The 135,964-nt window shown below is 41.6% G+C and overlaps 2 protein-coding genes across 2 annotated transcripts; both read right to left on the bottom strand.

Annotated features, from left to right (window-relative positions):
* Positions 1-15,322: 15,322 nt before the first annotated feature.
* On the bottom strand, positions 15,323-74,995 carry SLC9A4 (solute carrier family 9 member A4). The gene is made up of 12 exons (XM_057743037.1): positions 74,740-74,995; positions 68,973-69,436; positions 44,853-45,112; positions 43,116-43,333; positions 39,886-40,088; positions 39,221-39,307; positions 35,203-35,273; positions 31,454-31,615; positions 26,107-26,203; positions 22,086-22,217; positions 21,270-21,357; positions 15,323-15,678 (listed from the first exon to the last, which is right to left on the bottom strand). Exons 1-12 carry the CDS (start codon positions 74,993-74,995, stop codon positions 15,323-15,325), a joined length of 2,394 nt encoding a protein of 797 aa, XP_057599020.1.
* Positions 74,996-91,447: 16,452 nt separating this feature from the next.
* IL18RAP (interleukin 18 receptor accessory protein) lies at positions 91,448-114,220 on the bottom strand. Its single transcript, XM_057742447.1, is given in 11 exon segments — positions 91,448-91,883; positions 91,886-92,241; positions 93,163-93,336; positions 96,599-96,736; positions 97,869-98,020; positions 100,773-100,896; positions 102,400-102,465; positions 106,023-106,173; positions 113,018-113,201; positions 113,293-113,617; positions 114,087-114,220. Coding segments are annotated over 11 exon segments (1,800 nt in total). The 5' UTR covers positions 114,157-114,220; the 3' UTR covers positions 91,448-91,823.
* Between the last annotated feature and the right edge of the window lie 21,744 nt (positions 114,221-135,964).

Raw genomic sequence — 135,964 nt, 5'->3', positions numbered from 1 at the left:
CTATGGAGGGGAAGAAAATTTTCACAAGGCAACTCTCTTCACCTGGATAGTTTCTGGGGAAGGACTCAGCCATCAATGAGCAGCACTCCTGAAAACTGGGAGTATGAATACAAAATTCTGAAGGGGCATCTGGGTGGCTTACTGCAGGATCCAATATAGTCCACTCTTAGCACCACTTGAATCCATTTCTCTTGTGAAATAAGTTGACCCTATCTGGGGACAGCCACTGTAGGATTCCAAGGGAATCTTAAAAGAGGACTATCAGGAGGATGAGCTGTGGCCCCCACCACTGAAGCTGGTCTTGGGGTTGTAACTAATATCCTCATCTTCCTTCTGTATTTTTCATTCTGGATTTCTGTCACTGTCATCTATCGCTTCTGCTCATCTAGGTGGATTTTCTGGTGGGATGGCTCAGACCACATCCCCAATGGCTTTGAGCTACTCACCATGCTCTTTGAAGGCTGTGGCTGCAGCACTTGTCCGTTTAGCACAAACATTGGCAAAGTTATTGACATACTTTTATACAGGAGAAAGCTGGCTCCTTGTAGTGAGAAGACAGGGACTGCTTCTGTTACTAATGGATGCAGAAGATGCTGTGCAGCTTCAAAGTTCTCATACTCATTTTTGTCTACCCAGATTTTGCTATCTCAGATCTCAGGTTTCTACACTGGTCCTGTTCTTAGCAAAAGTGACCTGGCAAGGGTGAGCATTTCATTGGAGATTCAATTCTGCAACATTACAATCAGGCTGGCCCAGGGCTTCATCACAATATTTACCCTGAATGGTGGAGGTAATATATGTTGTGTTTGTAAGTGTTTCTCTGATATATTTACATGATGACTCACAAGACTGCCAAATTTGAGTGAGGCACAGAGAAACAGAAGGCTCTCCAGATAATTAACACTATAAAACAAGCAGCTCTTCTTCTTGACCAGATTCAGTAATGCTTGAAATATTATGAAAGATCAGAATCTTGCATTTAAAGCCTATGGCAAATCCTAGTAGAAAAATCATAACAGAACCCCCTAAGAGTTTGGAGTTAAACCATGCAAATATTTTAACTTTTAAACAAGTAACTGCATTTCTTTTGAGCTTGCCTGATTATGGGACACTATGAGGCCATGCTGTCTGAGTTGCCCATCATAAACTGGGTTTTATCTGAACCACCAAGCCAAACAGCACTCAACCATCAAATAGAAATGGAACATAGAGTGTATCAGTTTTCAACTGCTGAGTAACAAATTACCACAATTATAGCAACTTAAAACAAGTTTATTATTCCAGTTTCTGAGGTCAGAAGTATGATGGCTAATTTTATGTATCATCTTGAGTGGATCATGGGATGCCCAGATATCTGGTTAAACGTTATTTCTGGATGTGTTTGTGCAGGTATTTCTGGAAGATGTTAGCATTTGAATTGGTGGACCAAGTAAAACAGATGGTCCTCCTCACTGTGACTGGACATCATCCAGTCCACTGATGGCTTGAACAGAATTGAAAGGCAGAGAAAAGTTGAATTCTCTTTCTCTTTGTCTGACAGGTTGAGCTGAGATACTGATTTTCTTTTACTCTTGGATTGAGACACACCATCAGTGCTCCTGTTTCTTAGGCCTTTGGATTCAGACTGAAACTATAACATTGGCTTTCTTGGGTCTCCAGTTTGCAGATGGCTACACACACATACACACACATATGCTGAGTTGAGTTCTTGTCTAGAGTTCTGGGGAAAAATTTGCATCCAAGCCCACTATTATCATTATTATTATTTTGCAGAATTCAGCTCCTTGATGTTGTAGGATGGAGGTTCATGTTTCCTTGCTAGCAGTCAGCCAGGGGCCACACTTAGCTCCTAGACTTCAACACTTTCTTCATTCCATGGCCCCTCCATCATCAAGTCAGCAATGGGGAATTTCTCCCTGGTTGAATGCCTCTAACGCTTTTCCTCTCTCTTACATCCTTTCTGTGATCAGGCTGAGAAAACTCTCTGCTTTTACAGGTTATTAGATAAGTCCCACCCAGTCAGTCTCCTAAAGTCAACTGTGCCATATAACATAACCCAATCCCAGAAGTAAAATCTATCCTCTTCACAGTCCCGTGGGTTATGCAGCGTATGTATACTAACAGGAAATCTTAGGGGTTGAGTTACTTTACTATTGCTGCTGTAACAACATATCTCACATGTAGTGGCTTAAAGCAACACAAATTTATTCTCTTAGAGTATTTGAGGTGATGTCTGAAATATGTCTTATGAGGCTAAAACCACGGTGTCAGCAGGGCTGGTTCCTTCTGGAGGCTCCAGGGGAGAATCTGTTTCTTGTCTGTTCCACCTTCTAGAGGTCTCTGGCATTGCTTAGCTCATGACCACATCACTAATCTCTACATCCTTTATCACAGCATCTTCTCCTCTGCCTTCTGAACTTGCTGCCTCCTTTTATAAGGACTCTTGTGATTACATAGGACCCACCTGGATGATGGGTCCAGAATCACCTCCACATTTCCAGATCCTTAAGCTGACATACCTGCAAAATCCCTTCTGTCCTATGAGGTAACACATTTACAGGTTCCTAGAATTGGCATGCAGACATCTTTTAGGGGTCATAATCCAGCCAGCCTGCCACAGCAGAATGCTACCATAGAATGTTACCTACCACATGTAATATTGTGCTTTGCAAGACCTAAAGTTCTTATTATAATAAAATTCTGCCATATTACCATATTTAAGTGCTAAATAATTAGGAATTGATTTTTATGTGGGATGAAAGATGTCAGTTCAGGTTTTTTTTCTGATGGACAGCCAGTTGTATCATGAACATTAATTGATACTATGTTTACAGATATAGGTGATTCCATTTTTAGAGTCTTCAGTGTTGTTCTATTGGTTGATGTATTTACCCCTTCACCAAGACTATGCTGCCTTAATTACCATAGATTTATAAAAAGACTCAAGAGCTGATTTAACTAGTCCTCCAAATCTTCTTCCTCTTCCCTTTCCCCTCTTCTTCCTTTCTCCTCCTTCTCCTTCTTCTTCTCCTCCTCCTTCTTATTATTCTTCTGTGCCTTGCCTATTCTTGAGACTTTGCACTTCCATACAAATTTTAGTCTCCTTTATTCTTAAAACTTTTAAAATGGCAAATTCCATTTTAAACATGTTCATATTTCTATTTAGATTTCATAAAGCATATAGACACATTCAGGGAGAATTAATATATTTATTATGTTGAGTCTTTGATCCATCCTCTCACTCGAATTGGGTCTTCATTAATATAATCTCAAAAAATTTACAATTTTCTCCAAAAATGGTCTGTACACTATTTTTTAGAGGAAAAAAATGTTCAGTAATACCAAAGAATGGTATAAATATGAAACAACAAGAATATTAAAACATTTTTGGTGGTGATGTCAATTAGTACACTATTTATTTGGCATTATCTTTTAAATTTTACTTTTAACATACTCTATGATTTAACAATTGTATTTTTAGGAGCTTTTCCTGGAGACTGTTGGATAGTTTTTATATATAGTGGGCATACTGTAGTGTATTTCCACAATGGAAAATTATGCATCAGTTAAAATGAATGTGGCTAGCTACAACAATTTAGAGCACTCTTAGAAACCTAATACAGTAAACAAATGTCAGTTTCAAAAGAGTATAATATGATATACCACAATTTTATAAAGTTTAAAAGTGAACAAAATGAATAATTACTTTACTATTGCTGCCATAACAAAGTATCTCACATGTAGTGACTTAAAGCAACACAAATTTATTCTCTCATGGTTCTTGAGGTGATAAATCTGCAATATGTCTTATGAGGCTAAATCCAAGATGTCAGCAGGGCAAACATCTGGGGTAAAACCACAAACAGAAAAATAAATGTAAAATGTAGAACACTAGTCACCACGGGGCAGAAATGAGAGGCAGGGATTGGGATAAAGAAAGAACACAAGCAATGACATCTGGGATTGTTCTTCAAATGAGTGGTTGGTTCATCTATATTCATTTTACTGTTTTGCTTAATAATTTACATTTGGCTACAGATATTGTTTTTATGTATCAATAATTATACCCTAAAAATAAGAATTATTATTTTAATCTTTAAAATTTTCTTAATTCTGATCAAATCCTAGTTAACCTTTGTGTAAAATGCTAACAGAGTTTTAACTTGGTTTTCAAAATACTACTGTTACTATTTTTTAGCGATAAATATTGAAATATTTACAGATAAATTGATGTCTGAGAATTTCCATCAAATGGATGCTGATGTGATGTCAAGGTATGCATAGAGTGAAATAAGCTTGGCCATGAATTAGTATTTGTTGAAGCTGTAATGGGCACATGAGGGATAATCAGATCTTCTAGGTAGTCTTGTATACATTACAATTTCTGATATTTAAATTTTTTTCTTTTAATCCCAGCACCCCCATGAGAAATTATAACCAACCGTAGAGAAAAAAATAAATCAGCTGAAGCAAATGATGCAGAGGTGGGAGCTTGTGTGACCGTGAGAGGAAAAGTTTATACAGGCAGCCATCACCAGGCCAGTGGCAATGGTTCCATTTAAGTGTCATCATATGTTGCCTTATACCAAAGTATTTTGTGTGTTTTTTTATTTTGAAAAATAACAAAAACAAATTGAAAAATACTGATTCAGTTTTATCAACGCTGTCAATAATTAAATAGCTCTCTTTCTCTTTAGAAAATGTGGGGAAAATTGTCCATATTTACTTTTCTCCTATACCACATCCAATCCCTAATAGGACACAGGGGAGTGCACAGAAATCTTGTTCAAGGAAGAGCTCAGAGGTCCCCAGACCAGTTACACAAAGAAAATATCATTAGTACCTTAGTTTCTCTTTCTCCTTCTCTGTCTCTCTTTCTGTCACTCTGTCCCTTTCCCTTTCTCTCCCAAACACACACAAACACATACATTCTTCCTGGATAAAGAGAGGATAAGTGTAGCTATTTTGTTTTTTCTTCAGTTAGGGCCTGATAGATACCTTGCCTGGGATTTTACATGCATTATTTTATTTATTTCTCACATTAGTGGTAATATTATTGATCTTATTACACATATCAATAAACGAGGTTCAAAGCATTATGATAACTGCTCTAAGTTCCCATAGTTTGAAGGTTACACAGCTGTAATTTGATACCACGTCAGTTACACCCCTAAACAAGTGCTGCACCCAATACATCAAATGAGATGGGCAATCTCAATTATGGAATTTGAGAAAACTTTGTAATTTTAGGACAACTTTGTGAAAGTCAGTAGTAGCTTAAAAACAAACATAAAGACAATTCATAGAGTAAGGAAAGGTTTCAAGCAGACAACTAAAATGAACTACATCCTAAGGTATTTGCTGACAAAGTCAGTAATGATCAATGAAGGCACTGCTGGTCTGAGGATCAGCTGGATCAGTACACTAACTGGATTCTTTTTTTTTAATTAATTAATTAATTATATTTATTTTTGGCTGCATTGGGTCTTTGTTACTGTGCAGTGGGTTTTCGGTGAGTGGGGGCTACTCTTTGCTGTGGTGCTCAGGCTTCTCATTGTGGTGGCTTCTCTTATTGTGGAGCATGGGGCTATAGGCGCAGGGGGTTCAGTAGTTGTGGCACATAGGCTCCAGTAGTTGCAGCACATGGGTTCAGTAGTTGTGGCTCGAGGGCTCTAGAGTGCAGGCTCAGTAGTTGTGGCACATGGGCTTAGTTGCTCTGCGGCATGTGGGATCTTCCCAGACCAGGGATTGAACCCATGCCCCTTGCACTGGCAGGTGGATTCTTAACCACTGCGCCACCAGGGAAGTCGGCTACATGGATTAAGTGTCAAATCTATTGAAAGCACAGTGTCAAGTCTACTGAAAAGACAAAGGAATCAAATGTGAATTAGCTGCAAATTTGAAGAGTTTCAAACACAGGTTTCCCCTGTATCCAAAAGTGAAGCGTTCCTGTGAAACTCTTTACAAGTTGAAATGTTGTAAAGCAAAGAAGTAGTTACCTTAGGACACATCTTGCTAAAATAAAGCGAGATAAAGCACAGATGATCAGATACAGTTCAAAGCCAAGGGGTTTGATGCTGAGATGCTGAGAGTGGTTCCTGGGGAAGGTGCTTGGTGGTTCCAAGGTGCTGGGCGTGCACGTTGCCTCTGTAACAGAATCGCTGCAAAACCAACGCTGAAAGCTGTTTTCACTTAATGCCTTTTTTTCATAAAAGCAAAAATCCTCTTCAGATTTCTTCCGGCTAGCAGAAACAGGTACAAATGCAAGTCTTTCATGAAAGCAAAATGGTGTAAAGCGTCCTTTCTAAAAGCGAGGGATACCTGTAATCTGAATGATGTCTTTATCCCCTTTGCCAGAGAAACAGGAACTTTCTGGTCTGTAGTATTTATGGTTGGTTTTTAGCAAATGGGAATTTAGGTTCACAACATTAAAGTGTACTTTCTCTTACTTCTAGATTAACTCTTATCAGCTAATAAGTGCTGTTGTTTTAGTCTTTCAGCTAATTACAACTCTATAAATTGTAGAAAATTGGTAGCATTGCAGGCAAGTGGATTCTGTCAGGTGGAGAGACAATTGATTTCTCCTCCCCTGTGTTAAAAGCTTATTTTGCATCTATCAGTAATTTCTTTTTAGTATTCCTGATTGCCTATAAATGAATAGTGTTTTGAATTTTCCTTTGATATACTGTATTGGTTCCCTCATTAATTACCAAGTTAAATATGATCTTTAACAAGTTATTCTTTTTTTTTCTGAGAGTCATAATGTTACCCTTAAAAAGAGAACACCTTACCTTTCACAGGGTCTAGGCCATCTGATTGCATTGCCCAACCCTAACTGCAAGAATATACTAATCCCTTGACTATGGTAATAGGCAAAGTTTACTGTGCGCTAAGTAGATAACAATAAACTCTGCTAACAGCTTGGAGAAGTTAAAACAAGTTGCCTAAGTAAAGTTTTACAAAGCCACAAAAAAGGATTCAAATTCGGGTCTGCTTTACTCCTGGGCTCCAGGTCTTAACCCCTATGTTATATTTCCTCCTAAAGTTCTTTCACAGCCACTGAAATTTTCTGCTTGCTCAAGACTGATGCAGGCTGCATACTTCAGAGCTTGCTGAACTCTTGACCTCCTTCCAGAGGCACAAGCCCTTCATGGGGTAGGGAGAGTAGATGTCATCACCCGTACTTTACTGACACGGAATTCCTGGTGAGGTCAAACACTTGGTCCGCATCACACAAACACCAAGCGATGGAGCTACTTCTCCAACTTGGACCTTCTGATTCCCAATTCTTCCACGCTGCTCTGTTGGAGGAGGAAGCTTTGCAGCGCTCCCCGACAGGCGGTAATGCCAGTGGGAAGGAGTTTACTGCCAGGGGACCATACTCATTGATAACCTGGAGAGAGTTCTGAAGCCCTGGAAGAACTGACCGTGGAGCGCTAAACCAAGCTTGGACCACTGCTCTAAGACACTTAGATCTTAGGACTTTTTTTTTTTAAATTAAAGTATAATTAATTTATAATGTTGTATTAGCTTCAAGTATATGGCAAAGTGATTCAGATATAGATAGATAGATAGATGATGGATAGATAGATAATCTTCTTTTGCAGATGCTTTTCCATTATAGGTTATTACAAGATATTGAGTATAGTTCCCTGTGCTATACAGAAGGTCCTTGTTGATTATTTTATATATAGTAGTGTATATATGTTAATCCCAAACTCCTAATTTATCTCCCCCCTCATCCCCTTTGGTAACCAAAAGTTTGTTTTCTACACCTGTGAGTCTATTTCTGTTTTGTAAATAAGTTCATTTGTATCATTTTTTAGGTTCCACATATAAATGATATCATATGGTATTTGTCTTTGTCTGACTTATTTCACTTAATTTGATAATCTCTAGGTCCATCCATGTTGCTGAAAATGGCATTATTTCATTCTTTTTATGAGTAGTATTCCATTGTATGCATATATCACATCTTCTTTATCCATTCCTCTGTTGATGGACATTTAGGTTGCTTCCATCTCTTGTCCATGAAAGATGCTCAATATTGCTAATTATTAGAGAAATGCAAATCAAAACTACAATGAGGTACCACCTCACATGGGTCAGAATGGCCATCATTAAAAAGTCTACAAATAATAAATGCTGGAGAGGGTGTGGAGAAAAAGCAACCATTGTACACCTCTGGTGGGAATGTAAATTGGTGCAGCGACTATTGAGAACAGTATGGAGGTTCCTTAAAAAACTAAAACTAGAGCTACTATATGATCCTATAATCCCACTCCTGGGCATGTGTCCAGAGAAAACTCTAATTCAAAAAGATACATGCACCCCAATGTTCATCGCAGCACTACTTACAATAGCCAGGACGTGGAAGCAACCTGATGTCCATCAACAGATGAATGGATAGAGAAAAGCTCAGGACTTAACGACACAAATGCAGCAACATTTTCCCAGGGCTTTCTTTATCTCCGGCATTCAAAGAGTTTATAACCTAAAAGCGGACACTGGGCAGCATCCCTGGCCTTGAGAATAATTTATCAAATGTAAAATTATCTTTCTGGGTATGAAGTTTTCCTGAGTCTACCCTAAATACCAGGAAGACTCTAATGTGATATAATCACAACCATTCTTTTTCTCCTTCACCAGATTCATCCTCCCTCCTCAAATCATCATGAGACTCCTAAGCCACCTGTGAAGTCCTCTTCAAAGGGTTTATTTTCTCACGTTCTGCCTGGAAGAATTATCCCAATTCACCAGAGATGTATTTTACTTTGCAAATATTTATTTTCATTCTTGTAATGAATGAAATGTAAGGAATATTCCTTCCGGATATTTTTTTCCAGTGTTTTCAAGTTTGACATGTTGTTTATTAACCAACATAATCCTTTTTTTTTTTTTTAAATTCTTTTTCAAATTCTTTTCCCATTTAGGTTGTTACAGAATAGTGAGCAGAGTTCTCTGTGCTATACAGTAGGTCCTTGTTGGTTACCCATTTTAAATATAGCAGTGTGTACATGTCAATCCCAAACTCCCTACTCTTTCCAGATATTTTTAACAGAGAGCTGCCTGAAGCCCCATGTGTGGTGCAGTGAGACTGCAGGAATTCCAGCGGTATTGTCTAAAGTCAGAACTTGAAATTCAGCTCCAGGGGTGTGGGTGGAGGACAGAAAGCACTGTTTGCTAAACCCCATGCTCTTACGACTGCTGGCTTGTCCTGCCCTGCTCTGTGTGACTTTCCCGTGGGCGGGTCCCTGGGTGAGGACCTGTCCTTTTGTCCCCTTGTTTTAAGAATATCCCCTTTTTGGAGGACAGAACTGTTTTCCTCCTTTCCTCTTTCTGATTCATAATTTTTTTAAACTTCTGTGTTTATAACTAACTCTGAGGACACCCCCCCTCCCCATACACACAAGCCCTTTTGAAGATGGCATAGTAAGATAACAGGGCTGCCTCCTGAACCAGGTCCAGGAGAAGCACAAGCTCAAAACAAGGGCAGCCTTCACCGGTGAAACAGTACACCAGTGAAACCCAGAAGCTGAGTTTCACTTGCTCTTAGTTACCCAGAAAAATTCCTGTAAGGAAATAAAATAGATGAAACCGTGTGGGGCCTTCCTTCCTTTTAAACTGATCCAGGGCCATGGTGCTAGGTGACCCTCATTTTGAAAGTTTCTAACTGGCTCTATTTCTAGTATTTCCATTAGTTCAAAGATAGTATGTCAATAGGAATAAAAAATACTGAAATACATTGCTTGAAGGAGAATTCATGTTGTCACTTCACTGTCACTTCACTGTACTTAATCCAAGACACAGACTTCCTAATCAGTGATATGGCTACTGCCACTGTCAGCTTTGGTTAGCCCTGCAGCATCATGTAAGATAGAAGGAAACCTTGGGGAAGTGGCGAGAGTCCATAAACAACAGGAAAACTATTATTTGATTTCGTGAAGTGATCTTAAGAATTCAGATGGTGGCGTCACAGGCATATTTCTCTTTTCAGGTTACTCAGTGTATTCTCTGCAACAGCTGGGAGGCTGTTACTACAGCTTAGTGGATAGGGAGAGTGACTCTGGAATCTGACAGCTCTCAGTGTAGATATACCGCCATGTGTGTGTCTTTGATGAAAACCTGGGCCGACTCTGTGTCCTTGGTGAAAGTTTTTCTGAGACTCAGTTTCTTCATCTGTAAAGTGGAGATAATCATAATACTACTTCATAAGATTGTGAGAATTATTTTTTTTTTAATGTGTGTGTTCAGTTCTCAGTGAAAAGCAGGGCACATAGTATGTTTTCAACAAATGTTACAGTTACCAAGAATTTAAGTTTCTCTTTAAATATTATATAGTCAAAGTCATTCTCCCTGCCCTTTTCCATCCTTTCAGTGGGTCATGGGATTATATTTCCATCATAAGTAAATAGCACAGTGCAGTGGTTCAGAGCTGCCCAGTACTGAGGAGATTGTCTAATTGGGGACCTTATTTGGGAACGAAGAACAAAGGTCTTTGGAAACAATATATGATTGATGGTCAAAAGAAACTCAGTTTAAAACCACTCACAAAACATTTTGTCTTCAAAAAAATAATCTTAATGACACAAATGATCAATCTTGCTTGTCATCAAATTTTTAGAACATTCGTTAAGTTTGTAAAAACACATTTTCAAAATCACATCATCTTCCACTGTATTTATTTCCATTTTAAAGCAAAGTTCTTTCTGGCAGGGTGGAGTTTCTGTTTTTTTCCATTGGATCCTTCCCAAGTGAGAAATATAACGATGCGTGATTTGAGTCACTTATCAATTCTTCTCAGGGAAAAAGTTTAGGTCAATGATTATAAACCAGACAGACCTGGTTTCCAAGGTCTTCCTTGGAAGCAGGGAAACCTTGGACTGGTTATTTCAGCTCTCTTAACCTGTATCCTTTCATTTAAGATGGGATGATGGGACTTCCCTGGTGGTTCAGTGGTTAGGACTCTGAGCTTCCACTGCAGGGGACTTGGGTTTGATCCCCGGTCAGGGAACTAAGATCTTGCAAGCTGCACAGTGTGGCCAAAAACCAACCAAACAAAAATAACAACAAAAAAGATGGAGTGATGCTGCATTTACATATAAAAAGCATTTTGAATAGTTCCCAGCATGTAGTAAGCACTCTATAAATGCTGCCTATTATGATTGTTCTATTCAAGTCCAATTTCCTAGCACACAGAGTATGTACATTGATTTTAGGACCACCAATTTGATTCGAGATCTATATTGCTCTGGAAACAGAGTAGTGACCCTCTTGGTTCATTTTACAACATGGCTCCGGTTACTTCGTTGAATAAGAAGCCATGGTTCCAGTTACTTTGTTGAGTAAGAAGCCTGGCATTTGTGACTTCTCACCTGTCATACTTCTTGAGCATCCCCGGCTTAGAAGCTGGTTAGAGCCTCAGAAAGAAAAAGAATTTATTAAATCAAATACTGTGGGCAGATGAAACAGCATATCAGTTGCTAATTAGAGGAGTGGCTAGCACGGAGGCAGGCGTCCCTTTTATTCCCCTTGGTTTATAGCCCAATTAACAATTAACAGTGACTGATGTTCTAACAGGGAGCTTTCTGTCTGTATGGCTGGGTTTTCTCAGGAGGAGTTAGAAATAAGATAATTGACAGAGTTTAGTCAGGAAAAAACAATTAAAAACTGCAAGCAACCACCTGTATTATTTGTGGATAAAATAAATTTACAAAAACTTTAGACAACATCAACACATTCACTGATTTTATTTATGAAAAAAATGACTTTTCCTAATTTTAGAAAGTTATGAAACATACGAGAAGCTATTATTTTCTGTGCTTAAAATTCATCAACCCTTACCTCTCTAGTTAATATTCATAAGTTAAGAGAATCACTTTTCTGGAGGATAGATCTCCATATAGGAAAGATTCCAAGCTGAAGAATGAAAGCTCATTGATGTTTCCCCAACAAAGAGGAGTTTTCCCTTTCTCACTGGGTGCCTATGGTAATATGCAGAGACAGGACTCCTCAACTCACTGACTCTTTGAGAATCAACCATGATTAGAATTGAACACAGGGTAACTGTTTCCGAAACAAGAAAATGCAGTAATTTTGAGGTAATGACACCAACATAAATGAGCTTTGCTTGAAAAACATGAATCCACACCCAGACCTTATCTCTGGTTTTGCTGTTGGTTGATGGATGCTGGATGGAGACTTGACCGGGTTGCGACGATGGTTTTCAATGCTCTCTAATTTGGTCACATCTTCTTCCCAGTGCCCCGAAGTATCCTTTATTAGGTCAATCTAAACTGCCTCTCAGAAAGGTCTCAGATGTCTGTTATCACTCTTCATGTGACTAAACCAACGTATGTCCTGTGTCATAAGTACATATATTTCAGCCTAAATAATTATAGCCATTAGTGATCAAGCACTAAGCTAAGAATTTTACATATACTATCTCATTTAACCCTCACAATCATTCTGTGAGGTAGACAAAATTATTACCTTATCTTTAATCTGTCAGTAAATTTCAGCTTGGGGAAGATAATTAAGTTACCCAGGGTCCCACGGCTAAAAGTGGTCTGACTTCAGAGCCTGAGCTGTGAACTAACTATATTGATTTAAAAGGCCAAATCATTTGAGTGGCAGGCACCTGAATAGCTGCAGTGTATTCTAGAAGCTTCCTTGCAGGCTGAAGACCTGAGCTCTGCCTCACACCTGCCACAGCAGTAACCCCCTATGTTGGAAGGGTCCTTTTAATCACTGAACTCAGGTGGTAATTCCAGCCCTGCCACCTATGACCCTTCTACCTCTTCTTTTCAAAGAAGAGAAGCACAGAAGTACATGGCCTTTATGAGAGAGAGAAAAGCAGGAAGGAAGAACAAAAAAGTATCCAGAATCTCATCTCTACTTTGTCACAGCTGATTCCCGTCCACAGCCTAGGTTTCCCTTTCACCAGGTTGAGTAGAGACAGGAGAGGGCCCGTGGCATCACATCAGGTTTGGAGAGGATAAACAAAAGACATTTACTGCATCCCAAACACTGGAAAACATGTGGAATCCCTTTTAAGGCAGAAAGCCTCTGCGTAGCATAGGATGAATAAAAGGAAATGCCTCTTTACCCAGGTTCAGAGTTCACTGAAATCCAAGTCCATTCAGGCAAGCAACATGAATAGGTTTGAGAAGGTAAAAAGCAAAACAAAAATAAACTTACAGAGAGAAATAGGATTCTGTGGGTTGTGTGCTTGATTTTTTTTTTTTTTTTGAGCTATAGGATTTTTATTTTTTTAAGGTTTTCTTTTTTTTTAATTTAATTTTACATTGGAGTATATTTGATTTACAATGTTCTGTTAGTTTCAGGTGTACAGCTAAGTGATTCAGTTATATCTATTCTTTTTCAGATTATTTTCCCACATAGGTTATTAGAGAGTATTGAGTAGAGTTTCCTGAGCTACACAGTAGTCCTTGCTGGTTACCTGTGTTATATACAGTAGTGTGTATATGTTAATCCCAACCTCCTGATTTATCACCTTCCCCCATCTTTCCCCTTTGGTAACCATAAGCTTGTTTTGTGTGTCCGATTTTTTGAGGTTAAAGATAAAACAGCAAAGTCTGCCCTTGATGGAGGAGGTGTGCTGCTCAGCGGGCCAGTGGCCAAGCCCGGGAGACCCCCAGGGGTTCCATCCCCTCCCAGAGCTGAGTAGGGAGTGAGAAGCAGATCTTCCGCAACACTCCAGAGGGAACTTTCTCTGCTGCACTGCTTGGTACCTGTTGGAAAAACTCATCATGTGAAACTGATAGCCCAGAGCACTCCAGGGGTACCTACTACACCCTCTACCAATCCCCAGAGTGGGCTGGGGATCCTCCTTGTCCTCAGACCATGGTCGACTCACATGCACGTGTATAAGTGTAATTCCCAGATAAGTCCTGTGACACATCCAAAGTGGTGTGGGTTCACCAAGGAGGAAGGGGATCACTTGATCGTGCCTGATTAAGGGGATCAAGTCAGGTCTGGGGACTCCTGGGATGCACGGGATGGTGGTCTTTAAAGATGCATGGAATTAAATCAGTTGGGGATGGTTACAGATATCAAAAATAGCAATGATAAAGGATACTTTGGCTAACTGATTATTACAGATTCGTTATCTGGCACAATCAATAGCACTTGTAAACTCTTGTTAACCTATGGGTGGATGGCCAGAAGACAGAGAAGAGGAAGAGAGTGAGAGGAGGGAGGAAAGATAAAGTCAGGCAGCAAAGTTGGTGAGCCGGAAGATGAAGTTCAAGGTCAAGTTTGGGGATGATGAGAATGGAAAATTAAATTGGAAATTAGCTACAAAGCCTAGGGGAAAACATCACACCCTACAAATGCACGTTTAATAAATACCCCTTGTTTGTGTCATTGCTATTAAGGTGTGTTTATGGCTGTTTTGTTTCTAATATCCTTATTTTTAAAATAAGCATTCCAAGTACAAAACAGACTATAAGCCCACAGCTGACAGTTTAATTCTATAGTCTGTATCACATCTATTATTGCTACTGATTAAATATTGCAATGGTATGACAAAATTTACCTCTACCCAGACATATAATAAGTTCACAGTGCGTATCAAAATCAAAATCGAATGTGTTCTCTTGGGAGGAGGACAACCAGCTTGTGAAGGCAGCAACTCACCACGTGACCTGGGCAAGGTGTCCTTATTTGTAAACACAGGGGGCTGGGCCAGGCCATTTCCAAAGGCCCTCCTGGTTCTAACCTAACCCATGTGTAGAGTCAAGAGGAATTATTGACCAATCACGCTTGTATCTCAATAAATTACATGAATGACACACTTAGTGAATAATTCCTGGGGTGACAGACATCTATCCTTCACAGGGAATTCATCTGCAAAGCACACCGGCGAAGAATGCGGCAGATCCCACGAGTCTGCTCCCAGTCCTCTGAAAAATCTCCCTGCCTCTTATAGATGTCTAATAGCTTCTGAAAAACAAACACAAAACTCAAGGGACTTCCCTGGTTGCCTGGTGGTTAAGACTTCGCCTTCCAGTGCAGGGAGTGAAGGTTCGATCCCTCGTCAGGGAGCTAAGATCCCTCATGCCTCGCGGCCAAAAAACCAAAACATTAAAAAAAAAAAACAAAAACCCAAAAGCCCAGAAGCAATATTGTAACAAATTCAATGAAGACTTTGAAAATGGTCCACATCAAAAAAATAAAAACAAAAAATAAAAATAACAAAACTCAATAGCTCTCTCCAGACCTCTGAACGTCCTTCTTTCACAATAATTGGAAGACAGTGGTCTGGAAAAATCCAGTAACGATCTTTTGCACCATGACACTACTTTCTTTGGAGCAAAGGTCTGTGGGACCTGTGGAGGGCCCTGATGGCTCTTTGCTCCGCTGACCATTGGGACCCAATTGCTGAGGCCTCTTCCTCACTCTCCTCCCCAGATTTGAACTCCTCATCCAGGGCGTGAAAGAGTGGTTTGGGCCTTAAAATCGCCCTTCTGCCCCCACCCAGGTGCTCTTCTTGGCTCGTATTTCTTTGATAACCAGAGTGGGGTGGCTTCCTTCCTCTGTGTAAGCTCTTCATCGGAATTTTTTCTTGTGTCCGTCGGCTTTCCTGAAGCGGCCCTTTAGGGGAGTGTGTGCTGAACATGACGGATGGGAGCTCTGAATCACTGCCGTCGATATCTGGGAAAGTATGACCAAAGGAGGAAAGAACAGACTTAAAGATCAGAGAGTGGAGATGTCATATCCGGATGCAAGAACTCAGAGGGAAGCAGAGTCCTCCAGATGTCCCAGCTCCTTCACTCACCTTTCTCATCAGCATGGTTTTCCCTTTCTGAGGTTGCTACCCCAAGGTGGGGTGGGGTAGAAGCTAGAGGTGCAGTGTGACAAATAAATAGAAATGCACGGAAACCTGCGTATCAAGCTAATCTCCCCCAGGGAAGTGATGGAGTGTTTTTCACAAAATCAGATCTATCAGCCATAAAGCACAAAGATGCTTTGTGTTGTCAAAGACCAATGCTAAACTGAAGGTTACAAGGTACTGTGATGTGAAAAGGGTGGGTTTTATCTAGGTTTGTGTTTTGTTTGTTTTGTTTTGTTTTACTTTTAATATTTAAATCTAGGTTTGTTTTTTTAATCTGTGGCTACCAGAAAGCATTAAATCTGAGTTTCAACATTTGATCTTGAAATAGCCAAACTTGGAGAAACAGGGATGGGAGAGGACCACAGCAGAGAGTCATGAATAGAAAAACAGCAGTGACATCTTCCTATCAGAGGAGGTGAGGAGTGAAGAGGGTGTGTCTGACCCGGGACGGCAATGAGAAGGAAGGGGACGTTCACTTACTGAGAACGTACTCTGTGCTATCACTGTGCTAATCCCTTTGCATCTGTTATGCCATTTTATCCTCACAACAGCACTTTGAGAGGAGGAAAATCGTGATCCTCATTTCACAGGTGAAGAGGCTGAGGTTTTAAGAGGTTAAGTGACTTTCAGCATCACACGGTGAGGATGGGGCTGCAGTTTGAGCAGAGCCTGTTTGAGGAGCTGCACCTGCTCCTGGCCAGGCTGTCCCTGTCTCCTTTACAAAAGCCAAGTGCGGGTCGGGACGGCTACATCAGGAATGCGGGCAGCCAGTGGGTACCTATGTAATGTCCCCTCCAAATACCTAAACCATGTCTGGAACATTGTCTTTCCCTACTTCACTGTGCACACACCTTCAAGGGACTATTTTTCACAAATCTCATTTCTTCTCATTTCTTCAAGTCCTAACCTTATACATCTATTTGCCCTTTAAATATTCTCCTGAAAATTTAGGTATTTTAAGATGTCTATATTTAAATCTGAAATGGGGTCCTTTCTCCCACTTTCTGCTTCCTTCTAAAAACCAAACCAAACCAAACCAAGCCAAACAAAAACCCCCCAAAACTTCACAGCTAGAGCTAATATGTACACAGGTTTTTACCTGACGAAACATGTTTGGAATGTGGGACATTAGAAAAACTTAAAATATCCTGTTTAATACTATTTTTCCAAAGTGCAACCAAATTATCCTGAGAAGGTAGTCTGGAAGTTGAGGAGGGTGCAGGGGAAATCAACTGCCTTGAATAAAGAAAACATTAGTTAAAATACTTCTCCATTTTTTCAGGACTTCCCTTTAATTTTTGCTCTATGATCTGGCCTGGGACCAGAGTTCCTCTTGATCTGTTGGTGCTTGAACACTAAGAAAACAAGGGCTGGTCCTTCTCCCCCAAGGGCCATTCCTTCCTCTCTCTCCCCTAAGCCCCCATCCTGGTTTCCAACCATCCTTCTGAGTTATGGTCCCCCTCAGAGGACAGATTCTAGCTGCGTCTCCTGACCACTGTCTGGTTACTGAAAAGTGGGGTCCTAGCACTAAGCCTAGGCTTGGGCAGTTGACTTGCAAACTTACACTCAACTTAAGTTACTAGATCCATCCAAAATGGGAGGGAGGAGTTGCTTGGAAAGTGGAAGGCGGAAGGAGAAAGGGTAGGGACTGTCCTATTCGCACAACCCTCCTCCAGGTCGGTACCAGGCAGCATGGTTCCAGGGAGAGATCAATGGAGACCTTTGCAGCAAAATCTGCGTATCTGTTCCCCTACCTTCCACCTGCCTAAGAGCCTTAACTTCTGGACACAGGCACCCAGGGGTGGGTGAAGGAGAGACAGGGAAAGGGCTTCTGCTCAGGGCAGGGCTGAACCTAACCCACACCTGATACAACACAGGCTTTTGAGAGACCCAGACCTTGCCCTTCCCATGGTTTTGTTTTGTTTTACTTTAATTGTGGTAAAACACACAAAGCATAACATTTACCATTTAACCATTTCAAAGTGTACAGTTCTGTGACATGAGGTACATTCATACCCCTGGGGAACCATCACCACACTCCAACCACAGAACGTGCTCATCTTCTAGGAGGGGTATCCAGGCAGGACCTCTCTCCTTACAACACCAAGGGAGCCCCAAAGGCAAAGGAGCCTACAGTCCAGCAGGAGCAGCCAAACATCTAGGGAGGGGCGTGTCCTAACACAGGAGGACAAGGGGAGAGCCAGGAAGGACAGTGCTCTCCACGTCACAGCCTGGTTAGCTGGGGGGAACATCAGGGGATTGCCTGAGAGATGTCACACCTCCCTCCATGTCCTCCCCTAGAACCCCTCCAGCCATTCGATGACCTTGTCCTGGTGCATAAAGGCTTCAGATTTGGAGAGAAGGTGGATGCAAATAACTGTGCCCAGATATAGATGGAGGACCATCTCAGTCTAACTCTGATTATTATGACAATTCTTTAAAACTTAAGAATAACTGATAAAATATCTCCCACGTCATTACTTTTTCTTCTCAGATTTCCGGGTTACCCACTTTGTTTGCTCACCTAATGAAATTTAGAATCAGTTGAGCACATTTGAAGGAAAAAAATTCATTGGGACTAGGATTTCATTCCATGTCTAGATTAATTCACATAGAACTGACATTTCTAAGGTAGCATCTTCCTTTCAAGAAAACCCCTGTCTATCCAAGTCAAGTCTTCTTCGATGTCCCTCAACAGTATTAAAATTAACAGTGGCTAATATTTCTTGCACACTTACTTGGTTGCAGGCAGTGTTCTACGAGTTTTATCTGCACCAACTGGCTTCACTTAAGGTGACATTTTTGTATGTGGGAGGTACCAATATTCTCCTCTTTACAGAGAGGAAATGAAGCATGGAAAAGTAGAGAAGTAGAGCCTTATGTTGTCTTCATGAAAGTCCTACATATATTTTCCTAGGATTTTATGATTTTTATTGAAAGCATGTGTGAGATGTCTTTTAGGGCATCTATTGAAAGGATGCTTTGACCTATTAATCTGGTGAATAATGTAAATGCATTTCCAAATGTTAACGACCCCCATCTCTGGGATAAATCCTACTTTGTTAAGTGTAGTATTCTTTTAATATCCTGCTGTATTTTATTTATCACGCTTTACTTGAGATTTGTATGTTAGTGCTCAGCTGAGGCTGCTGTGTGGTTATTTTCTGCTACCGTAGCTTGTGATACTGATGTTCATCTCAAGAAATTACTGTGATATTTTCATGTTTTCTACTTCTCAAGCAACATAAATAGCACCAGCTGTTTGTACCAGGAAGAGTTGTAAAAATTAATCTATTATACACCCTACACCTGGTGTTCTTTTGTTTTGTTTGTTTGCTTTTGTTTGTGTTATAGCTCTTTTTAACATAAAATAACATTACTTATAAGAGTGTGACCTGGGAATAGGTGAGTAGATCAACGAAACAGAATTGAAAGTCCAAAACTCTCTAGTTTAGGGGTAAAAATGGCTCTAGTACAACAAAAGTGGAAAATAAGGTGCTGAGGCAGGAGAATGGCCATTTGAAAACAATCTGAAATGTGTCTCTTTCTTAATCTACACACAGATAAATATCAAATGGCTTTGAAACTGAAATGGGAAAATTAAACTTTGAAAGTTCTGGATTTTAAATTACTAGGTGAATCATTCTCTAATTTTTCTGTGGAAGATTGAGCAGATTTGATGAATCAGAATACAAAAATCTGAATGACAAGTGTATCTAAAAACTAAACGATAAATGTGAAATTTGAGGAAAAATTATTGGCAGCAAATATGAGACAATGGATGTTACTTGTGTTATACGGTGCTCTTCAAATTTGTTTTAAGAAAAAAAGAAACAAAAGAATGGGCAAGGGCAGAAACAGAAATTTCCTCTAAAGAAATACAGCTGTCTCTAAAAATATGAAAAGACATTCAAGCTCACTGAAAATCAGAAACACTCAGATGAAAGTTAACTATGGTATATAGATTTTATCCTATCATATAGTAGGTTACTCAAACGTTTACTCAAAATAGCCCAGTGATGCTAATAATGTTTAGAAATTACCTTTCTCACAATTGTTGATCTGAGGGTAAATTTAAATATATGTAATTTTTTATCTAAAAATTTTGCTTCTAAGAAAATATACTAAGGGAGTAATTGGTTATTTGTGCAAAAATCAATCATAATTGATCCAAAGCAATGATTAGATATCATTGCTTATATTCATTAAATAATGGAAGTATCTTAAATATTTGTTAATAAGGATTTTGTTAAATAAGCTATGGGGCTTTCATATAATTGACTATTATTAAGCCACAAAATGATTACTAGGTTCATATCTATTGACAATAAAATATGTCTACAACATCTGTTTGAGTGAACTAGATGATTGATCAAAATAGCAAAACAATGAGTATTCTATGGTTTGCTGTATCATTTTGTGCTGTCTGTTTGTGATGTTTTGTGTGTGTGTGTGTGTGTGTGTGTGTGTGTGTGTGTCAGGTCCGGGTAGGATAGAGATCAGGATGGTGTAGATAGAATTCTAGAAGGATGCTTACCAAAATATTCTATAGTGATTATCTAAAGGTGCTGGGGTTTCAAGTGCTTTTAACTTTTTTTTTTATGTTTTTCTCTACTGGTTGATTTTGATTTTATATCAAGCATGTTTTTATACCAGAAAAAACTAAAGTTTCATTGTAAGGAATAATTATATTCACTCTTCAAAGATTTAATTCTCAAATCCTATGTGTTTAGTTTATTCAAATTTCCAATGTGATTTTATGTCTTTAAAATTTTGGAATATTAAACTAGAGAACATGGCATATCATATATATGATATGCCACTTTACGCTAGAAAAACATTTTATATACACATTTAAAAAATAATAACTTAGCTTGTATTAGCACAATGGGCAGTTTCAATAATTCTAAGAATTCTATTTAAGCATCAGATATTAAACGGGAAACATCCAATCAGTAAATTTGGTGAAATTATTTCACTGAAATTTAGCCAACTTTGGAGAATTCTGCTAGCTTATAAGCTACAGGTGAATCCCACAGCTTCAAAAAAGTGCCCATTTCATGTTTCCCTAAGACAGGGGTCAGCAATTGATGACCCCCAGGTAGATCTCCCTGATGCATCTTTGGGTATGACCCCTGAGCTAAAAATGGTTGTTAATGGTTTAAAAATGGTTCTTACATTTTTAAATGCTGAAAAAACAATTTAAAAAAGAGTATTTCGTGATAAGTAGAAATTATATGAATTTCAAATTTCAGTGTTCACCACTAAACTTCTGAACTCAATTATTAAAAGATTTGCTTTCTCTCTTTCTTGTCATAATATTCTTGATTTTGCCTTTTGGCCCACAAGCCTGAAACTATTTACCATCTGAGTCTTCCCAGAAAAGAGAAGCAGCCAGGAGGCAGGTTACCTGTGAATTCAGCCACCCTCCCATCTCTGCTTGCTGGCGGAGGATGGCTATAGGGAAAGGACAGGTAGCGGATGTTTTTGGTACCAGCCTGTGGGTAACAAGGAAAAATAAAAAGCAGAGTTTGCCACTGCAATTAAGAGCTTCACACGGCAAACACAGTGAGGGATACAGACCCACATGGGAGCATCGTGTTTGGATCGCTGCCTTTCAGTTGCTTTTATTTAAGGAAAACAGAATGCTTCTGCCTTCAATGTATTTCCTTTCCCTCTCATGATGAAATAGACCATGATAAACCTCCTGAAGTTCTTCCCGCAGCCCTACTGAGATTAGGGGCTACTCCAGACCCAACTCCATCCAGAGTCCCCGTAAGATTGCTTGGAAATGGCCTCAAATGGAGTAGTTTGGACACACAGTGGGTGTCATGAAGCTCAGGTCCAAGAGTCTGGGCAAGAACAAATTCCTCCCTGTATCTCCCTGGGGAAGAAGTAAGCTTCCTAGACTCAGGGCCCCTGTCCACGGAGGGTCCCCTGGAATGTCCAGTCCCTGGCCACCTGGTCTAGCCTCATAGCTCAGGGAGTGTATTCTGGTCACGGACCCATCCTGGGGGGCAGCTTGCTGCCACGTGCCCCGCGGACCGATGCCTCGGGCTCCAAAGGCCCAGGCCCAAAGAAGGGAGTGTCTTGTGTCCTGCACCCCCTTAGTTTTGTCTTTCTCTGGCAATGAGGGAGTGGTGGTGTTTGTTTAAACACTGATGGCAGTCCCCTGAGGAGGCCCTGCTCTGGGACTGGCGCAGCTCAGGTGGCCCCCCTGCCTTACCGGCTTTCCCCGGGGCAGGCTGTGGCCCTTCCTTGCGCTCTCCCTGAAGGTGTTCCGGCGGCGGATCAGAATCTCTTTCGCCTGCTTCTCACTCGTTTGGGGTTTGAGGTTGTATTTGTTGTAGGACAGGGTCTGCAGAGAGAAGGGGATTCAGACATGTACACAGAATTTTAACAATTATGAATAATGATATTCCAAAGGCATAGAGTCTACTGGGGGAGTCAAACGAATAAGCCTATACTGTTAAGTGTGCAGGTAAATGGTAAGACACTGAGGTGCTCGGGGAGCGATGGGGTACAGGCAAAGGGCACTTAGTCCAATCTGGCTGGGAAAGGAGTGCTGCACTGACCTGAGTGCTGAAAGATGTGTGGCTGTTTGCTCCAGGAAGAGGGAAAAGATAAAGCTGGGAGGCACCTTGGTGGGAGGTAGGAAGGGCCACCGGAGGAGCAGAGCTGGGAACTGGTCTGTTATCACAGGAGAATGAAATACTTATTTAAAGTATGATAAGAGAGGAGACCAGAGATGCAGGAAGGGGCTGGGGACAGCCCTCCAGGAGAGGACACTTCATCCTCCAGGCCAATGTTTTCTCAGGGTGCACACGTGCCAAGGGACTCCACTCCAAGGTGATATTAAAGAATATTAAAGAATGAGATATTAAAGAATTATATATGACACTATCATAAAAATGTTAAAAAAAATTAAGTATCTAGACTACCAAGAAAAACTTTTACAATTTTTCATCAATGTTCAATTCATGCAAAACTAAATCCAGTGCATGTATGTTTACACAAATGTACATATATATGTATATATGTGTATGTGTGTATTTATACATTGCTAGTAGGAATTCCCTACACCTTGGCTTAAGAGGAGGCTGTACCTTAAGGAACATTTAGACATTTTCTCTTCCACCTGGCTTCATACCACATCACCCAGGTGCTTGTCTAATTTGCCTGTCTGCAGGGAGCTTAGTAGGTCCTGAGCACTTAATGCACATGCGAGTTTCTTTCCTCTCCTTCATTTCTATGCTTCAGTGATGGAGGGAGTGGTTGTTTAAAGCCTGCATTTCCCACTAAAACTTGAGCTCTATGGGAGACAGATTGTGCATTCTAGATGTGCATTTAGTATTTGCTGAAGGGAATTGAAGTTGAATAAATTGTTTTCCTTCTTTGAAAGTATGTAGGAATTCTGAGTGTGACTACCCATCCGTCTCTGACTTATCTTTAGGGTCTGCGCTGAGGCCAGTTTCTTCACTTGTAGGTTTAGAAAGTGTTTCTCAAACTCCCTCCCCACTGTGTTCCCAAAGGCTTCTGCTGGCTGTCCCTCTGAGAACCTCCAGGGTTAGTTCTTCAACTTGCCCACCGGTGTGCTGAGGGGTGTGGCTTCCAAAAGGAGCGGCCAGAGCCCCCTCAGGTACAGCAGACTCAGTAGGATCAGCACAGTTTCAGAAGGATCAGGTATTAGGAACCCCCAGAATCAAACCCTGCACTCATGTCAGCCTTGCCCTGAAGTGACCCCTAACTCCCAAGATGGCCTCTTCCAAGACGTGGACTGAGAAATGCCCCAACCACTCGTCCTGCACCGTGTGGGGTCTGAAGACCTATCACTGAAGCTAGAAGAAAACAGATGTCACCTTTTGTGACAAGCCTCAGAACTGTAGACTTCCCACTAGCAACAAAGCAGACAGACAGCTGTCCTGGATTGCATCTTTCGTTTTTCCTTCAAGAGACCAAGAGGACCACAGTGGAGGAGAGGAGTCACATGACCTACGTAAGAACTGGATGATAACCAGCAAGGACCTACTGTAGAGCACAGGGAGCTCTGCTCAATACTCTGTAATGACCTAAATGGGAACAGAATTTGAAAAAGAATAAATATATTGTATATATATAACTAAATCACTTTGCTGTTCACCTTTGTTAATCAACAACATTGTTAATCAATTACATTCAAATATAAAATAAAAAATTTAAAAAATTTAAAAAATAAAGGAGGCTTTAAGGAAAAAACAATGTGGCTAACCCAAATTGCAATATGCTATAAGAATAAGCGACACACTGATTTCTAAGACTTATTAATTTAAAAAAAAGAGTATAAAATATCCCATTGATAATTTTTATATTTATGATGTGTTAGAAGAATATTTTTGATATAGTAAGTTAAATAAAGTATATTATAAAAATTTCTTTAAAAAGATAGGATGAGAAAGGAAAGACAGAAAGGGCAGGACTGGTGAGTCTCATTCTCCCAAGTAACAAAAGTAGAAGTGATAGCCATCTCGGGGTGGAGCTCCCCTCTGTTTACTATACTCGTTCTCCCCGAAGGACTCTCCATCACCTATCGGCTCACTTGATCACAAGGAAAGGGGATCCTGCACAGCTCAGAAGGGAGGAACCTGGAGGTCTTACGGAATAGGCACTGATCAAAGAAGGAAAGTGACTATCTGGAAATTTGGGAAAAAAAGAGAGAATGGTCAGTCAGCCTCATTTTAGACCAGGTTGGAGTTCCAGAATCTCTCTCTATTTCTGGACTTTCTCTAAATCCAACCTCCACCACCGTGCGGAAAGTCTGAGTAACAGGCACCCTTTGGGCTCTGGCCCTCACTAAGCTGGCCAGCATTCTTCAGACCAGGAAGTTCTTAACTACTTATCTAGGCGGAATGTGATAGTCTTGCTGAAACAGTTTCACTTGGAATGATTTGAAAGCTGCGGGATTTACTAGAAGCATGCTGTGACTGCTCCTGACCGGTGCTCCTCCAGCAGGTGCAGGGCCTTTGGCTAACATATTCCCCGTCGTCAGTGACCTTCTCAAAACAGAAGCCAGAAAACATTCACTTGCCCTTGATAACGTAATTCTGAAGTCATGGAAAGAGCCGTCGGTGGGCAGCTGGCAGACCTGGGTTCTTAGATTCATTTTGTGGCCTTAAACAAGTGAGATACACAGCTCCTCTAACCTCAGCATCTTCTACTTGAGAATGAGGAACTTTGACTAGACGAGTTTTGGGGGTCCCGTGACATAGTCACAAAACCCAAGGCCCTCACAGTGAACTCACTTACAAGCCCATTCAACAACTGGGATGTTCCACTGAATCCTCAAACTTCAGTAACTCCTAATTAGAGGACACAAATGTAAATACCATTTGATTAAATCAAAGTTTCATGAGGATTCACCCACTGCCCCTGAAATGTTCTTGCTGTGCACTTTGGGCCAGGTCCCAAGTGCTAGTATAGCCTTCATACCCTTTCCCAAAACTGAAAAATACTGTGCCTGACATGTCTCCTTTTTGTGGATATATACGAGGGTGAGTCAAAAATTATCTACATTCTGGCTGTAGAATTTATAGGAGTTTTAATATAACTGGAGTGTGGATATATGAGGGTGAGTCAAAAATTATCCGTACTCTGGCTGTGGAATTTCTACACACATACATACATATATATGTAGGTATGTATATATGTTTTTTTTGGCCACGTGGCGTATGGGTTCTTAGTTCCCTGACCAGGGATTGAACCTGTGACCCCTGCAGTGGAAGCTTAGAGTCTTAACCACTGGATCGCCCTGGAAGTCCCTGGTATGTCTTCTTTTTTTCCTTAGGCTTTCAGCACAGTGGCTTTGATATTTTAATCTAAGCCACGTCAATTTTCTAAGCTCTATTGCAGTCAATCCCACTGAGACGCCGCCACCATCGCGGGCACCCTGGGGCCATCTTTCTTCCCTGGTGGATGAGCTCCACCGCTTGTCCGTCTGGAGAGCTAGGTAGCCCTGTTGGTTCAGGAGAGCTGGGCTGCAGGGCTAGGACAGCCTGACCCCTAGGGCCAGCAACTGGATTTGCATTTCTCTTATATACCACGGGTGCCAATTTTGCCACAGAAACATAACAATTAACTTTCTGTTCTCCAAACTAAGAGAGAAATTGTTCAGCAAGAAGGCTGCTTAGGAGAGGGTTATAACATGAACAAGAACTGATTCCCGGAGGACTGGTTCCGAGGACAGGCCACAGGGACACGTCTTATATACACACCCTTTGTCGAACTTGGTACATGTTGTGTGTCAGAATGTCCCTCATGGACTCCACATCTTCAGGGGAGAGTCTTTTGGTTTCTTGCATCCTCTGGGCCCTGGAAACATCATTGGAGGGAAGCCAAGCATTATTTTTCCATCTTGGCAAGAGGACCATGAAAGCATCACTTTACTTTCAGGAGTTCTAATTCATAAACATAAAGGTTCTATTTTTACATAACCTTTCCTATGGTTTTAGTAAATTCATATGAAATGTCAGCACATATGTCTTGACTTACACTCTGAAAAATATAGATTCTATACCTGCAGCTTTTATATAGGAGTTACTCTAACTCATTTTTTAAAAGGGGTTTAAAGTGGTGGCAAATCAGCTAATTTTTTCCTCCATGTCTATTATGAACAGACATGTGTGTAAAAACAATAAAAGTCAATGATTAGAAAATACATTCTTAGAAAGGATACCACAAAGTGCAAACCAAATGTTTCACTGTTAGATTCAACAAAATAAGATTATTCCTTCAAGGCTCACAGACAACACCATGTAGTCACCACATTTTGAATAGCACTAATTTATGCAGTATTAAAATTTTATGAGTGCATTTATAAGTACATTTATCTTGGGACTTTATCTTTGGTTAAAGAATAATGGTAAAAAACTAAAATCATATTTTACAAGGAGAATTAGACCATTTCCACCATGAAAACCAGCCCAGCTCGGAGACTCTGGACTCTCTGAGATTCTAGAAGCAGTTGACTTCTTCCTGCCTCCTTTACCATGAGCACCCTCCCACCCCTCCTGTCCCCCCAACAAAAGCACTCAAAAACCAAGTCATGGCCAGGTTAGCAGTCAATGAACAATTGTCCTCTGAGGCTTTCAGTCATGACATCGCTATGTGCAGAATTCTCATGTGACACACATATTTGATTTCAATCACTCCGGTCCCGTGGTGGTAATTTCTAAAAACTTATTGTATGAATAATATATGCTCACTGTGGAACACAGGAACAAAATAAAGGAGAACTAAAGAAAATTAAACCCATCTTTTAGTACTATCACCTCTCTTGACATCTTGGTATAAACCCTTACAGAGCTGTGATTTTTTTCCTTTTCTAGCTGAAGCTTTCTAAAACCACATGTGTTCTTATGTGCTATTACCTGCTTGAAAAGGTCTTAGGATAACTGACCAGAGAGAAGAGAAGTTATTGGTTTCAAGACAGGCCACTTTTTCAGTTCTTTTCCCCAGACATTAGTAGCAATATTGCCATAAATAGCAAAGATATTTTGTAAGTAATGTACAATTGGTAAAAGATTTTTAAGGGCTTGGATACAGGATATCACAGCATGCCAGGATTTACTTAGCAATGCAATCTGTCAACTGACTAATACCTTTCCTACAAAATCACTGAAATCAGTTTCCAGATCGTGGAGCTGCAAACGTCAATACTATTGATACTGAGTTACCACCCTCAGTGACTTAAACATTGTTATCAGGGCATTTCAACCTAGCTGTTTAAATGTCCTTCAAATAAATTTATTCTGATTTAGATACACCCACGGGTAGCCACAATCTGAACACATTCCTTTACTGTGGTGGAAGAAATCTATTGCTACACAGAAACAACAGCTAATCAAACAGTTCCACTTTCTGTGTTCATAATAAAAAGACCAAATAGGAAAAAACTGTGCGTAAAGGAAATAGGAAAGTTAAACCTGAGATAGGAGATCTAACTTGGCATTCTCCCCGGTTTATACTTAACCACTTAGGGAAGGACCAGACTTAGTTAAAGCCTATTTAGGCTGCTGGCTGGATGTGTAGTACGGGGGTCATAACTGCCTTTCTTCCCATTGATTCACACTGAGAAGCAGCAGCTATAAAACTATAAGGATGAATTATTGACTCGGGCACGGTGACACGTGGACTTTCCTACCTGCTACTTTGTTAGCAAAATCATCCCTGAAATGATCATTTCATGAGCACAGGAAAGATAAAATCCTTAGAACAGGTCAAAAAAGTAAAATTATAAACTGAAAGACTCTTGTCACTGGAGCATTCATTCATTAGCCATAAAGGAAGTCTCTGTCACCTTAAATAAAAGTCCACTCCTTAAACTTTTTAACCTTAATATTTCTCTTAACCTTTTCAAAAAAAGGCAGATGCTCTAATAATGTAAAAAGAGGTTTCAATTCTAAACACAGCAATATAGATATGAAATCCAGCAGATGTTATCTTCATGTCATAATATGAATTCCCAAAAGATCAAATATATCCTGATTTACTTGGAAGAATCCATCCTCTTTTAGTAGCTTATACGTGAAATCCAGGGAAATGTATGCTGACTGAAGGACATGCCCCCTAAGTAAACAATGGTACCAACAGCTCTTCTGTGTGTGTGGTTGCCTTGTGTCTTCTTAGAAAGGTCCCCAAGGTGACCAACACGGAAAACAAGTGAAGAATGCAGAGCCGTGGACTTGGCTTCCTACAAGGCAATGTTCTATCACGGAAGCGAACACGGCATCAGAATCTTCATTCTAGAGCCTTTGGTGTCAGAATGCATGACTGTAAACTTACACCTGTCAATATGTGATCAATTTAAAAATTCTTCAACTGCAATAAATTTGTGCTTTTTTATAAATGATGTTATAATTATTTGGGAGTTTTAAAAGACAATATTCTGAAATTGTACAGCTTTAGTGTGTTATGCCTATACATTTATTGTAAATATTTTAATCTCTTTAATAGTAACCAAATATCTTTTTTAATTAGCTCGAGCCTCTACCCACTAATGTTTCTAAGAGCTTACTGCTCATGGGTAAAGCGAGGTGCCTAATGTTTAGAATAATAATCCAAGTACACAGTCTATCTATTCCATAGAGTTGTTCTGAGAGTCAAATAAAATGATCTATGTAAAAGTAAAGGAATTCCATAGAGCCAGCATTGTCCGTAGTGCGCCATAGACAACTTCTAGGGGTAGTGTTCTCCTGAAGGTCACAGAGTTTGGAAATCTAAACCTCTTGTAGAACAATTGCTTAAACTTCTAAAGGAAAAAAAATATGTGCGTTTTGTTGTTATCCTCTCATACGGAATCACAAAAAGCGAGCTGAGTACACACTTCTTTTTCCTATTATTGTATGAAGGTTTGTTTTTTAAGAAATTACTGCTTTGATCTTAGGAGAGGAATTCCTTTTTGCTTGATGTCCTACAGATTTCTGATGAGATCAAATGAATGCAATTTAAATACTAAACTTGTAGTAAATATTGGTTTTAAAAATCTCCTCTCCCACCTCGGTTAACTAACCCTTTTGGGCTATAGAGGGGAAAATGTCTCTAACCTAGAAGGCTCTCTTACTAATTTTGAGTCAATGCCTGAAAAATAATTGACTCAACACAAGGGCATCCTTTAAATAAAACTGGCTTAAAAATTGCCTTGAGATCAGGACTTGCAAAACCTGCTTATGATCAATGCAATACAATACAGAGATTCAAAATATATTTTAGCACACGAAAGACTGATTCTCATTTGAGATAAGTGCCCCTGCATTCCTAGACCAAGTGCTCACATCACTAGTGAGCAGGCATTTGAGGAAGTTCCTTGTGGTCTAAACTGCCTGCACCCATCCAGGTCTAGCCCTCCTGCCGAGCATTGAGTAAATTCCCATTCATCCTTCAGTGAGCAGGTCAAACTGCTTGGGGACCAGATGAGGTTCCTTCTCATCCTTTCATAGCTCCCTGGGCTTTATGATCGTATATGTGTGTGACCTATTTTATTACCGCCAGGACCCTGCTCCAGGGTGAGCTCCGTGAGGGCAGGGACTGTCTGCTTCCACAGCCGTGGCATATAACAGGTGCCGTAGCTCTTGCCTTCGCTAAGGAGATGCCCAAAAGTTCAGGAATTAAGTGAAGTAGAATTTGAAGGTAATATTGTAGAAAATAAAAGTCAATGCAAAATTATCCATGATGAATGAAATATCAACATTTTAAATAAAGACAAGATCAATATCCCCGGTTTTTCTTTCTGCCTCAAGCTCTCATATGGCTCAGGGTGGCATTGCCAATAAATATTTGTTAGCACACTGCCAATTTAGGATCAGAAGTTTCCTTAAAGCCATGTAATGGGCAGCACCAAAACAAACAGATCAACCATGAAAACAGTCACGCTGAGAAATAAGGCAGAAGGCTTTCTGTTTATACCCAGATGCCCTCAAGGATGCTCCTTTAGATTTTTCTAGGGCTGGATTTTTCCTGTGTAAGAAAGGTGATGGCGTGTCTGATTCATTAGCAAGTAAGGAGTGAGAAATAACACTCAGGCGTTCACGACAATTTCATTGCTATCTATTCTCAGCTCTTCTCTCAACTTGCTTTTGAAATGTGAGGAGGTGAGGAGATAATTGAAACTCACGATCTTCTGAAGATATCAGGATAGAGGGATTGGTGTTCCTTATGCTAAATATACATTGAGACTAATTTCCTCAATTCATAAACTGTTTTTGGAAGAAAACTGGGCATCTTTGGGGAGGGGGTGAATTAATTCTTGTGACATTGAAGGACTTCTCATTAAATGTCAGAGATTTAAAGCAGCTTTAAAAAATGTCTACTAGCTCTTGGGACAATTGCTTTCCAGATGCTCAAACTGAAGCACCAGGCTTCAAAGGGAATCATCTTGTAATGATGGACTATGTACCGGTTTTCCCCTCCCTACACCCGCCTCTTCACCAACTCCCTAAGGTCCTCTGTCCCACGGGAAGCCAGTCTCCTCCCTGCTCCTGTTCACAGCTGGTCTCACACAGCCTTAGGCAATCTCCCAACTGCACACAGATCTTTACCTGAGACACAATGACAAACACAGCCTTCTCTTTAAATATCCCACCAATCACCACACCTCTTGCTCCTACCAACTCATGCCCAAATCCAAGTTAGCACCCTAGGATGCTGACCTGGTCTCTCTTCATAGAAGACAGGAAGAGTGGTGACTTATGGAAGAAAGACAATGCTAAGATCAGCAGAACCAAATGAGCAGGGGTTAAAGTGTAGAAATGTCTAATCAGGAAGATAAAGACTTGTAAAATATGCTGAAAATCCTCTATAAATTCACTTGCCCCTCAGTCCCAAAGAAAGATGTTAAAAAAACTCTCATTGTTTTGCTAGAACATAATTTTCAGAAACTAGCTGAAACAGATTGAACATGGACCAAACTACAAGATGCCAAGAGTTAGATCTTATTTTTTTCCACTTTTCCTTTGTCATTTCTCTGCCTCTTCACTCCTAATATTACCTTTAAATGGAGCAATGAGTTAGTGACCCTTGTAATTCTGACACTGAAAGTCTAGATCAAGGGCGGATGTCACTTACTGAAGGGGGATGGAAGAGGCTGTAGAACTTAGTATCCCAGTCTCCACCATCTCAATAGCTTGTTTCATTTCCAGCTTCTTGTACAAAGAAACGATGCTTGATTTTGGCAGGTTCTCTCGGATTAGGATTTTCCGTAAATATTTATGATCAAACTTCTTAAACCTGAAAAAGAAAACCACAGTTTGGAAATCTTCAATCTCTGTATGTGCTATGTAAGTATATATTTTTTCTTGAAATAAACTACCATTTAACTTTATTCTGAAAAACACCAGGACAGTGTCTAGAATCATAGACTTTGAACACATTTAAAAAAAATAATCATAGCATTTATACATTTTTTAAAATAAAAAAGATGGCCTAATGGCCTGGATACATTGAAAATCAACCAAACTAAAGGAAGGGATAAGCTGTAATCAGGGCAAAAAGTGAGCATTTAGTGGGAAGCAAGGAGGCCCAGCTCAGTTCTAATTGTGGGATAAGAAATGGGGTTGGAGCGTTGGTTGTTCCATCCTAATAGCTCCTACCAGTGACAGCTGCATTTGCAGTGATGCCGGTCCGTTCAATCAGAATCTGTAAGTTTAAACGGCCTGGTAGTTAGAGTAGTCTTGTCCATTATGCTGCGGATCATTTTGAACCCTGCCAATTAGGTGGGGGCTGGGGGAGAACCCACACATACCTTGACAGTGTGAGTGATGGAGCATCTGAACAGGCCAGATGCTGATGGCCACTGACCATCGTAGCAGAACTCTGGCTGGCCCATTAGACTGAGCCACATGGGGCATGTGGTGCCTTCAGAGTCTGCCATTTGTTTAGAGGAGGAATTTTCAACACCTCCAATCATTTTCCACTCAAAGAGTAATGTGTCTGCCTGCTTTACCTTCTGGACTGCTGGTTTTTCACCTGGTGGTTAGTCTCCTGGTCTGTGAGGTGGATGGACTCTTTATCAACTGAGGCTCCTCTGGGTTGAGCAGGCTCTGATTCCTTGGGCTCTGTGATCTGTGTTTGGTTCATACCAGGCTTACTCTGGCTCCAACTGGGTCAGTTTTCTGCGTTTCTTCATGAGAGCCTGTTGTTGCTGTTAATTCCTCAATCTACTACCATTGGGCCCCCCAATCATCAGGACTTCTCTGATGCTCCTCACCCTGGGATCACCTTGACCTTGTGCTGTTCAAGGCCAGTGGTGGCTGTTGTCCTGCCCTATCAGCCACTTGCTTCTCCTGATGGGCCACTGGGTCACTTCCTCTGAGCCCTGCACATCCTGCTTCCCTTGCAGCCTTGCTCACGACTTCTTCCCAGTCTCCTCTGCCTTTCTTCTTCCTTTCCTGTCCCAAAGGCATAGAAGCTTCTCAGAGTCCTGTCCTCAGGAAGCTTCATGTCTTCACCAGCTGGTAGTCATCTCACCCACACCCATGGCTTTGTTTACCAAATACTCACTGACAACTCACAACCTCTATCACCAGCCATGATTTCTTCCTGAACTTGTGAATAAATTCCAAAAGGGGGCTGAGTGAGTACATGAAGCATCTTAAGCAGAATCTGTTATTAACTCTAAACATTCTTCTACAGCCTGTAAACTTAACCATGGCATTGTTACCTCCCTGGGCTCCATGTCTGAAGATCTGACGGTCATTCTCATTTTCCCTTTTCTCACCCTCCCCTCCCTATGCCATAGCAAGCCTGTCTACCCCAGAAGGATTCCAGTACCCCTTCGGCCGGTTCCTTACCCTGACTAATCAGAAAGTTCTGTGGCCCATTGAAAACAAAAGACCTGAACTCACATCAAGCTTCCACAGTGCGACAGGCTCACTGACCTCTTGGAGTTGGTGTGTTCACCTTTAAAATGAGACCAATAGACATAACGCAGGACAGTTAAGGAGATGATGTGAGAGATAATTCTTCTCCTTTTAATCCAGCTTCCATATTGCTGTTGCGTGTGCCTTCCCAAAGGCAAGTATGGCCATGCCTCTCTCCTATTTAACAGCCTTTTGATATGAATTTTAAAGGTCATATAGAACTTTATAGTGTTAATGGCTGTACAGCGCTCCTTAGCGCTGTACCATAAAAGCATGTCCCCGTCTTTCCAACCATGTCCTCCTTTTGTCTCACCGTGTTACTTTCCCTGACCATATCCAAACCATGGCAGGCTCTCCCTCACCTTTGTATATGGAAACACACTGCTGCTGCTTGGCAGGCTTTCCATTCTTCTTTGCCTGGAGAGCTCATTTATTTCCCAAACTCATTCCCATTTCCGTATTACTAGAGTTCAATGCACTTGTGTCTATTATAACATGCCCCATATTGACCATAATTATTTGTTCGGGGCCCTTCTCTTTTTTCCCCCAGGATCACGTGTACTACGTTGTGAAGACCTAGCATACATTGAGGGTGTCTTATGGCTCTTGACATAGTTTAGAAAATTAGGTATAGATTTGGCTAAATGGAAGAATAATAATGTTTTATTGGAATAACTATGGCATTTGAACTTAAAAAATACATGGCCTAAATTCTAGATTGGTGGATAGTCACGTAATTTAAATTCTACTTTAACACTATGAGAACTGCTAAAACAATCCTTCTTTCTACCTCATTAAAAAAAAATCCCATTCAAGGGACTTCCCTGGAGGTCCAGTGGCTAAGACTTCTGCTTCCAAAGCATGGGTTGCGGGTTTGATCCCTGGTCAGGGAGCTAAGACCCCACATACCTCAGGGCCAAAAAGAACAAAACATAAAACAGAAGCAATATTGTAACAAATTCAGTGAAGACTTTAAAGAATGGTCCAAATCAGAAAATTAAAAAAAAAAAAAATCCCACTCAAAAGCTCTCAGTTTCTGTGCCACCGCCCCACAAGAGCCAGAATTTTTAAGATCTAGTCTTTCTTGGCATCACCAACGTCAATATGTTGGCAAGCCCGGGAGTGGAAATATCTACCATTTGGCTAACTCGACTGCTGCTAACTCCTACAATCCTCCAAACAGCAGTGCAAAACTCCAAAAGGCTCGTCTTCCTCATCCTCAAGAAACTCTCCTCAGAGCCATGTCACTAAGAAATATGGCTATAGGGACTTCCCTGGTGGTCCAGTGGGTAAAACTCTGAGCTCCCAATGCAGGGGGCCCAGGTTCGATTCCTGGTTGGGAAACTAGATCCCACATGCTGCAACTAAAGATCCTGCATGCTGCAACTAAAACTCTGGCACAACCAAAATAAATACATGAATAAAATAAATACATATATATATATATATGTGTGTATTTATATATATATGGCTGTAGACCAAATCCAGAAGAGGATGAATTCTGAAATGTGAGACATGGTAAAGAAGAGGGGCTCTGGCGTCCTTACAGAATCCTTATGCAGGAAGGACCTCCCCCACAATGGAGGAATCTCTTCCCCAGGATCCCTGAGGAATCACCAACCCTCCTTTGCAGCCTCACAAAGCCTGTCCTTCCCCAGTTGCACTTCTCTTATCATTGGGAAAGATGTCCTTGTCTTAAACTTAAATCTGGCATCTCCAAATTCCATCTGTCAGTGTACTCCTTCCCTCTGAAGGCACCAAGCCCAAGTTCACTGCCTCCTCCACCTAGTGGTCCATTTCCCAGGACTTCTGCCTGCTTCCTGTCTGGCATGGCTCCCAGGCCCTTTATCTTCCTGGGATTCTTTCCAGTTTTATGCTCAGCCTCCAGTGGAACCTTCTGGGGTTCCCCACGTCACATACATCCTTCCTCGGAGGGTGAAAGCTCAGCCTCCTTACTTGTCTCTCACTTGGTAGTGGCTCCACTGCCCACACACATCTTCAATTCCAGCCTTCAAGTGATCCATCAGCTGCCAAACCAAACACAGAAAAATGATTGCTGGTGAACTGTTAACTCTACAAGGCATGCAAGGAAAGTTAATACACCTTAGAAAACAAAGGGGGCTTTACTTTCCTGGAGCATGTCCTCTTTTCTATTACTCTGTTCATGTAACGGAACTTATAATGCCTTTCCCAGTCATGCCAGTTAAGTTTCATGATGCAAAGGCTCTGTAGATAAGTTCTTTACGGAAAACAAGGTACCTGGTTTGCTTTGCATATTATTTTTCTGGAATGATCTAGGGCATTTCTCATTACTGAAATGACATGGATATAAAGCCTAATAATTAACTATTTCTTTAAATTTCATTGGGAAAGAAAATGCCAGTGTCCAACTTATACTGTTTCTGAAAATATAGTTCTACAGATATTCTATTATAATAGCAACATATAACATCAAAATTTATCTATATGCCTCAGTTTTTGTTTCATTTTGTTTGTTTTTTCTTTCTTTCTTTTTTTTTCTGCCATGCCATGTGGTTTGCGGGATCTTAGTTCCCCGACCAGGGATTGAACCCACACCCTCAGCAGTAAAAGTGCTGAGTTCTAACCACTGGACCGCCAGGAAATTCCCATGCCTCAGTTTTTATCTGATCATTTTGTCTCAGTATTTACATGTCACCATCCCAGCCAATTATACTATGTTTGCTTCAACCAAATTGTTTATAGGAATTTAGGGAAAAACACAGTCTTCATAACATTAATTTACAAATAATTTAAATTTATAACCATTGACGTTTATCCTGGCTTCTAAATTTTTTTTTTGCAAAACAGATTAAAATACTAAATTAATTCTGAAATAATTTTATGTACTCTCTACCAATAATTATACCTTTTTTTTTGAGAAAAAGAAGAATAAATATGTAAAGGATGAAATATCCAAGTGCTACTGTCTTAGGTACCATTATCTAATTTCTTAAAATAATGAACAGAGAGGATAAAGACAGAGACAAAAATCTTCAATCAGGTTAAAGCACTAGCGATTTTAAAATGCTCACTCCCTTTCCCCATCTGTTGAATACTTTCAATGACCTTGAAAATTTTTCATTTGGGTTTCCTGGAATTAAAATTACTTTATTTCCTCAGGTGACTTTGGCCATGATATTTGGGGCTGACTTTGAAAGACTTCATCAGTTTCTCCAGCATTAGATTATGGACTCTCAGCATGAAAGAAACCTGCAGACTATTGGGCCAATCGCCCCCTCAAAGCCCGAATCTCTCGTACAGCAACGACGTCAAGTGCTCCCAGTTACTGCTTGCATCCATCCATGTTACCTTTGGGTGAGCCACACATGCAACAGTCGTCCGAACTCTCTTTATCAATAGAGCCGGAGCCTCTCACCCTATGTCCTCCATACATTAGTTCTCATTTCTATTCCCTGGAGCCACATGAAATGCCATCCCTTCGATACTGTGTTGGGCTGAAACAAACTGGCAGAAAACATGATCAACTTCATTTTCACCTTTGTCAGGGTTGGATGTTTTCACCCAAACTGCCACTAGGCCATATCTGCAGAAGTGGAAGCCATTACCCCTTCTTTATTAAAAGTTCAGGAAGAGCAGAAAATCCCATGTTCCATTAGAACAATGATTTGTTTCCTTTTTTCTTTTTTAGAACTATGATTTTAGAAGCAAGTCGGGCCACTCTGAACATTAGTCACCGTGACAGTTTGCTGAGGTGTCGACCTGGCTAGGCTACTCCACTGTTATAATTAATACCAACCTAGATGTTTCTGTGAAAGTATTTGGTAGATACAATTAAAGATCACTGATCAGCTGTCTTTAAGTAAGGGAGGTTATCCTAGATAATCTGGGTAGGTCTGATTTGATCATCTGAAAGGCCGGAAGAATAAAGCAGAAGAAACTTTCACTCGCTCATAGGTGAGAGTTCCAGTCCACCCTTCCTGATGGCCTGTCCTACAGATTTTGAACTTGCTTAGGCAGTACCCACAGTAGGTGAGCCAATTCCTTGCAACCAAGCTCTTAATATATATCTCATACTAGTTCTGCTTCCCTTGTTGAACCCTGACAGAAACACTGCTAGGTTGGACCCAAAAAGGAGAGAAGGAAGACAAAATGAAAGAAAGCTATTGGGCTCCAAAATTCTATAGGCAAGAAGCAGGCTGATCAAACTAGTAAGCCACTAGAGTTACAGATGTAGAAAACACACCTGTGGTTATCAGGGGGTAAGGGTGGGAGGAGGGATAAATTTGGGGATTGGGATTGGCATATATACACTCCTATATATAAAACAGATAACTAATAAGGATTTACTGTAGAGCACAGGAAACTCTACTCAATACTCTGTAATGGCCTATATGCGAAAAGAATCTAAAAAAGAGTGGACATATGTATATGTATAACTGACTCATTTTGCTGTACACCTGAAACTAACACAACATTGTACATCAACTATACTCCAATAAAAACTTTAAAAAAACTAATAAGCTTCAAATACCTGCTACCTTTCATGAAAAAAGAACTATGACTCAGAGGGTGGAGGGGAGAACACAGAGGGTGGAGCAAAGACTCACAGAAGATTGTTCCCAAGACTGAATACCAAATAGAGTTTTCCCAGGCAGTCTTGGAAATTTGCTCGGGGTAGATGTCTCCTTTTTACCTTCCACATTTACCTCTTTTGGAAAAGGACTATCTACAGCTGTTATCCTGTGACTGTCCTACCAGTGTGTTTTAGGAACAGATGACTTTTTTCTTGAGTTTCACAGGTTCAGAGTGAAGAGGAACTGTGCCTCAGGAATGATGATACTCAGGATGATACTCACCCATCCTTTTTTTTTTAACAGTTTTAAATTTATTCAATAGATTATGGCTACAGTGTTGATTAACTTAATGTGTCAACTTGTACCAATATTTGGCGAAACATTATCCTGGATGTTTCAGTGAAGGTGTTTTTTGGAAGTGATTAACATTTAAATCAGTGGACTCTAAGAAAAGCAGATTACCCTTCATAATGTGGGTAGATCTCACCCAATCAGTTGAAAGTCTTAACAGAAGACTAACTTACCCTGAACAAGAAGGCATTTTGCCAGCAGACTACCTTTGGACTCAAACTGCAACTCTTCCCTGAGTCTCACCCATCCTTGATTTAGATGGTTGAGATGATGAGATTTGGGTCTTTTGAACTGACAAGATACAGGGGAGATTTTTGGTCTCTGGATTGAGATTAGTGGCTATAGTGGACCTTTGAGATGTTGGGATAGAGTATTTTGCAAGTGGAAAAGACATGAGTCTTTGAAGGGCAGAGGGCAGATGCAATAGGCAGAATAAATGGTCTCCAAAAACATCCAGGGTCCTAATCCCCAAAGCCTATGAACATGTTATTTTATATGCAAAGAGGAATTAGGATAGCAGATGAATTTAGGATTGCTATTCAGCTAACATTATGATAGAGAGAATATTCTAAATTACCCACCTGGGCCTAGTATAACCATAAAGATCTTTAATGTGGACGAGGAAGGCAGAAGAGTCAGTATCAGGGTGATGCAGCATGAGAAAGCCCTGCCTGGTCATTGCTGGCTCTGAAGACAGGAGGGGTCCACAAGATGAGGGACACCAAGAACCCCTAGAAGCTGGAAGAAGCATGAAAACAGACCCTTTGCTAGAACCCCCAGAAAGAAACGCAGCCCTGTAACATCTTGATTTTATCCCAGAGAGACCCGTTTTGAATTCGACCTCCAGAACTGTAGGATAATGACAGTAACATGGAAGCTACTAAGTTTGCAATCATTTCCTACAGCAGCATTAGAAAACTGGTACAGTCACTCTTGGTGGAGCTGGAGAGAAAAGAGGCCATGTCTAGTGACATACACACACCTCATCAAAGCTCTAAATCACTCCCACAGGTGACAAAGAGGGAACATCCTATTAACTTAGTAATTATGACCAAGAGATAACTTACACGGGTATGAAGCTCTTCATTGATGGATTCTTTTTTATTGGTCTTTCTAACATCCAGGTACCTGACCAGAGGACCAATTGTGATTCCCTAGGGCATAAACAATAAAATAAAGGGTTTTGTTGTAGTGAAGATTGTTACGATAGAGAGCAAATCTATAGCAAAACTGTTAGAACCTTCAATTTTTAATGTCTTTGTTTTGTTCTAGTTTTTCCTGGATAAATGCACCAGTATTCACCTTAGTTCTTATTTAATTATTTAAAATTCTGCAATAAAAATAGGCCTGATGTCTATAATTTAAAGCAGGGATTTAGTTTCATTCCTGAAAATAACTTCCCGTTAGTTTGCTGAGAGCAAATTCCAGCTAAAATAATAACTACTTAGTACTAATTGGAATCTCATTTTCAGCAATAGACATTAGGGTAGCTATATCATTCACCTGTACCCAGGAATATTGTGATTAATATGTTTCATCAATTCAAAGACCACAAAATGTAGAGGTTACAGGATGACTAAAAACATGATTTAGAAATATTTGGGAATTTAGTTTGGGTATTGGACACTTGTCTGAAAATCAGATAAAGTGTCCCTTTCTTTGTATTTTACTAATTTAATACACAATCCTGAGAAGAATCGACTTATTTCAAATATGAAAGAAATCTACCAACCTGAATAAATACAGTAAAATATATAACTACTAGAGTAGCAGTGACAAACAGTTTCTTCCTAGGAAAAAGAGACAGAGGAAGCAAAAATGCAAGTGAAAAACTTCCAGCTCCTCGGACACCACTGTAGAAAATTATGCACTGGTCCTTGATGGAGAATGGGAAAGTCCGAAACTGGTTACTGACATAGAAGAGAGCAAACACGCCTAGAAGGGGGGAAATACGTATTAGAGCAGAGGGTCATGAATGAAGAGACACAGCAGTGCTAGTGAACCCAAGTCATATACCTGTGCCTGCAAAACAAGCAACCTAATTCCATCATACCTGTGACTGTCCGTCCCAAACAGAATAGCTTACAAAACTTTTCACTTCTTGGCTAATTATGAGACAGCACCGCTTCAAGTCAGAAGGCTTCTCTGGTAGCTTCCCAGCATGTCTGTGTGTGTGTGTGTGTGTGTGTGTGTGTGTGTGTGTGTGTGTGTGTGTGTGTGTGTGTGTGTGCATGTGTGTTTAGAGTAATAAATTTTGATACTTTTGGTATAAGAAATAGCATATTTTTTTTTCTTTTTCTTTTCTTTTGGCTGCACCTCGCAGCTTGCATGATCTTAGTTTCCCAACCAGGGGTTGAACCTGTGCCCCCTGCAGTGGAAGCGCAGAGTCCTAACCGCTTTTCTAATCTATTTTCATAAATTTTGCTCAGCCTTTCAAAACTAAGAAAAGCAAGGGTATTACTTGGAGGGTAAAAGCATTTTTATCAGCTCATACTCTCACTGGGTCAGCAGAAGAGGTGTGTGATTTTGAACGTGAGAGGAGCCCTGGCAGTGCCTGGGGCCTCTGCAGGTGAGCAGATCTTTTGTGGTTGGTTTGGTTCTTCTTGAGGCTCGATGAAAACAAGAAGGGAAGTTGGTAAGGGGTCCAAGGGGGGCCCCTTACTATCAGTAAGTGGAAGGTGGAGGGTGGGAGAGCTTGTTGAAAACACGGAGGTGTTTTCTACCACACTTGTTTTCTTTTTTTATTCTTCCTTTTTTTTCTTTTTATAAACATTGGTTTCTTTAAAGAGAGCTATAAAAATGACTTGAAATTAGTCATTATACCACACTGGTTTTCCACCCCATATGGCTGAGCTGCCACCAATGCAGTGGTTCCTAGTGAGAAAAGTCCCTTCACTGATGCTCTGACTAATCAAAGAAGAGGTTTCCCTGCAGAGTAACACAGCTCCTTCATATCCTCATGTGACTTCTAATCACACAGACATCACAGCAAGCATCCTTGACATTAACTCTACTGCCCTGTAGATCCCCACAGTATTAGAACTGAATAGGACCTAACAAATTTGCCCACACCCACCGTTTTGTGGTTGGGGAAGAAGCTTTTGAGCAGTTAACTGTCTGTCCAAGGTCAAATAGCTAGTTAGTAATAGCAATAGGACTTGACGTGTGATTATAAATTTATATCTGAGTATCCTTAATTCTTTTCTCCCCCAAAGACCCAACAAGCACATATATTCAGAGTTAATTTTATGAATGTTTCTAACATTTCTACATTCTTATTATTCTTTCCTAGCATCCTTTGAGATTAGGGACATTGACAGTGCAGGAGACAGTAAAATTTAATTTTTCTCATTTTGTTTTGTTTGTCTCAGTTCCTCCACGGGCTAGTCATGTGACCTTGGGCAAGGGTCTTAACCTTTTCATGTACTCAGTCTCCTCATCTGCTTTATGGAGGTACTGAGTATTTTACATCAGAAGGTGGATGTAAGGTTTAATAATTTAATATCTATAAATATCTATATAAAGCACGACCTTATATGTTACAAGACTTCATGAGTGTGAACTATTCTTAGCTATGATGAATCAGGCTGGAGTAGGAGAGCTGGACTCTGACACCTGGCTCTGTCCCTCACCGTGATGTGACCAAGTCATTCTCTTGGGAACTGTTCCATCATTTCCCTTGCATGGAAAATGAAGGAGCTGGGCTGGATGGTCACCAAGGGTCAACCACAATGAAGTCTCTGCAACATTAATCTCCTAGATGGTTTCTATTCTTGTTGGCTGGGCTGAAGCTCTGAGGTGATGCTCTTCTTGACATTAACTCTACTGCCCTGTAGATCCCTACAGTATTAGAACTGAAAGGGACCTAAGAAATTTGTCTGTACCCACCGTTTTGTGGTTGGGGAAGAAGATTTTGAGTAGTTAACTGTCTGTGCAAGAAGGTCACATAGCTAGTTAGTAATAGTGATAGGATTTGATGTGAGATTATAAATTTATATCACAGAATCCTTAATTCTTTTCTCCCCTGGAGACCCAACAGGCATATATATTCAGAGTAGTTTTTATGAATATTTTTAATATTTCTACATTCTTGTTATTTTTGCCTAGATCCTAAAAACCATTCTAAATTTAGAATGGATATATTCAAGTTGAGTTCTCAGCCATTTCTGCTAATTTCTCTTTGAGCAACTGGCTTAAAAATACTGATTGAAGCCATGAAAATGCTTCAAATATTGGTCAAAATCACTTAAAATATAATTGCTTCTAATCAAAAGGTAAAACATACCTTGTAGTTCAGTACTGAGTGTTCTTTCTAGCTCCAGAAACATAAATATACAAGTTAAATTAAAAGCCATTAGTCAAGACATCTCCTGTTTTTAAATTAGGCATATTTTACAGGGGTGATACCAGTTACATTGTAGAGTTGTCTTTACTAAGCACTTTTCAAAAATGGAGATTCACTTTCTTTGTTTTCTATACATCACACTCAACCCTTGACTAAAACCACCCGTAATATTTAGGAGACTGTTTTCTAATAGGACTTGCCTTAGTTTGTGAGATCTCACTTTTCCTGTAACAAAAGTGTAAAAGAAAGCCTGCAGTTTATAATCTATATCTAAGGTGAAAGAACTTACAAATTGGCAAAGCAATAAAGAGCAAGGGATAAATGTACTGAGTTATATTTAAATGTGTAGATGTGAAAATTTTCTCTTCGATTTAAAAAAAAAAAAGTGCTCCTGCTCCAGCCTTGCTTCAGTGTAGAAGCATATCGGCCAGTAATTATGTTGAACTGATTGAGGAAGCAAACAGAGAACACTGCTGGTCACTACAAGGTACCCAAACCCCACTAACCAGTAAAACCAGTTGGCATCGCCTCATTGCTTATGCTTTAACCTTACAGGAAGGAATAAGAAAAATAAAAAAAGAAGCAGGCAGGGCTCTCCGGGCCCTGCTGTGTCTTACTGATGGCCCTCCAGATCTGGCAGAAGATCAGGGTGAAGCAGATGAAGGCCCAGTTCCATTCGTGGTTCTTTCCAATGGTGGACACACCCATGAAGATGAAGATCAGGGTCTCACTGACACTGCTCAGCATCTTCATGAAATACTTGATGGTCGTGTAGGATGTCTGGGACACGTTTTCTTCTATATACTTTTTCATTGTCACTGCACAGGCGGTGATTCTGCAAAAGGAACAGAGTCTCAGGGAGAAGCCACAGGACCTTGCCCCTCATTGGAAAATCCTCCCTTTTGGTGATGTTACAGAAACACAAAATCCTGTTTTTATCCAGAGAGAATATCTTCTCCAATCCTCTTTCTGACCACAGATTTTCCTAAGATTTTCTTTCTTATTCTTCTTGCTCTCCAAGGGGTCTGCACAAGTTGAGTGTGGTGGAGAAGGTGGGTGTGGTATGGTTCTCCCACAACAAAATGGTGAACAACTCGTGCAGGAGCCGGAAGCAGGACTGTTTCTATCTTGCCCCCTCCTCATTAAGAGCTTTGTCAGCCCTACCTCTCACTCTGTACTTCGCTTGCCTTACACCAAAATAAACCCAGTGCAGTTACCTAGAAAGAATAATTCAGGGACTTCCCTGGTGGCACAGTGGTTAAGAATCCGCCTGCCAATGCAGGGGACACGGGTTCAATCCCTGGGCTCCACATGCTATGGAGAGACTAAGCCTGTGTACCACAACTACTGAGCTTGCATTCTAGAGCCCGAGTGCCACAACTACTGAGCCCACGTGCTGCAACTACTGAAGCCTGCTTGCCTAGAGCCCATGCTCTGCAACAGGAGAAGTCCACGCACCACAATGAAGACCCAAAGCAGCCAAAAAAAAAAAAACCCAAAAAGAATAATTCAGCAAGACCCCTCATATTGTAATGTTTCCTACAATATTTTAATGAGAAATTTTTCATTTAAAATGTTTTGTTCTAGAGACACTGAGCAAGTCTGGAAGGGAAAGACAGGACTTTGCTTTGTCTTAGTAGTTTGCTCACTTTTAAGTGGGAAAATGATGAGTGCCTAGACTTTACACTATTGTATTTAATTAAAATAAATATTTCTATACAATAAAATTGTGCCCAAGGAGCTGGGTATGAGGATAATGTTATAAAAAAGGCAACATGATCAGATAGAATAAGCCAAGTTGAGAAGCCTCATTCTAAGATCTACACAAGGATAAACATTTCAAAAATATTTTCATTAGGAAAGAAAATCTGAATTTCTAGTCTTACCCATCTACCTAGTTTCACTCTACACTGACCAGTCCTGGAGCTGTGATGTGATTAGAGGGAAATAGCAGAAGGCAAAGCTCAGGAGTGACAGTAGCTCATGGCATGCTTCCCTTTAACTTTAAAATAATGCATTTTTCAAGGAAAAAAAAAATGACTGAAGTGAGACTTTAACCTTGAACCTCTCCCAGCTCTTCCCTGCACCAGCTTTTCTGAGTGTTATAAATTGATCCTATAATTGCTATGCTTTCTTCAGGCAAATCACCAGAACAGAGCAAGCGCAAATGCTGGGAGAGAACATTTGTTTTGCAAAGAACCTGAGCTGGATTTTACAAATGTTCAAAAAGTCTGAATCCTGCATTGCTTTTGAGGATAGCGTAGGGGGTCAGGTCTTTCCTGAAGGCTGGTCCACAAGAAGCGGTCCTAAACTCTCTTTTATCGGATGAGAGATGGTCCTTGGTTTGTACTCACGCCAGGATGCCAGAGAGATAGAGCGTCTCAGCTACTAAGTAGGACAAGTAGCTGAACATGAAGACAATGAGGGGTTCAATCGCGGAGATGTTCTGAGTGAAACGTGTGATAAATGCAGAAATGAATCCAAAAATGACGCCGAAAAATACTCCCCCGCACCCCACAATAATGAATCGGGCACATCCAGCCAAAATGTCCACAGGTTCTATGTCTTCAAATTTATGCATCTTTGTGAAGGCGATTAAGATGTTATATAAGACCTAGACAAAAAGGAATGAAAAATAAAAAGAAAGTAAACACGAATTAGAAATGAGAAACAGTTTACACACAGATTCCTAACGTTGTGTCTAGTTAAATAATACACCACAATAAATTACATAACAAGAAATAGTAACACGGTTGCTTAATTTTTTAGTGCCTTCCAAATAACTTAAATGTATTCATTTTCTCCGAGTAAGAATGATAACACTCACTGAGCTTTCAATCTCCGAGCACCTGCTATGTGCCAGTCTCTTCGCTAAGCTCTGTATCATTATCAATTGATATCCCCTGGCTTCAAATGCACCCTTCAGCATAGGTTCGGTAATAGACAAGGAAATGCCTTTATTTCTCCTTTAAAACGAGCACTACGCTAAGCTTGCTCAACTGAGGGGCACTGCAGGAGGAAGGGGCTTCCTACAACTTCCGTGGGAGGGATGAGAGTCAGCGATGTGGGTGTGAGGACTTCCGGGGGATCCTTCCAGGTCCTGAAAGTGGTCCCTCTGCAACCCTGCATCCTCCACCTGACTGATGACCTGTCCACACACCTCTTGACACGGGACGAAAAAGCCCCAGCATGGCCCTGGTGCGGCACGCCTGTGCCCAGGGGTCAGGGGTCCACCCCAGCAGCCGTCCCTCTGTGAACCCAGCCATGCAGCCCGCTCCTCTGAAGGCACCCTGCCCCCTGTTGAGCCCAGGCTCCTACTGCCCCAGTGCCACTGAAGCCTGCTCCCTGTCTGCCCTCCTTGTTCTCCCAGCAAGCCCAGACCAGCTCCAGCCTAAATCAGCCAGCTTCTCTGCTGTCCAGGGGCCCATCCACATCTTCTCCAGTGGATCAGAACCCCTTCCAAGTTTGTCCTTCTTCGGGGGTCATCCCTCAGCCGTAAGGTACCCTAGAGCTCTCTTACATCTTATAGCTATTCCTTTAGTATAGTTAATAATTTTGATCTTAAATTTCTGTTTAACCTACAGTGTGGTTTCTCTTTCTTGATTGGACCCCACCGGCTTTCCATATACGTCATCTCATTAGCATCCCCCAAACAACGCCAGTCGTGTGACACACGCTCCCAATCTCCCTACTATTTCTCTGTGTATTTCCACACTTACATGAAACTGCAGGGATCAATTTATCACGATTTCTTGTCACTTGGCCACCCAGAACTTGGACTGAACTTCTGACAGGGGGCAGCTGCCACACAGTAAGTGAGACGCATAAACAGGTAAAGTAAGACCAGTGCAGGAAATGAAGACCTTTGAGCCTCCCCGGCCCTGACGGGTCCTGCTAAGCTACAGCACACACCTATCAGCCTTTGCTTAGACCAAGAAGAAGTCAGAGCAGGGGCAGAAGCTAAAACTCAGGGAAACCAAGTCAATGACCATATTTCGTGGGCCAAAGAACTGCAGGAGTGCTGTGAGCCCTCCAGCGCAGCTAGATCCATGCCCCAAGTCTCTTTCTCTTTATAGAGTAACCCCTTTCCTAATTTCAGAAATTGACAATGCTCACGGTGCGTGTGTGTGTGTGTGTGTCCTTGCTTGGGCCAGTTTGCCCCAAGCTTCCTGATTCTTCTTTCTCACCTTCCCCAGCTTCTCCTTCTTCCAGAAAACTCACTGGGAAAGAGAGAGAGAGAGACTTGTTGAAATTTCAAACCAGGTTTAAGAATATGCATACTGAAGCACAGAAATTTTGGAAAATATGAAAATACAAAGGAATCCCCCCACCAAAAAAAGTTACACACTCTTTCCTGAGAAAACCACCATAAATATTGTGTGTGTATATATATTATATATATAATATATACATTCTATCTATAAATCAACATATACAATATATATTCTATCAGTCATCTATTTACCATCTATCTATGCACCTATCAATCATCTATCATCTATCTATATCTATCTATCATCTATCTATCTATCTATCTATCTATCTATCTATCTATCATCTATCTATCTATCTATCATCTATCTATCATCTATCTATCATCTATCATCTATCAATCCATCCATCCATCTAGCTATTATCTATCTATCCATCCACTACCTACCTACCTACCCAACTACCTGGCCTCTGTCATGTACCTCTATCTGTGGAAGTCAGGGATCCTTGATCTCCGACTACAGGGAATGAAACAGAGCACTAGCTTCTGCACCTTGATTCTCATCTGCTGTTCTCAGCTGAGGACCAAGTGTGGCAGGGTTCCTAAGGCAGGTCCATTTCTGGAAGGTGTGGGACTCCTCTGACGGGTGTCCTTAGCCTGAGACTCCTGATGGGCTTGATAAACTCTTGTAGACGTGCATCCAGTTTCCCTCCTTTCTTCTCCTCCCCTTTGGGTCACTCTGCTCTCCCTTCTCCCTGAACGCCATCCCCATTTTCTCTGGAAAGAGTTTCCCCTAAAATCTCTCACACGTCTAATGCCCTCTGTGTGTCTGACACATGGACAGCCTGGACAACATCTATCTGTCGCATTGTGTATCAACCATATTTTACAAAACTGCTATGATATGGGTCTATTTTATTTAAGCAAAATGAAGCCATGTTCTAAGAAAAATCCTGGCTGAGTGTTTGAAAGAAAATTGTGACTTATGGTTTCAAAACGAATCCAAAAGAACCTTAGTGGTTGTATCCCAACTCAGTGAGTTTGTTTAGCTCAGTTTCACCTTCTGCCTGACCCTGGAGCAACCCACATACGGTCTTAGAGGCCTTGGGTGTTGCACCTTTGAAGCTGTGCTCTTGTTCCAAGGATTGAAGCCAAGAGGAGGAGCCAGATGCCTGCACGAGACTCAAAAAAGGCAAGTTTGAATGAGTTTAAATGGAACCTGGGAGTTCATTTGACTCCCAAACCCAGGGGAAACTCAGGGAATATTAAGACTCAAAGATTTGCATGTTGAGGCCACAAATAAAAACTCTTTTGCATAGTTCTCCAGATTATAAGTAGCTACCCGGTCTGTTCCTAGGTCCTGGGAAAGTCAACAGGGCCAGCCCTAACCCCGGACACCAGTGTGTGCCCTGCCAGGAAGAGGCCATGGCAGTTTCCGAAGCTAAAGTAGTACATATAATTAAGAAGACTACACTTACAGACATGGTCCATATGACTACATGAAAAACAATTCTTCTCTTTCAAATTATACGGCTCTCAATGTCATTACAGTCGTGAAAGATTTTCTTTGGATTCATTTCAAATCACAATCATGTGTGTATATTTTTCACATATTGGAAGGGAAAACTCAGCCAATGCTAGAGCTCAAACTGGTCCTTAGCACTAAGGGAAAACAAGATTAGATTTATCCTCTTCACTCAGTGGATAGGTGAGATATTGGGACATAAGAAATATGTATTTTGTCTTTGTCCCCAGTACCTGACACAGAGTTCCTAAAAATCTTGTAATTCCCTGAGTGATACGGATTAGAGGAGGATCTTTGTTATTTACAATGAGCCCTTTTCAACCACTCCTGAGTTTATGCTAATGAGCTGACTCTGGGCTGCGTTCCCTCCAACCCCCACCCCAAGGAGGGGACTGGTTGCCATAGGAACCAACCAAGGGAGTAAATGGTTGTAACTTTCATCCCTACCCCCTAACCTCCAGGAAGGGGAGGAAGGCTGGAGTTCGATTTCAATAATCAGTGGCGAACAATTTAATCAATGATGCCTACGTAATGGAATCTCCAGAAAACCCCAAATAATGGGGTTCAGAAGGCTTCCAGGTTGGTACTGGGAGGGTGGCGCACCTGGAGAGGACACGGAAGCTTTGCACCCCTTCCCACGTACCTTGCCCTATGCATCCCTTTCATTTGACTCTTCCTGAGTTGCACCATAGGTTAATTTTTACTCTATATAAACTGAATAATAAAGTATGGACTCTGGTGTCTGGCTTCTTTAACTCACCAGTTCTTACAGGGATCAGTGGCTAAAGCACAATTCATCCACCTGTTGAAGGACATTCATTCCCAGCTTCAGCCCACCACCCAGTTTTTGCTCTTGGAATATTGCTGCAGTTAACATTCATGTACAAGTATTTTGCACTGTTTTCATTTCTCTTGGATATATAGGAGTGGAATGGCTAGGTAGCATGGTAGATACAGCTTAAAAATTTAAGAAACTGCTGTCTTAGTCCACGCAGGCTGCTATAACAGCATACCATAGACGGAGTGGCTTAGAAACAACAGAAATTTATTTCTCACAATTCTGGTGACTGAGAAGTCCAAGATGAAGGCACTGGCAGATTCAGTGTCTGGTGAATCCGATTCTTAGATAGCTGTCTTCTCGCTGTGTTCTCACATGGCAGAAGAGGCAAGGAAGCTCTCTGGAGTCTCTTTTATGAGGGCACTAATCCCATTCATGAGGCTCCACTCTCATGACCTAATCAACTCTCAAAGGCACCACCTCCAAACACCATCACATTGGGGATTAGATTTCAACATATGAATTTGGGGAGGGGGGACACAGATGTTCAGTCTACAGCAACTGCCAAACTCTTTTCCAAAGCCATTGGATCACTTTCCACGCGTATCAGCAATGTATGAGATTTCCAGTAGTTCCATATCCTGTCAACTAGAGCCACTCTAATGGGCCTATAGTGGTATTTCATCATGATTTTAATTTGCATTTCCCTGATTACTAAAGATGTTGAGCTATTGACCACTTATATACCATCTTTTACGATGTATCAGTTCAAATCTTTTACTCATTTTTGAGTTATTTCTTACTGTTATAAAATTTTTTATATATCCTGTCTTTTACATATGCATTGTGACTACTTTCTCCCATTCTGTGTGTTGCTTTTTACTTACTTAATGGTGTATTTTGAAGAGCAAAATTTTTTCTTTTGATAAGTACCTTTTTTCATTTGCTGTTCGTGCCTTTTGTGTCCTTTGCCTACTACAACATCATAGATTTTTTCCTGCATTTTCTTCCAGATTTATAATTTTAGCATTTACATTTAGACTATAATACATTTTGTGGTAATTTTTGAATTTGGTTTGAGGTAAGGGGTAATTTGCATATTTTCCCACATAGATATTCAGTTATTTCAGCTTCATGTCTTCCTTTTTCACAGAACTGCCTTGGTTCCTCTGCCAAAAATGATTGACCTTATATGCGTAAGTCTAGTTCAGGCTCTCTATTCTCTTCCACAATGTCAAACCTATTGTTTAATCAATATTGTAATTTTGTTTCTTTATTGCAATTATTATAGCATTGTAGTAAGCATTCAAATAAATCTTTTTTTAAATTAATTTTTATTTATTTATTTACTTATTTATTATTAGCTGTGTTGGGTCTTCGTTGCTGCATGGGCTTTCTCTAGTTGTGGCCAGCAGGGCTTACTCTTCATTGTGGTGTGTGGGCTTCTTATTGTGGTGGTTTCTCTTTTTCCAGAGGACAGGCTCTAGGCACTTGGATTTCAGTAGTTGCAGCACATGGGCTCAGTAGTTGTGGCTCATGGGCCCTAGAACACTGGCTCAGTAGTTGTGGCACTGGGCTTAGTTGCTCTGCAGCATGTGGGATCTTCCTGGAGCAGGGATCGAACCCATGTCCCCTGCATTGGCAGGAGGATTCTTAACCACTGTGCCACCAGGCAAGTCCCCAGGTAAGTCTTCCATCTTTGTTCTTTAAAAAAAATTCCTTTGTGTATTCTATGTGAATTAGGTTGTCAATTTGATTTCTACAAAAAGTCTCCTGGGATTTTGATTGGGAGTTTACTGAATCTATAGATTAATTGGGAGAAAACTGACCTCTTGACAATATTGAGTCTTCCATTAACAAACGATATTATTTAGGTCTTCTAATTCCTGTCAACAATGTTCTATAACATTCAGTGAAATAGCCTTGCACAACTTCATTGAGCTTCTAAGAATTTTTGTTTTTACAGTACTTATAAATGGAATTTTAACATTTCCTCTTGCTAGCAGTATTTAAAGTTGTTTGCCATTACTATATTAAAGTGTTTTGATTTTTGCATGTAAACTTTATATCCCATGACCCTGTTAAATTTACTTATTAATTCTGGTAATTTTATAGATTCCTTAGAAATTTCTACATAAACCATCATGTCATTGATTTTAGAACTTTAAAAACTTTAATAGAAGCATGTAAAGACATAAATTTCCCTCTGGTACAACTTTAACTGCATCCTACAAATTTTGCTATGTTGCATTTTCATTACCATTTACTAAATTTATTTTTAAATTTCCTTTGTAATTTCTTGTTTGAATCATGGATTATTTAGAAGTGTATTCTTTAATGTCCAAATATTGGGATATTCCTGGATATCTTCATGTAATTTATTTTTAACTTTGTTTTGGACAGAGAACACACTGTGGTTGCAAGCATTCTAAATTTATTGAGGCTTCTTATATAGTCAAATATGTGGTCATTTTTGATGAACATGGTATATGCACTTGAAAGGAATGTATGGTTTGTAGTTGCTGGGCACAGTGCTCTATAAATATCAGTTAGGACAAGGTAATTGATAATGTTCAGATCCTCAATGTCTTGCTGATGTTTTGCCTGCTTGTTCTATCATTTTCTAAAAGAAAAGTATTAAAACTCCTGCTGTGATTGTTGAATTGTCATTTCCTTCCTTTAAATTTGTCGGTATTTACTTCATGGCCCTACTATTGGGTGCATACACATGCATAATTGTTAGATATTCTTGATGAATTGACTTTTTGTCATCATGAAACATCCCTCTTTATCTCTCTAAAATTTTCTACCTTTATGTCTGTTTTAACTGACATGAATATAGCCATACCAGCACTCTTATGCCTACTATATGCCTGGTATAACTTTTTTGCATCCATTTATTTTCAACTTATCTTCATCTTTATAATTAAGTTGTGTTTCCTGAAAATAAAATATATTCGGGTCTTGCTTTATAATCAATTCTGATAATCTCTGGCCTTTAAGTGGAGTGTTTAGTCTACTAAGATTTAGTGTAATTATTGTCATTCTTGGATTTAGATCTACCACTTTATTACTTGTTTCCTCTTTTCCTCCTCTGGTTTTGTTCTTTTCCTGCACTCATTTTGATTATTTGAATACTTTTTAGAATTATTTTCCAATTTTATTATTGGCCATACCTCTTTGCATTACGTTTGCTGGAACTCTACAATATGACATTCTTAACTTTTTACAGGGCACTGGGGGTTAGCATTATACCACTTCACATAAATAAAGAAAATTTATAACCATGTAGGTTCATTAACCATACTGACTTTTAACTATCATTAAGAACTGGAGTGAAAAAGCTCTTCACAATATTAAATCTCCTGGATTTCTTTGACACTGAGAGCTGACAGCTTAATCATAATGGATTGCATACTCTGTGACTACCAATCCTCCTAGACATGATAACCACAGTCCCCACCATGCTCACGGCTCCTTATAAGGGTAACATCTGTGACAATGCATCCTAGGAGGACGAATAGCCTTGTGTGGCTATAGTACTTTCAACCAGAGATCTCTCATTCAAGAACGGGAGTTGACACACTCTTGAGAACTGTGTCCATAGACTGGGGATCATGAACTAGCTTGAAGTGAAACCCTCTGTCCAGTTACGAGCTGTAGCAACTGTATCTTCTGAGAAGTTTGGAGGGAATGGACCAGGTGTGGATGAATAGAGAAGTCCAATGAGGCAGATTAAAAGACAATGAGTGGCCATAAAGAAGGATGGGTTATGAGTACCAAAAAACTGTGAATAATAAAAACTAAGGCATAGGGGAAAGATGATTGAGTAGATTACATGGAAGCTACTTGGAGTGGGAAGAGAAACACAAAGATCTATGAAAATGCAGCAGCGTCTGAGCAAGTGGCCAAGTTGCGTCCATGGTGGGGCTCTGGAGTAAGAAGATGATAGTTATTAGCACTGTTCACCTAGTATTTGTTTTCTTTCAAGGCACCTGGTAGGATTGCACTTCTGGCCTCTACCGTGTGACTCACCTGGCTAAGTGTTGAGTTTAAATGAGTTTGAGCAGAAGTGACATGTCATTTGTGAGATGGGGTGTTTGTCTGCTGAAATGAGGCTTTCCATAAATCTTCTCTCCTTCTCTCTGGCACAAAAGATCGGCAAAGCTCAATATGATGGCTTCTCTTAAGCCCAGATCCTGAAGAATAGAATGGAATGGAATAGAATAGAAAGAATAGAAGAGAAGAGAAGAGTAAGAATAGAATAGAAGATACTGTTGGACAGTGAAAGATAAGTAGTGTGAGTAGGAAATACACCTTTGTTACTGTAGGCCACTGAGATCTGGAGGGATGTTTATGACCAGAGCATAACCTGCTCTATCCTCACTGTCAGAGAAGATCTGAAATCGCTAAAGCCAACTTGGTTCTAGTTACAGCTTTTGTGAGACCCCTTGTAAAGCACCTCCTATTCCTGAGTTCCTGAGGGGTCTTCTATGGGTTGAATTGTGTGCCTCAAATTCATATGTTGAAGTCTTAACCTCCAGTACTGCAGAATGTTATTGGATTTAGAAATAGGGTCTGTAAAGAGGTGATTAAGTTAAAATGAGGTCCTGCGGGTGGGGCCCTAATCCAATAGGACTGGTGTCTTTATAAGTAAAAGGAAGAGACACCAGGAGTGCACACAAAGCAAAGGCTATTGTGAGGACACAACAAGTGGTTGACCACAAGCCAGCAAGAAAGGTGTCACCGAAACCTAACCCTGCTGGCACCTTGATCTTGGATTTGATCACAGCCTCCAGAACTGTGAGAAATTACATTTCTGTTGTTGAAGCCACCCAGTTTGTGGTATTTTGTTAGGCAGCCCTAGTGGACAAGGGCTATGTCCACTAGGGTTTGTCCACAAAACAAGATCTATGTCTTCCTGATTGTCTTGTGTATCTTTTTAATTAATCCTTAGTGCTTGAGCTTGCCATAAAGTCGGTTCCTTAAAAACAAAATGCCTAACTAATTACTGACTCTACACACATAAAAAAGCTTTGGTGGTTCAGAGTCACAACATAATACAGTAAAAATTATCTTTACTGTACATCAGATGCTGGAAAGGTAAAGAGAATATCACACACACACACACACAAACTGTATTCATCAACCTTATACAGGAAATGAATTCTGTTAATTTTCCATTTTGTGTGAAAGGGCACTGGCACATTAAGCTCTGTCATAGAGCAGTTTCTTGTCAACCACTTGCTTTGACTAGCAAAGGAAATTAACTAAGAAACCCAGCAATTACCTAGCAGTCACCAAAATGATATAGCCAGACAAAGAAAAATATCATATGATATCACTTACATGTGGACTCTAAAAAAAAAAAGATACAAATGAACTTATTTACCAAACAGAAACAGATCCACAGATGTAGGAAACAAACATAGTTACCAAAGGGAAAGGGGGGTGGATGGATAAATTAGGAGTTTGGGATTAACATATACACACTACTATGTATAACATAGACAACCAATCGGGATTTACTTCATAGCAGGAAACTATACTCAATATTTGTCTATAGGAAAATAACCTGAAATATATATATATATAATAAATATATATAAATATATATATAAAATTGAATCACTTTGCTGTACACCTGAAACTGATAAACAATATTGTAAATCAACTATACTTCAATTTAAAAAAAAACTAAAAAAAAAAAAGGACAGAAGGGAAGAAGCTTTTACTTCACTCCTCAAGGAAGGGATAAAAGATCTAAAACTCAGGACAGGAGATGAAACATGGATCTTCCACCTCTCTTAGGACTGACATCCTTGATTATTAGTTGCTTATAATCTCAGAGAGGCCAGGAAGATGACCTAAGCGGAGGTCAGAAAATTTAACAAAGAGAAACGAGTGGCAGGATTTTACTGACTTAGGGTGCAGCAAAGATGTTTCTATACGGAAATTCTTTTCAGTTTAAAAAGTCCAAAAATTCTTCTTCGCGTGAAGAACAGTAGGGTGGAGGACAGGCCATATTTCACAGCTGCTTTTATCACCTACCTGCCAATGGCTCCCAAATACGTATCTCCCTCCAATCTTTCCCTCAGACTCTAGACTTCTATCTCTAAAACTATGGAAAATTTCTTTTCAGTGGCCTGTAAATAAATCAAACTTAGTAGTTCAGAACTAATAGTGATCACCCATGCCCACCCACATCTGTTCCTCACTGTGATCCCTTCAAGGAACTACCCAGCCTGGCACCTCTAAGTTTGCTCCATCTTCCCATCCCATAACCTCCATGCCAACTTGGAGCAAATACCCAGAGGACTGACTTTCACCATCTGGTGCTAGTACCCCTACAGGACAGAAAACGTCATTTTAAGGCTATTTAACCTCCAAACTTTTTAAACTATAAAAGCAAACATCAGCTGTGACCAGTAGATTTCAATTCACTGAAGACTAGTTTGGTGATTTGCTTCTTCTAGGAGGGTCAGTCTAGCACAGTGGAAACGTTTCCCAGTCCAAACTTGCTCTGCTCTCTGAACGACAGGCCAATAAATCAGGGGTGAGGTGTTGAGGCAAGGAATATGACTTTATTTGGAAAGCCAGCAGATTGAGAAGATGGCAGACTAGTGTCTCAAAAGAACCATCTTATTGGGGTTTGGATGCCAGTTTCTTTTACAGCACAGAGATGGGGAGGCGGTGAGGAAGTAAAGTAAAAGAGTCCTAAGTCTTGTAAATATCCCCTGGAACAGCCAAGCCTCCGGGAAGGGATGTGTTAATGTCTTCTTTCTTGCAGCCATCCACAGGTGCACAGGGTCAGGATGCTTCCCTGAACAAAGGCACTTCGGTTTAACATTCAGGCAGAGGGGCAGGGCTCCCTGAGGCAGGCCATTGTGTATAGACAGTATCCTTTTAGTGAATAAAAGCAATGGGAAGCAAAGTTTAAAGAAACAGATCCAACATGCAGTCAGATTTGGCTCTTCCTTGTTGCAGAGAGAGCAGTTTCTGAGAAAAAGTACTGCTTAGTCATTTGTTTCATGAATAAATGAATGAAGAATGAAGAAATGAATGATTCAAACTAAAGAGAACTCTGACTCCACGAAATAGGACTAAACTTTGAAGTAAAGCAGTTGAATTTTGTGTGACATCTCTGTTTTCTCCCACGCTGCTGGTCTAATGCTCACTTATAGGATCCCAGGTGAGCAGGAGGGAACTGGGGAAAACCACAGCCTGGGGCCAGAACCAATGGCTCCGTCTCTGACCCATCACAGATGTGATGTGACAGAGCTGGCCCGCAGGACAGGTTCTGCTGGAGACTGTTCGTTTTACATAATCATTGAGGAAGCTATGGGGAAACTAGTTGCTAACCAGCTCTCCTAAACCACCAGCTCATGGGGGTTCTCACAGGATCCTGAGCAGATTTTATCCACACCAAAGCCCAGCACACCCGACACACCCTTGAGAGCCCACGCAGGTGTGCTCTTTGGGGTGGTAGGGAGAGGGGGTGTCTCTTGAACATCACAAACTAGGAAACTCTCTTGGCTGTCTGGAGTCCCAGGCTTTTTTCCCCAAGTCTGTGATTTCCATTAATGGAGCAGGTAATCTGCTAGGAAATCTCTATGGCTTAAAAGGGCTCTAAGAAAATACAGGAGAATAAGAAGCTGTGTGGTTGTGGAGTAAGAAGAAGGAAAAGAAAGAGGTCAAATGCTCTTGGCTTGGTGGCTCCTCAAGGCAAGGACAAGGCTTGTTTGCTTCTGCCTTCCTAGCACTTAGCCCAACTGGGGTACAGTGCATGGTCACCGTGGCTTTGAAGGACCTCCTTCTATGTGCTTTTCTGCCATCCTTCTAATTATTTCCTAAAGATTTAAAAAGCGTTTGCTTTGGGACTCCTCTGATGGCTCAGTGGTTAAGAATCCACCTGCCAATGCAGGGGACATGGGTTTGATCCCTGGTCCAGGAAGATCCCACATGCCATGGAGCAACTAAGCCCGTGCGCCACAACTACTGAGCCTGTGCTCTAGAGCCCGTGAGCCACAACTATAAGCCCATGTGCCACAACTACTGAAGTCCACGCGCCTAGGGCCCGTGCTCCGCAACAAGAGAAGCCACCTCAATGAGAAGCCCATGCACCTCAATGAAGAGTAGCCCCCGTGCTCACCACAACTAGAGAAAGCCCTGTGCAGCAACGAAGATCCAATGCAGCCAATTAATTAATTAATTAATTAATTAAAAAAAAAAAAAGAGTTTGCTTTTCTCCTGAGAAGCATTTCTTTTCCAAATCCATTTCCATAGCTTTTCAACCCTACCTCCTGACAAAGGAAGGATGACTTGATAACCAGTAAGGATCCAGTTCTTCTTCCTGCTCTTGTAAAACTTGAGTGAGCTCTAACCACCCAGACCACTCAGACTTCAATCATTCTCTTTCTTCAACCAGAAGAAAATGAACCAAACCAGTGTTGACTTCAAAAAATGCACAACGTGAGAGTTGTGAGTTAAGTTTTACTTGGGAAAAAATGAGGACTGCAGCCCGGGAGACAGCATTTCAGGTGAGGAAGGGGAGCCAGGTTACATGGACGTTTTGCAACAAAAAGCAGGTAGTCTGAACATCAAAAGATTATTGTGAATTAAAGAAAACTAGATATCCAAAAATAAGGAATTTAGCGCTTTTTTGTGTAAGGGAAGAAGCAAGAGTCTGGGCTCACTGAAATCATTCCTTTGATATGCACCTCAGCTATCTGGGGCCAGCATCCTGTGCTTTCTCATCCCGAGTTTCCTCAGGGCTCACCACAGGCAGTGGCTGCAGTCTGATGGCTGCTGTTTGGCAGGTATTCTTTTCAGCCCTGAGTTTCCTCAGGGCTCACTGGCTCACATTGGAGGGCTGCAAACACTGATGACTGTGACATCCTTTGTTTACTGACCTGGCAGGAAATATTCCACTTATAAATATTCCATTTAGCACCAGTGTTTCTGAATCGGATTTGAGGAATTCCAATAACATATGGTTGACCTGTCCCTCTGTGACCCTGCACTGCCTCAGCACCTCTCTAAATTCTTTACATGGGCTGGTGGAGCAGATCTTTCGGGCTGCTGGTTAATGGGAGCCTGTAGCTGAGACCCCAGGCACATGGAGGTAAAGGCGTCTCCCAGTTTGGGAAAGTTAGGAGTCAAATTTGCCTCCTCTGTTGGTGAACCTTTGACCCCTCCAACATCCTTGTTGGCTGGGACCAACCGTGTGCTGCCCCCTGCCCCTCATTTCTCCCAGCTCCTCTCACTCCCCAACCTGGTCGAAGTGCCAACCCAAGCTATTGTGTGTGTCGTATCTCTCTCTCTCTCTCACACACACACACACACACACACACACACACACACACACACACTGCAGGCCCCCAGGGCCAGCATCATACCTGATCACCAGTGGTAGCTGTGAGCTGATAAGAAGCTCACCAGGCAGACCTCCAGAGGCTTTGATGATAGTCGGGTCTGAAGGAAGATGCCTGGGCTCTGGGCTGGATGCGGACCTGCCTGGTGTCTAAGGTTTAGGCCTGATCTCCATTTCCAGGCCAACAGACACCAACCAGATTGCCCATTTTGTGTGGAACCTCCTCTTGAACCTGGGAGGTGCAACGGGACACTGATTCCTCACCTACTAGGTGCCAGGTGTCTGTGTGTCTTATTTCACAACCTCCTCAAAAGCACCCTCTGAGGTCAGACTAAACGTTCTCACTTTACACGTGAGGAAACTGAGGCATGAATGGATTGAGCCACTTGCTCAAGATCACAATTGTCAGGTTCATTCACCCCCGTATACACTGAGCACCCCACATGCTCAGCCAGAGGGAACTGTCTGCTTGTAAAGGTACCTGCAGCCTCTCTCCTCCTAGCCTAGCAAACTGCAAAAAAATGAAAATAAATAAGGAGATAAAAAGAGGACACGAGGTGGCGCAGTGGTTAAGAATCCGCCTGCCAGTGCAGGGGACACGGGTTCGATCCCTGGTCCAGGAAGATCCCACTTGCCTCGAAGCAGTTAAGCCTGTGCACCACAACTACTGAGCCTGCGCTCTAGAGCCCGTGAGCCACGACTACTGAGGCCCTCGCGCCACAACTACTGAAGCCATGTGCCTAGAGCCCATGCTCGGCAAAAAGAGAAGCTGCTGCAATGAGAAGCCAGAGCATGAAATGAAAAGTAGCCCCCGCTGGCGGCAACTAGAGGAAGGCTGCATGCAGCAACGAAGACCCAAAGCAGCCAAAAATAAAATAAATAAATAAATAAATTTATTAAAAAAAAAAAAAAGAGGACAAGAAAAACGTTGCTGGACACTGCCCCCTGAAGAGTCTGTTCAGGTCTGTGGGCGTCGCTTCTTGCAGAAAAGCTGAGACTGCCAAGTCCAGACAGGTGGCCACATGATGTGGCATCACTTAGGCTGTGAGGAGGGCTCAGAGGCTCCGAGGCGCTCATGGAAGCGGACTTCTATTAATAACACACTGATTCTGACACCAATTCTGACGTGTGTGCTTTTTTCTCACATCATCAAGCAACTAACTCAATTTGACACCCTGTACTTGTAGATAGAGTCAGATCCCACAGGTTAAGGACTCAGCCCCATAAGACAGCCCCTCCCCCCACTTCAGATGCCCCTCCCAAGTCCAGCTTGTCACCTGTGCTTCTGGCCCACCAGCTGTAGATCAGAGGTTCCAAAAAGCCCTCCCTGGCTTTGATTAATTTGCTAGAGTGGCTCACAGAACTCAGAGAAACATTTTACTAACTAGATGACCAATTTACTGTAAAAGGATCATATGATATCACTTACATGTGGAATCTAAAACAAAGGGGGTACAAATGAACTAATCTACAAAACAGAAACAGAGTTATAGATGTAGAAAACAAACTTGTTACTAGGAGTTAAGAGCGAGAGGGATAAATTGGGAGATTGGAATTGACATATACATACTCCTATATATAAAACAGATGACTAATAAGGACCTACTGTAGAGCACAGGGAACTCTAGTCAGTACACTGTAACGACCTATACGGAAAAAGAATCTAAAATAGAGTGGAGATACGTACATGTATAACAGATTCACTTTCCTGTATACCTGAAACTAACACAACATTGTAAATTAATCATACTCCAATAAAAGTTTTTTTAAAAAATTAAGAAAAAAAAAGGGGAACTGCCAGTTGGGACCGATGCTTAGGGCAAGTCATGAGGCAGGGGTGAGAAGCTTCCATACCCTCCCCGGGAGCTCCATCCTCCCCGAATCTCCTACCAACCTGGAAATTCTCCAAACCCGATTCTCTAGGGGTTTTATGTAGGCTTCATTACAGAGGCTTGATTGATTAAATCACTGGCCATGGGTGACTGAATTCAATCTCTAGCTCCTCTCCCTTTCCTGGAGGCGGGGATGGGGTGGGGGTGGGGTTTAGGGAGAGAGACTGAAAGCTCCAACTCCTTAATCACTGGTTAGTTCCACTGGCAACCAGCCCCCTTCCTTAGGTTACTTAGGGGCTTTCCAAAAGTCACCTCATTAGCATAACAAAAGACAGCTCTCTTCACTTAGGAAATTCCATGGGTTTTAATGAACTTTGTGCCCTAAATGGGGACAAAGGCCAAATAAGTATTTTTTCTTGTAAATTATAATATTACAAACACCTAGTGCTCTGTACTTAACTCTGTGCCAGGTGCTGTTTTAAATACTTACGTGTAGCGACTCACTTTAAGCCTCATACAACCTGCTCTCCGGTTTACAGAAAGGAAACTGAGGCCCAGAGGGGTTAAATCACTCAACTGAAGTCACACAGTTTGCAAGCAGAGGAGCCAGGACTTGAGCTAAGACACATGGCCTCACTGTCCAAGCTCTTGGGCACAGTTTACTGCCTATTGAATAGGATAACCCTGCAGCCAGGACTTCTTTGAGGCAGCAAAATATAAACCAGGGAGAATCATGAAGACAAATTCACCCCCAAATGAATGTTTTTAAAAATCTTTCCTGGATGAAATGCAGCTTCCTCTGGCAAGCTGTTGCCTGCCATCCTAGCTTGGTCTGAACTCGCCATCTGGTCCTCACAACCTGCAGGGTCCATGACTGTCCCCCCACCATTGGGTGACGGGCAGAGGCATCCAGCTCATCTTCACGCGCCCAGTGCCCAGGACAGCACCCCTGGACACAGCTCTATGAAGGTGTGGCAAGGAAGGACACTGAGACTCTTCTCTCCCCCCACACCCGCCCCTGGTTGCATCCCACCTCTAGCCTTAGGCTCAGGGATCAATTCCGAAGTTCCACGAAGGAAGTCGGTCAGAGGGAGAGCACCCTGGTTTGCTCACAGTTTCCCTGACAAATCCCAATTCAAACGGAGTGTCGTTCCTGGGAGTCAGAGGAGGAGGGCTGTGGTTACAGCACAGCTTGGGCACAGCCTCTCCGAGTCCCCATCAGTCCCTCCATCATTCACTCATCCTCTCTGTACTCAGCATCAGCATCCCCTGTGATGCTCAGAGCTACCTGCTGGGTTTTACTATGATGTCAGGAGGCATCAGGAGAGAAATCTTGAGGGTCAACAGGCAACTAGTTATCAAAGTTGGGCTGATAGAAGGATGGAAAGAGGAGATGAGAAGAGGACAAAGGAATTCCAGAATAAGGGATCAAGAAACTTAAGCTCTAATGCCAGCAACAAGAATGCAGAATAAATAGAAGAACAAATTGAGTGAAAGGTATAAGGTCAATGCTAAGAAACTGTTGCTACTGATTGCGGGCTGGGAAAAGCAGTGGAGGACAACTTTTCACGATATCTTTTAGATATTGAGCCTCATAGAATAAATTATATTCAATAAATGACTTCTCTGACAGTCTGTGTGTTTATAATAAAAATAAAAATGAAGACACTTAAGCACATGGAGATCTGGTAATTCACCTGAGAGGCTTAGAGGACCAAGAAGGGCCAGTACAGACACATGAGCACAGATGTGCCAACTGAAAATTGTCGATAGCCATCTGGTTCTACAAGGATGAAGTCAACAACCTCTGCAGTTGTTGACCTCAAACACCCCTTGAAAGGAGCTCAGGGCAGAGATCAGGAATGAGTCTCTCTGGGCTCTGGGAAAAACTGGCCTCCAGAGAGTCAGATATTTTCAGGGGAATATTTTATGAGCCTAATTTCTTGCATCTTCTCATACCTACAAAAGCACTAAAGTCACATCTGCTCTTTGTGACGAGCAGTGACCTTCGTCCAAAATATTAGCTTGATTCCACGAACCCCCTCCCCCAATATCACATATGTATGACCTCCCCTCTGACCTCTTCAGAGAAGTTCCTCTGAGCTCTCTGAGAGGCTGTCTTCCAGGCTATAGTCCACATTTTGCCCCAAACAACTTAACTCATGACTTTCACGTTGTGCACTTTCTTTACAGTCAACAGACATCTGGGGTCAGGGGGGTTCTCTGCTCTTAACCATGACATGCTGTTCCTTCACAAAATCGGGACAATGGTCCTGCCACAAAAGGTTGTTACAAAGCTCTAAAAAGTATATAAAACACCCTCCAATGTGACTGGCCCAAGGTTCCTGCTCAGAAACTTTATTGCAGCTCGCTCTACCACTCTCTCATCCACCACATTCCTAGAAAATGGACTACAGTGGCAGGAGGATGCAAAAGGACGACATCACCAGAGGAAGGAGAGAAAACCAGAGGGAAAGAAAGTGGGGGTAGGAAAGAGGGCGGGGCGAAGAGACAGAATGGGGTAGCAGTTAGGAGCAGAGGTGCTCTGGAGGTAGGCCGCCTGGGTTCAGATCTCAGCGGGGATGCTGGGACTTCTCAGGTGAGGTGGGGGAGGGGGGATGCTGGGGCCTTTCAGGTGAGGGGGGAGAGGAGGGAGATGGAGCAAGATGGGAGGTGACAGAAACCCTAGTGGCCTCACCCTGTTGCTTATTCAGCAAATCTTTGCAGGAAAACCAGGCAGGAATACAAATGTAAGAACAATCTGCCTGCAATACCTGAAGCAGTGCCATGTTTATAACCCGATGCCTATTAAGAGTGAGCCAACCGCCACGCGTGTCCTTGAGTCAGCGTGATATAAAATAACAGCCAGCAGGCATGGGGTTCTCACTTCACGCTGAACACTCACTGTACTAAAAGCGTAATAAGAATTTTCCAGCGACCCTATGAGCTAAGGAATACCATCATCCCGATGTTATAGAAATTAGGCACAGACACGATCAGAATCTTTCCTGGAGTCACACACTGGACTCGGCCAAACAAGCCAGTTCTATTTTGGAGAAAGAGCACTGGATTCCCTACCAACTGGACCTGAGCCCAGTCTGCTCACTGGTAACATATGGGTTCTTTCCTGTCCCTCCGTGAGTTGAACATTCAGCAGGTAAGAATAACAGAAAAGAGATTGGGAAGAGACAGACCTGTGCCCCCATGTCCAGTCCTTCATGGCCAGGTAGGATGCCTTCGTGCAGTTTATTTTATTCCTTTTGCCTTATTTTCTTTATCTGTGAAACGCGGTTATTAACTCATGCCTCACAGTAAAATCTAAGGATGTAATAAAATAACAAACGCACAAGTGACTCCATACAGGGCCTGGATATAGCAGCTGCATCTCTCTTCCTGCTGTGACCTTGGTTGTGAGATTCAATTGGGGATACTAGTTATCATTTGAAAGCTACTCAGATTTTGTCTCCTCTCCCTTTGCCCAACATTAAGGATGTTCTTGTGATTGGCATCATAACCTGAAATATGCAGCAAGAGGGAGAAATAAGTGGACAAGAGACCTGGATGATCAAGTTTGTTGCTCTTTTGATGATTCTGAAGCATCTCCTCTTTAGCGGGAGGCAGCTCTTTTTGTGGATAAGGATCTGCAAAGTTGTCACATGTAACCCACTAATCACAGGTCTCTCTCCGGATGACTCAGACTTTCTGCTGAAAGAGTCCGCGTGTGATGGCTGCCCTCGGGCAGGCTCCCTCCTCAATGAAAGGGTGAGTCTAGGGCCCTTCGCTCAAAATACAACTGCCCTGAATTAAATACCAGTTGCTCTCAAACTGCTTTCTAAATCCAGCCCCGAACTTCTCCAGTTTCACGCAGGGACACAGAAGTGCCCCAGCGCACACTTAATATCACTGTGCTGTGGGTGACCACAGAGTTACCCGGAGTGACGTGCGGGCAGCCCCCACCCCGACCCCGGAGCCAACGCCGCAGCAGCTTCACTGGGGGGAGGTCAGAGCAGTGCCCTCAGCGGATACTCTGGTCAGCTGCAAATTATAATTTCATTTTGAAATGATCATTTAAAAAAAAAAGTCCAAGTGGAAACAATTAAACGTTGGGAAAGTCAAACAAATGTCGTTAGTGAAGAAACCCCAAGCCGTGATTGGCTCTAGATGTAAACCGTAGAGAAAATTCAGGCCGAAGTCAGAGTCTCCAGTTCAGAGGCAGCACCAGAGAGATAGCAGAGCCGCATGTTTTCATTGCTCATTAATAAAGACTATGTCTTGGTGACAACGTTTGGAGGTTGTAATAAGAAAGAGTGTGTTCTGTGAAAGTTCAGCGAGCTGATATTTAGAAAGTCATTCCTAAATTTCTCTAATAGTTCACAAAGGGAAAGTTGGACAATTATCCCAGAATGGGCTACCAGGAGGTAGCCTTGATGTTAACACGGATGAGCACCCTTGAGCGCACTGCCGTTGTGGGGTTACAGTCAGCAAGGGACCCCAGAGCACATGGATATGAGTAAAATGAGATGCTCTCTGGATAAACTGTGGAAGGAGGCATCGTGGCTCAGAGGGGCTGCCTTAGGAGGTGGAACTGGTTCCCAGCCAAGGACACTTACTCCATTGTAACAAAACCCAAAGTAAGAAAGCATCTAAAGAAAGAATGGGTGGGGGAAAGGGGATCTCCGAGAAGAATCTAGTCCAGTCCTTGTCCCAGATGTACCATCATTTTAGATCGAGATATATCAGCTTCTCACCACCTAAAGGCCACATACCAGTAGTTCTCAAACACCAGCCATCGTCTGAGGTGCTGGTTAAAAATACAGATGCCCAGGGTCTGTTCCCCGAGAGTGGGGGTCGGTGACTCTGGGATGGGGTTTGGCCATCAGAGCGCTCATCAAGCCCACCTGGGGGATTCTGAGGCTCCTGGCTTGAGGGCCACATGCTGAGAAATGAGATACATGAATGGGATGGCTGGAGTCCAGCCTCCCCTGGCAACCTGCCAACGACTTGGCTTTTGGAGATGCTCGCCCAGCAGGGAAGAACACGCAGGTCTGATGAGTCCGGTGTCGTTGTGCTCAGCACTTAGAGATGCTCATTATGAATGAATAAACTGGCTCCTGACTTCAAGTGTGGGTCTCCTCCACTTGGTGAATCCACCTGGGATATCTTGGATTATTTTCAAATGCTTTTCCCCTTAGTACTATCTACTTTTGCATAAAGTCCTCATGATAAAATATCATGTGACAGGATGAATAACAAGGTCCCACTATATAGCATAGGGAACTATGAGGGTGAGTCCAAAATTATCCGCACTCTGGCTGTAGAATTTATTTTAATTAACTTTTAGAAAAGACAAATACATCACTTTTTGACATAATCTTGCTGTTCAATACACTTTGTCCATCTGTCAACAAGCTTTCATACTCCCTCATTAAAAAATGTTTTAGGCTGAGCTGCAAGCCACGAATGTACCACTGTCATCACTTCTTCATCAGAAATGAATCCAGCTCCCTCTTGATGGCTAACACTTGTGCAACCTTCTTTGAACTTCTCCATCCATTCATACATACTTCTTCGCAACAAAACACTTTCTCTTTATTGCACAAAGTCTTTGATTTATAACGGCACGAGGTACATCCTCAGACCACAAAAAATGAATCACTGCCCGCTGCTCTTCTTTCATGCAAATCACAAGTGGGGCATCCATTTTTGCTCGCACCGAAGTTACAAATGAACTGATGTAACACATTCACACCTGCACAGCAGTGACTGGGGAGACAGTAGCCTTGAACGGAAAGCACTGATAAGACAGTGTGGCCAACAGAAGTTTTAATATAACCGAGTGTGAATAATTTTTCACTCACCCTCATATATTCAATATCCTGGGATAAACCACAATGGAAAAGAATTAAAAAAAGAATGTATATACGTGTATAAGTGAGTCACTTTGCTGTACAGCAGAAATTAACACAATATTGTAAATCAACTATACTTCAATAAAATAAATTAAAATTTAAAAAAAGAAAAAAAGTTACGAGTAAAGAACCAAAAAAATTTGTGTGCCAAGCGAATTAAATAATTAATTGTACAAAGGAGGAGAAACCTACATGTGCACGTTCTTTGGTTAGGCATAATCTCAGATGGTAAAATATGAAACCCAGGGCAATAAAAGAATACATTAGTGGGTTTGACTATGTACACATTTAAAACTTTTATAGGATAGAAGATACCATGATTTTAAGAAATTTAAGTGACAGAATGGGAGCAAATATTTGCTTTTTATGTAACATTTACAAGCTTAAAATTTAGATAAATTTAATGAGTTCCTACAAGTCAATTAAAAAAGAAAAAAAATCAGCAAGTGGTGTCAAAGAAAAATGGACAAGAAGCATTATTTGCATACAATAACTGGGACATATAAGAAAGTATTCATTGTTTATACAAAATTCAAATTTAAATGGTGTCCTGGAGTTTTTTTTTTATGTCTGGCAACCCTGAAAGGACATGAACTTCCAATTTACAGCATAAAAAACACTAATGATCCCCAATCGTTGAAAAGATGCTTAATACAGCTTAATACAGCAAACGTGTCATCCTTTTTTGCTCATTAGATGGGAAAACAATAAGAAAGCAATGCCCCTTGTTGACAGTGATACACGGAAATATGCACATAATACACTGTCTATGGAAATATCAGCCCATAAAGATTTCCAGAAAATCTTGGCAGCTGTGTACGTAAAAAATAAAATGAAGATTTAATACATCTGGTAAAACGGGAAGGGTCCTGAATGGCTCTACTGCAAGTTCCGCCTGCCGTCTGACTCCACGGTGAGGTCCCCCAGCCAAATAACCCTCCTTATCAAAGGGACCAGGCACAATATTTGTATATCCTTGTGTACAGGAGATCAGTTCCCTGCCAGTCTGCGGAATTATTCTAAAGAATTTGAAAAAGAATAGATCCATGTATATGTATAACTGAATCACTTTGCTGTACACCTAAAACTAACACGATATTGTTAATCAATTATGCTCTGATAAAAATAAAGAGAGAGAAAGCAGGGAACCTAGTCTCATTCATCATCATTTCCACCCAAGTGGTTAGCACAGTGCCCAGAACACAATAGGTACCAAGTAAACGTCTGTTAAAAAAAGTCAGTCACATCATCCCCTAGGAACCAGGAGGTACCCCATCCTTCTATCAGTCCCTCCCGTAACCCCTGATAGCTCACTCTGTTCTCCAGTGCAGCACCCATGCGGCCCTGAGTGGTGTGCGACGTCCCCCTGCCCCAGGCTGTGAGCATAAATGATTAGCACGCTTTCATGAGTCCCATCTGTTTAGCATCCGTGTCACTGCATAACCTTCTGCTGGGAATCCCTCCTTCATCAGTTGAATGAACAGCAGGTGCTTAGAGCAAATTTTTAAGTGTACCTATTTTTTACCCCAGAGACTTCACTTGCAAGGATATAGCAAAGACTCACAACTGGGGCAGGGAGGGTGGGGGGGACTCGAGGGTGGGGAGTCAAGGAAGGGAGGGAATACGGGGATATGTGTATAAAAACAGATGATTGAACCTGGTGTACCCCCCCAAAAAAAAAAAGACTCACAAGTGCAAAAACAGATGCAAGCAGAAACAGGAATACTTAAAGCAACACTGTTTTCTAACGTGAAACATTGGCAACCACCTGAATTTCCATCCGTCAAGAAATGGTTAAATAAATTATTGCAAATGTCATGTATGAAATACTCTGCAACAGTAGAAAAGAAGTCCAAGATGTGTTACTTCTCAGTGTACATAAGATGTAATCCCACCCAGTTTGTGTAGAATGATGTGCACTTACATCTGCCCACGTACATGCATGTGCCCACGGTAAAGAGGGAGAGAAATGCACACCGGATCCAAAGGGGTGAGGAGCGGGCCAGGCGGAGGCTTTTGCGCCTTACGCTGTATGATTTTGTACTGTTTGCATCTTTTACACCGAAAATGCATTCCAGTATTATTGATGTGATGTGATATCAATGTAAGAATAAGAAAAGTGCATCAAAGTTTATATAAAATCACATCGTGAACCCTGGTGAAGGTCTGAAGTAACATAAGGAAACTGAGCCATGCAACAGCCATTTGCTGGAATAGTCCACCACCTCCAGCCAAAGACACCTCTGGGACTTAACGCTCTGTGCTGATCCGGCCTGTAAACTCTTTGCGGCCTTTCTCCGGAAGGACTCCTAACCAAAAGTGCCCCATCACATTCTCCATGGGAGTCACACAATTGAGGCTGATATACACAAGCCAATGCATTTGTGCAAACCCTCCATCATCTCTCTCCCTACCCCCATCTTTTATTTAACTTCAGCATCTAAATCAGCGCTTAAAAAGAAAGCATATAAAGGGAAGGAGGGTGAGATCCCATGACTGAGAGAAAAAAAAAAAAAAAAAAACACAAATACTGCTTGTCCTAGTGTGAAAACCCAGAAGAGCCTTTACCCACGGTTTCTGCTTGCTGAGAAACTGAATTCACTAAAGAATCGCACATCCTCTATCTTGCTTCTCTCTTTAAAGAAGCTAGTGGATGGTGAGCAGCCTGGTGAGCTAGTGTGGGTACCGAGCAGATCTCAAGGGCAGTGACCAGAGCCGGGGCCACGCTGCCCTGGCCCATCTCTGTCTTGCTGGGCCCAGGCGTGCTGGGCCCAGGCGTGCCCGGCCTTCCTCCCCGCCCCGCCCCCCCCCATCTCCCTGGCGACGGTGGGGACTGCATCTCACCACACTGATGCCATCATTGAGGAGGGCCTCGCCGAAGATCATCATGTACAGCTGCTCGTTCACATGCGCCTCCTCGAACACGGCCAGCACAGCCACGGGGTCCACGGCCGAGATCAGGCTCCCGAACAGTAGGTTCTGAAGCATGTTGACGTCGCTTAGGCCGAAGGCCTGGACCTGGCAGACGAGGTAGAGCGAGAGGCCGATGCCGAAGGCGTTGATCAGGGCCCCCAGCCCCGCCCACCAGAGGATGGAGCCGATGTTCTCGAAGAAGGGCCGCGTGGGCATGAAGTACCCGCCCTCCAGGACGATGGGCGGAAGGAGGTACAGGAAGTAGATGCTCGAATCCATGACGGGAGGCGATTTGTGATCAGTGCCGAAGATAATGGCTCCCACCAGCGCCCCGACGAGGATGAGCAGGCAGCTCTCGGGCATGAGGCCCGGCAGCCGGTGGTAGAGGTGGAAGCCTGCGAAGAGCAGAGAACCACGTTTAGACGTTGGCAAATAACCCGGCTCTGGTCCCCAGAACACCAGGGAGGGTGGGCAAGAGGCCTTTCAAAGCCACGCAGATGGGAGCATCTCCCAGCCTCAGCGTCCATCTGTAGCAGGAGCTGCAAGTGTGGCCAGGGCTTGACAAAATCAAGTTCTTCCCACCCAGTGCAGGTGACAGCATCATCTCATCCAGCCGTGCCCTCCTGCCTCCTCCTTCCTATTTTTCCCATGGAGAGGATCTGATGGGTGGAACTCTTCTGTTCTCATGCAAAACCCACCTTTGAAGCTCCTGCAAGGTTCTATCACAGTGACCTAAACCCCAGCTCCTTCCAAACTTACCTTACCTCATTTCCTTCACCAAACAAATGAATAAATAAAAATGAAAAGTCTTTATTTTGTTTCCCTTATTTAACCAATGACATTGCCACCCAGTCAGCCACCTAAGAGGAAATCAAGTCGCGTTCTTGTGGGGACTCCATCACCTTTGCCCCTTTGTGCAATTGGCAACCTATTTCATCAGTTACATCTCCCACTAGCCGCTCCCATAGTCCATCTCCTCCTGTTCACTCCTGCAGCCATTGTTTTCGCTGAGAGTTTCTCCACTTCTCATCCTACTCACAGCGGTGTTCTCCTGATCTCCTACCTCACCCTCCACCTCCTGGTCCATTTCACATCCTGCTGCCAGATGACTGTTCTATACCATGCACATCTGATTGTCACATTCCCCACCTGAGACTCTGAAGGCACACAAAGCATCTCATGGAATTTAAACTGAGAATATTTGTTAAGCATCCCCTGTGCCAAGAACAACCCACTGTACCTCTTGGTGGAGGACCAAATGTGTTTTCTACAATTCCAACTATTGATGACATTTTAGAAACATTATTAACAAATAAGAAGATAAAGTCAATATATTGTATAAGTGTACAAGGAAGTGTATATTGAATGTATCAACAAATACAATGAGAGATCCAGGCACAACAGGCCGCCTGGGGCTCTCCCTGGGTCCATATCCTGTACAGTGTCACGGTCTTCATACATCCTACACTACGGCCAAGCTCACACCTTTTCACCCTGCAGGCCTCCTTTCCTGTCTCTATATTCTATTATTGCGGACAGGATTGCTCTTCTCTTCAACCTATTTTGATCCTGCTCAATGTTTGAGGTTAAGCTTTTCCCAAACTCCTCTCAAGGAAATAATACGTCCTCCTCTGAATTATTGTAACATTTTTTCTGTACCTGTGTAACAAAAAAATGATCCCTTTCTACTATTTTTGGTCCATGACTTTTCTCACCTACTAATCTCTGAGCTCCTTAAACTCAGGTGGAATGGCACGCATCTTTATATCTCCCCAAAGCACTAAGCAAGATTTCTTGTCCATAACAGCATGTCTAATTGCTGAAAGTATCTTGTGTTTAAATGAATGAATGAACAGGTCAACTGTTTATCAGAGAAGATCTTTCATGGGAAAGAGATGTTGAACAGGTTTTGGAGAATGAGTAGGACTTACATAGTCAGACCACAGAAGGGAAGGCATTTTAGGAGGGAAGAACTCCAAGAGAACGAGGGGAGAGACAGGATGGCCCAGCCAGGTATTTTTGAAATTCACTGAGGAGATTCATCTGACTGGAGCAAATTTTAAGTAGGAAGAGTACTGATTCTTTTTTAAATTTTTATCAGCGTATAGTTGCTTTACAATGTTGTGTTAGTTTCTGCTGTACAGCAAAGTGAATCAGCTATACATACACATATATCCCCTCTTTTTTGAATTTCCTTCCTGTTTAGGTCACCACAGAGCACTGAGTAGAGTTCCCTGTGCTATACAGTAGGTTCTCATTAGTTATCTATTTTATACATAGTATCAATAGTGTATTCATGTCAATCCTTATCTCCCAATTCATCCCACTACCCAGCTTCCCCCTTGGTATCTACACTTTTGTTCTCTACATCTGCATCTCTATTTCTGCTTTGTAAATAAGATTGTCTATACCATTTTTTTTCAGATTCCACATATATGCGTTAATATACAATATTTGTTTTTCTCTTTCTGCCTCACTTCACTCTGTATGACAGTCTCTAGGTCCATCCATGTTTCTACAAATGACCCAATTTCATTCCTTTTTATGGCTGAGTAATATTCCATTGTATATATGTACCACATCTTCTTTGTCCATTTGCTCTGTTGATGGGCATTTAGACTGCTTCCATGTCCTGGCTATTGGAAGAGTACTGATTTTTGAGCCAAGCAATGGAGGGCCTGAAATTCAAGGCTACAGAGTGTAGGCTCCCTACCTTAGGCCTTGGAGGCCATGGAATGTCTCCTTAGGAAGTTTTAGGTTCAGCCATCCAAAGGGCACATGGATTTCCCTGACTTTGAACTTCTCTATCACCATCAGCAGGCAGGTTAATACAATGGAGTATAATTAGTATCAAGAGACACTAATTAGTACCAAGACACCCAGCCCACTGGCTTCAAGATCAGCTTAAGGCCTCCTTCTAAAGTGCTGCTGTCTCCATTTCCTAATGACAATTTCCTTCTTCTCCTTCTCCCCTCTTCTCCACTTCCTCCTTCTCCAACTTCTTTAACCACATTTAAATTTTAAAATGTGTAAAGGAGGCAGAAGAGCCTATAGTGTGATTTTCTCAGGCCCTGTGTCTCCCCAGTCTGGTTCTGCTTCCAGGGGTCCAGTTTCCTGAAAAAATAGATCCAGTATCACCTGCGGGAAGGCCAGCTTGCAGTCTGCACCTACACAGTGGCAGCAGGAAGAGGCTTCAGCCTGTAAGAGTGACCCTTTAAGGGAAATGCCATGTGGATTTCATGTCACAACTCTTCTCCCCTTCTATAATGGACCAGATAGTCAATCACTTTGAGACTTTACAGTTCCAGAGCCTGAAACTTAAATGGCCATGAATAACAAAGTCCTGCCTGAAAGTCAAAGATGGCCCTTGTCAGAGCACCTACGAGGCAGTGCTAGATTTACCCAACTTCCCCCTTGGGGTCAGGGACCACAGTCAACCCCACACATTGCCTGGGCACTCAATAAATGTCTCTTGATAGAATGACTCAATAAAAGAATGAATGATAATACTAGCAATTGTTAATTACATTTTGATTCGAGATTTATAATATAGAATCTAAAAAATCTATATGGGTTCCTTAAGTGTTAAAGGTGTATGTCATTATTGTTATTTTTTTTGCCCCCGGTGAACAAGCTACCACATATAAAGCTACAAGCCCAGTGCTTGACACATAGATTCAATAAATTTCACCTTCTTTTCATGTCCAATACAAAAATAATCTGAATTCTTAAAGACCAGCAAATATGAAATTGTGCTTGAATAAACATGATCAACTGATAACCTATTTCAGTTATTTTCTTTTTCTAAAGTATGCAGAGTTGGGTCCACATGAATATCAAGAATATTTAAACAGCAGTTCAATGAACAATAGCATCCTCACAGGATTCTGAATTTGTAGACATAATTTGGGCACATACAATACCTCTCTCTAAAGGACAATATGTGTTTTGTGCTGATATAAAACATACACTTTGTGCATTGAGATGTTTACTGATATAAAATGGAAGCCTCTTTTCCATTAGAAAATCCCTATTTTCATCAAAAAGAGATCTTAGAAATAATTTCGCAGATGAACAAACTAAGATTAAGAAAGACGAAGTTACTAGCTAGTCAGCGGCAGATCCAGTTTCCTGATTCCAGACCCACTTCACACATTACTGTGAAGAGCAAAGGAGTGGGTGGGGCCAGAATCTCTGGCATTTTGACAAAGGAAAACTCAAGATCACATAACATCCCCTTGAACTCTCTCAGTATCCCTGTGCTTGCGTGAAAGGTGTTAGACCCCTAGCTCTGAACTGAGAATATCATCCCTCTGGAAACCCATTTTCACTTGAGCCCTTCTCAGAAATAACACGAGACCCTCTTTGTCGTTTAGTCATTTGATAAACCGCACGAGATTTCTTCAAACTAACAATTTCATGCTATCTTCACAGCTTATGAGCTCGAAATGAATGGCAGCTATAAAGTGCACCTAATGAATATGCCAGTGCCCCCAGCATCCATAGGGAGGGAGTTAGATGAAACGACAAAGCCCAGCACCCTGATGCCACGGAGCTAACTGCCCGATTTCATGGCTCAACCCATATTTCACAGCCGTTCCAGAGGAAACATATAAATAAGCACCAACATGTTTCATAAGGTCTACTTCAATGAAGCAATCTATCTAGTCAGGTAGCAAATTTCATAACTAAGGCAAAGGAGACGTTACCCTTGACAACTGAAATAATTGTATCAGTTTTCCACTCTGGAATAAGCTGTTTTGAAGTAGACAAGGGGGTGACATTGGAGATTAAATTGTCACAGAGTGGAAACCATCACTTTGGTTTTGGGCACAAAAACCTTGGTTAGAATTTCATCCATTAATTTGAATCCACTTTATGTCACAGAGGAAACCAGGGGTGCTCCTCTGGCTTCATCTGACTCAGCTGTAAACCCAGATTTTACTGACAGAGACCATCCCTGTTCCATATTCCATCCCTGAGTGATATGAGTGGCCTCTGGTTGCCTTGTTTCTTGCTTTCTGTCAATTTGCAAGGAGCACACCCCACTTTTAAAGAATAAACAATGCAAGCATTGATGAAGCCCATGGTTCCATGGCCAAGAATGAAGGAAGCACATTTTACAGAAGAATCATTATGTGGTTCCTGAATTTTCCAATGGGCATCCTTCCAAGGTCGACATACTTTACTCTGTATTTCTTAAAGCATAGAACTTGAGATTTTTACATACTAAATAATGTCACATGGCTGTCACCCTGAAGGGAGAGAAAATCAAAAACAACCCAGAGCCCAGAAGTAGGCTCTTAAATTTCAAAACACAACCCAAAGGGACTTCCCTGTTGGTGCAGTGGATAAGACTCTGCACTCCCAATGCAGGGGACCTGGGTTCAATTCCTGGTCAGGGAATTAGATTCCACACGCATGCCTCAACGAAGGAGCCTGCCTCTCGCAAGTAAGACCTGGTGCAACCAAATAAATAAAAAATAAACAAAACAAAGAAACCCAAAAAAAACACAACCTGAAGAATTAAATGGCTTGACAAAAATCAGTTATGTCTTTCCCTGACTCAAGAATAGAATTTATGTAATAGAAGCAACAGGTGAAATCCACTTAATCCACCATCTACGAGGCATTTTTCACACACATTATCTCACGTGAAAAAGAACACCCCAAACCAGATAGATGTTTGGGGGCTTACCTATTTTTGCAAGGGATGCTAGGAGTATCCAGAGGGTGACCTCGTAAGGAATTTGCACATAGTCATAATCCAATGCAAAAACAGATACCGTCTCAGCTGGCTCGGAGCTGGCAGCAGCAAACCGAACGTTAGCCTCATGCTGGGCAGAGGAATCTGTGGATTCGTTCAGGTCAGAAGATGCTCCACAACAGTTCAGGGCCACTAGCAAGAAAAACCAGTTCCAAGGACTGAAAGGCACAAGCATCTGAAAACCCATGCTGTGGGGTTCTCTTACCACGTGTGCCCTTGTGCGCCGCACTTCTGAAGTGAGGAGGGTTTCCAGAGAGCGGCAGCATCCACCTGGGTCACAGGTGATACCCGTACAGTCTGTGGGTCATTCCAGGAAGAGTCCGAGCGTGTCATTGAGTTCTGAGTATAGATGTCTTCAAATCATCTGTAAAATATTTGTGTTCAGGCAACCCAGCCTCTGGCTCAGATGCATTTTGTCGTTCAATAGACTTGAGAAAGCCTAGGGAATTACCTGTGCGACCTTCATGCGATTGTGATTTGAAGAGAAATTTATGAAGCAAAACTATCTCTTCATTCAAAGCTGTTCCTTCACTTCACTGCACATTGGTTTCATTTGGTTAGTGAAAATTAAAAAGGACACCACGGTGCTCATTCCAGATGTCACTAGAGCCCTTCTAACCAGGAAGAGAATCCTTCCCTCTCTTACCAGATCCCAGGAAAGGAGCTACCTGTCTGGCACTTGCTCCTTCTCTCCTCCCCCTGCTCGCTCACTTGTTTTGAATGGCCAAGGCTGCAGGTAGCTCTTGCACTACACTTAATTATTTGCTCAGATTTGACTTTTGTAATGAAATGCTTTTCCTGAGTTCTCTGGAGGTTACACTGCTGACACCTAGTGGGCAGTCACAATAATACACCTTGGGCGGGTTCAAGGATGAATGATTAAGGTCTAATTATCATCCAAACCAGGGCACTTATGAAAGCACAAGAGACCTATTAATAATTATGCCAGACCATAATTGTAAACCAGGGCTCTCCTGGAAAACTGTGCCATGTGGTCTCTATAAAAGGGGAAGGAGGAGGAGGAGTTTGTAGCATAGAATATGACTGGACAGTAATTCAAAATATGAAATTCCAGCTCTCCATAAACTTTACAAAGAACTGAAAAAAAAAAAGAATAATCAAAGGAACAAGCTCCACTAAATACATCTAAAACCAATTTTGAAAAATTCTGTGACATCCAAACTTTTTATTTTAAATAATTGTGTTTTATGGCCTATTCGTTCAAAAGAAGCAGTATAACAGACTGTTTTTGGAAGAATATTGAGACAGGTGCTATGAATCTACTCCTATTTCTTCTACATCTGGCCAGGTGACTGTAGCCAAGTCATTTACCTTTCAAAGCATCCTTTTCTGAAAAGAGGGAACACTTCATCGAGTGTCCAGGAGCTTTAAATGAGATAAAGCAAGTAAAGTATCTGGCATATAATTGGCACTTAACAAATGTTAGTTTTATTATTAATCACATTTATGAGTGTATCTGAAGATAGAAACTCTGTTGCAGTGATAAATAATGCTCAATAGAGAATAAAAATTATTGTTAATAACATAGACTATCTTAGCATCTCCTTCCATATCAAACTGCAGAACGATTTGCATCTTTTTTCTTCGTTAATATTAGTGAGTGTAGACGATTCCCACTCCAGCCCCATGCTCTGCAAAGATCATTGGAAAACTGAGGTAGACAGTGTTGGGGAGGCTAGATTCTAGATGTAACTTCTTAGTAAGGCAATAGAACTAAAAGCTCACATTTAGATTGTTTTTTTTTTTCCTTTCCTTCACAGTTTATCTCTAAAATGGACCAGATCCAGTCACTAAAATGGAACTATCAGGTGAACCATAAGAAGATGACCATATTGGGTCAACTTTTTTTTTTCAGAAAAGGTTACATGAATAGCTTTGTAATGGACAACTTCATAATAGATATTTTATCTTTTTATATGAATTTGATTTTATGTTTCTTCTAAAAAGAAAAGAGAGCGAGTTTCCCATGGTGCTCTGTGGAAAGACCAAAACTAAGAATCAGGAAGTCTCTGTCCTCAGGTGTTAATTATCTGATTGACTTTGAGAAAGTCACTTTACCTGTTTGAGCCCCAGTGAAGATGCTATACCAGGTATTCTTTTCCTGCTCTAAATTTCTGTTTGTGAATATATGACAACATGTTTTAATCAATTGTTAGCTGATGGTATCAGAGAAGTGATGGCAATGTAGGGAGGGGAGCAGAAGAAAAACTAGAATTCCTACTAACTTCTTCCAGGATGAGGTTTTGTTGTCAACCTGGTCAACTTTTGGTATCACTTCCATGCATTCAATAGTACTTTCACACAGCTGCCTGAATATTCTTTCTAAAATGCCTTCTTAATCCAGATTCCCTAGAAGACAGTATGAGACAAAGCTTAAGTGAGTTCTGCAAACCAAAGGCAGCAAGATTAAGACAAAAAGGGAAGCAAGGGAGGAACACTTACAGAATGACAGTGTGAGAGCCCAAGACCCTCTTGCTAGTAGAAAATCCATCACTGGTAAGAATTGTTAAAAATTAAAAACAAAACAAAGCAACCATTCAGTCTCTGAAAATGGTCCTGGGGACATATAACAATTGAAGACAATCTTCTAAATATTTGTACGGAAAACCTGCAAGAGCCCGTGTCCTGGCCTGTTTCTTCCTCCTACTTCCCAGCTCAGTGTGAGAAAAACTCTACTCTGGGTGGGTAAAGCCAAGAGGATGGGGCTCCCTGTAGCCCCAGCTCCCAGTTGAGGGCTACAGTTTCTACCCAGAAAATCACGCTGTCAGTATTTGTCATCAAACCCTCTTCCCCCAAGCAATGTGTTGCATAAGCTCTATTGCAGGCAAATGTCACTGAGAGACCTCCTCTTCTATAAGCTCCACTCACAGGCTTGCAATTCTACCCCAGGCATGGCAGGCCAAGAATACTGGGCCCAAAACACTCTCACCCCAGCTTCCTCTTAGGGTTCAGTTTCTGCACAAATGAAGACGAGCCAAGAAGAGTAGGAGCTACTGCCCCTGTACAGCATCCCCTTCATAAAGCAGGGGTGCCACTCTAAATGAAGCAGGTTGCTGTTCTGTACTCCTTTTGGGAGCAGTAGAATAGAGGTTCTGTTAAAGTATGAGGCAGGCCATAGAACAGAGAACTCCATATCTGTATCAGTACTCCATATCAGTATCTCTAAGGGAACTTAACTTTATTTGAAATAGAATGTAGGGAGGTTCAAGCCTAAGGGCACTGTCAAAAATAATGGAGATTTAGGTAGTGAGCAAATAAGAAGAGCTGGTTTTTCCATGAGATCTATATATGAAAGGGTAGACCAGTTAGAAGTTTAAAAGAAGAACTATGGAAAGAAACACCTGAGAAGAGCCATTGTGGGGTCAGAGAAGTGTCAAAGACTGGCCTCAAAGTTTATTCCTGCAAAGATTACCCTGCACTTGAACTGAATCAGACTGTGGAGCAATTTCTGACCCAAGGCATGTAGAAAACAGTAGATCTGGATTATTCAGCTAGAAATTACTGCATGTGGAATGATATCAACAGGGACAACAGCTCAGATGTAAGCTTAACAGAGAGACCAGTGAAAGAGTAAAAGAGAACCCTGGTTTCACTGTCATCCTGGGCGAGAGAGGAAGAGGTCAAGGGGATTATGAGAATGCCCAAGGCTATACTGGCTGAAGGGCAACATTAAAGTCTGTGTAGGGAAATAGATTTTACTGAAATATCAATAGTTCATCCATGTTGCTAAACAAATAAATAATCAAGCAACAACAAAACCTGGAGGTAGGGGAGGTGAAGAATCAGTATCAAGAATTGCAAGGACTTCCCTGGTGGTGCAGTGGTTGAGAATCTGCCTGCCAATGCAGGGGACATGGGTTCAATCCCTGCTCTGGGAGGATCCCACGTGCCTTGGAGCAACTAAGCCTGTGTGTCACAACTTTTGAGCCTGTGCCCTAAAGCCCGTGGGCCACAACTATTGAGCCCATGTGCTGCAACTACTGAAGGCCACACACCTAGAGCCTGTGCTCCACAAACAAGAGAAGTCACCACAATGAGGAGCCCACACACCACAATGAAGAGTAGCCCCCTCACTCTGCAAGTACAGAAAGCCCATGTGCAGCAACGAAGACCCAACACACCCAATAAATAAATAAGTAAATAAATAAATTAAAAAAAAAAAAAAAAGAATTGCTACAGGGACTTCCCTGGTGGCACAGTGGTTAAGAACCCACCTGCCAATGCAAGGGACATGGGTTCAATCCCTGCTCCAGGACGATCCCGCATGCTGTGGAGCAACTAAGCCCGTGTGCCACAACTATTGAGCCCACCTGCTGCAACTACTGAAGCCTGCACATCTAGAGCCCATGCCCTGCAATAAGAGAAGCCACTGCAATGAGGAGCCTGCACATCACAATGGAGAGTAGCCCCTGCTCTCCGCAACTAGAGAAAGCCTGTATACAGCATCAAAGACCCAACGCAGCCAATAAATAAATAAATAAATTTATATAAAAAAGAATTGCTACAAAGTTATTTAAAATGTCCAGTTTTTAACAACAATAATAAAAATATTCTAAACTTATTGGCGATGCTTCTACAACTCTGCAACTATACTAAAAACCACTAAATTGTACACCTTAAATGCGTGAATGGTATAACTTGTGAACTATATCTCAATAAAGCTCTTTTAAAAACTAGAAAATGAGACAACATTCATTTTTTACTACTTAGCAGCCATAGCTTCACAAGGGAACACAATTGGTGCCTTGGTCACTTGGGGTGTCTTCCAGAAAGCCATGTGGATTCACCATGCTTCAGAGAAGTCTATGGGAGATGGGGAAGAAGAGAAAGGATTTCTCTGGAGGGTTCTTTCCCATTTCCTAATGATCCACTTCCGTCCCACAGGCCATTAACTCTTTATATTCCAGATGTGCTTACGGAGTACCTGTGGAAGCCTGATCGTACACCTTGCAGTGGGGACTTCACATTGACCTGGAAGCAGAAGGAAGAGCCACAGCCTCCTTGGGTCCAGACAGGCTTAGACCATGGAGGGCTTCAGCCTTCAGGAGTATCCATTGATCAACTCCATTGATACTGCTGGAGCAGAAGACAGTAGAGGAGCTGCCATATGTCTTACTACACCCCTCCCCTCAAAATGTCAGATCTAGGGAACTGGGGCAAACAATGGCTTCAATTTGGAACCCCTACCCACCCCCCCACCACACACACACACACACACACACACACACACACACACACACACACACCACACTGTAACCCATGGGGGTCAGAACTGGAGGATGAACTGCAGGTCCTTGCATGAAACAACGTGATGCTGTTCATCACTGGTCATGAAAACTGACCTCAAAGCATACAGAGAAATCCTGAGCTTGCTAGCTCCCTAAGACTATCACACATCTATTGGCTAAGGAATGAATGTTCCAACAATAGCTATTGGTGCACTGGCTCAAGGGCATTTGCCCAAGAAGAACAATCTGATGTGGGACCAGGTGAGCCAGCAAGGTTATAGCAGCCAGAGCAGGTGGTCAAGGCCCACATAGATGGAGCCAAGCAAATCCCAGGGGCAGCAGAAGGTGGGAGCACATAAACTGGGTCTGCTTAAAAAGAAGAAAGTGCCTCTCTGATCAGTTCATCCCTTAGCATGATCTAGGTGGTTCTAACCCCTGATTATATCTCCTGCTCCACTTACCCAAAACTACTTAAAGTTCCTGTGAGAAGTCTTACCTCTCTTTCAAACCTACATAATTGTAAATGCAGCTCCCTTAGACTGGAATAATCCAATTCTATCCCCCACCACTGCCCTTAATCTGAATTCTGGTCCTTTAGGACCAGGGCAGAAGCATCTCACTTCTTTCCACTCTGGGAGGTGGTTTCTCTTGGAACTCCTCCCACCAGACTCTGAGCTCATCAAAGCAAGGTCAGTCATCATGCTTCCCTTCAAGTTTTCAGTGCCTGACACAAAGGGCTGCATTTGATTGATAGATGTTGAAATCCATGTTGAAACGAAAATGTTTTTACACCAGCTTCAGTTGTTCCACAATCTGGAAAACTCTTCCTTCAAAGCTTCTCAGAAAACTCATTTCCATCCAAGGTAGACTGCTAGGAAGTCTTGCTGGAAAATTTGTATCTTGAGAAAGCTTCTTAGTGAAGCAATACCATGGTGTGGTTAAGAACACAGATGCTAGAGCTAGACGATCTGGGTTCAAACCTCAGCTCTTCTATTTACTGGCTACGTGACCTTGGGAAAGTTACCGAACCTTTCTGTGCCTTGGTTTCCTCATTTGTAATGTAAGGAAAGGAATAAACATAAAAAGTGTTCTGTGTATTTAATGACTTAATATCCATAAAGTGCTTAGAGCAGTGCCTGACACATAAAACACACTAAGTATGAATGTAAAAAATGGGGGAGAAGATGTAATGGAGGTGAGGAGGGCATTTCTTCACTGGACAAACATGAAGAATTGTTTTCATATGTCCTGGGAAGGAGAGGAAAGAAAAGGTGTTGTCTCAGAAGAGAATATGATGTTTCAAGAACACATTTTATGTGGTGCAGGTTTCCTTGATTAGAACCAAGAGGATGTAGACATTGGGGGTAGTGGTCAGGGCAATTGATAAGAAGGTGCCTTTGAAATTCAGTCCTCATAGTGTAATTGAAACTAATTCTTTCTGATGTGTCTCCGTGGTAATAAGATCTCAATAATAATTATTGGTTAACTTAATTCCTTTGGAAAGATCGATTCCTGAGGTATAAGAGCACCACAGAACTGCTGACACTCCCTAACTATAGTTGTACATAGAAAAAGAGATTTGAAATATGAAGGAGGGAAAACTCAGCTTTTACTTGCAAAGCAGAACATTGAAGGAATCATTCTGGAATTTCAGGTCAGCAGCAAGCTACTGAATTATCTGAAGCTTTTGGTCTAATTATCCAGATAATTGTATTAGCAGTAGAAACATGGCTTGCTCTGACCATCTTTGGTGTCAGCTCTCAAGAACCCTTGTGAGCCTTGTCATCTGCTCTTCTAAACCCGTCTACTCATAGAGTTCAATGGTGGGGAGGGAATGACATCCTTTACCCAGTGGATCCCTTATCATTTAAGTGACCAAATCCGGTCCACCCTCTTGAGACTAATTAAGGGGTGATGCACCCAGCAGGGAATCTCCCATCACCCAGGGCTTCAGCTGTGCGCAGCTGGCAGTAGAGTTTGGGGGGGTTGATTTTCTTCCCTCTTTACCCTGTTTCCTAAAGCAACTTTTGTCTTAGAAAAATTCTAAAAGAAACAAGAGCTAAACAGACTATTCTGCGCCTGTCCATGGTGAATTAGAAAATCATCTCCCTCCAAGAATAGTTTTAAAGATGATCATCTTTTCTTCCTTTCCATAGTATGCAGTAAAATTGACCTTACTGGAAAGTATCTGCGCAGCACTTCTGGAGCTGAAGTATCTGCTGCTTGCCCCTGAGCTCTTGTTACTTCGCTGGGGCTCAAATTTTATTCTTTTTTTAGGAAGAAAGAAGAAGAAGAAAGCAGTGATAGAGAATTGGTCAGTGCTGTCCAGAAACATGACTTGTTTTCCAAGCCCACAGCTAGCAATTAAGCTGAATGGCCTCAGATCAAGGTCTGGCGCATCATACCCCTAAATTGAAAGCCTGCATCCCAACCTGGAGCGAAGTCAAGAGCTTTGACCCTGCTTTCAGGACAGAAAAGCCAAGCTCTGTCTCTGCTCCCCAAAGTCAAACTTCTACTACTCAGAGAGAAACAGAGGGTGCTGCGGAAGGCTGTAATCAACTCAGGGAGATTCCCCGTTATGAGGAGAAGAGGAGAGGCACCATGGTGGTGCAGGTGGGTGGGATGGGTGTGAATATGAGCTCTGACATGGAACAGGTCTTCACACCAGAGGATGGGTAGTGTCATGGTCTTACACTTCAAATGTGGTTGCTCCCCTAAGGGAATAGAGATTTTGTAGAGGAGAGAAACTTGAAGTTGTGTGATCCTGGGTATGTCCTAAACACCTCCAAGCCTCAGCTGCCTTATTGATGATGATGGTGGTGGTGGTGGTGAAGGTGAAGGTGGTGGTTATGATGGTGATGACGATGACTGTCTTAAAGGTGGTGTGAAGATGAAGTGACATAATATATGACAGAGATGGAAATGCTTAGTACATGGTAGATACCAGATGGATTTTAGATTCATTTTACTTCAAAGAGATTATGAACACTGTATAGGCAGAAGCCTTCCATCCCTTTGTGTTCATTATAATTCCTAAGCAATTTTCGTTTCCACAACATCCTCTAAATGGATGGACTGGGTGACTGAAATAAGACAGAGAGTGATTAAAAATGAAATGCATCATCTTACTCTACCTACCCACATTATCACCAGTCACAGCTGTTTGGAAGACGAGTCACAAGGCTAGTTGAACCCAGACTAATGCGGTGAGCTAGCAACTGTACTTTCCCCACTCTTTCTTCTCTGTTTCAGGAGCTGTCACCTCCCTCCCCCCACTTCATAGCCACCATCTCTTGTACTAAGAATGCCTGGTAGGTCAATTCTACCTCTCTTCTTCCCGAAATTACCCCTCCTTTTCTTTCTTTCCTCAATTCCTTTAGAGTAACTTTGACATTGGATTTCAAGGAACTCTGATTCTCTCGATGGTGGGTGGTACCATGTGCTTCCACTGGATAGAGGCTGCCTTTGTTAGACCAGGAGAATCGCTGGTGGGTATTCAGACATTTTAATTAAGTGGAAGTGACAGATACAGGCTAGTGAGATGTGGAGATATCACAGGCCAGAGGAGGTTTCCAACCTTCTCTAGTTGGGCTTCAAGGACACAGATGGATGTGGAGAAAGCACAGCTGTCAACTTTTTTTCCCAATTCATTCTCAAGGAACCCATTTGCATGCCAGTAAACCACTGACGAATCCCATTTTCTGTGACTCAATCCAAGAGAGAGAGCTCCAAGAGAAGAACTCATAGAGGTGGGGCTTCTCTGCCAGCTGGGAAGACTAAAGGTTCACAGAGCTGAAGGTGTATCATCCCAACAGCATCTGTGGGACTGGGATGTAGAGAAGTGAAAAAAACAATTCTTGAGAATTCATTTTTCTTTTGGAATCCAAAGATCAGGCCTGTGCCTGACCCTCAGCAGGATATCACTGAGAGCAGGAGGCCAGCTGGAGCAGAGGAGAAACAGTGGGCACAGTGGTGGGAAATTTGGTATCTGATTCCCCAAGAGCAGGGTGAATCACATTGGAAAAACTGACCATGAGGGGCTTCACTGGATGCAGCAGGAGATGAGGGGTACCCAGAGAAGGCATCATCTTCATCAGGTGCACCAGGAGCAGTGGAGGTCCCGGTGGGATTTGAGGAATAGGGGAGGATGTCCAAAAAATCCACAGGAATGCCTCAAACAGAAGGAGCTAGACATTTGGCATCAGGTAGAAGAAAGGGCATTCCATCAGTAAGAAAGAATTTCAAAGAACACCATTTGAGTTAAAGAAGAATCTTTCCTCCTTCTCCTCTACTCTCTCCTCCCTCTAAACACAGTGAAGAAAAAGGCAGAAGCAGACAGGAAGGAGCAGAACAGGAGAGAAAAGTAGCTCACACTCTTTGTTCCATTGCCAGTTGGACCTAAGCTGGGGTAAAAGAAGTTTGAACTGAATTAAAGATCAAAGTTTTGATATGATTCAACTAGACTTTAAAAATTTTTATTTTAAAATTAACATATAATAAAATCAGCCTTTTTGGTGTACAACTGTATGAATTTTACCACGTACAGATTCACATCATCACCAAGATAGGTTACCTTCTTGTACTCTCCTTTTGTGTGTTCCCTTTTCACACCTTCCTCCACCCCTAACCCCTGGAAACCACAGATCTCTTCTCTGCCACAGTTTTGGCTTCCTGAAAATGTCATATAAATGGAAAAATGTAACCTTTTGAAATTAGATTTTTTTTTTCACTCAGCATCATGCTTTGAGATTTAGGCGAGCCATTGAGTGTCTCAGTAGTGCGTTCTTTTTCATTGTTGAGTATTGAATTTTTTGCATGTTCAACTCTTGGCTGATTGACTGTTGCTTCCTATCAATTACCTCTCAGCCCCAAATTCACCATTCAGTATCTGCTCTGAGGAATGGACTGTATTATTGACGCATTTATTCCTTACGGTGAGTATACAGCGTTGAGCTCCATCAGCAAAGGGAGTTGGAGGGGGCTTGCAGGAGGCCCTTCCTGGTTCCAGCTGCTGTGTTTTGTGTTTTTCTTCCTCTGCTGCAACATCAGTGAGCAGCATGGGTGTGTGACATCTGTTGGTGCCCTGCCAAAGCTATGCACACAGAGGAAATTATCTCTCAGGGACCTCGCAGTCCTGGCCTTCTATCATGGACACTGTGCAGTCCAAGCATCCGGCCCACGGGGGCCCTCCCTATGCCCCAGTGCACCCCCATCTTGGCTCTGGCTCACCTGCACACCAAAGCTTTGGTCCCCAAAGCTCCTACAATGTGAACACCATGTGCTCCAGACCTCATGCCACAGCTGTGCATGCTGTGAGTCTGTCCACCAGCTGTGGTTTTCTGAGTCCTGGGGGTCTGCTGGCTGCTTTCCAGTGACTGTAGACTAGCCCTAGCCCAGACACCTTAGAGAACTTTGCCATTCAGTGGGCAATATCTCACCTTCTCTAACAATGTCTAAACCCCAGACTTGAGGAGGAGACTCCTTCCAAGTTTGTCTTCCTACTCTCCTTCAGCCCCAAGACAATCTAGAGTTCTTTTTACATCCTTATAGTCACTCTCTTATAGCCAAATAATTGTTTATATTAAAGAATCCCTTTTAAAATGACTGTGTGGTTTCTGTCTCCTGATTGGACCCAAACTGAGACACACTAGTTGAAGGTCGTTGAGTTGTTTCCAGATATTATGACCAGAGCTGCTGTAAACATTCATGTACAGTGTATGTGTATGAGTGTGAACATAAGTTTTCATTTCTCTGGGGTCGATATCTAGGAATGGGATTTCTGGAATATGTAGTAAGCAGATGTTTCACTTTGTAAGGAGTTGTTAAGGTGTTTTGTCGAAGGGCTGGACCTTTTGCACACTCACAAGAAGTATATGAGCATTCAAGGTGTTCCATTTCATCTCTGCATCTGGTATTGTCAGATATTTTTCTTTCCTTTTTTGGAGAGCTATTTTAATTTATGTTTTCCTGGTAGATAATGATGTTGCACAACTTTTTATGGGCTTATTTGCCATCTATGCATCCTTTTCAGTGACTTGTCTTTTTAAATTTTTTGCTCCTTTTTTTAATTGGGTAGTTTGCTTTTCATTATTGAATTTAGAGAGATCTTTACATATTCTAGATACAAGTCCTTCATTGGATATGTGATTTTCAAATATTTTATACAAGTTTAAGGCTTGTTTTTTCACTGTTTTTAACAGTATCCTTCCCATAACAAATGTTTTTAATTTTTTGAAATCTAATCTATTAATCTTTTTTCTTATAGGTTATGCTTTTGGTGTCATTGCTAAGAACTCTGTCTAATCTCAGGTCATATTTTCTTCTAAGATGTTTATAGGTTTCATTTTACATCTAGATCTGTGGTCCATTTTGAATGAATATTTGTATGTTTCAAGTTCATCTTATTGCATATGATGCCCAATAATTTAACACTGTTTGTTTAAAACTCTAGCTTTTCTTCACTCAATTACCTTTGAAACTTTATCAAGAATCAACAGGCCATATCTGTATGGGTGTATTTTTGCACTCTTCATTTCGTTCCATTGATCTATCACTTACCCAATATCACACTGTCCTGATTGCTGTAACTTTATATTGATTTTTAACATGGAGTAGTGTAATTCCTCCAACTTTGCTTTCTTTTTCAAATTGTTTTGATTATTCTAGGTCATTTACCTTTCCATTAAAATTTTAGAATCAGTTTGCCTGTATCTACAAAAAATTCTGCTTAGATACTGATTGAAATTGTGCTAAACTTTTTTTTAAATTAATTAATTATTTAATTACTTTTATTGGCTGTGTTGGGTCTTTTTCGCTGTGCACGGGCTTTCTTTTTAGTTGCAGTGAGTGGGGGCTGGTCTTCATTGTGGTGTGCGGGCTCCTCATTGCTGTGGCCTCTCTTGTGGAGCACAGGCACTAGGTGCGTGAGCTTCAGTAGTTGCAGCACATGGGCTCAATATTTGTGGCTCATGGGCTTTAAAGCGCAGGCTCAATAGTTGTGGCGCACGGGCTTTGTTGCTCTGTGGCATGTGGGATCTTCCTGCAGCAGGGATCAAACCCGTGTACCCTGCATTGGTAGGTGGATTCTCAACCACTGCGCCACCTAGGAAGCCCTGAAATTGTGCTAAACTTCTAAATCAATTTGGGGAGAATTGTTGATTTGAAAGTATGTTGTGGATTTGTCTATTTCTTCATTAAGTTCTGTCAGTTTTGCTTCATGTAACTTGAAGCTCTGATGTTAGGTGTGTACACACTGAAGATTGTCATGTCTTCTTGGCAAATTCATCCTTTCTCATCATGTGATACCGTCTTTATCCCTGATAATTTTCTTTTCCCTTAAGTCTTCTTAAGCTGATGTTAATATAAGCATTCCAACATTCCTTTAATTATTTTTGAAATATGTTTATTGTAGAGAGAATATAGTTGTCAATTTAAAAAAGTGTGTGCTAGGGGCTTCCCTGGTGGTGCAGTGGTTAAGAATTCACCTGCAAATGCAGGTGACACAGGTTCGATCCCTGGTCCAGGAAGATCCCACATGCCACAGAGCAACTAAGCCCATGTGCCACAACTACTAAGCCTGCACTCTAGAGCCCATGAGCCACAACCATTGAGCCCACGTGCCACAACTACTGAAGCCCGTGCACCTAGAGCCCATGCTTTGCAAAAAGAGAAGCTACCGCAATGAAAAGCCCACATGCAGTAACGAAGAGTAGCCCAGCTCCCTGCAACTAGAGAAAGCCCATGGGCAACAACGAAGACCCAATATAGCCAAAAATAAATATATTAATTAGTAAATTAAAAAAATTTTTTTAAAAAGTATGTGCTAATAATCTTGGTCTTTTAATTACTATGCACATTTTAAATTTGATATAATTATTAATATATTTGGATTTATGTCTCCCACTTTATTGTTTGATTTCTGTTTATTTCCTCAGTTTTTTGTTCCTCTATTTTCCCTTTGCTTCTTTCTTTGGGTTACTTAAACACTTTCATTAGTCCATTTTAATCCATCTATTATGTTTTAACAATATTTGTTTTTCACTTTTATGTTTTAGTGGTTGCCCAAGAGATTAAAGTATACTTATGCTTTCACTTTCTACTTAGAATCAATATTTGCCCATTTCAAGTAGGATGTAGTTACCTTCCCACCACACAAGTTCCCCTACTCTCTCCCTTTTATGTTTTAGTTGACATATATTACATCTACCTACATTGAAAATTCCATCAGAAAATGTTATAATGTTTTGCTTTCAAATGGATTGTAACCCGAATATTTAAAATATTATGTCATGCAAAGCTGGATCCTGTTGAAATCCTATGTAGAAAGCTATTTTTGTTTAAGCAGGCAACTGACCTAGTTGGATTCAAGCCCCAAATTCTAACCAGCCTTGTGGTTTTGATGTCAGTTCTATTTCACTGTCCTTCAGTTCCATTTAGACTTGTCCCTGGAACTCAGGGAGCAGTCTATGCTATAGCTCAATTCTCAGAGTTTATGGTATTCTATTTAGGGTCAATTCATGCCTATGTAGCTTGAGGACGAGCCGTGGAGTTTGTAAGCGACTTTATGGTTTTGTTTTCCTGAGCTCCTCTCTGTCTGCTCGCTGCATGGTACTTTCTGGTTCTATAGGCCTCTCGTCCTCCTCTCTGCCATTCTCTGACAAAAGTGCTGGTGCTTTAAGTGCTCCACCCTGCAGTGCACTTCCCCTCACTGTTTCTACCTCCCCAACCAAGTGGTAAGAGGAAAGAGAGACCAAAAAAATCAATAGAGGTTTGCCACACCCTCTTGAGACCACAGCTCCTGTATCAAAATGGACAATTCCCCCTTCTACAGAGATGTAGGCTCTTGAGGGTCCCTCTTTTCTCTGCTTTTGTTGGTGCCACTGCTGTCAACACAGGATTGCACAGGGGCTGGGAAGTAAAAGGATATAGAGAGGAAAAATATGGGAGTATTAGGAAATGCCTTTCCCAGTCTTCAAGGCAGAACTAGAGGGCTTCTTCTGGAACTAGTGTTAATGCTAATGTCCACTTCTCAGTTTCAGACTTGCTGAGCCTAAGCTAAGAGCTATTGGAGGAAAATAAAATCATGGAACTTTGCATTCTCGTCTTCTCCAATCTTCCTGCTTTGATGAACTTTTCAGAATCCTCAAACTGATTTTTTTTTAATTTTTAATTTTCATATTTATTTATTTGTTTTATTTTTTTATTGGTTGCATTGGGTCTTTGTTGCTGTGCGTGTGCTTTCTATAGTTGCGGTGAGCGGGAGCTACTCTTTGTTGCGGGGCTCGGGCTTCTCATTGCAGTGGCTTCTCTTGTTGCGGAGCAGGGGCTCTAGGTGCAAGGGTTTTAGTAGTTGTGGCACTCAGGCTCAGTAGTTGTGGCTCACAGGTTCTAGAGCGCAGGCTCAGTAGCTGTGGTGCATGGGCTTAGCTCCTCCATGGCATGTGGGATCTTCGTGGATCAGGGATTGAACCCGTGTCCCCTGCATTGGCAGGTGGATTCTTAACCACTGCGCCACCAGGGGAGTCTCCTCAAACTGATTTTTATATGTACTTTATTCAGGTTTCATAGCTACAATGAGTGGGGAAGGTAGGGGGGTGTATGCTTACTCCATCTTACCTGGAGCTGCAATCTGGCAATAATATAGATAGTAAATGTGAGTATTAAAATCCAGAAGAGACCAGGAAAGCTGTGAGATCACCTGAGACATCACCCAGGGTCAGTAAGGACTATTCTACCGTGTGCGCTAGAGGTAAGATGACCACCATCCAAAGCGGGACACACCTTCAGAGTGAGAAATGATACTTGGACTATGAAAATTGTACTTGGACAACAGGTGTAAAACAGGAGCCAGAACATATGAACACTTTATATTTAGAAGGTATGGTGGGAAAAAATTATTTCTCATTGTATGCCACCTAGATCAATTGTTTAATTACCGTCAGTCTCCTGTGTATAGAAAATTTGTTTTGGTGGTCCACTTTATTTTGATTGATTCACCTGTAAGAAATGTAAATAAACCTTTGTCTCAAACATTAATTTGCCATCTTCAGTGTACCTACTCACCTGGAAGAGTGTATTCTGTAAATGATAGACCCAGATAATTTCTTTTTTGTGTGTATGCGTTGGGGATCATTTCGAGTTTTGGTTAAACTAAGAGCAACACTCTGGACCTCTGGATATATCAATTACAGCCAAACTTATTTTAGAATAAAATAAACCGGGATAAACTGGCCAAAGGGGGTTTCTGAGTCTTAGATGTCTGCGGGTGGCTGGCAGGAAAACCAGGGATTCTAGTCATCACTATAACACAACGGCACAATGACAGTGTGTATCCTTCTCTTCTGAGACCCTACAATGAGTCTTCCCACAAGAAGATTCCTCCAGGAATAATTTATACCCTTGAACTCATCTTTAACTTTATCACCGAAATTCCCAACAAAGACATTGTTTAGTGCCAAAGCCACCGTGGTTTTTGTGATGTGGGTGCCTCTGTGCAAAGACCTCAAAAAGCCATGCACACAGGCACCAAGCAGTGGCTAGACGACAAGGACTCTAAACCTCTCCAAACCTGGATCACGTTTCTACCAGTGGATGGGACACATCACATGTGAATGAGCCGCAAAGCTGCTCTTCTTTACTGCTCTAATGAATCCTTCCCTTCTATAGGGGAAGACGGAGCATGAAGGTTGTATGTTCACATATGACCAGAACACCGTTTTAACTGCAGGTTGAACTCTCATCAGGAAAACACACAGGTGAGAATGAAAGGAGCCTTGTCTCTGAGGAACGGCTACTTGGTCCTCCAGCCTATGGCCCATCGCCTAGGAGGGACTCAATGAGACCGGGGGTCAGGAAGCGCATGGGGACCACCAGCCTCGAGAGGCAAACGGCTCAGACTTAAGCACTGTTCAAGCCCCAATCTTGACGTCTTTTAACCAGTGTAGACATTTATTTCTCAGACTCTTGCTTGGGCTACTGACTCTCATCACTGCCTTTGAACTTTGCATGTAACTGCTAGTCCGTTCCTCATCTCCTCATTGACCAAATCGTTTTTGGCCTAATTGGCCCCTGCCTCCTGTGGCACAGAGTAAGGTTGTGTGCCGCATCCCCTACACAAAGGCCAAGGCGACAAGGACAGGCTGAAATTAGCCCCACTCTGCTCCCCGAGCCCTGTGTCCTGGCTCAGGGCTGCATCGGCCCAGAGGAAGGGGCTCTTCCTTCTAGTTCCCACAAGGATGCCGTAGAGACAAACCGTGGCCCTGTCTGCCCTCAGCCCCTGGTCTCTACCTTTCTTATGTGATTTCTGTGCTCCAGGGGTTGGGTGAACATGGCGTAAGAATTGTCCTCTCCACAGAGACGCCTTAGGCAAAGCTTAAATCACTTGTTTCTAATAAAATAATATTTATTTGATTGCAAAGAAATATAAAGCGATGTGTACAATATATAATAGACACGCCAGTCCACAGCCACAGAGCCCACTGGCTGTATCTGCTGATTCTGCTCAGACCACTAGGAAAATCTTAGCGGACTTGCAGGCTGAATGTGTGCAAGTGTCTGGAGAATTCGCTCTCCCTGTGTCCAGTCCAGGAGATCGGAGGCTCCCACCATAGTTCCCGTGACACCCCAGTGCCTGCCACGCTTGTTCAGAGCTGGCTGAACACTTCCCATTCTATATCGTCCTGACCCCCGCTGTGCGTTCTGTCCATTCAAGGTCTCTGCTCTCCAGGGACAGGACGGGAGGGTGGGGAAGGCGGTTCAGGGCCCATTTCACCATCCTTTAGGCTGGCAGAGCCTCCCAGTGGTTTCTGTTTCACCGAGTCTTTTCCAGAGGAAAAAATCCTTGGGATAATTCTGAGATAGTTCCACGCGAATCCTTTAGAGCTTTTCACAGGCATGTGGTAGCGTATTTGGGTCCAGAATCTGGAATTGGGAGGAACTGATTTGAAGCCTCTCCAAGTGACAGTGGGCAAAACCCTGAGAGCTTTTTTCACTAGATGAGGTAGAGACTCCGACTCTTGGAAGGAAGAGAACTTAATTAAAATCAGTTTCAGTGTTTGATCCTCCAAGGCAAGGTTCACTGCTGCTTGTAGTTCAAAGACACTGGGTCCGTTGACATAGTTGGGGCTCAAGATAAATATTCCTCTTCTACTTTTCTTAATAACGTTTACGATGTCCTCTGCATACGCTGGAAAGAAAGAATGTAGTTACTTGCAATTGTTATTGTTAAACCTTGAGTCACAATAACCCGAAATCTTCCAGATCCTCCCATAGGGTTCCTTACAATGGGCACTCTTAGACAAAGAGGAAAGGAAACCTGGTTTTCTATATCACTTCTACTAAATCAATTCTACGGACTGTTGAAGATGCTCCGGGGTCTAGTGACTGTCAAGTTCACATTCCTCCCTGTGTTGCCAGTTCCTCTAGGAACAAAGCTTGTTGGCACAAGGTTAGCTGGGATAAGAGAGGGGCATGAAATGTCCCAGGCTCCTGGGCGGGGGGGTCATCTGAGGCAGAGGAGGTCCGCGGGACAGGATGAGGTCTGTACAGCTGATCGTGCCCAGAACTGAGCCCAGGCCCAGGGAAGCTGCTGGACCCAGTGCTGCGTTTGTGGCAGGCAGAGTCCCAGAAAGTAGGGGGACCACCCGTTTGGGAGGATAGAGATAACTTCCTGCTGAGGAGCCAGCAAAGAGATCTTCCTTCCAGAAGTCTCCCTGGGCTCCAATATACATATACATGTACATATATATCTTGTACATATCTATTTTTTTCCTGAAGATGGATTTTTTTTCCCCCTGTGGCATTTTTTTAATTTTAATTTTAATTTTATATTGGGGTCTAGTTGATGTACAATGTGGTGTTAGTGTCAGGTGTACAGCAGGGTGGTTCAGTTACACATACACATGTATCCATTGAAGATGGATTTTTTGATGATGGAGTGTGTCTCTGCAACACACATCTTTCTCTGCTGTTGCCCAAGACGTTCTAATTTCATGAAACCTTCTAGAAGATAAATAGCCCAACAGAAAGAATGACAGGACAATGTAGAGAGTGCGTGCATGTAACTCTCGGTCTTGTCCTACATTTTCTGTCAGCGTGCAAGTCCTACCTCCTCCTGGGGCCACATCTCTTTCAAGCAAACACAGGGTGTATCCATATTTGTTTTCCAAAACTTCAGGGAACAGATTCAAAGCCAAGTTTTCCTCACTTAGGGATGAAGTGGCCTCACTCTCGAAAGAACTCCATTTCGCATAGGATATGAACGCATCGAACTCCTTTTTATCTGAGGAAGAGGAGCATTGACATACCTGTCACTCTCGTGGCATACCTACATACGCTCAGACCATATGGTAAACGGGTAAGAATTAAGACTTGGGATCCTTACTGAATCGATTTATTACACGAAAAGCAGCATCTGTGTTCCTTCCAGAATCACACTACTGAGGGGTATTGATTTCCACTGAGAATCGGATTCTAATCAATGAGGCACTCCTGCATCCTCACTGAGGTCAGATCAAACAGCAGGGGCCGTCTCTGATTCAATCACATGTTCTCAGGAGTTGCTCTGAGCTTTCTTTGCATCTGCAGCATTGCTGTCTCATTAGTTACACATCAAAGTAGAGTCTGCTCTGTCAAAGCGTGATGACACCCAGTGAGCAAAGCACTGCAGAGACCCAGCGCCTTAGCACGCTGATGGCACACGTGTCTGTGTTTGAATCCCCACATGTAAAATGAGATAATAATAACTCCCCGGCAGGCTGCGGTCGGGGTCGCCTGGGATAATGTACATGAAGGGTTTGGTGTCTGACTATAGCAGGCACAAGATAAATGTTCATTCGTCTCCCTTTTAGATGGAAAACTATATTTTGGAACTTGTTTTAGGATATGTTTAAGGTCTCATATGCCTCTGTTGACTCACCTATTGTGAATGCACCTAGATTCTGGGAGATGCTAAAGAACTAACTGGACGCCGTAGAAAAATCTCAAAAGTTAACCCATGGGCTCTGCAGTTGGACACACCTGGCTCATCTTCCAGCACTTGGCACAATGCCCAGCAAATAGTATTATTAAAATCGTACAGATACCAAGGGGGACGAGGGGCAGGATGAATTGGAAGATTGGGATTGACATGTATATACTACTGATACTACGTATAAAATAGATAAATATTGAGAAACAACAAAAAAAAAGACTTTCGTCAGCCACCCTAATTATCATAAGTCAATAGGAAAATATCTCCAAATTACTATTATTCAAACAGCATTAATGAATGAGGGTGAAATAATATTTTCAGACATGAAAATTCAAGTTAACCACTGGAAGACCCACCATGTTAGTGAAAACAGATTGCAAGGCTGTTCATGTATTAAAACAAACAAACAAAAAAACAAAGTAGTAAACAGTGTGCTGGTTACTGATGCCATTTGGCAGTTTGTTCAGTGTGGACCTAAGAGGCCTTAGTGGGTGGAAGTGTCAGCAACAGAAAAGGAAAAGGCAGTGGAGGTGGTCTGAAGTCGAGAGAGGAGGATGCCAAAGAGGGAGGCCCCAGAGGCTCATCTTCTAAGCTCCTCATTGCCCAGGTGGGGAGGGGGAGGCTCAAGGGGCGTGGCCAGCAGGGACACTGCGCAGTTCCTGTGTGACACGCCATAGTCACCTTGATATTTTCCACATCCCTGTGACAGGCCAGCAAACTAGGATTTTTCTGAAATGTAACCTGAAAGTGTTACATTTCTTTAGTAACAAAATTAGAGAGTAGGAGTATTAGATCCCCACAATTCTGACGTCCTATGTCTCTCTAAATTTTGGGACATTTAAAGGAAACAGTCTTTTTTGCTGGAAAACAGGAGAATGGCCACAGAGTGCGATGAATCACTGTGCTTGAAAACTGGGTTCTGCCTCCCCATCAGATTACCTAAACTTTGTGCAAATGAGAGAGGACATATTTAAAATGCTTCACAGTTTGGGATTAACATACAGATACTACTGGGACTTCCCTGGCAGTGCAGTGGTTAAGACCCCACGCTTCCAATACAGGGGGCATGGGTTAGATCCCTGATCCCACATTCCACGTGGTGTGGCCAAAAAATAAACAAATAAATGTATACACACTACTATAGATAACCAACAAGGGCCTACTGTACAGCACAGGGAACTATACTCGGTGTTCTGTAATCACCTATAACGGAAAAGAATCTGAAAAAGAATATATCTATATGTAAATCAACTATATTTCAATTAAAAATTAAATAAATTAAGGCAAAAAATCCCTCCAAAAAATAAAAAGAAAATGCTTCACAGTTGATTGAGTCTTCTGTACAAGCTCTAGAATCTTAAGATAAATAGCATTTTAGTAAAAGAAGTATGAAGTTTAGTAAAAGAAGTAAAGGAAGATAATCACTTATCTAAGACAGTGATTAGAAAAGTTGTTCAACTCGAAAAAGCTAAAAAGCTATTTAAAACAGAAACCTCAAAAACACTCTTGGCGTAAGGACTTCTAGGGCGCGTTCTCAATCATTGGTCTGAAGAAAGCGTGATGGGCGCGTTTCCTTGCCACCCCTTCTCCCAGTGATCTAACAGCTCTTCACCCAGTTCCTAGTGTGGGGAAACCACCTGTGTGCACAGGTACATCCCACTCAGGTAAGGATCAATAATTGTGCCTGGAATCCAGCCAAAGGGATTCTGCTCTTTCCATGCCATAGAATCATTCACTAAAACTGCCAACGTTCTAACCTTCGAGCCTTCCAGGACTAGACACACACACAAGCAGCTCTTCTCATCTAAAGAAACAAATGTTAATAAACGTTATTATTACGTCTCGTGGGAAAATTGACAGATACTTCACGGATAGTGATAGTGTTAGTATTTTACAGAACTTCGCGCTGTTAAGGACATTTCCACATCTCCAAGCCTCTCACTTTACAGAAGACGTTAACTGAGGCAATAACTAACGGCTGCTCTAAACCAAACTGCCTGGATCCAATCCCAGCCTCTAACACCCCCTAGCAGTTCCACTGAGGGCACGGACTTCACGTCTCTGCCTGGCTTGCAGGATTTCAGTGATGACTGAAACACAGGTCTGGCGTGCGCTCAGTCCTCAAGAGGTAATGACAGCTGGAGCTGGCCTCACTGAGTTCTTACTATGTGCTACATGCTGTTCTAAATGCTCAATGCATCTTAACTCAACAAGCCCACATAGCATTCACTGTGGTTGTGATTACAACACTACTTTACAGAAGAGAAAACTAAGGCACAGAGATGGTAAATCATCCGTCATCTTGCTTTAGGTGGGTGAGTGGAGAGTTATTTTCAAGTCCAGTATGTCCTTACAATAATACCATTGGTAAGATTCCTAGTAACTGGGACGAAGGGAAATTATTTCTCCACTGGGCTCCCAGCCCCTCCCAGGTATGAAGCCACCAGCCCTGCAGGAGGGTCTTAGAGCCTGAGGGTCATGACTTTATCCATCAGGGAACATCCATTTCTCAAGCCCCTCCCTGTATGTCAGTCCTGAGCAGAAATATCAGAGGCGAGTTGGGTCATCTTACCCCCGAGGGTCTCATCCTTGCTCTGGTAGGTTCGGTACAGCAGCACTATTTCAATCCAGTACATGTAGAGGAGAGCACCTGTGGTCAGCACACCTGCCAGGGCCATGACGGTGCCGAGGAGGATGTAGAGGAACACCACTGGGGAGACACGGCCGCTGTGAGCAAGTGCAGAGGCAGCTTCCCCCCCGCAACGCCCCCCACCCCCCGCACAAGACCACATTCAGGCCTATCCAACACCTTTTCTAGCCCTATTGTTTTTTTTTAAATCAAAATCATTGCTATTGGAAACATTTCTCTTGAATCTGGACACGTCTTAAATCACATCTTGAGAGAACTACCATCAAATGAACTCGGGAGAAGCTAGGGTAGTGGGTAGTTTCTGCCTGTGGTGGTCGGGGAAACTGACAAAAACTACTTTTATTTATTTTTTCCCCCATAAGCTTCCACAAAACCCACTTGCATCCCTCTCACTGCATATTGTAAATTATTTTCACGTGTTATCAACCACTCTAAAGTCTAAACTTCCTGAAGCCTGTAGCCACGTCTGACTTACTGTCTCACCTCCACACCACCTTTTGACCCACCTCTACAGAGCACCCACTAGGGCCTGGGCACAACACATGTCTTATTTAAGCCTCACAAGCATTCAAAACCTGCTTGTTCTCTCATCTCTATTAACTGAATGAATGAATGACATCATTTTCATCTCTGAGCATCTTAAAGAAATTTAAAAGCTATTCCTTACCAGGAATTTCCTCTCTAGCTTTAAAAAACTATGATCTGTGGTATACACATGTCACTCCTAAGCTGAGCAAGAATACTCTTTCTCCTCTCTTTCTCTCCTCCACTCTCCAAAACCAGCCCATCACACTCTCTGGATTTGGAAGCCAGGGGAGGAAGATAGGAAAGGGAGCTAGGTCCTAGCGTGATACCTGCTACACAGAGCATGCTCTGTAGGTCTTTGTAGAATGAATGAATGAGTGAATGAACTAAGGAGTGAATGAACGAATGATAGGCTTTCCCAACACAGCCCCAGTATGCAGAATATTAGTAAGAGGACTAGCTCTGGTCACTGATGTGAAACTTACTAGTTGTGTGTCCTTGGTAAAGGTATTAAATGAATCAACACAAGCACATTGCTTACTTAGAACATTGTCTGGCATCTAGTGACTGTTGGTGGCTATCATCACCGTGACAACTCTTTAGGGAAAGTTCCTCTCCTCCCAGGTGAAAGCAGTTGGGTGCATTCTGCAGCCACCTTCAGGCTCACCTCCTTTCTTTTCTTTCAGTTGGATGGACTGGGTTGTGTTCCCAATAGAGTTCTGGGCAAAACAAATGAACTCTCTGTGAAGATCCCTCTGAGTAACTTCTTTCAGGAAGAAGACACGCTCGATGACTTCATCCTTTAAGGTGGATTTAACGCTAGGAGAGGAGGGAAAATACCACACTCCTTCAGTAACATAGATTGACACCCACTTGCAGTTTTTGGAACTCATGTAAGCTGACAACTGTTTGGCTTTCAGAAGGGCCGTGGGATCAGATAGTACAAGGAGACACAGGAAGGACAGAGGATGCTCAGAGGTGGCTCAGTTGTTATTAAGTGATTGGATCAGCTAAGCATGATTCTGAGTATTTACACCAGAATATAATGACTTGCGGGCTTTGTCTGATCTTCCTTACTCTAAGAATCCCCCTTGAGAAGAGATACAACAATTTAAGAATAAATGTTAGAAATGACTAACTTCTACTGAGGGCTCACTATGTATCAGATGGTCCTCTCATGCCCTGAGCACTAAATGTGGGGGAGATGATCAAATCTCCTCCATCGCTCATCTCACAGGAGCCCCACCAGGTACTGGTGTGATCGTCCTGATTTGTGCAACTCAGACCAAACACAGAAGGTGGGTGACAGTCCAAGGTCACGCCTCTGGGAAGTGGCAGCTTGATTCCCAGGCCTGTGCCATTCTGTCCAGGAAGTGTGAATCTCAGCACCAATTCAGTTTGGATTTTCTGAAGTTGCTCATCTTCAGTCTGTCAGTCTGTATTCACATTAAAAAATCTCTATGAATGATGTTTTAGGCTGTTTTTTTTTTTTTTTTTTTTTTTTTTGGAGCCTACAATACCCAGTCTTATTCATTGGATGCTTCCTGCTTGCCAGAGACTGTGATAAGTATCACTTCTACTGTATCTGCTCCTCACAGGGACCTTGCAAAGTGGAGGTTGGTATCCATAGATTATAGATGGTGTGATGGAGGTTCGAAGGGGTTAAGGGTCACATTGTTAATCGGTAAGAAACAGAGATTCAAACCCAAGAACATGTAAAGTCAGTGTGTACCCCCTTCACCACACTTGACGACCTTCAACTCTGAGGCAGCATCAGCTTAATACGGGACCCAACAAGTTCCCTTGTCTTAGGAGTTCTTTCTAAATCTGATGACTGTTACTGAAACCTACCCTTTACTTTTTGTAATGATGTATGCTTTTCAAAGTGATACTGTTGTGTTGTTTTAAAAACAACTGTTGAAGTGTTTTAAAACCAGGAGGAAGAAGTGCTTAATACAGAGACTATTACTTTGGAACAGATCTTGGAAAAATGAAGGGCTATAGCTCCAAATGTCTAGTTTTCTTTTCCATTGAGCCAAATTGTCTTCCCAGTAAATTCTGCCCACTAATCTGGTTTACAGATTAAGTCTAGTTTTCTCGTAAAACTTAATAGCGTCCAAGTACTTCAAGACAGAGATCCCACATTACAATAGTAACTGGATCTACGGGAAAGAATGAGGATAACTGCAATTGGCAAACGACTGAGTAAACAGAAGACTATTTTTTCGTTCTGAATTTCTTTAAAAGTTATAGTTTAACATATTCAGAGAACAATAAAATGATAGCTCAATTATCAATATCCTGCCATTTTTGTATCATTTAAACCTTCACTAATTTCCTACACCTCCCTTCATCGTCATTATATTGTCCTTTTTGTTAATATTTACATACACTGAAGTGCACAATGTCTAGCTATACACTTTTTTTTTTTTTTTTTTTGGCACACCACATGGCATGAGGGATCTTAGTTCCCTGACCAGGGATGGAATCTGTGCCCCCTGCAGTGGAAGTTGAGTCTTAGCCACTGGACTGCCAGGGAAGCCCCTAGCTGTATGCATTTGACAATTGGCTGCTACCATATAGAACACTTCCAATTCCCCAGACAGTTCCCTTGTATTCCTTTCCAGCCAATGCCTAGCTTACCACAAGGAACAATCGCTTTGATTTTTTTCACCTAAGGTTAGTTTTTCCTTCTCTATTTAGTTTGTTCTTCTTTTTATTGCTAAATAGTAACCCATTGTATGAACGAATGTAACTTTTAATTTTTGACTATTGTAAATAAAGCTGCTGTAGATATGCCTTAAAAAAGCAAAAAAAAAAAAAAAAAAAAAAAAAAAGACAGCTATCTCAGCTCTGGGTCTCCTTTTCCAGGTTAGATTGCATCAACTATTCCTCACTTCTCTTGTTTGTGGTCAGACTGCTTATTACTGTGCCATTTTCTCTGGATACACTCCAGACTGTTAAGGACCACAGGGTTGGGTCCCTGACTAGTCCCCACTCTGGATGGATGGCACGAGGGGGATGGGGAGTGGCTGGTGAGGGTGCAGAATCCTTTCCCATTTGTTCCACGTGCCAAGTCTATTCAAGCAGCATGGGTTGGTATGTTTGCTTGTTAGTTTACTACAATTGTTACTACAAATTGAACTTTAAAGCAAATGATAAAAAATTTAAAAATAAAATAAAAAGATAATTAAAAAAAAAAAAAAGATGAGAGTTTCCTGGTAATCCAGGGGTTAAGACTCAGGGCTTTCACTGCCAAGGATCCAGGTTCAATTCCTGGTCAGGGGTTAGATCCCATAAGCCGTGTGGCCAAAAATTGAAAAAAATAAAATAAAAAAACAACTGAAATATTTCATTCTATGGCCCTATCTGAAACTGCATTTGGCCTGCAAGTTTAAATAAAATTAACTCACACTTTGCATTTCTGTACTTTTATTTACACCACTAGTTGGCGCTAGTGGCCCACCATCAACTCCATCTGCTCAGCTCTGTGTGTACATTTCAGAGGTTTCTAAAGGTGAAAGCTTTTCGTGTGAGCTGCAAAGAATGAGTTCAGTAACTTCCTTCTTACCTTCTCGCGTCAGGTGTTGGGACTTCCCACTCCTGGTCAGAATCTTTTATGTACCATCTTATCACAGGCTTAAAGTTTATTTCAAAGCCAAATCGGGCCGTGCAGTTAAGCGTTAAAGGCTTTCCTGAAAAAAGGGGGAAAAAAAAAAGGGGGGGCCACAGAATACAGGAAGGAGGAAGACAGTGAGAACGCTTTGTCCTGTGCCGGAGGAGGATGCCACCTGGAAACTGTTACCTGAGGCAGTCAGGTTCACAGGTGAAACAGGTGTGCCAGACATAGCCAAACACCTACTGTCTCTCATTCGGAAGCATGTAAAACCAAGGATGTTTGTCTCTGTTGGGCAACACTTAGACCTCAAACCTGTGACTATATTTCTTCAGATGAAGATTGGGATGGTCACAGCACTAAGGGTTCTGATGTGGTTTAAGGATGAACACCAGGAAAATAAGCGGTTTCAGTAACCAGGAACCAGCCCTGTCTTCCAACGCTTGTTGAAGCAGCGCAAGGATGTCAATAAAGAATATTGTACTAACTAGTATTTGCATATGAAATGAAAATCCTGAGATGTCGGTGGCATGCAGTGTAAAGAAGAGATTATTTAGATATTTTGAACGATGCACTGTGGACGGGCCCGCATGTTACTACACTACCCTCTTTCTGCCCATTTTCTCTGTGAGGGGTATTCAGGTATGTTCTGCCTCAAACTCAATATTTTAACCATGAAATGCGCAGGATCTGCATTTTAAAACTCACCTTCGCACCTTCATAATGCTTTCCCCACAGTAATACTTTAAAGTGCACTGGTACCTTGTGTAACTTGGCTACTTTTGAATTATTAATATTTTCCCTCCTTTCCTCCTTCCTTTCACTCTTATGTTGTTGCCGGTACTAGTTCTATTCCATAATCAGGATACATTGCTACCGCCACCTAGTGGTCACTTACCATAATATCTACTTTTACCTTTCTTTTCTACAACTGGCAAATATCTTGCTGGCACTTTAACGAACACTTATTGAAACAACCAGCACTTGGTTTTGAAGAGAACAGTTCTTATTTGGCTGTGTGGGAAGATGTAGATGATACTGAAACTGACAAAATCAAAGGGGACCACAGGAGATCACTTCTCTCCTCTACCCCAACGAAGACACTACTTTGGAATACAGCTTATTTGAGCAAGGGTGGTAGTATTCTCCTACAATTATCTTAAAGCCAGACCAAACACTGTATTCGTAAAGGTTAATGTTACCTATGTTGGTAAATTGGCTAAATGTATAGACTTAACCAAGGGACCTAACCAATCTATGTAACCCCCTGTTCCTGGGTGGAGTAAGGAAGAATCTTAAAAAAAAAAAAGACAAATCTATTGCTCAGGTCTAACACACAAGTCACCTAACATACATCATCCCATAGTTCTCAATTCAGCCTTTTGATGTCACTTTTATTTTGTCTAGTTACAGATTTATAAAGAGAGGCTTCAAAAGATTAACTGTATAAGGTCAGTGGCCAAGTCTAGATCCACCCCCACTTCCGTTTGACCTGGAATCCCGATGCCCTTCCTTCTATCACATTTAGACCTGCTCCCAGAAGCACAAGGTCATTCAAGGGTGATGACACCACCCACCTTACCAAGTTCTACTTCCAGGGTGTCCTTGACGGGATCCAGAATATCTGGTTTGAGGTTAGTGTTTTTCACTAAAAGATGAAAATAAAAATCATTATTTGCATTGGGAAATCCAAAGGCCTGGTTGCTGAAGACTTGAGTTCACAGTCACACTTTGATCGAAATGTTTTGGAACTTTTTTTCAAATTTTGTGCATAATCCACAAGGCTAGAAATTCAAGTTTCCATGTGAAAAATCATGCTTGCAGAAATAACTGTGACATCAAGTTGCAGGTGCTAGAAAAACATGAGTCCTTGATAAATTCATATCTGCCTGGGTGCATTTTCTTCCAGGCCAGCCCTGCTCACCCGTTGCAGACTTGAACCCCCACCCCATCTTTTCCCTCCAAGATTATCTTTTGGTACATCCGGCTGAGTAATCCAACAGGAAGAAGGACCCACCTGAGAAATTGCACAGGTCAGATGGTTCAGAGTCCACCCCTCCCTCCATCCTCAAATTCATGGTTTGTTTCAGAATAAAGATGAGCTCAGCCCTTCATGAATCATCTATCCCTCAGCTTCCTGCCACAAACTTTCAAATATGCCTCCACTGTCAAACTCCCTCTTGAAGATGCCGCATCTCCTAAGAAAGGCAAATTCATCACCGCTGCTCTGGACCTTGTCCTCTCTTACTTCTCAGGGACCTCCTTCCCTCAATTACACCATCTTCCTCCCATATCTTCTACTTTCTCTCTCTCTCTCCCTCTCTGTCCCTCTTCCCATCATCATTTATCCATGCTCAGTCTCTCCATTATAAAAAAGAGAAAAAACCCTTCACCTCACATTCCCGCCCCATTCATTCTCCTTCCTTCCCAGCCAACTTGTTGAAAGAATTCTGTTTGTTCATTTCCTCCCTCTTCTCCCCTCCCGTGGAGTCTGATTTCTGTGCCCATCACCCCATTGAAGCCACCTTGGCCAAAATCACCAGTGACCTCCTTACACCAAATCCATTGGGCACAGCTGAGTTTTTAATCTGCTTTCCCTCTCAGTAGCACTGGATGCTACTGGACACATTCTCCTCTCCTCTTTGGGTTGCATGTTTCTGTACTCTGATGCTCACCTTCCCCATCTCTACTCACCCCCTGGAGAGCTGTGTGCTCCTCCTCCTCTGTGCCTCGTGTGAGTATCATTTCTCCTCTCCTTGTGGTCTTCACTCCACCTACTCTCTGTGTGGTGCAGCTCACGCTCCAGGCCTCTTCCCTCCGAAAGTTCTTGGCCCTTGAAATGCTCTCTCTCCTACGTCATCAATTTCACTTCCTTTACTGCTCCCTCTCCACCTTTCCACTGATACCCACTTGCTGATGTAAATACTGACATCCCTCTTCCCAAACCCTATGATCGGGTCCCAGGTCTCACCACATGAGGCAGTGCATCACTCCCTCCTTCTTGGGACACTTCAGCGCTGAGCCCTGGACACTTTTCCTCTGTTCTCACACCCCTGCTCCATCTCCTGTGGGGATGCTTCTCCTCCCCCACATCTCCCAGTGCTGGATGTTGCAGGCTGTCTCCTCTCTGCACTCACTCGCCACATGACCCCGTTCTCCCTCGGCTTTAGATATCATGCTGGCCACCCTCACACTCACATCTCCAGCCCTAGCATCCCGGACTGGTTTATCCAAATACCCACTTGTCATGGTGACTTGATAACTCAAAATCCTTTCAATTCTAACACTGAATTTCTTCCTCAGACCTACTTCTTTTTTCAGTTTTTTTCTGTCTCATTACATGGTGCCACTGTTTATCAACTCATCATGCCAGAAAAGTGAACCATCTTTGATTTCCCTCTCTCACCTTGCACATAAACTCCATGAACGTGTTTTGTTGACACACACGTAAAGCCATTTCGAATCACCTCTGCTAAGTCTAACTCAAAGAGTGACCAGAGACATCTTTTAAGAACATGATTCAAACCTGCTACTCTGGACTTCTCTGGTGGCGCAGTGGTTAAGAATCCACCTGCCAATGCAGGGGACACGGGTTCGATACCTGGTCTGGGAAGATTCCCACATGCTGCTAAGCCTGTGCGCCACAACTACTGAGCCTGTGCTCTAGAGCCTGCACTCTAGAGCCTGTGAGCCACAACTACTGAGCTCATGAGACACAACTACTGAAGCCCGAGCACCTAGAGCCTGTGCTCCACTGCAAGAGAAGCCACCACAATGAGAAGCCCATGCACCACAACAAAGACCCAACACAGCCAACAAATAAATGAATCAATCAATAAATAAAATATTTTAAAAATAAAAAATAAATTAAAGAGAATTCATAACTTTAAAAAAAGAAAAAGATGTGACAGAGGTTGCAACGCATCCCCTGGGAGAGAGGGAAGCAGATTCTGCACCGACAGTTTGATGAGTTGATGGGTGAGTTATCACGCCTGAGAGAAGGAGCAGCCATGCTTGGAGGGGGCAAGTGGTCCAGGTGGGATATTTGCCTTCTAACCCCTCGTGCAAGCAACAATCTAATATAAATTCAAATCACTGAGGTGTAAAGTAGTGGAGAGTGCCAGGGCCAGGAAGTAGGCAGGGGAGTGTGACTTGGTCTCAGGGTGCTCTATCTGGTCTGTATCTTGCAATGAAAAGAAGAGGAAGTAAAACCAATTACTGTATTTACTAAGAGCTAAGCCAACCACTCTGAATGGTTTTGTTTTGATATGGGCCATGCTTAAATTAATTACATCATATTGTTTATCCATGCTGACACTTGTAAATCTAATAAGATTGACCCAAAGGAAAGCCTGGGCCAAAAACAGACAAGTCACAAAGAATAAGCTCAATGGGCCAATAAACAAATGGCAAGATAGTCAACTTCGTTAGTAGTCAGGGAAACGTAAACTGGTATGAAAAAAGAGAGTCCACTTGACACCCATCAGAAAGTCTGAAACCACCAAATATTACCTGGGAATCTGTTCATTAATGATAGGGGTGTAAATTAGCAAAACAATGCCTAAGAACAGTGCCGTGTGTTTATAACACAAAACACATTTTATAACATAAAACAATATTCTGCTGTATTAATGGATACATACATATGTAGAAAAAGCATAAACACGTAAATGGAAAGGACATAAGCTAGGAGTAGGCTACATCTGCAAAGGGAGGAAGTGGGAAGACCTCAAGCTGTATCTGTAACGTTTTGTTTTGATAAAGAAACAGTGAGATGGAAAAACCATTATTAAAGCCGGTGATAGGTACATGAGTGTCACTTATTTCTGGGTGTGAAATATTTAACATTGTTTTTTAATGTCTTATTTCTTATGTGTGAAATCTTTAATCCTGTTTATTCCTGCGCATGAATCTTTAATATTGATTTTTTTTTAATTTGTCACAAAATCAACCAGAATCAGCATGTAGAAAACCCAACTCATAACAACTTGAATATGATCCAGAACGAGGCCTTCCTTGGGGGATGGAATCTAGGTTAATGGAAAACTGATGTTCACCAACACCCCAGGCTTCACATGACTGTAGGCTGTGACTAGCTCCTTTCTTCCCCCTCAAAAGGAAAAGCATCACTAAGCCAAAGAAGGTAACCTTAATTGGGTAACTGGGGTTGAAATCTCAAATACTGAAACCAAAAACCTCACTTACCAAGGGTTTTCACTTGAACAACAGCTCTGACTGTCCATGAACTTGAATTATCGGACTGCGTGTAATCACACACGTACGTGCCCTGGTGATAGTCATAAATTTCATCCACTTCGACAGGGTTGCTCCTTTTTTCAGAGAGCAGTCTTCCATTCTAATCCAAGAGACAAGAAAATTAAGTCGTTTAACCAGAGAAATACTGTTGATATGAAGGTCACCTATAGCAAAACACAAATTTGAACCAGGGAAGGGGAAGATCAGTCTGATATAAGGACACCGCAGAACATAATACCCCCCAAGCTACGAAAAGATTCTGCTCAAAACTATATTTGTCTGATTCTTACTTGAAACGAGAGGCATTTTCAAAGACAGTTACATTACATGTGGAGATCAAGATGTCAAATGGAATCAGTCCAGCAAGGGCTGCTTCACCTGGTAATGCCCAAAGCGTGACTCAGGCCCCGAGACTATTCTAGAAAACTCATAGTGTTCTAAGTGGCCAATACCTTAGTGAATTTTTTAAGAAACACATATATTTATATTTCTGGAAATTGATATAGATTTTCTGTGTATTGGGCTCATATAAAATTTCCTCTTTAAATAAATTTAACTCTAACAAAAGAAAAAACATTACATGGAAAACGTTAAGTAAATAACTAAACAGATGTACTTAAATTTGACAAAGAAGGACTGATGACTGAGAAACAATTATTGAACTCATAGCAGACTCAGCGTTGACTGAGAACTAAAATTCAATCATGAACACTTCTTTCTCCTACTTAGAATCTCTCATGGACACTCCTTTGCCTTGAGGATGAAGTCTAAAATTCTTCACAGCCTCATCTTGCCATTTCTTCTCCAACTCATTTCCTTCTACTGCCCCTCCACCCCCGTCGTTCCCTACATAACCACGTTCTTTCTCAATCCACGTGTCTCCCACCACTTTTCCCCACTGGGAGGCTGCTACTCGGTCTTCAGCTCCAACTCAAGGGCTCGCTCTCACGGAGGTAAGTTATCAGGCCTCCCTGAGTACAATCAGTCACTTCTGCTCCATCATCACCAGATAGCCCTTTTATAGTAATGATGTGTTTGGGTATCTCCTCTGTAGTTGTTGAGGGCAGCCTTTGTGCCAAGACATTTAGCTGGTCCTGGACACACTGGGAGGAATAAGCACAGATCCCCTCCCTGAGCAAGCTCTCAGTCTAAGGATGCAGATCTGAGCTCTGAGCAGTAAGCCAGAGTATAACACTCTCAGGCTCTGCCTCATAGGAAGCAGGGATTCTTCCCCTAGTCTAATTAGAGCCTTGAAGGATGTGTAGGAGTCAGTAAATACCAACAAGGACCTACTGTATAGCACAAGACCTCTGCTTAATACTATGTAACAACTTAAACGGGAAAAGAATCTGAAAAAGAAAAAAAAGAAAGTGATTGACATTTTAAGAATACTTGAAGCAAAGCATGTATATAGGAAACAAGGCCAAGGAGACAGGGCTGATGCACATAGATGGGTTTGATTTTTGTGTCTCCAGGATCCAGCAAGCAAGCCAGCAAGAGTAAGGTCTTTATAAATGATGCGTGAATAAATGCAGGTCAATTGGAAGAAAGGTTTTGAAGCATAAGAGTCATATGCCAGGCATAGAAAAATGACTGGCAGCTTTTTTTGACTGTGGAAACTCCTGTAAATTTAAGCAAAGACTATCATAATCACCCTTGTATCTTTGGGGCTAGGATGTGGTAGGGGTACAGTAATATTTATTATTGGGGTATCAATGTATTCCTTAATCTTATAATCATTAATCGTCTAACCTCCATATAGCACCTGGCCTTCAATTTCCCACTAAGGGTACCAGCAGTATATCTTCCCCTGCTGCAGTCAAAAGAAAAGAGATAAACAGCAAAAATAACAAAATACAATGAAGAACCTATTTCCCTATGTAGACTACAAAGTTATTTCTCATGTGTGTCTCATATGATCATTCAAAGGGTTCTCTGACTTGGTTTGCACAGATTCTATGTCTTCCATTTTATACACGAGAAAACCGAGGTTCTGAATTTTGTGTTTTGTTCCATATCAAAGAGCTCGTGAGAGGCCTGAGAATCAATCTACATTTTTCTGATTCTGTTTCGTGTTCTGATTGAGGAATTTCCCTTCCACTTTGCCTGATGACTCGTAGAAGCAGGAATTCCCCTTCCCCAAGTCTCTGGTGTGGTTCCTGTGGCCCGAGAAAGAATTTCCAGTAGCTTGGCAGGGAGCTGAGAAGAAGGTCAGAACTGGTCAGAGCCAGGCAGCTGCAGGTAGGAAGTAAAACAAGGCCAAGAGTGGGACCAACAAGGTTAAACATCTATCAAGGATCAAGAACCTTTTTAAAGAAAGCTTCAGAACACAGGGTAAAACTCAGAGATGAAAACTTCTAGAGAACACAGTAATAACATACATAGAACAGAAATTGGAGTGGAAATGTGTCATAAATCACATGAGAAATTTACACAGAGGAGAGGATGCAGAGTTGGAACCTTACTGTAGCTGGGACATAGGGAGGATGAGTGGTTACAAAGTGGGCCTGACATTTTTAATAAAAAGATAAATATGGCTTAGTGTGTATCATCAAAACTGTATGAGCTAGGACTTCTCTGGTGGTGCAGTGGTTCAGAATCCACCTGCCAATGCAGGGGACACAGGTTTGATCCCTGGTCTGGGAAGATCCCACATGCCAAGGAGCAACTAAGCCCATGAGCCACAACCACTGAGCCTGCACTCTAGAGCCCGTAAGCCACAACTATTGAGCCCAGGTGCCGCAACTACTGAAGCCTGCACACCTAGAGCCCGTGCCCCGCAACAAAGAGAAGCCACCACATTGAGAAGCCGGTGCACTGCAACAAAGAATAGCCCTTGCTGGCCACAACTGGAGAAAGCCTGCATAGCAACAAAGACCCGATGCAGCCAAAAATTTAAAAAGTTAATTAATTAATTAAAAAAAAAGAAAGACTTTATGAGCTGGAACTCAAACAAAACATCAGAGAGATAAGAGGTAAGTACTTTGTGTCAAGAGTGATGGGAAGCCCATCCAATAACATAATCACAAATGATCCTAGTAGGAAAGAGAAGTACCAAGGGGGCCGCACAGGAGATTCTTTGTTTGGCTCAGATGTGAAACAGTTAAGAAAATACAGAAGGAGGAGCGTCGATTAGTATGATCCTGTGTAAAGAGCATCGGCAAGTTCCACAGAGAACTGACACATGCGACAGACACACGTGACAACCAGTGGCTGCAGCCCTGCACACATGGCAGCAAGTTGCCCAGGATCCTGAAATTTCACAGTGAGAACAATCGAATGTGTCCACGTATGGGTCTTGGAAACAGCTTCCAAAAATTGAATCTCAACGAGATTTACCTCTTCCCTACCTGGAATCACAACAACCTTTGGTCTGGTGATTCTCACCACACTCACCAGCTCTCAGTGTCCCTGGGCTGGCAGGATGCCGCCAGGTGCCAGGGATGAGGAGAACGAGGCCGAAGGAAGTGAGAAGTGGCAGGTCTATGTGCGAAAATTCCATGGAACTTAGGGTTCAGAGATGACCCGGCAGCCACGTCACCACTGTGGTGTGTGAGTGTGGTTGTCTTAAACCACTGATGGAAAAGTTACCCCGGGGAATGGTCCTACTGCCAGGAGGTCACGGCCGTGTCATGGGCACCCATGTCTCAGTGCCTCAGGCCCTTGCAGAAGAGCCTCTCCCACTGCCCTGTGTTATAATTCTGCCTCGTGTCAAAGATTCGCTTAGCTAAAGAACCGAAAACGCCCTCTCATTAATGTAATATCTCTAAGACGAAGTCTGCTTATGCCAAAACTATTTTTCATTATATTTTTATTTTAATTAGTTAATCTATTTATTTTTGGCCAGGCCACGGGATCTTAGTTCCCTGACCAGGGATTGAATCTGTGCCCCCTGCAGTGGAAGCATCAAGTCTTAACCACTGGACACCCAAGGAATTCTCATTATATTTTTATAAATTAGGAAAATTTATTAGAATGAAGAACAGATAATACACTTTAATTCTGACCTCTTGACCATGCACTATTCATTTAAGAATCTCCAAGTCTAAATTTTTTGAGATGTCTATTAAAAATATTTTGGAACCCCCCCAGAGCTGTCAGCACACAGATTTATTTCACTTGGATATTCTATACAACCGGTAGGAGCATCCCTGGTCAGCAGTTTCATCTGAATTCAGTAACACTGTGTTTTCATCCCCTCAGCCAGTGTTAGTGTTGTCGATTTTGAGATAACCGTAGGTGTGACCCAATCTCCACCTGAGTACCTGGGGTTTGGCATGAAGGAAAGGAACACTGGGTATTATTTCCTGCCTAATGTCATCACTTTTAGTGATACGTTGCTTCCATGAGGTCTGTGACTTTCCAGGATACTGTGTGTGTGTGTGTGTGTGTGTGTGTGTGTGTGTGTACAAGCACGTGCACACACACATGCAATTCATGCAATTCGTGAAACATACCCTAAATAATGACCTGTCCAAATCTGCGTCACAAGATACAATTTTTAACAACAGCCATTGTTTGCCTACTTTTAGGACAGATGCCTAGTCACCATTAAACACCTCTTGACATTTGCAGTCAAGGCCCCAGAGAAGAGAAATAAAACTTCCTTTTGTGAATGTCGTACAGCCTTACAGTTTAGCTCATGAGAGCAGTATGTGCAGAAAGCTGGCAACTACCATGTGGCTTGTGCTTACCAGAAAGTGAAAATAGCTTTCATTTCAGGGATACAATCATTGAAAATTCAAATGCATTTTCACTTTAAATAACTGGGGGCAAGTCTGCTTCCTTGGGCTGGAAACAGCCTACCCTGACATAGTAAGACATCTGTCGTCCTGGATTACTTTTGAACCATGGGAAGTTTTGTTCTTAAGAGAGAACTGAAAATAATGAACAGAACCACTGACTCTTCTTACCAACCTCATTTCAGAGGCTATGAAATTAACGTTTCTTTTTTTTTTAATTGAAGTATCTTGACTTACAATGCTGTGTTAGTGTCTACTGTACAGTAAAGTGATTCAGTTATACATATATATATATATATATATACATGTTCTTTTTCATATTCTTTTCCATTACAGTTTATTACAGGATATTGAATATAGTTCCCCATGCTATACAGTGGGATCTAGTTGTTTATCTATTTTATGTACAGTAGTTTCTTTCTGCTAATCCCAAACTCCTAATTTATCCCTCCCTGCTTTTCCCCTTTGGTAGTCATAAGTTTGTTTTCTGTGTCTCTGAGTCTTTCTTTTTCGTAAATAAGCTCATTTGTGTCATATTTTAGCTTCCATGTATAAGTGGTATCATATGCTATTTGTCTTTGTCTCACTTACTTCACTTGGTATGATAATCTCTAGGTCCATCCATGTTGCTGCAAGTGGCAATATTTCATTCATCTTATGGCTGAGTGTATTTCATTGTGTGTATATACACCACATCTTCTTTATCCATTTATCTGTCAATGGACATGTAGGTTGCTTCCATATCTTGGCTATTGTAAATAGTGCTGCTATAAACATTGGGGTGCATGTATCTTTTCAAATTAGGTTTTCCAGATATATGCCCAAGAGTTGAATTGCTAGATGATACGGTAGCTCTATTTTTAGTTTTTTAAGGAACCTCGTACTGTTTTCCACAGTGACTGTACCAATTTACATGTCTACCCACAGTGTAGAAGGGCTCCCTTTTCTCCACACCCTCCCCAGCATTTATTATTTGCAGACGTCTTAATGATGGCCATCCTGACCAGTGGAAGGCGGTGCCTCTTTGTGGTTCTGGTTGCACATCTCTAATCATCAGTACAATGTTTCTTAAATTAGTATTTTACTGAGGGCAGCATATTTTCAGTGTAACTTTAAACTATGAAATTGAGACCTTAAGCACACACTCACCCTCCCTGTGCACTTATTTCTACAATAGACATAATAACACCTGTTGTCACAGAATCTCAAGAGAATCAAGTGAGGAAATGTCCTCTCACCCCACAGTACTTTTACCTCCAGAAGCCTCTGATTGACAAGGCTTGGAGTACAAAAAGCCAACAGATAAACACAGGCCACTTTCTTGACTTTGATCAGTGGTGATTTAAAATTATATTTTTATATTAACAAACATATGTATGGGGAAGTTGAATTTAAAGTTTTACATGATTTCTTAAAGGAAAGTACTAAACTTCAAACAATTATGACAAGTGTATAGGAGGCAATTTAAATTCTATTACTAGATTCCACCACCCAGGGGTCAACTGACATCAGGCAACTTTGGAAGTGATGCTTACGCAGCATTTATATATCCGTTAGGACTTAGAAAACCATAAAACACAATGGAGATGTGAAATGTTTTTGTTATGCAGTTTACTCACATATGGTTCATAACTCAAAATCATTTTGAAACTTGTCTTTTCCTGGGTCCTGTTCCCTTTTTCTCTTAGCACTGCTCTCCCTCTACACAGTCTCACCTGTGCAAGAAACCCGTGACCCAGGCCACCCTGTGTTTGCCTTAAATGCCTTCCCAGATGGGTCCTCTTTGGAAAGTATTCCAGTCTCCTGCTTCCTTCAGAAACCCTTCAAGACACACTTATTGGGTGTTCCTTTCACCTTAGCAATGCCCTTTGCTTTTCCAAGGCAGTAAAACTGAACAAATCTGTTCTTCTGCATGAGCAGGTGTTTGTAAATTTATGTCTGAACTTCACATGTAATATACTTGAATTTTGGAAATTTTTTTTGGCACTGATCAAGAGGGTGGTTCTAAGAACCAGAACATAAGACTCTGTGGCTACCTAGGAGAAAGACTGCTTTAGAAAGTCAGGTCTTCTCCATAGGTGTGAGGCTAGTCTTTGGGAAGATCTAGATCTCAGATTCAGACCCACGTTTTGACAAAGTCTGTAAGGCAATGTTACCATAAAAACCAAACTCTGGAATCAATTTCAGCGAAGTCATTCTTACCTGGTACCAGGTCATTTTTGGACTTTGTGCATCACTTTGGTGGCTGAGACCAGGGCAATAAATGGAGCCCATGCTACCAAGGAGAAGGCGTTGTTCATGTGATACAGAGCTCCCACAGGACATATTTGTCTTGGGCTTAACTTCTAAGATCATCTTGACACAACAGGCCTCATCCTGAGGGCTCCTAAGAAAGTTAACAGTATAGAACACAGATGTTACATCCAGATAGTAAAGGATTTGGGAATGTTTTCAGATCAAATGCATTTGGGACTTACCTAATCATCCTAGGTCTACAAATATATGACCCAGTATTATTCATCTCTGTGGTCAAAAAATGAAGGGTGCTCTTGTCCTGGATGATGTGAGGATAGTTCTGAGTAATTTCTACTAGTGGATCTCCGTTTTGAGGTTGTAGGTACCATTGAACATCATATAGTTTCTTACTACTGCTGCAGGGTAGGTGTTCGGAGGCTTGGGTTGGTGAGAGTTGACTTCCGTGGTAGAAATGGGATTTTTGTGGCTCTGGCAAATCACAAAATAAGACAAATTCCTCTCCACACCTTGCAGAGTATGTCCTAAGAGGCTTTCCAGTGGAGCAATCTGAAAACCACAATAAACAAAGCAACACAGAAACACATTAAAAGATGAAACTTTAACTTATATTTATAAAGAGTACTTGGTTTCACAAGGGATTAAACTCCATTGGGTGTCTTTCTTCCTCACGGTTCCCATTTTGTGGGGAAAACAGGTTCATGTTCTAATTCCCTCCCACTGGTCTTCAGCATCACCAGGAGCAACGGTTTCCTGTCAAAGATGCCAACCCACTTTTAATTCCTCTTCAGCTGCTTCCACTGAACACCCAGATATGGTAACTGGGTTCCCCATTAATACTTGGTATCAACTGAAAGCTCTTCACCCCAATAATTTCTCTTCTTACCCCCATCTTAGCAGCAGAGAGGAAATGCACTGTATTAATATGTCATGCTGCCGATGTATCACAGAATACCTGTCACTTTAAACCCGGGCCATGAGACTCTCAGGGTTAGCATAAAAAGTGAAAAATCCCTACCTGAAATATTAAATCCTTTAATTCTCTCTCCTGCCACAAGCCAAAGAAATATCCAGTGCAAATAAAGCATTGTTCTCCCTGCGTCCTGTCATTGCTTCAGGACATTTGTTCTGTTGCCAGAGGGGAGGGCATTGTAATTCAGGGCTCCACCTTGAGAATCCTCTTCATTTCTGTAAATCAAGAAATGGGAAATGAAGAAATCGGAACCAGTGATCAAAATGCAAGTCACACAGGAAGCTTTGAGAGGGCAGGTCCTACCCAACAAGCCCTCACATGCCCACACTTGCGTGGTATTTTCAACGGTGTGTGGCAGGTCCTGTATATGTCACTTGTTACACAACTAAAGGAGGAAGGACATCTCAGACTCATGGTACTGCTTGTACCTACACTCCATATGGTGTGTTCTTTTGACACCACTTCTTCATATAATCCTTTTTCCTTTTCCTAAGTTTCTGACTGGCTACGTATATTTTCATGAGTAATTTGGAAAGAGTTAAGTGAAAATTTCCCTGAAATGATGATCCAAGTTGAATGAAAATGTCAGGTTCCCAGTTAGGGAAGTTAGTGCTAAAGCTCATGTGTATAAACTTGAGAATGTCTGCATGTTGCTAGTTTGTTAAAGAATAGAGGATGTTTGACTCTTTCTGCCCCAAATAAGACAGGGAGAGTTGTCACTGGATGGTGTTTCTACCAATTCTTTGAAGTATAAAAGGGAGAGAAGGTCACCCTGGGCTGCGTTCATGTGGTTCTGTCCCCCTTGTTGACAGGCTGGCTGTTGGAACTTTCAAAACATTCACAAGAGAGGAGAGATGAGGTTGCTGGGTGGGTGTCCTAATCTGTTCAGGTTGTCATAACATAAAACCAAAGACTGGATGATTTATACCCAACAGGAACGTACTTCTCAAAGTTCTTGGGTCTGGGGAACCCAAGATCAAGGCATCGGCATGGTCACCTTCTGGTGAGGACTCTTTCCCTGGTTCATAACTGCCACCTTCTCCCTGTGTCCTCACATGGTGGAAGGGGCTACCCATCTCATGGGGGGTCTCTTTTATGAGGCCTTAAATCCCAATCATAAGGGCTCCTCCCTCAAGACATAAGGAACACCTAAAGTTCCCACCCCTCAATGCCATTCTCTTTGAGGTTAGAATTTTGACATATAAATCTGGGGAGAACACAAACATTCAGGCCATAGCTGTAGGTAATATTTAATTATTATTTAATTTTGTTTTGAGCAGAAAATACAAATAATTTCACCATAGAATAGCTTTATCTGTGCCTCTTAGAATTCTGAACTATTATCACTATCATAAAAATAGCCTGAGTATTATTCTTGGGGTTGCAGGAATAAAGTAATTTAACCCCTGAACTTTAAAAATTTCTCCTAAAACACGCCCATATTGTCTTAAGCTCTTTAAGTGGGATGGGGGGAAGGGGACAAAATAAACGGTATAGTCTCTGTCCTCAAGGGTCTGGCACAGTATGAAGAACAATGTTAAAGAAAAAAACTATTCTAACATCTGTTAAAACAGTAAGAAACATTTTGTTCAAGACTATTGCAACAGGAGAGAGAGATCAAGCTCAACTCAGGATACAAGGACAGGTGAGGATTTAACGCTGAGGAGGGTGAGGGATCAGGGGGTGGAAATTTACTAAGAGAAGCCATCAAAGGGAGGGGAATTCTTACCAAAATGACCAACAGGATTCTTGCTAAAGGTGGATTAAGGGCTTAGATATCAAACCTGGGAAATGAGGAACGTAATCAGGTATCAAGGTTAGGAGGATGACTTAGCAGAATTCTTTGCTAAGAGTGAGCTGGGCAGGCCAACAACAGGGTGGGGGCAAGGTCGAGGTCCATTTGAGAGGAGGTCTCAAGGAGCCTGACTAAAATTTGTTGAAGAAAGGAGTCTTTGCCAACAGATACATGCAAACAAACAGTGACAGGAAAATGCGAAAAAGAAACAAATGCAGTGGAAACAGAAAAGAAAAAATTAAAGAGGGAAGGTAAGGAAAAGAGAGAGAGGGAGGGAGGGAGAGAGGAAGGAAGGAGGAAAAGAAAGAAAGGAAGGAAGAAAGAAAGGAAGAAAGAAAGGAAGGAAGGAAGAAAGAAAGAAAGAAAGAAAGAAAGAAAGAAAGAAAGAAAAAGAAAGAAAGAAAGAAAGGGAAAGAAGGAAAGAAAGAAAGAAAGAAAGAAAGAAAGAAAGAAAGAAAGAAAGAAAGAAAGAAAGAAAGAAAAAGAAAGGAAGAAAGAGAAAGAAAGAAGAAAGAAAGGGATAAAGGACGAAAAAGAAAGAAAGAAGAAAGAAAGGGAGAAAGGAAGAAAGAAAAGAAAAATTTTACTAAGTATCATATGGCACCTCTGAACTTTCTCCTTAAAAGTCTTCTTCCCACAACATCACTGTTTCTTGGTCAGCTGACAAAATCAATATCTCTCTCTCTCACTCTCTTCCCCCCACCCCCCATCTTCGGTCTCTGTCTCTGTCTGGCTATCTCTCTCTCTCTCAATCTCACCCCCCACCCCCATCTAACCATCATGCAGGATCCTCTCTTTTCTCCCCTCTGTGCTCACTGGCCATTCCTGCAAACACTCCCTCCACCCAGACTCTCCTAGGACCATTCTCTTCAGGAATCTCCATCTTTTCTCATAAATAAACACTTTACTTTCCTCAACTTATAAAATTTCTTCATTTCCAGCCATTTTTAAGCACACACACACACACACACACACCAGGTCTCCAAAGTCTTCAGATGCACAAGGGAGTAATTTTAATATTTATAAATGATATATAATTATGCTTCTCTAACAGAAACACTGGAGCATTCCAAGGGCAGCCAGGTGGACTCCAAGAGAGGCCAGGGGGCTGGCAGCACAGGGAGAATTCCAGCCAGAGGAGTCAGGAGGCTGTGAGGAGAGAGCAGACAGACTTCCCTGAGGAACACAAGCCTGGAAGGGTGAGTCAGGGCCAAGGGAAAATTTAAAAGGATAAACCCAAAGGGAAGAAAAGATACAGAGCACAGAGACCACCCTGACACTAAGTACAGAGAAAGTTTGGAGGAAAGACCAGATGTTGATGTTGAAGCTACAGAGGAGTCAGGCGCGAGAAGGACTGAATAGTTTCTGTCAGGCTTGGACACTGATAGATCAAATCATCACATGCATAGGGGCTGAGGTCATGGAGTCAAGGGATTTGGGAAGGAAGGTGGGGAGTGGGGAGAAGCCATGCCCTCCCCAGGCTACCGCACAGGGAAGACAAGACAGGGAGGTGTTCCCTCCTGCATCTGGCTTCCTCCTGCATTTCCTCCTGCATTGCACCATGAGGGGAATGAGTTGTCAGGGTAGCAGGCCAAATGCAAGTGAGAGTGAGGAGAGAGTGTGTGGACCAACTTCTCAGGGGAGGAAGAGATGAACCCAGAAAACCACAGAGACATTGTCTTGGATGGAGGCATACAGAGTCAGACATGCTGGGAGGTCTCTCCAGACCAGTGTGCCCAGGTGAGCCAGAAGTACAGGGTGTTTACACCTGGCGCTGACCTGCTGAGAGGAGAGCATGCTCAGCCAAGGAAAGACCTACACTGACCATGTGCACAGTGAGGTTCCTCCCTCCCTATTCACCACTGCACCAGCCAGCAGCCATCTCTCTTATTACTCATTGTGGAGCCCTATACCAAGGTCACAAGGCAAGATTCCAAAGTTAGCCCAACCCTCACAGCAACCAGATTCCAAAGTTATCTCGACCCCCATAGCAATCTGTGACTCATGACTTGGGCCAGCTGACCCCATTAGGGAAGGTATTCACTATACAGGATCCTAGCCTATCACCTAACGATACCTGTCACCTTAGGTGCACTGACCAATCAATTAGCGCCATTTTCTTAGTAGGAATTTTCCTTGTCTTGGGGTTGTAAAAGTTGGCTGCAAGCCCGCCACAGCGTCAGCTCTCCCTGGTCTGCCAGGAAGTAGTCCCGCTGTCCTTACAGAGTCCCTTTGCTCTAATAAACTCTATCTTCCTTACATTCTTCCTTGTGTTCGGAAATTCTTTTCTAACCCGCATCTCAAGCCACAACATTTTGGTGGCATGTTATATTACTTTGTCTTAGCACACATTACTGTCTGAAAAATATCTTGTTTTGTAAACTTCTGTCCTAACTAGAATCAAAGCTCCGTGCTAGCAGGAAATGAGCCTGTCTTGCAGCCTGCACGCTCTCTCCGGGAATAGGACGTGGCTCGCAAAGGGGCTAAGTCCTTGTTCAGAATTTATCCACACCATAGTGTAATTGTTATTTCATATACCATGTTCTCCCACTAGGTTGGGAGCTCTTTAAAAGTAGGGATCCTGTTTCAGAAATCTTATCTCTAAATCCTAAGACAAAGCTTCATGCATAAATCGTAATCCATTCTATTGTCCAAATAAATGCAAAAGAACTCAGGAGGAGTCAAAACAAATGCATATCAACCTAGGTTTAACCATTAACTTGCGTGTGACCCAAATTAAAACAGCCTCTCTTTGCACTTCAGTTTTTTTATCTGCAAAATAAATCATTTGGACTGTATCTGTTGTTCCTCCATCTTAGAGCTAAGGGGTTCAAATTTCTGGAGATTAAACTGGAAAATCTGCATTTTTTAAAAACTCCCTGACTTGGGAACCATGGGACTTTATGATTTCTAAGGTCATCTCAGCTCTAACATTCTATGATTCCATGTTTGAATGATAAAGACTGTAGAAAATTTGTTGCCACGACACCCAGAACTTTCTAGCCCTCAGGAATCCCTATTCCAACCTTGAGTGGTCAGATGTTCTGTCCACGATACACTCACTTGCTGGTGTAGGACCTCAGACTACCTGGGGCTGTTTCTAGGCAACAGCTTTGTCTCTGGGATTGTGTTTCTTAAATCTCCATTGTAAGAATCACCTGGAACACTTGTTATAAATTCAGATATCTGGGCTTTCCAAATTCTATTAAATCGGATTCTCTAGGAGAAGAACATCGGACTCTATATTATAAACAAGTGTCAGGGAAACAACTGTGATCCAGGGAGCATCCCTGGGAAGCCCTGCTCAGGGACAAGAATACAGCTTGGGGAGGTGGGTCTGTGCTAAGTTATAGCAGTTAGCCAGCACTGTTGGCAACTGAAGAACACAGAGCAAGCCCATTCTGGAAACCCCATCTATGTGGGATAACACAACCCATACTGTCTGTCAACATCTACCTTTTTGAGACCTTTTAATGTCTGTGTGATGCCTTTCATCCCACCATCACTAAAATGCATCCAAGAATCACAAGGAATCACACAAAGTGCATTTATTGAGCATTTATCAAACATTGGGCAACTTAACCGAACCAGGCTGCAGGTCTGTTCATGGCAGCAAAACAATGGGCAGAGGGCACTGAACATAATGGGGTCCTGCTCTCTTATATACTTTCTGGTCACACTCAGGAAGATGGCTGTTGTCCTTCTTGTTTCACTGTTGGACAGCCAAGCCTCACATTGCCTCAGTGGTCCCTACTATTAATGGTAATCGCACATCTTATAAGTATTAGAAAAGGAATTCATGTCCATATGAAGAGGGTCTCAGAGACTCTGATTTTCCTATCATCACATGCCATTGCCTCACAGAAGGAGATGAGAGCCCAACAGAGTGACTTCAAGTATCTGAAGTGTCTCTTCTCCAAGACAGCGTCCATACCTGCTTTTTGAGAGCCATATTTCTTTTGTCAGAGGTTAAAGTTTCTCCCAATCAGTTGGTCAGGACTACACCTTCAACTATCTTTGGTTGATGATGAACTAGTATATTTGTTGACCAAGGCTTTTGATGGGAGGAGAAAAAGAGGAAATGCAGGTGGAGAAGGTAGGTATCAACAGGAAATCTGAGGCTCAGGTAAGGGAATCCCACCTTCAAAGACAATTTCCTATGGGATCAGCAGTGCCTATACTCAGAGAACACATGCACATGGAGACATTTGGTCTGGTGTAACAGTAACTATTTAATTCAACTAATATTATGGTTCTCACATGATCCATGGTAGGCTTATATCCCATTGTCTAGGAATTAACAGAAAATCAAGAGTGTAGCTCCTGCTCTCAAAGATCTTCAGGTAAGTCAAGACAAGCATTTAAATTCAGCAAACACTTTGTGTTTTGCTTTCTTTGTTGTTTTTTCTTTGTTTGTTTTATTTTGGTGAAGTAAATTGTCGGAAGTCTTGCATTTAATAAAGGATGATGCTGGACTACAGATATGAATAGCTTAAGAACAATATCCCAATCTTTAAACTAGATTGCCAATATCTTGGTCATATGTTTTTGTACAACTATTTGCCGAATTCTTGTTATGTGGCAAACTCTATGCTATATATTATAGGTACCATCCATGTTTGTTTGTTTCTCTTTTTTTAAGTTTTTATTGGAGTATAGTTGCTTTACAATGTATGTTAGTTTCTACTGTACAGCAAAATGACTCAGCTATATGTATACATATATCCCCTCTTTTTTGGATTTTCTTCCCATTTAGGTCACCACAGAGCATTGAATAGAGTTCCCTGTGCTGTATAGTAGGTTCTCATTAGCTATCTATTTTATACATAGTATCAATAATGTACATATGTCCTCCAAAGAAGACATACCAATGGCCAAGAGACACACGAAAAGCTGCTCAACATCACTCATTATTAGAGAAATGAAAATCAAAACTACAATGAGGTATCACCTCACACTGGTTAGAATGGGCATCATCAGAAAATCTACAAACAATAAATGCTGAAGAGGGTGTGGAGAAAAGGGAACCCTCTTGCACTGTTGGTGGGAATGTAAATTGATACAGCCACTATGGAGAATAGTATGGACGTTCCTTAAAAAACTAAAAATGGAATTACTAAATGACCCAGCAATCCCACTATTGGGCATATACCCAGAGAACACCATAATTCAAAAATACACATACGCCCCAATGTTCATTGCAGCACTATTCACAATAACCAGGACATGGAAGCAACCTAAATGTCCATCAACAGACAAATGGATAAAGAAGATGTGGTACATATATACAATGGAATATTACTCAGCCATAAAAAGGAATGAAATTGGGTCATTTGTAGAGACATGGATGGAGCTAGAGACTGTCATATAGAGTGAAGTAAGTCAGAAAGAGTAAAATAAATACCGTATATTAACGCATATATGTGGAATCTAGAAAAAAGGTGCAGATCAACCGGTTTGCAAGGCAGAAATAGAGACATAGATGTAGAGAACAAACATATGGACACCAAAGGGGGAAAGTGGGCCGGGGGGAGAGGGGGGCTGGGGTGGGATGAATTGGGAGATTGGGATTGTCATAGATACATTACTAATAAGAAAAAAAAATCAAAGTGTGCTCTGTAAATATATGCAGTTTATTGTATGTCAATTATATCTCAATAAAATTCTTAAAAAAAATAGTGTATGTATGTCAATCCCAATCTCCCAATTCGTCCCACCATGCCCTACCTTTCCCCCTTGGTATCCATACTTTTGTTCTCTATGTCTGTTTCTATATTTCTGCCTTGCAAATAAGATCGTCTATACCATTTTTTTCAGATTTCACATATATGCGTTAATATATGATATTTGTTTTTCTCTTTCTGACTTACTCCACTCTGTATGACAGTCTCTAGGTCCATCTAAGTCTCTACAAATGACCCAATTTCGTTCCTTGTTATGGCTGAGTCGGCAAACACTTTGAACACCTCTGTTCTCCACCTTTCCCACAAAATGCTCAAAGCACTGTAGATAGGTTTATTTTATAACTGCCAGTTTTCTGGGGTTTTTTATGAAGTCTCCATATCTATGGAGATGTAAAATTTTGCTGGCACATCTATTAGTACAAAATAGGTTATGAAAAAGAATTGTGTTAGCAATCAGTTTTGAAAATGTTTTAAGTTCTTTTCTCAACTTATATTTGCTGGTTAGGAAATCTAGTGAAAAAAAAAAGGACTATTGTCTTACCTGTATTTCCTGTCCTTAAGACATTGAAAAAGAGGAAGGAACTTCAAGTCCTTCTTTCAGTGACTGCTGGCTTTTCTATCTGAAGATGATCACGTGAGAATGTCCATTTTCAAAGAGGTCTACAATATCTCTTCCTAGCCAGAGAGATAACTGGAGAAGGTACTTGTAACACACAAGTTTGGAAATAATGAGCTAAACCTGGAGGAGAAAAAGAAGAAAACCTTTAGTATTTTGTAAATGACCATTGACATTGCCAAATTCATGGTCACACAGAGAAAAATCAAATTAACAACCTCTGTCAGCAAAAGGAAATGACCTGAAGATGAAGCATCTAAAACTCTCCCCAGACCAACCTCCTCAACTAGATAAGGCTTGTGGTTAGGTTTAGTTGAAAGAGTGAGTAAGCCTACTTCCTTTACAGGAATTTCCTGTAAAGATTATTAGCACTCGACTCAATTTCTCAACTGTGGGTTTGGGTTTTTGTGTTTTTTTGTTTTTTTTTTTTTCGTTTTGTAAAACTAACTCCTGAAAATGTAACCTTTATGATATAACCTAAAACTTTTCTTGTGATTAATTTTTTAAATTCTGAAAAAGAAAAAAAAAACTCTCTAACACCATTTATTTGAAACAATAATTTATTGATACAGACAGGGAAATAAATTTAAAGTCTAAAATCACCAAGGTTTTTTGGTACCCATTTACTAAAAGAAAGATTCAAAATATAACATATAATAAAGAACACCACTGTTCCTTTGACAGAACCAAGAAAATCTCTTAATAAGGACCCAAGGACACTCTGAGACCACACTGGTCAGAAAGAGCTTTATCTAGAAAGCATCTTGGTTAAGCCTAAATATCACCCTTCCTCAAGAGGCTCCTATTCTAACAAAGATAAGGCTGATTCATCTGCACGTATGAATGTTCCAGGGCCGTTTCTACATAACTAGAGGATAACATAAAATACAAAAGAAGACTATATTTGCTTTGGGATGAAGGCACAATGAGTGTTTCCATGAGGTGGAGGAGAGAAGAGGGAATTAAATATTATAACTAGGAATAAACCAAAAAAGTCTATCAGCCCTGTGTCACAAATCTGCCTAGGATTTCAAGAGGATATGAGGTTTTCTCCAGGCCTATTTCAAGACAGATCACAGGGAGCAGCTGAATGCTTTTCCAGGCACATGAAGCTCCAGGCTCACAGTGTCATGTGGGAGCAACACAGTGATAAGAATAAAGGCAGGAGACCTGGGAAGAGATATGGCCAAGATGGAAGGAAAAGCCTAAATGTAAGGGGTTGTCTATGATTGGTATTCAATACCTGTTGAATTAAACTGGATTCAAGTGAGTTGGGGTGTGGGAGCCGTCCTTCTGAAGCTTCAGAGATCCTGATGCAGACCTTGAAGTTGAGTTTAGAGCAAGTTCGATCACTTTATTTGAGTTTGCATAGGATTTGCAGGAGATAGAATACCCTCCTACAGGCATTGGGATGATAGTCTCCGAAAATGGCTGCCATCAGTTCCTTTGGTCCTTCGTGTGCATTCTTCATGTCAAGAGGTGGAGTAGAGTCTATTGTTCCTGTTCTTGAATCTAGGTTGAATTTGTGACTTGCTTTGACCAATGAAATGTGGTGGAAGTGCCAGCTCTGGATCTAGTTTCTTTTAAAGGTCTTCAGCTTTCACTTCCTCTCTCTTGGAAGCCAGATACAATATTTCTTGTCCAAATATTCTGAGATCACCTTGCTGTAAGGAAGTTCAAGTAGCTGTAAAAACTAGTTGTAAAAGCATGAGGAGAGAGAGTTAGAGAGCTGTCTGGTCAAACTCCACTTGCTCTAACCATCTCAGCTCTACACTTCTCAGCCAAGAATATATTAGCTGTTCTAACCCCAGCAGACACCACATGCAGCAGAAAAATGGTTCAATGGAGCCCAGCCTAGATTGCAGAATTGTGAGAAATAACACACTGTTAATGTTTAAGCAACTAAGTTTTGGGGTGGTTTGTTAGATAGCAGTAAATAACTGAAACATATAATATTACCATTGGATGAATGAATTCTATTTCACTTGGAGTAGATTTTGGGAGAAATAAAAATGAATCTATTCTGTGGACTTATGTTTCCAAACATTTTATGTGTCTATTATTGTATCAGAAACCAGTGACAGGCAAGAGTGGAGATACAGAAGTAGAGAATGGACTTGAGGACACAGGGCTGGGGTGAGGGGCAAAGGGGAAGTTGGGACGAGGTGAGAGAGTAGCATAGACATATTTACACTACCAGCTGTAAAATAGATAGCTATTGGGAAGTTGCTGCATAACAAAAGGAGATCAACTTCATGGGAAATGCCTTGGAGGGCCAGGACAGGGAGGGTGGGGGGGAGTCGCGGGAGGGAGGGGATATGGAGATATGTGTGTAGATGCAGCTGATTCACTTTGGTGTAACTCAGAGATGGGTACAAGAGTGTAAAGCAAATATATTCCAATAAAGAGTTAAAAAAAAAGAGAAACATGACACGAGGATAAATAAAATAAATGAGCTCTACTCTCAAAGAGCTCATATTTTGGGGGAAAGGTAAATAATTACAGTGCACAGTAATCAGTCCAATCCAACAGACATTTGCTAACCATCTCCTATAGGCAAAATATTTTGCTGGTAACTGTCATTTTACATTTTCCTTCAGAAGTGAACAGTTAGGCAGTTGAAAGATGGACCAGACATCTGAAGATCATTTCTTAGATGGTAAATGCTAAATAGAGGTATGCACAGTGGACCATAGGAAACAGCCTCTGAGCCAAACTGCAGACTTGGGGATGTCTCCCAGAGGATATTCTCTGAATTTTCATTAATTTTTTTCTAACCTCATTTGTAAATGATTAAACCTATCATTTGTCATAACTTCAAACTCTTTTCTGGACTTTCTTACCCCTTTCCCACCATTGCTACTTGACTCTCCCTCAAGGACACTGTTTCCCTAATAGCCCACTTAAATGGTGCTTGTTTTCTCTCCCAGACCCCTTGAGCCACTGATTTCTAGACATCATACTCCCTCCTACCTAAAAATCCCCAGCTTTGAATAGCATGTGCTCACTCTGTAATACCACCCATTACTCACTTTGTTGAGGTTGTCCCCAAACCCCTGGTCACCCTGCTGCATTTTTTACTGAACAGAACTTGGGTCTACATGCAGCAAAGCTAGTCTACTGATACCAGGTTGTGGTGAAGGAAAGAACAGCATTCATTACAGGACACCAGGCAAGGAGAACAGGCAGCTTGTGCTGCAAATACCCAAACTCCTTGATGGCTTTCAGGGAAGGGTTTTTAAGGACAAAGTGAGGGAGAGAGTTTCAGGGTGTGTGATCAGCTTGTGTATAATTCTCTGGTTGATGGTGAGGTAACAGGGTGATGTTTTGGAAATCTCAATCATCAACCTTGTGGTTCCAAATGGTCTGAGGTCCACATGCTGGTGGTCAGCTTGCAGTTAAATTTTCCACCTGGTGGGGGCTTTAGTATCTGCAAAATAAGTTAAGGGTATGGCTTAGAACATCATCTATAGCCCTTGAGGGGGAACTAAAGATCCCTGACTTAGTTTTATGGCTAAACTATTATTATTTTGTCTTGCTTGACTGCTTTCCTTTGTTCTTGCATTTTCTCACTTCTCTGATTAAATTTGCTCTTTGAAACTCAGGGAAAGCCTAGGAGGCTAAATCTCTACAAACAAGAGGTTGGGGACACAGGGGTCTGTCCCTGGGAAGGCTCCACTGAGATCCTCTCTGTTTCACATTCTCTGAAGAGTTTACCCCCCACTTAGTCTTATGCTCAACAGAACTCTCCCTGTTTTGATTCTTGGTAATGTTTGTTTTCACACAGAATATCCATGGAACAGCCTAGTCTCTCAGTTCTTTAACTTCCTCTCTTCCAAATGTCTTGTCCTCCACGCCTACCTCTGCCGTTTATTCCTAGACCTGCCATTACCAATAATAGACATGCCACCATAATCTCTACTTCAAGAGTCCTACACCCTGAAAGTCACCTCCTATCAGCTTACTCCCTGAGACACTCCAATTTCAATTCATTTGTGACAATCATGTGGTCACAGGAGAATCTTGTATTGCTCTTACCAAATCTTCAATGACACCCTCCATGCATGCATTTTCCAACTTAAATTTTATCAACATTCATTATTATCAGTCACTTGCCTATACCTTTAGTTCACTTGACACTCTCTTATTTTATTGTATTAGCTTGAAAAGTACTAACTCTCTTCCTTATTTGAACATACATAACTGAACGTGGCTGGAGAAAACACACAGGCATGCCAATTGATCTCAGTATCCCGAGGGAGACCTTAATACTCGTTAGCAGCTATGCTATATTTCTCTACTTCATTCACAATCTTATTTTCCTATAAAACAATTTCCTAGTTCTTCCCTTCTTCTAAAATCTCCTCCCTCATCCTCATTCTCAGCTGATGCCTGAGAAAACTGCAGTAAACAGTAAAGAACCTCTTTAAGCTCCCTCCAAAGCATCTACCCACCTATTTTTGCATGAGTTAGTAAGTGACATATGTAAGGCAGCTGCTATGGAACTATGATAGAGAACACAGGTCCAGGGTAGAACTTACAGGCTGAACATGAGATACGGCAGAAAAAGAATTGATATAGGTGATTCTCAGCTTCCTGCTTGTTCATCAGGTAGAAAATGGGTTCATAAAACCAAAACAGAGAATGTGGTAAGAAGCACAGGCTTAGAGAAACTAGAATCAGTTCAATATAAATAGTTGAGTTTTAGATGCTGTGTACATTTCTAGATACAGCATGATTCTAGAGCTCAGAAAACAGATCACAGATGGGAAGAGGAATTTTTTTCTCTTTGGGTTTGCTGAAGCAATGTGCAAGGATTATATGCAGCATGAGAAGGGAATAAGATTCCAGAAAGGGACCCTGGAAAATTTTAAGGAAGGGGCAGCATGGAACAGAGAAAGACAAACCACCAAAGCAGTATGAAAAGAGAATATAGAAATGGGGCTATGAAAACCAGGAGGGGATCTCTTCACAAATCCAAGGGAGGTTTCAGAAGAAAAGAGGGGTGAACAGTGTTGACTACAACAGAGAAGTCACATAGGGTTGGAAGAGTTTCTGTTAGAGCTGGGGAGGCAGAGCCTGCAGAGCCCCTGAACTGCATAGTGTGGGAGATATTGCAGCAAATGGACCAGGAATTCATGAGAAAGTAAAGCATAGCCTGTTTTTCTAAGAACCTTGACTTTGAACAAAGTTTTAGATATAATCTGTTGACTTCCTAACAATGAAAGGTGTGCTTTACCACCCCCATCCCCACCACTACCACAAACACAATTTCCTTCCCTTTCCACCTCAAAACATAATTATGCCAAAATTTTAGTTAAATAAATATTGAATGTTTACACCCTTGTGACCAGGTAAATGCTGTTTATGGCTGAGCCATACAATGCTATTTGACTACATCTTTTGTCATGTACCAACTTTTTAAAAAATTAATTAATTTTTGGCTGTATTGGGTCTTCATTGCTGTGCACAGCCTTTCTCTAGTTGTGGAGAGTGGAGGTTACTCTTCGTTGCAGTGCACAGTCTTCTCATTGTGGTGGCTTCTCTTGTTGTGGAGCACAGGCTCTAGGCACGTGGGCTTCAGTAGTTGCAGCATGCGGGCTTCAGTAGTTGTGGCTTTCAGGCTCAATGGTTGTGACTCACAGACTCTAGAGCGCAGGCTCAGTAGTTGTGGTGCACGGGCTTAGTTGCTCCTGGGCATGTGGGGTCTTCCCAGAGCAGGGATCAAACGCATGTCCCCTGCATTGGCAGGCGGATTCTGCATTGGCAGGTGGATTCTTAGCCACTGAGCCACCAGGGAAGTCCCCATGTACCAACTTTTGTTTCACTAGAAGCTAATAATTATTTTTCATTTGATTAAATTTCTCTGTATTTATCATTAACTCATTCTTCAACTCTCCACTAGAAATGTAAATGACCTCTCAAGGCATTCAGCACACTGGGAAATCTATCTTCTTCCTGAAAACAGTGTGTCTGGAACTTGCTCTCAGTTGCCATCCTGGGACTTCCATTTACTGTCAGCCTGGAGATACTTTTTACCACTCTCCTAAGTTGGATCTCTTATTTCTGAGTCCTAAACCATTCTATTTTTAGAGGATGTTCTCTTTTTTGGAGAAGTACCTCTTCTAGTAGACCCCAGACACAGGGTACATGAGAGGTAAATATCTTGAAGTCTTATATTCTGAAAATCTCTATCTTGTCCTCATATGGGAGAATAATTGAGTATAAGACTGTAGGAAGCACATCACTTTTCCTTCCAATTTTGGAGGTGTTTCTCTATTCATTTTGCTGGGAAATTGGTAGCCCTTTCAATTTAGAAACTCGTGTCGTACAATTTTGAGATATTTTCTTTACTTATTTGTAAAATAATTCCTCTTATTTCTTTATTCTTATTGTGTAGGGTGTTTGCTTATTCTCATTTTATAGCTTTTCTATTTCATTAATTTGGGCCAATATTCTAATTCTTTTTCCCCCTCTATTTTTAATTTAGTTAGCTTTTTGTTTTACATTCTAGGTGACCACCCTCCAACCCAGATAATGTGTTTTCACTTCACTTATCTCATTTTTAATTTCCAACTCCATTTTGTTGTGCTCTGATGTAACACCTTTTTGTTTTTTCCTCTGAGAATATTAGTTTGTTTGTCAATATGTTTTTCCTTGGCTTATCTCCATTTCCTCCAAGTTCTGTTTTTTTGTTAACCTTGACCTTTCATAGTAAAAAACTTTCTCAAATGTTTAATGATTTTTCACTGTTCGTTAATATTTAAGAATTCTTAAAGATTGTACGTGCACACTCACACACACACAACTACAGATCAATCTCACTTAGAAATAAATATGAAAATTCTTAAAGTATTAGTGAACAAAATACATAGCTTGTTTTAAAAATATCTTAAGATGAAGTGAAATTTATTCCAAAAATGCAAGAATGATATAATATTATGAAAACATTAATATTCTCTGAGGAGAAAATCATATAATAACCTTTGCAAAATAGCTGCATAAAAAGGCATTGGACAAAGGTCAACACCCATTTATGTTTAAAAAATCAGGACTTAGTGCTCTGTGATGACCTAGCTGGGTGAGATGGGGGATGGGGAGGTTCACGAGGCAAGGAATATATGTATACATATAGCTGATCCACTTCAGTATACAGCAGAAACTTTACAACATTGTAAAGCAATTACACTCCAATTAAAAAAAAAAATTTAAAAATCAGGATAAAATTGGAACTAATGGAGGTGCGCTTAATTTAATTAACTATATACTATATACATGATGTAGGTATGTAAAATAGTATACTCAATGGGGAAACACTAGGGCCTTCCCACTGAAGTCAGAGAGAGACAAGAATATCTACATTCCCTATTATTTAATATTACACTGGAGGCTTAATTACCAATGCAATTAAGCAAGCAAAAGCAATCAGAAGCATTGGAATTGGAAGAGAAGAGAGAAAAACCCCTATCTTTTTGCAGATGATATCTATGAATTAAACAACTGCTACAAGCAGTAAGAATATAATAAAGTAGCAGATGATAAAATCAACATAAAAATCAATTGGCTTAATGTATATAAATAAAAACAAGTTAGAAGATCACCAAAGAGAAGACACCGTTTTAATGGCAAAATAGCCTGAACTTAACATGAAATATTCAAAATCTCTATGAGTGAAATTATTAAACACTCCGGAATGAACCAAATGCATGTTTGAACAAATGGAGAGACAGCCTATGTTCTTGGCTAGGAAGACACTACCTCAAAAATAGCAAATCCTCCCTTTATTAATTTAAAAAATAAATGTGAACTCAGTAAAATGTCATCAGTTCCCCTCCCACCTCCACCCTGGGATTTCAGTATACTAATTATAAAGTTCATTTGGAAGAAAAACACATACAAGAAAAGTCAGGAAATCACTGAAAAATAGGAGCTTTGGGGTGAGGTAGGGAACATAGCCCCTACGAGCTATTAAAATATGTTTTAAAATCTCTGCAATTGAAAGTGTCATATTATCACATGAACAGTAATTTGACCAATAGAATAGACTAGATAGTCCAGAAATAGATCTAATAAGAAATGGAAATTGAGGATAAGTTATAAGGGACCCCCCAAATCAGTGGGTAAAAGATGTCCTTTTAAAAAAGTTGTATTGTGGTATTGGACTGTCATCTGAAAAATGATTCAATGGATTCATTCCTTGCACTGCACACCAGTACAAATTCCAAAGGGAATGAAGATACAAATTTTAAAAATTAATCTTTACAAGTATTGGAAGTATGGGTGAATTCCTCTATAATTAGGGAGTGGGTAAATACCAAAAGCAAAAGTTAAAAGGACAAACGACAAACTGGGAAAGAAAAATATTTGCAACCTACATCATAATGTCTTAGCTTTAATATGTAAAGACCTTTCAACAACAGTGATAAAAGATCAACATAGCTACAGTAAAAGTGACAAAAGCTAAGGGACTAGCACTCCTTATGTTGCTGATGGGAATGCAAAATGATATTAACCCTATAAAAAGGAATTTGGCAATATTCAGCAACACTACATATACATTGCCCTCTGACCCAGGGATTCTACATCTAGGAATCTATCCCAAAAATATTCTCACAAAAATGTGAAAAGATGCATGCATAAGGGGACTTCCCGGCAGTCCAGTGGTTAAGACTGCACTTCCTCTGCAGGGAGTGCAGGTTCAATCCCTGGTCAGGAAATTAAGATCCCACGTGCTGTGTGGTGAAGCCAAAAAAAAAAGAGGCATGCATAAGACAATTCTTTACAACATAATTTGTTATATCAAAAGATTGGAAACATCTGAGATTGGTTGAATAAACTATGGTACAAGCCATACAATGGTGTACCATGTACCTGTAAGCATGAGAAATAGCTCCATATACAATTAGGGAGTGATAGCTGGAATATATTATGGGGTGGGAAAAGCAAGGTGGAAAATTGTAGTTAACACTACCATTTATCTGTAAGAGGTGGGGGATTAAATATGTATGCCTATTTATTTATATTAAAAAATGGAAGGGTAAATCAATATCAATTTTAGAAAGGTTTACCCGTGGGAAAGGGGTGAACAAGAGGAGTAGAAGCTGGACTTCCCTGCATATACCTTATTTTGTAGATTTGCCCCCAGAAGGATGTAAATATTTTGCATTGTTGTAAAACAAAATAAAAATTTAAGAAGCAATCCTAAAAATCACAAAACTACATCAAGAGGAATCCTTTCAAATGACTTTAGAACACACCAACTTGACTTTACATTCTTATGGGATGTTCTCAAGGGATAAAACAGTCCCCCCAAAATCTTGAACTGTTTTCAGTCAACAAAATATTGATGGCGCTTTTACTATTATCATCATTCTGAGGCTATTGTGTATACTGTGGGATAAAGCAAATTAATAACTAAGTTGCCCCTAGTGGACTCAGTTGGGTGCACAGGAAGCACTTGGCTTTTCTAGCTCTCAACAGCCCCACTGCCGGCCTGCAGGATGGTTCTGAGCTAGCATTTGAAGCAGAATATTTAGAATTCCAAAGATTTCCTTCTATCTGTGGCAAGATCAGCAGCTCTTGGACAACCCAGTTTTTGTGTGTGACTTTGGAGGATATCCTTAGAAGATTGGTTTTGAGTCTATTTCTTCCCCTTTCTAAACAATTCTATAACCATTTCTGTTTAAACGAGCCAGGGAGGGGACTTCCCTAGTGGTGCAGTGGTTAAGAATCTGCCTGCCAATGCAGGGGACACGGGTTCAATCCCTGGTCCGGAAAGATCGCCACATGCCACATGCCATGGAGCAACTAAGCCCATGTGCCACAACTACCGAGCCTAGAGCCCATGCTCCGCAACAAGAGAAGCCACCGCAATGAGGAGCCTGTGCACCACAACGAAGAGTAGTCCCCATTGTCTGCAAGTAGAGGAAGGCCACACACAGCCAAATGTAGCAAACGAAGACCCAACACAGCCAAAAATAAATAAATAAATAAAAATAAAAATAAATAAACAAACTAGCGAGGGAGGATTACATTCATTACATCTCAACCATGGCCTATTCAGAGGTGTTTGCCAAATAAAATTGTTAGGGTAAAAGCAGTGCCGCTCTGGGTGAAGTACTGATATTTGGAAGGCATGGGAGGTGTGGAGAGGGCTGGGGCCAGGCACACGTGTGCCCCCTCACTCCATCCCATGGCCCAGGATGCTCGCTCAGGCACCTCTGATGAGCCCTGGGACTCCTGCAACCCAATTTGAAAGTCGCTTTTAACATGCTCACCATGAACTGTTAAACTCGCACATCAAATTGCAGCAATTGTTTACATGTGGTATGTGCGACCACAAGGTAGGCTGTAAAGAGGTGAAAGCTGGTTTTCACTAGCCTCTCACAGAGATGTAGGTGTGGGTCTCAGTGCCCCTGCCTGGATAGCAATCACCAGCAGTGTGGCCCGCAGGTGGGGCTGAAGGTCTCTGCGTCCTGCCCACAGTGCAGGCAGCCTGTTTCCTGTTAGAGTTGTGGCTTGGCCACTCTTCGAGGAGCCCTGCATGGCTTGTGGCCTGTTTCTCAGAGTAGCTTCTGCTCAGAAAGATGGCTTCTCCCCTATCTAGGCTCTCCTGCCGCAGAGCTGCACACATGCCAGGGGGGTGAGCTATGTCCTCTGAGTATTTCAAGCTATGACCTAACTCGGTTTTGCCAGTGTCCCTGGTTCAGACAAGCATGCTGATGGCTGCAGGGAGGCTCACCTTCTCTGTGCCTTGTTCACAGTCCTCTGAAGCCAGCTGGTCAACCACTAGCATCCACACAGAATGAGCTCCTAGTACCTGTCAGGGGTCTAACTCCCCGTATCTCAGCAGATGCCACAGTCACGTGTACATTTCTATCCTGTGGAGGACTGGAGTGCTATTACCCCTTCATCCTTACCCTAGTAGCCTAGAAGAGCCCTCGTACTTTTTTATCCTCCTCTGAGCCAGTCCTAAGCAGCCCTGCTTCCTCTCTGCAAGACTACTCTAGACTCCCTTAGCACAAGGTGCCTCCCCAGGAAAGCGCCCGCAGCCTCCAAAAACTTACCTTAAGTCTCCCTGTGCAACAGGCAATTCCAAAGATAGGAGCCGGTACCCACTGTCTGCCCCAGCCTGGTCATACTAGCTAATTGTATACCCAGGTCAAGTCCCTGGACTGATCGTGTCTCAGGTTCCTGGGTTTAGAATATGTGAGTAATAAGGTCTCTTTCTGCTTTAAGAGAGTGAAACTAATTTAATAAATGCTTCCAGCACAGAATAGACATACATGGGGTGTTTCTTTACACATCTTAGAGAGCTGGTTCTTCACCGATTCTCTGAAATGGACTCCACAGTGTATGGACATCTGAAGTCATAAAAGAGAATGATATTATTCTATCAATAAGTTATTTATTGGTCCTGATTTGAAATATTTGCACTTAAATTTTAAAATATGCACATGAATTAACTGACATGTGAAGACCTAATATTTGTGCTGGGCATTGGGTGGCCTGGTGAGAGGGAAGGGAATTCTTTTGCTCCTGGATGGAAAGTAAAACTAAGAAGGTAGGCACAATGTAATTGGACATAAAAAATGATAGATGTAAGTGTTCATTTTGAATGACCCATATCTTATTTAAAAAGGTGGAAATCCATGTTGAGACTGAGAGATTGAAATCTTAAAGTAAGTGAAAAAGATGTCAAGGGACATTTCAAAAATAAAGGCATGAGACCAGTGGCTCATTACTGTATTTTAAAGCATATATTTACTGTATATACACTTAACACATTTAATACAAAATACATTTAATGTATTTAAAGCATACATAAGAGAAAAGCAAATCATTCTATGTATTAGAGACTGATGATAGCAATAAAATTTCTCATGATCATATATGTTCACATATAAATCTTCTTAGTAATTAAATTCTTTTACTTTTTTTAGCCATCCAACTAGCACACAAAATCGTAAGCTTCACAAAAGTTAGATCACTTTCTTATGCTGAAAATCTGATGAAAACCTCATTTTTCTTTGATTTTCAGTAGTATCTACCACAGCTGTTCTATTTATTTATTTTTTAAAGTTGCCTGATTTTATTTTATTTTTTTAATTTAATTTTTAAATTTTATATTGGAGTATTGTTGATTTATAATGCTGTGTTAGTTTCAGGTGCATAGCAAAGTGATTCAGTCATACACACACACATATAGCCATTCTTTTTCAGGTTCTTTTCCCCTATAAGTTATTACAGGATATTGAGTAGAGTTCTCTGTGCTATACAGTAGGTCCTTGTTTCTTTTTTTGTTTGTTTTTATTTATTTTATAAATTTATTTATTTATTTATTTATTGGCTGTGTTGGGTCTTCATTGCTGCTTGCGGGCTTTCTCTAGTTGCAGTGAGCAGGGGCTACTCTTTGTTGCGATGCATGGGCTTCTCATTGTGGTGGTTTCTCTTGTTGCGGAGCACGGGCTCTAGGTGCATGGACTTCAGTAGTTGCGGAGCAAGGGCTCAATAGTTGTGGCTCACCAGCTCTAGAGCGTAGGCTCAATAGTTGTGGCACACAGGCTTAGTTGCTCCATGGCAGGTGGGATCCTCCATGGAGCAGGGATCGAATCCGTGTCCCCTGCATTAGCAGGTGGATTCGTAACCACTGTGCCACCTAGGAAGTCCAGTAGGTCCTTGTTCATTTTCTATTTTATATAAAGTAGTACCACAGCTGTTTTAAACAGTCTCTGTTTTGAATTTTTCTAAAACATTCATGTTGCACCTGTATCTTCCAACCAGCCTTCCAAATTTATCCAGCTTTTTCCTTTCTCTATAAGGCTGACATTTCTTACTCTCTCAGCAATTTTCATGGACAGACCGCTGAGGCCATCAAGAAGACTCTGAGTATGGGCTCACTTTAAGGAGACAGATGCATGTCTTCCACCGTCAAAACTTGCACACATCCAATGAAGAAATATCCTTTGTCCTACTGGTATGCTTCTCTTCCATGCTTCTGTGTATAAACAAATATCCTCAAGTCAAAACTGCCTTCTTTTCCAGATCTCATTCTCTTTCCTACTCGCTGGCTTCCACTGCTCAATAATTGACCTGAGTAATAATTAATAATAACAAAAGTAGCAATACATACAGAGTGTTAAGTCTGTGCTGAGAACTGCTGTAAGTGCTTCATTTGTATTTATTCATTTAGTCCCCCTGTATAATTCTTTTTTTTTTTAATATTTATTTATTTGGCTACACCAGGTCTTAGGTGCGGCATGCATGTGGGATCTAGTTCCCTGACTAGAGATAGAACCCAGGCCCCCTGCACTGGGAGCATGGAGTCTTAGCCACTGGACCACCAGGGTAGTCCTCCCTGTACAATTCTCATAAAATCAACAAAGGTTTTAGACCATTTTTGAAAGACCCAGAAAATTATTTGAAATAAAATATGTGTCTAGCATGAAAGGTTAGAAAGTTGTTTTGAGTTCCTTTTAAGACGGTCCCACAAATAGGTCCAATGAAGCAAGCCCTCTGAAGCATCTTAGGAGGTTTCCAGAACTTTAGGCCTCCAACTGTAGCCAGGATACAGTGAGCACACCCTGAGGCTGAGGTCCTGTTCCTGCAGCTCACACCTCACTCCCTGCTCTGCATGCAGCCCTGCAAGCTTCCCCCGCTCCACCTGTCCCCCGACATGCCTGGCACTGTTGGAGGTGTTTAGAGGTAGGTAGCTACTGTGGGTGTGTGAAGGCACCATGCCAGTTCCTATGTCACCTACTGGCTCACACTGTGAACTTAAAATCCTTTAGTTCAATTGTTAACATTAAAAAACATTTAAAGACATGCC

This window comes from Hippopotamus amphibius, chromosome 7, assembly GCF_030028045.1.
Source record: "Hippopotamus amphibius kiboko isolate mHipAmp2 chromosome 7, mHipAmp2.hap2, whole genome shotgun sequence".
Taxonomy (NCBI): domain Eukaryota; kingdom Metazoa; phylum Chordata; class Mammalia; order Artiodactyla; family Hippopotamidae; genus Hippopotamus; species Hippopotamus amphibius.
Note: the sequence above shows the minus strand (reverse complement) of the source record. Positions and strands in the feature narration are given on the sequence as shown.

Excerpts from the sequence above, each read along its gene's own strand:
- SLC9A4 (XM_057743037.1), bottom strand. The coding sequence starts at position 74,995 with ATGGGTTTTCAGATGCTTGTGCCTTTCAGTCCTTGGAACTGGTTTTTC. Across the intron at positions 40,089-43,115 it reads CCAGATCTGGAGGGCCATCA|GCGTGTTTGCTCTCTTCTAT; the intron begins GTAAGACACAGC and ends CCCCCCTTCTAG. Across the intron at positions 35,274-39,220 it reads ATGAAGAGCTTCATACCCGT|CTGATGGATCACTTGAAGGC; the intron begins GTAAGTTATCTC and ends TTGGTTTGGCAG.